The sequence below is a fragment of the Mauremys mutica genome, chromosome 12, assembly GCF_020497125.1.
Source record: "Mauremys mutica isolate MM-2020 ecotype Southern chromosome 12, ASM2049712v1, whole genome shotgun sequence".
Lineage (NCBI taxonomy): Eukaryota > Metazoa > Chordata > Testudines > Geoemydidae > Mauremys > Mauremys mutica.
Window position 1 is genome coordinate 22,724,259 of NC_059083.1, and position 125,123 is coordinate 22,849,381.

The 125,123-nt window shown below is 51.0% G+C and overlaps 2 protein-coding genes and 1 long non-coding RNA gene across 3 annotated transcripts; all 3 read left to right on the forward strand.

Moving 5' to 3' along the window:
* The first annotated feature begins 53,253 nt into the window (after positions 1-53,253).
* Positions 53,254-115,872, forward strand: LOC123344878 (butyrophilin subfamily 1 member A1-like). Its single transcript, XM_044981368.1, has 9 exons — positions 53,254-53,353; positions 61,582-61,929; positions 63,092-63,373; positions 64,884-64,988; positions 66,447-66,467; positions 68,097-68,117; positions 70,864-70,890; positions 76,733-76,938; positions 114,530-115,872. The coding sequence occupies exons 1-9, from the start codon at positions 53,254-53,256 to the stop codon at positions 114,845-114,847; spliced, it is 1,428 nt and encodes a 475-aa protein (XP_044837303.1). The 3' UTR covers positions 114,848-115,872.
* Positions 99,179-108,947, forward strand: LOC123344914 (tripartite motif-containing protein 26-like). The gene is made up of 3 exons (XM_044981416.1): positions 99,179-100,213; positions 107,883-107,978; positions 108,545-108,947. The coding sequence occupies exons 1-3, from the start codon at positions 99,797-99,799 to the stop codon at positions 108,788-108,790; spliced, it is 759 nt and encodes a 252-aa protein (XP_044837351.1). The 5' UTR covers positions 99,179-99,796; the 3' UTR covers positions 108,791-108,947.
* LOC123344949 lies at positions 110,089-114,476 on the forward strand. The gene is made up of 3 exons (XR_006572674.1): positions 110,089-110,104; positions 112,844-112,903; positions 114,333-114,476. It is a non-coding gene; the product is annotated as an uncharacterized LOC123344949 (long non-coding RNA).
* Positions 115,873-125,123: the final 9,251 nt, after the last annotated feature.

Here is a 125,123-nt window from a genome sequence, read left to right on the forward strand (position 1 = left end):
AACAAGGAGTCCAGTGGCACCTTGAAGACTAATAGATTTATTTGGGCATAAGCTTTTGTGGTAAAACAAAACAAAACACTTCTTCAGATGCATGGAGTGAAAGTTACAGATGCAGGCATTATATACTGGCACATGAAGAGAAGGGAGTTACCTCACAAGTGGAGAACCAGTGCTGACAGGGCCAATTCGATCAGGGTGGATGTGGTCCATTCCCAATAACAGATGAGGAAGTGTCAATTCCGGGAGAGGCAAAGCTGCTTCTGTAATGAGCCAGCCACTCCCAGTCCCTATTCAAGCCCAAATTAATGGTGTTAAATTTGCAAATGAATTTTAGCTCTGCTGTTTCTCTTTGAAGTCTGTTTCTGAAGTTTTTTTGTTCAATTGCATTATTTGTTGAGGCAGAAATATATGTACATATATTTGTAACTGAAACCTTTTTGAACTTTGCACAAAAATAGGTGCTAATACTATTACACCCCAACCATGGATTTTAAAATAGCGTGGTACCACATCTCATATATATTTTTAAAAGGGTATAAAATTGACTTTTGTTGCAACAAAATAAAAAATAATAATAAAAAATAGTCACGTGATACACACAACATAGACACAAAAGACACACATGACATACAGGACAAACATACAATTAAAAACAAATGGCGCCAGAATTCTATTCATAACTATACAAAATAACACAACCAAAAATAAAAAGTAAAAAGTTATTACCTTATTTAAAACTTGTACATAAATTTGATAAAAAATATATTAATATTTGCCAAATGTATTGTATTAATTTGGTAACAAGGAATTTTGCATTACTTTATATTTAACGTTATTTTTAAACTTTGCAAAATGGAAATAAGAAAAGCCCATGTTTCAAATATTAGTTAGTGGTTAGGATTAGAAGCAGAGAGTGCATTTCTGTTGCTTGGCAACCATATCTTCAAGAAAGTTAGGAATAATTCCAGCTATTGCATTCCTGAAGGGTTAAAATCATTAATTTACTGGATTTAAAGTTTTTACCTTGTTTTCTTTTTGTTTCTTGTTTTGTTCTGTTTTTAATTGCTTTTTCTTTTGGAGGTTTCTGTAAAAACTATAACTTTTAACTTTTAAAACAAAGAGAGAGAGCCGAAGTGAGCAGAGGTGGGGGAAAAGGGGGGTGAAGAGCAACCTAGGAAGGTAGTGAGACCTGAGCCAAGAGAGATTAACTCTATCAGGGTATTTGAAAGTACAGGCAGCAACAGCACGTTTAGCAAACTAGGAAAACATATAAAGGACAAAACTTAACTGGTATGTAAAAATATTTGAGAAAGAAGGTTCTATTTTTAGATATGAGCGCGGAGTGTGGTTCTGTGGGTCAAAGCAATTGGGAACCTGCACAGTTGGGAACTGCGCCCCTGGTTTTTATCCTGGCTCTGAGAGGAGAGTGGGGGTAGTTACCTGCTCTTGTAAAACCTGAATTTGTTCCCCCAGTGTCTGTTGCTTTTGTGTGCATGCCAAATGGATAGTGGGAGTGCCCTTTTTAGCTGCAGTTAACTGTTTTTGGGCAACTCCAGGTGTTAATGCATCAATTCTAGGTGTCAACCTGCTTAATTTCAGTTTTTTACTTTGAAATTCTTTTTTATTCACTCCCCTGTGATCGAGTCGCAGCTCCTGTGTCCTAATGTGCTCTGTGAACTGTTCCATTTTTTCCTTCATTTGATTTACCAATTTAATGAGAGTATTGTTTGCTACTCTTTCCTTCTGTGCACTTACTTGTTCCGTTCTGACAGGCACCAGTCTAGGTTTAACTGGAACCCGGCTTTTATCATAAGGTGGTGGTTGCAATGCAGTGGACCCTGTTTCATATTTTAATTTTACTAGGGCCACCTTTTTCCACTTCTGTCCCCATTCTTTAGGCACCGTAACAGCACCTGAAGTGCCTTGAACACCAGGGGACGGCACTTTTTGCTTATGCAGGTTTTCTACAGCTGTCTCCAATTTTTTATTTTCCTGCTTTACTTGCTCGAGCATATTACGAGTCTGGACTGCCTGTTGCCTTGCTGAAAGAGCTTGGGCTTTCCAGTGCTTGACTGCCCAGGTTGCCTTTTCTACTTTTCCTGTTTTTTCTATTACTTGTTTGGCCAGCATGCCAGCATGCTGTCTAAGCCATTTCACTGCCATAGACATGAGTTGCAAAATTCTTGCTTTTCTACTTTTATTACTATTTCTTAGAGCCTCGGTTTCTACCATGGCTCTACATATGCCAGTCCATGTTTCCCCACTCTCTTTTTCAAATTCATATGGACCCCCGTTACTGGCAATCCAGCGGGTCCAAGAGTTATCAGACTCCGTGGGGATTGTAAGGGAGGGGATCAGGGGGTTCCCTAACTCGAGGTTTTCTGCCATGTTAGATTGCGATTCTTACAGCGAACAGCTCGCTTACTCACCAGATCAGCGGTCGGGGTCACCAGTGTTGTCAGAAGTGTTAGCAGAGCACCCCACCGGTAGCATCTGACTTCTTGTTGATATCACTCGGCTGCGTGCGTGTGTTCCCTCTGTGTGCTGCTCCAGCTCTGCAGATAGCTGACACAGCAGACCCGAAGAGAACCCCCAATGACCACAGAGTCTAGTAAGGTACGAAGGCACGTCGACCAGGTTTATTGCCGTATTGGACACAATAATAGTTCCCTGTAGGTTTCTTAGCCTAATTCAGGGCATACCACGAATACGCGCCCACGGTCAATGGACTTGGCTCAGTTAGTGGCGGGACTTTCCACTGCCCCCTCGGCCGGACAAAGACACCACCCCAGGGATGCATTCTTATACACAGGTGCAAACAAATTACACATCACTTCTGACGTATTGAGGTACAACCCTTCTACGTAGCAAGGTACAACCCCTCTACGTAGTAAGGTGCCGCCTCTCACCTTGTACATATTGGTTTGAACAAAACAACTCTATCCATCATATTACCCTTTTGGCCTTGTCATTGGGATGGATCGGCCTGTTCCTTGTTATCTGTGGAATGTTCCAGTATAGTGTGTTCTGGTACCATGTTTATACTTTAACTCTGCTAGGTGAATATATGTATATGCAACATCAGCCCTTTTCTTGCCAGCTTCTATGAGAAGGGCCTGCCTCTGCCTCACAGCTTCACTTTGCTTTATGTTAGCAAAGTCTTGACCATTACTTTAGTTCAGGCCTCAACTGGGCCTTTATCTGGGCCTGCACTTACTACACCTGGGTTAGTGTTTTTGTTGTGTGGTTGCTGGTGAGTATTTGCTTCAGGTTGGGGGGGCTGTCTGTAAGCAAGTACAGGTCTGTCTCCCAAGATCTGTGAGAGTGAGGGATCATCTTTCAGGATAGGTTGTAGATCTTTAATGATGCGCTGGAGAGGTTTTAGTTGAGGGCTGAAGGTAACGGCTAGTGGCGTTCTGTTATTTTCTATGTTGGGCCTGTCTTGTAGTAGGTGACTTCTGGGTACTCTTCTGTCTCTGTCAATCTGTTTTTTCACTTCAGCAGGTGGGTATTGTAGTTTTAAGAATGTTTGATAGAGATCTTGTAGGTGTTTGTCTCTGTCTGAGGGATTGGAGCAAATGCGGTTGTATCTTAGAGCTTGGCTGTAGACAATGGATCATGTGGTGTGTCCTGGATGGAAGCTGGAGGCATGTAGGTAAGTACAGTGGTCAGCAGGTTTCCAGTATAGGGTGGTGTTTATGTAACCATCGCTTATCAGCACAGTAGTGTCCAGGAAGTAGATCGCTTGTGTGGATTGGTCCAGGCTGAGGTTGATGGTGGGATGGAAATTGTTGAAATCATGGTGGAGTTCCTCAAGGGCTTCTTTTCCATGGGTCCAGATGATGAAGATGTCATCAGTGTAGAGTAGGGCCATTAGGGAATGAGAGTTAAGGAAGCGTTGTTCTAAGTCAGCCATAAAAATGTTGGCATACTATGGGCCATGCAGGTACCCATAGCAGTGCTGCTGACCGGAAGGTATATATTGTCCCCAAACGTGAAATAGTTGTGGGTGAGGACAAAGTCGCAAAGATCAAAGTTTAGCATGTAACTAGTTCACAAAACTGGGGGGAGGGGTGTTGGGGAAATTCAGGGGGGGTGTAGGGAAATCACTGCCCGGGCCTCTCTGGACCTCTGAGAGGGCCTGGGCATTGGGGAGGAGCTGCTCCAGGCCAAAGACTATGAAGGAGGAGGTGGCATCGTGTGAGGTAGCCCCTCCCCAGGCCTGAGAGAAGAGAGGCAGTAGCTGCATTGGTGGGAAAGCTATTCCCAACTCATGAAGAAAATTAATCCAAAAAATCCTCCCCTCTCTCTGACCCATACACACATAACTGAAAAAAATAAATCACAATGGGTCAAAAAAGATAAGTAATTGACTTAAAATCAATATTTAAAAAATACATTTTGAGTTCCTATTTTCTGCCCTTTGGTTTCTGAGTCCTTGGGTCATCCTGGTCATAATCTGAAACTTCCCCCTGCAACCGTAAAAGCTAGAAATTTATTTTTACTTTAAATGAAATCTGAGATTCTCACAAACTCATAACTAGAGCATTAGGGCTTTCAGAAAATTACTGAATACTGCGAGACAAAATAAAAATCACAAAAAATTATGAGAGATGCCAATACTGCAGTTGGTCAAAAATGTTTAAACAAAAATGGCTTTTAGACTTTTTAAAAAAAAAACTGATTTTTTCCTATTATTTTAATGCTTCTAAGTTTTCAATAAAATGATGCTACATGAAAAAAAAATTCAAATTGATTCAAAATGAGAAACCCTATTCAAATGGAATAAAAACATTCACCCATCTCTTACCCTGTTCTCAAAGGAGAAAAGGGAGCAAAAATGAAAACTGAAAAAAAAGAAATGAAATCTAATTTTTTGTTCAATGATATGTGATTAAAATTTGAAAAATAAGCAAATTGTTTCAAAGAAAATCATTTTCCCAACAAAATGATGCTAAATGAAAAAAATATTTCAAATTGATTCAAAATGAGAAACCTTCATCAAATGGAATAAAAACATTTTATTCACCCATCCCTTATCCTGTCTAAAAGAAGAAAAGGGTGAAAAAAGGAAAAACTAAAATCTAATATTTTGTGCAATACATGATTACAATTTTTAAAATAAGCACAATTTTTAAACAAAACAAACACAGAATTTCTCAAAAATGCTGCCATTTTCAAATAGCTGCACTCCTATAGGTTTCTTCATGATATTGCCCCTTGAATGGCTTTTCACACAGGAGAAGATACATTGTATAACAGAGTATACATTTCCCTTTTTAGGCTTTGGCTACACTTGCACGTCAAAGCGCTGCCACGGCAGCGCTTTTAAGCGCTGCGTGTAGTCAAAGCGCCAGCGCTGGGAGAGAGCTCTCCCAGCGCTGTCCGTACTCCACCTCCCTGTGGGGAATAACGTACAGCACTGGGAGCCGCGCTCCCAGCGCTGGGGCTTTGACCACACTGGCGCTTTGCAGTGCCGCAATTTGCAGCGCTGGAGAGGGTGTGTTTTCACACCCTGCTGCAGCGCTGCAAATTTGCAAGTGTAGCAAAGGCCTTAGTATGGCCTGAAGTCCCCACTCAGTGACACTCTTGAACACAGGGCCGCCCAGAGGATTCCGGGGGCCTGGGGTCTTTGGCGGCGGGAGGGCCCCTTCCGTTCCAGGACCCGCCGCCGAAGTGCCCCGAAGACCCGCGGCGGGGCCCCTCCGCTGCCGAATTACCGCGGAAGCGGGACCCGCCACCGAAGTGTAGCCCGGTCTTCGGCGGCGGGGGGCCCCCACCGCGGGTCTTCGGGGCACTTCAGCAGCGGGTCCCGGAACGGAAGGCCCCCCCCCGCCGCCGAATTACCACCGAAGACCGGGCTGCAGATCGGCGGCGGGTCCTGCTCCCGCGGTAATTCGCCGGCTGGGGTCCTTCCACCTCGGAGCGGAAGGACCCCCCCGCAGGCGAAGACCAGGAGCGAACAAGCTCCTGCGCCCGGCCACGCAAGAGTTTTCCGGGCCCCCCGGAGCGAGTGAGGGACCCCGCTCCAGGGGCCTCGAAAAACTCTCGTGGGGGCCCCTGCTGGGTCCGGGGCCTGGGGCAAATTGCCCCACTTGCCCCCCCCCCCGGGCGGCCCTGCTTGAACACAGGATCAACATTAGGCACAGTCTTAATTCTCACTATGTTCAGAAGCAGAAAATGAGGCAGGTTTCTATTTCGCTTGATTCTGAGATTACTTTTATTTTTTACAAGAACAAAAGGATTCACCCCGCCCCCAGTCAAGAGGCAGAAAACTGCAATGTCAGCATAGGGAGAAAACTAGACTGATGGCAGCTGGGTTTGGTGCCGTAAATTTCCTGTATTCAAAACATAGGAAGTTACAAATCTCCCCAAGAACAGTGTTGGGCCCCCTGTTCTTGAATAAAATTCAGCAAAAGAAAGAAATGACTCATTCCACAAGCTGTAAAAGTCTCATGTTACATTGCCATGAAAACGAACTGCAACGTATTTGACAGTAGTTGTACTGTAACGTTTCCATAAAGAGAAAAACAAATGATCACAGGATTATAATACTCCTTGTGTTTTGAAAAATCTGTCCCCGCAATAAATATCGGGTATTAGACGTTATAAACAGCCCTTTTGAAGCAAAATTCACCCACCTGGTTGGGTCTTCTGAGAAGTTTAAAATCTGGGTGTGGCCAGACTTCATCCCTTTGGCTGGGACCGTTACATGTTCATTGACTGGTCCCGTTTCTCACGCATGTTGCCCAGCTAATTCTGGCGATCAAAGAGCTTCAGTTTTGTCTCGTGGCCTTTCCGTAGAATGGTGTTACAAGAAATGTGATTTTATTCCGAATTGACAAACCTGCGCTCGGCTCGCAGCGTTCGCCTGGAGAAAGTGAAAGTAACACTGTCCATTGCCTCACTGCAAACCCTGTCACGAGGGTAGGGTCGAGTCTTCTCGTAAAGAAACAGCCCCGCTCCTGCTGCTCCGTGAGTGTGTGGGAAACCGGAACTTTATGTTAATAAAAGGGGCTTTGGTGATGATGGTGATGTTTAGGGGGTGTGTGTGTTTTTGCCATTTACTTATTAGATTCAGCAAAAGCAGGAAGAAGATTCTCTTTGAAATCATGACTGGATTCAAAGCCAGGGCTGCCCAGAGGGGGGGGCAAAGGGGGCAATTTGCCCCGGGCCCCGGGCTCCGCAGGGGCCCCCAAGAGAAGAGTGGAGGCTCCCGCCTCCGCCCCTCTCTTGGAGCCTCGGTGCATCAAGCGCCGAGTCTCCGGCCGAGTCCCTGAGCCCCGCCCCGATCCGAGCCGCGTGGTGAGGGGGCGGGGCTGGGAGCTCCAACGGGGCCTGACCCCCGCCCCGCTCAGAGCGGCGTGGGGAGGGGGCGGGGCAGCTGCCTCCACTGGGCGTGGAGCTCACAGCCCTGCCCCCTCACCACGCGGCTCTGAGCAGGACGGAGCTCAGGCCCCGCCGGAGATGCGCTCGGGTAAGGGGCCGGGGCGGGGGGGTAAGAGACCGAGGCTGAGGCCGAGGCCGAGGCCGGGGCGGGGGGGGGGAGTGGGACCTGCCGCTGCCGCCGAAGCCGAAGCGCAGCCCGGTCTTCGGCGGCGGGGGGCCCCTTCTGTTCCGGGACCCGCCGCCGAAGTGCCCCGAAGGCCCGCGGCGGGGACTCCCCCCCGCCACCGAATTACCACCGAAGACCGGGCTGCGCTTCGGCGGCGGGTCCCGCTTCGGCGGTAATTCGGCGGCGGGGGGCTCCCGCCACGGGTCTTCGGGGCACTTTGGCGGCGGGTCCCGGAACGGAAGGGCCCCCCGCTGCCGAAGACCCCGGGCCCCCGGAATCCTCTGGGCGGCCCTGTTCAAAGCAGTCAGCAGAATCCTTCGGGTATAAGGGCAGAGGGAAGGGCAGTGGCTTCAGCAGATGTACCGAGCACGCTCAGATGAACTGCTCCGGATGCTCAGTTCGCCGTAAGTAGCACATTTCTACGGGAGCAGTGTCATTCCTGGGCATGGTAAGGGGAGTCCCGAAGGGGCTGTCAGGGGGCGCGGGGAGGGTTGGGAGTTGGGGGGGGTCTGTCAGTGGGCGGGTTGGATGAGTGGGGAGTTCGGGGGGAGGGTTGGATGAGTGGGGAGTTTGGAGGGGGGCTGTCAGGGGACAGGGAGGGTTGGATGGGTTGGCGGGGTTTGGGGGGGTTGTCAGGGCGGGGGAGAGAGTTGATTTGTCATTTCTTTGTTTTGCTGAATTTTACTCAATGACAGTGGGCCCAATACTGTTCCTGGGGGAGATTTGTAGCTTCCTACATTTTGAATTCTGGAAATTTACTGCACCAAACCCAGCTGCCATCAGTCTGGTTTTCTCTTTCTGCTGACGTTGCAGTTTTCTTCCTCTTGACTGGAGGGCGGGGTGAATCCTTTTGTTTTTGTAAAAAATAAAATTATGCTCAGAATCAATTGAAACAGAAATCTGCCTCATTTTCTCCTTCTGAACATAGAGGGAATTAAGCATGTGCGTAATGTTGATCCTGTGTTCAAGAGTGTCACTGAGTAGGGACTTAAGGCCATACTAAAAAAGGGAAATTTTATACATTGTATAACAGATTATCTCCTAGTGTGTGAAGAGCCATTTAAGGGGCAATATCATGAAGAAACCTATAGGAGTGCAGCTATTTAAAAATGGCAGTATTGTTGGGAAATTGTTTTTGTTCTGTTTAAAACATTTTGCTTATTTTTAAATTTTTAATCATGTTTTATTGCACAAAATATTAGATTTTAGTTTTTCTTTTTTACAGTTTTCCTTTTTTCTCCCTTTTCTCCTTTGAGACGGGATAAGGGATGGATGAATAAAATGTTTTTATTCCATTTGGTTAGGGTTTCTTATTTTGAATCAATTTGAAATTTTTTTTCATTTAGCATCATTTTGTGGAAAAAATTACAAACATTAAAATAACAGGAAAAATCTGTTTAAAATTTTTAAAAAAACATTAAAAAACCCACCATATTCTATTGAAATATCATTTTTGTTTAAGTATTTTTGACCAGGTTCAGTATTGTCAACTCTCAGAGTTATTTGTGGTTTTTTTTGTGATTTTTATTTTGTCTCTCAGTATTCGGTACTTTTCTGAAAGCCCTAATGTTCTAGTTTTGAGTTTATGTGAGACTACTTGATTTCATTTAAAGTAAAAAATAAATTTCTAGCCTTTATAGTTACAGGGGAAAGTATAAGATTGAATGTACCCTCAAGGCTGAGCCACCAAATGGCAAAAAATAGGAACTCAGAATGTACACCTCTACCTTGATATAACGCTGTCCTTGGGAGCCAAAAAATCTTACCGCTTTATAGGTGAAACCATGTTATATTGAACTTGCTTTGATCCACCGGAGTGCGCAGCCCTGCCCCCCTACTGATTTTAAAGTCAATAACAATTTTTTTCACCCAGTTTGTGATTATTTTTTTAAATGTGTGTGTGTGGGGGGGGATTTTTTGTATCAATTTTCAAAAAGTAACATGGGGGGAGGGATAGCTGAGTGGTATGAGCATTGGCTTGCTAAACGTAGGGGTGTGAGTTCAATCCTTAAGAAGGCCATTTGGGGAACTGGGGCAAAAATCTGAGGATTGGTCCTGCTTTGAGCAGAGGGTTGGACAAGATGACTTCTTCAGGTGCCTTCCAATTCTAATATGAAATATTCTAAAGCACAAAAAAAAACCACTCCACAAAAATGTACAGCTTGTATATGTTCCCATAATTATGCAGTTTTACAGCTAATCAAAGCTACAAGACCAGAAAATCATAGGTGCAGGAAGTAGAGAGGTGCAGTGCTCCCAGGTTTTATGTGGGGCTCTACTCCTGGTCCCAGGGCTTGGCACATGGGGATCCACTCCTGCCTGCCACTAGCTGTGGCCCAGCCTCAGTCCCTTTACCGCAGTCTGGGTACGTCTACACTACAGGATTATTCCGAATTTACAGAAACCGGTTTAGCAAAACAGATTGTATAAAATCAAGTGTGTGCGGCCACACTAAACATATTAAATCGGTGGTGTGCGTCCACGGTCCGAGGCTAGCGTCGATTTCTGGAGCGTTGCACTGTGGGTAGCTATTCCATAGCTATCCCATAGTTCCCGCAGCCTCCCCCACCCCTTGGAATTTCTGGGTTGCGATCCCAGTGCCTGATGGGGCAAAAATCATTGTCGCGGGTGGTTCTGGGTACAGCCTCACCCCTCCCTCCCTAAAAGCAGCAGACAACCATTTTGCGCCTTTTTTCCTTTGTGAATGAACTGTGCAGACGCCATAACACAGCAAGCATGGACCCTGCTCAGCTCAATACCGCAATCGTGGATGTTTTAAACACCTCATGCACTCTCATGCAGTATATGGTGAACCAGGACCTGCAAAGCCAGGCAAGGAGGCGGCGGCTACGGCAGCGCGGCGACGAGAGTGATGAGGAAATGGACACAGAATTCTCTCAAACCACGGGCCCCTGCGCTTTGGAGATCCTGATGGTAATGGGGCAGGTTCTAGCCATTGAATGCCGATTTTGGGCCCGGGAAACAAGCACAGACTGGTGAGACCGCATTGTGTTGCAGGTGTGGGACGATTCGCAGTGGCTGCGAAATTTTCGCATGCGTAAGGGCACTTTCATGGAACTTTGTGACTTGCTTTCCCCTGCCCTGAAACGCCATAATACCAAGATGAGAGCAGCCCTCACAGTAGAGAAGCGAGTGGCGATAGCCCTGTGGAAGCTTGCAATGCCAGACAGCTACCGGTCAGTCGGGAATCAATTTGGAGTTGGAAAATCTACTGTGGGGGCTGTTGTGATGCAAGTAGCCAAAGCAATCAGTAAGCTGCTGCTACAAAAGGTTGTGACTCTGGGAAACGTGCAGGCCATAGTGGATGGCTTTGCTGCAATGGGATTCCCTAACTGTGGTGGGGCGATAGATGGAACCCATATCCCTATCTTGGCACGGGAGCACCAGGGCAGCCAGTACGTAAACCGCAAGGGGTACTTTTCCATGGTGCTGCAAGCACTGGTGGATCACAAGGGACGTTTCACAAACATCCACATGGGATGGCCAGGGAGGGTTCATGACGCTCGCGTCTTCAGAAGCACTACTCTGTTTAAACGGCTGCAGCAAGGGAATTACTTTCCAGACCAGAAAATAACAGTTGGGGATGTTGAAATGCCCGTAGTTATCCTGGGTGACCCAGCCTACCCCTTCATGCCATGGCTCATGAAGCCATACACAGGCAGCCTGGACAGTGGTCAGGATCTGTTCAATTACAGGCTGAGCAAGTGCAGAATGGTGGTAGAATGTGCCTTTGGCTGTTTAAAGGCGCGCTGGCGCACATTACTGACTTGCTCAGACCTCAGCCAAACCAATGTCCCCTTTGTTATTGCTGCTTGCTGTGTTCTCCACAATCTCTGTGAGAGTAAGGGGGAGACCTTTATGGCGGGGTGGGAGGCTAAGGCAAATCACCTGGCCGCTGATTACGCGCAGCCAGACACCAGGGAGATTAGAAGAGCACACCAGGAAGCGGTGCACATCAGAGAAGCTTTGAAAAGGAGCTTCATCACTGGCCAGGGTATGGTGTGACTGCTGTGTTTGTTGATGAACACCCACCCCCCTTGATTGACTCATTCCCTGTAAGCAACTCACCCTCTCCCTTCGATTACAGCTTACTTATGGAAATAAAGTAACTATATTTTAAAAAATCATGTATTCTTTATTAATTCATTATAAAAAGAGGGAGAGAACTGAGCAGGTAGCCCGGGTGTGGTTTGGGAGGAGGATAGGAGGGATGGAGAAGCCCACTAAAAAAATTTCACAGTAATGACAGCCTTCTGGTTGCGCTGTCCACGGGGGTGGAGTGGGCGGGTGCTCGGAGCCTCCCCCCACGCGTTCTTACACGTCTGGGTGAGGAGGATGTGGAACATGGTGAGGGTTGAGGGTGGTTATACAGGGGCTGCAGCGGCACTCTGTGATCGTGCTGCCGTTCCTGAAGCTCCACCAGACGCCGGAGCATGTCAGTTTGATCACATAGCAGCCCCAGAGTTGCATCCCGCCACCGCTGATCTTCCTGCCGCCACCTCTGATCTTCCTGCCGATCTTCCTGCCGTCACCTCTCATCTCGGGTGTCCCTCCTGTCCTCACGTTCACTGGCATCTTTCCTGTAAATTGATACCACCTCCTTCCACTCATTCAGATGAGCTCTTTCCTTGTGGGTAACTTCCATAATATCCGAGAACATTTCATCTCGCGTCTTCTTTTTCCTCTGCCTTATCTGGGCTAGCCTTTGGGATGGAGTAGGGAGGCTTGAAAAATTTGCAGCTGCACGAGGGAGGGAAAAAAGGGAGAGAGGTATTTAAAAAGATACATTTTACAGAACAATGGTTATACTCTTTCAAGTCAACAGCACTATTCACCTTACAAAGCACATGTGATTTCACTACAAGGTCGCATTTTTCATCTTAATACTGAGTGCCTGCAGCTCTGGGGTTACAGATCTCACAGACACAGGTCCGGGCATCAGAATTCAGCTTGCATGCGGCCATGGTAAGCCACTGTCTTTCGGCTTCTGCAGTGCTTTACCCCTCCCCCAACCGCTTGGCTGGTACCATGAAAGCTCAATGCTAATCACCCCCATTCATTCCTCCCCCCCCCCCACTGCGTTGCTGTTAGCTGGGAAGATCCCTGCTGACCAAACGTGAAAAAGATCATTGGTATTTCACTTCTCCCCTCCCCCCCTTGGCTACGTGCAGGAAAGGATTTTTTTTTAAGCTGCATTCCACGAACCCAGTAGGAAAATGGCCATCTATGTGTCCCCTTAATTAAATTCCTGATTTTCAACCAGGTTATCCTGAACGATATCACTTTGCTGAGGATAACACAGCGAGATAAAGAACGGATGTTTCTTGAATGCCAGCAATCACCGGGACCATATGCAGCTATGCTTTGCCATGCAATGATACCTGCTTACTTGCTACATGCATGGCGTGGTAAAGTGTCCTACCATGGTGGATGGAACAAGGCTGCCTTGCCCAGAAACCTTCTGCAAAGGCTTTTGGAGTACCTTCAGGAGCGCTTCATGGAGATGTCCCTGGAGGATTTCCGCTCAATCCCCAGACATGTTAACAAACTTTTCTAAGTAACTTTAATGGCTGTGAATGCACCCCAAGTCCTCAGGGCAAATCAATCATTAAAAAACGCTTGCTTAAAAACAATGTTTGATATTTGCAAAGGTACATTCACCAGAGGTCCCTTCCATGGCTTCATTGTCTGGGATAGTTGCTTGGGAGGGCTGGGAGGCTAATTCCGTCTGGGTCAGAAATAGCTCCTGGCTGTTGGGCGTAATGGAGTGCTGTGTGCTCTCTGCAAGGTCGTCTTCCTCAGCTTCCTCATCGTATTCTTCCCCGTCTGCATAATCCTCAGCCATGGCGATTATAACCCCCACGTCGGAATCCAAGGACAGGGGTGAGGTACTTGTGGCGCAGCCCCCTAAAATTGCATGCAGCTCAGCGTAGAAACGGCATGTTTTTGGCCCTGCACCGGACTTTCCGTTTGCTTCTTTGGTTTTCTGGTAGGCTTGTCTGAGCTCCTTAACTTTCACTCTGCACTGCACTGAGTCCCTGCTATGGCCTTTATCCATCATAGACTTTGCAATTCTTTCAAATACTTTTGCATTTCGTCTTTTGGAACGCAGTTCTGTTAGCACTGAATCCTCTCCCCATATAGCGATCAGATCCAGTACCTCCCATGCAGTCCATGCTGGAGCTCTTTTTCGATTCTCAAGAGACTGCATTGTTACCTGGGCAGATGAGCTGTGCGTGGTCACCTGTGCTGATGAGCTCTCCACGCTGGGGAAGCAGGAAATGAATTTCAAAAGTTCGCGAGGCTTTTCCTGTGTACCTGGCCAGTGCATCCGAGTTCAGAATGCTGTCCAGAGCGGTCACAGTGGTGCACTGTGGGATACCGCCCGGAGGCTAATACCGTCGATTTTCAGCCACACTAACCGTATTCTGATATGTTAATCCCGATATTAGCGCTACTCCTCTCGTTAGGGAGGAGTACAGAAATCGATTTAATGAGCCCTTTATATCGATATAAAGGGCCTCTTAGTGTGGACGGGTATGGCGTTAAATCGGTTTAATGCACCTAAAACCGGTTTAAACGCGTAGTGTAGACCAGACCTCTGTGCCCCACCCTTCTGGAGATACAGCCCTGCTCCCAGCCCCAGCTCTGAGGGGAGGGTGTGTGGGGTGTGAACAGGGGTAAAGGGGGCATGAGGTAAAAATTTTGGGGGCACTTTGACTGGCTTTCAGCACCCCCACTGTAAAAACTGTTCAAGTGCCACTGCAGACAGCACAAGACCATACAATACCACACACACCTAACACATTAGGGTGGGGGTGACACTGACTTTTGAATACTGGGTTTGGCAGTGCTGCTGCTCTGTTTTTGAAAGGCACAAATAAAATTTCAGTTTTCTGCAATAATTCATCCAATCTACACAAACCCAACGTATCACCCCTATTAATTTAATTCATCAAAGTGCTGTAGTTCTTTGGCAATAAGGGTCTGAAGGAAATGTCAGACTCTCAGGGTGGATGAAAATTGATCTTTAAAAAATGATTTAAAAAATCAGAGTCTTTTCTTTCACTTGGCTTTTTTTAATTTAAATTAAATACTGGTTTATATTTCAGATTAAAATTATGACAACTGATGCTAAGGCATATATATATAACATTCAAGCAGTATATGTTTGCTTCAAAAGTTTTAAAGAAAATCAGATCAATGAAGTGGTGGCAGTCACTGGCTAAGCACCTGGAAGCAGAATTTGTGAAGGGCTCACCCAGCTTTTCACAGCAATAGCCTCTTCTGCAGGTACAGAGAAAATATTTTATTAATTTCAATGTACCCAACTAGCTCAATTCAATGACTCGTCCATTCAAAATTGAGAAACCAGTTGGGAGTTGAAAAATCAGGAAAGTTTTGTTTTCCACTCTGAAATTGTCATTAAAAACAAGGTGTGAGAGGATGAGATCTACCAGCTCTAAACTCTTGAAGGACACGGTGACCAGAAACGATCAGTTCACTAATTACAGATAATAGTTCCTTTTTTCTAACAAATCAGATTTGAATGCAAAACATGTTTTAGTAAAGTATTTTTCTCTTCCCTATCCTGTTGTCCAGATCAAGTTACAGTGAAGATGAAGCTTCTTTCATTCTGTCCTAGCTCCGCAGTGAGTGCCTCTCTGCCTAATTTGATCATTTTCTTCATTATTTATCACATTCACAAGCTGGAATCAGGTAGGAATCCCACTGGTCCTGCTGCTGCTTGTAGGATTTGTTTCATGGTGGTGATTTATAAATCATGCCTATTCCACTCCTTTGAACAAAACTGAAAAAAACCAAACCAAACCCAAAGAAAAAAAAACCCCCAAAACACCCAAACCCACCCTACAACAAATTTCAGATTGGCAGTTGTCACAGAGTGTGGGGGGAGACTAGGCCTGGCACCCCCAGCTTCCTGCTATTCACCTTGACTCTCAGTCAGCAAGCCAGTGAAACAGAGAGTTTATTTAGATGACAGGAACACAGTCCAAAACAGGTCTTGCCGGTACAGACAACAGGAACCCCTTTAGGTAGGTCCCTCTGGGGCCCCCAGGGAAGCCACAGCCCCGTTGGGGCACCCCTCTCCATTTCCCAGCGAGCTCCAAACTGAAACTTCCTCCAGCCTCTCACTCTGCCTCCCCCCAGCTCCTTCTCCAGCCTTTGCGTCCTTTGTCCAGTGTCCCAGGGAGAGGTGTTACCAGGCCTCGCACCCCCCTCCTGGGTTTTCAGGTTACATGCTTAGGTATCCTGCCTTCCCCAATGCAGGCAGCCCCAGCAAAACTCCCCTGCAACCTTCCCAGGTCAATACTCCCCACTCAGCATTCACATAACACATCAAGAATATTCCCACTTCATCACAGCTCATTATCAGTAAATAAGTCTCCACTTCCTCCCCAACCCTTCTGGAGAAGTAATTCTCCACCTGCTGCATATGAGGCAACTCAGTTTCTCTATCTAGGTACTTATATCATCGTGTCTGAGTGTGAGGCTCTATGGAATATGGGTGACCATTGATACCAATATTACAAAATCACAATAACTCTTATACAAGATATGCCACGAGAAGTAATTATGCCGCTCTACCCTGTGCTGATTAGGCCTCAACTAGAGTCTTGTGCCCAGTTCTGGATGCCACATTTCAGAAAAGATATGGACAAATTGGAGCGAGTCTAGAGAAGAGCAATAAGGATGATTAGGGGTCTGGAAAACATTTCTTATGAGGGAAGATTGAAAGAACTGGGTTTGTTTAGTCTGGAAAAGAGAAGACTGAGAGGGGACATGATAACAGTTTTCAAATACCTGAAAGATTGTTATAAGGAGGAGGGAGAAAAATTGTTCTCCTTAACATCTGAGGATAGGACAAGAAGCAGTGGGCTTAAATTGCAGCAAGAGAGGTTTAGGTTGGACATTAGGAAAAAATTCCTAACTGTCAGGGTGGTTAAGTACTGGAATAAATTGCCTAGGGAGGTTGTGGAATGTCCATCAAAAGGGCAGGTTAGACAAACACCTGTCAGGGATGGTCTAGACGGTGCTGGTCCTGCCATGAGTGCAGGGGTTTGGACTTGATGACTTCTCGAGATCCCTTCCAGGTCTATGATTCTATGTAAGGTATCAGTGGAAAAGGCTTGATTTGCTAAATATGATAAGCTTGTTTATAGTCTGTGTCATCTTTGTATGGTGAGATATAAATATGTGCAGTATATTTGTGCCTCAAACTTGTGCTGTGCATTTGGGTGACACCCCGAGACAGACCGGCATCAGCACTATCCAGCCTGCTGTAGAATGAACCACTGAGAGAAGCCTGAGACTATGAGTCAGCAGGACATATAGACAAGTATCAGGGGGTAGCTATGTTAGTTTGTATCCACAAAAACAATGAGGAGTCCGGTGGTACCTTAAAGACTAACAGATTTATTTGGGAAAACCTTATGTCCAAAATAAATTTTAGTCTTTAAGGTGCCATTGGACTTCTTGTTGTTCTTCAGGACATGTAGGGACATGCATAGGTGCCGACTTCTACTGGTGCCGGTGGGTGATTGATCCCGCCCCGCCTCCTTCCTTCCCCCCCATTCCAACCCCTTCCCCAAATCCCCACCCCAGACCCACCTCTTCCCTGCCTCCTCCCCTGAGCATGCCATGTTCCCACTCCTCCCTCCTCCCTCCCAGCGCTACAGTTATTTGGCAGCAGCAAGCTCTGGGAGGTAGGCAGAGGAGTTGTGGTGGGGCGGGGAGTTTGGCTGCCAGTGGGTGCTAATTTTTCTCTATGGGTGCTCCAACCCCAGATCACCCACAGAGTCAGCACCTATGGGAACATGCCAATGGACAGGGGACTCCAAGTACCTTTTCATGTGCATGTGCTGTGTTTGGGACAAAGGATGTACATGCCATGTGGCAAAGGATATAAAAAGGCAGCTGCATCTCCATTTTGTCTGCAGTCCTGCTTCTCACCTCTGGAGTAACTTCCATACAAACTGAAGCTTTGAATAAAGGACTGATAGACCCATCCAAGCTTTGGATGTGTTCCAGAGGGACTTTGCAAGCTAGCAAATTCACCAGTGCTGTTAAGAACCTGATATATCGATTCTGAAGTCTCTCTCTCTCTCTCTGTATATATGTGTGTATATGAAAGTATCTGACTACTTTGACCATTTAGCAACTCTCTTCTTTTTAGTTTCTTTTCTTTTCTAATAAAACCTTCAGATTTAGATACTAAAGGATGGGCTAGCAACATGGTATTTTGGGTAAGATTCAAACTAGTATTGATCTGGTAATGTGTCTGGTCCTTTGGGGAATTAAAAGAACATTTTGTAAAGTGAATAGAGTTTTAAGTAACTTCTCACTGTACTGAACCTATTCGCTGATTGGGAGCCAGAGACTGGAATGCAGTAAAGGGGGCTGTGTGATTTCTTTTCTAGGGGTATGTCTACACTACAAGAGTAGTTCGATTTAACTTAGGTCGAATTTGTGGATTCGACCTTATGAATTCGAATTTGTGTATCCACACTAAGGACACTAATTCGACTTTGTGAGTCCACACTAACGGGGCAAGCGTCGACATTGGAAGCGGTGCATTCTGGGCAGCTATCCCACAGTTCCCGCAGTCCCCGCTTCCCATTGGAATGCTGGCTAGAGCCCCCAATGCCTGCTGGGGGAAAAATGTTTCGAGGGTGGTTTTGGGTAACTGTCGTCATTCAACCGTCACTCCCGCCCTCTCTCCCTGAAAGCGCCGGTGGGAAATCTGTTACCGCACTTTTCTGGTCAGTGACAGCGCGGATGCCACAGCACTGTGAGCATGGAGCCCGCTGCGATCATCGCTGCAGTTATGGCCGTTGTCAACTCCTCGCACCTAATCGTCCACCTCTTCCACAGTCAGCTGCTGAGAAATCGGGCGAGGAGGCTCCGGCAGCATGGTGAGGACATGAAGTGTCAGAGTGGCACAGACGTCTCACAAAGCACGGGATCCCACGCCGCGGAGATCATGGTGGCAATGGGTCACGTTCATGCTATGGGACGGCGATTCTGGGCCCGGGAAACAAGCACGGACTGGTGGGACCGCATAGTGCTGCAGGTCTGGGATGAATCACAGTGGCTGCGAAACTTCAGGATGCGTAAGGGCACTTTCCTTGAACTGTGTGACTTACAGTCCCCTGCCCTGAAGCGCCAGGACACCCGGATGCGAGCAGCCCTGAGTGTGCAGAAGCGAGTGGCCATAGCCCTCTGGAAACTTGCAACGCCAGACAGCTACTGGTCAGTAGCGAACCACTTTGGCGTGGGCAAATCTACCGTGGGGGTTGCTGTGATGCAAGTAGCCCACGCAATCGTTGACCTACTGCTCTCAAAGGTAGTGACCCTGGGAAACGTCCAGGTCGTCATAGATGGCTTCGCCGCGATGGGATTCCTAAACTGCGGTGGGGCTATAGATGGGACTCACATCCCTATCCTGGCACCGGACCACCAGGCCAGCCAGTATATTAACAGAAAGGGCTACTTTTCAATGGTGCTGCAAGCACTGGTGGACCATAGGGGACGTTTTACCAACATCTACGTTGGGTGGCCGGGCAAGGTTCATGACGCGCGTGTTTTCAGGAACTCTGGTCTGTTTAGACGCCTGCAGGAAGGTATTTTCTTCCCGGACCACAAAGTAAGTGTTGGGGATGTGGAGATGCCTACAGTGATCCTCGGGGACCCAGCCTACCCGCTAATGCCCTGGCTCATGAAGCCCTATACAGGCGCCCTGGACAGTGACAAGGAGCTCTTCAACTACCGGCTGAGCAAGTGCAGAATGGTGGTGGAGTGTGCTTTCGGATGTCTCAAGGGGAGATGGAGGAGCTTACTGACTCGCTCAGATCTCAGCAAAACCAATATCCCCATTGTTATTGCAGCTTGCTGTGTGCTCCACAATCTCTGTGAGAGCAAGGGGGAGACCTTTATGGCGGGATGGGAGGTTGAGGCAAATCGCCTGGCTGCTGATTACGCTCAGCCAGACACCCGTGCAATTAGAAGAGCCCAGCGGGAAGCGCTGTGCATCCGGGAGGCTTTGAAAGCTAGGTTCCTCAGAGAGCAGGGTAACCTATGACTGTCCAGTCTCTTTACAGAGAAGCTGAACCTGCCCCTGTTTCAGTTACTATTCACTTTTTTCAGCGGTACATACCCCGTTCACCAGGTTTACCCCCTTCCAACAGACGTTTAAAAATAAAGTTATTGGAACATTTTTAATTAACAAAGTTTTCTTTACTAACGAATTCACGTTCAAGGGTTCAAACAGGGACGCAGTCTGTGGTGGGTACGGTGTGCAGTGATGTACAGACCGCTTCTACACTCGAGGACTGACTAGCTCCTGCTCCTACAGCGGTCTCTGGGGGGAGGATGGTTACAGGAGGGTGTGCAGGAAGGGGTGGGTTTGCAGGAAGGGGTGAGGGGTGTGTGGGAAGGGTGAGTAGGTGTGGAGGGATGATGGCTCTGGCTGGGGCTCAGGGCATCGGAGAGGTTCACGGCTAGGGTGGAAGGGCATGGTAAGGATGGCAGGATACTTACCATGGATGGCCTGTGGATGGATGGATGGATGGATCCATGGATGGATGGATGGCCTGTGGATGGCAGGCGCTCAGACCCTGGGGCAACATACACCTCCCAGACTGACCTGGGGCAGCAGACATCTCGCAGAGTGACCCGGGTGCCTAGTGACTGCACTCTGTGTGTGACCTGCTGTTGATCCTGCCCCCATGTCTGTACCCTGTTAATGGTGGCTGTCCTATGCAATTAACAAACCCATCCCCGCCCTTCACACAAACTCTTCTGCAAAGAAACATGACGGAAACAGTAATGAACAGCTAACTATTTTTAATACTCAACTACACAGTTGGGGGATGAAACTGGGGTTTGGGATCGGGTGAGCCAGGAAGGGACGCAATTCACATACTTTAGGGAATGAGAGCTGTTTGGTACATGAGCGCTCTGCTGTGGTGGAGTGACAGTTTTCACGGCCCCTAGCGCCCCTCCTTCTTGTGATTTTGGGTGAGGGGGGGACAGGACTTTGTGGCGGGGGAGGGCGGTTGCAGATACAGTTCAGGGGGGCTCTATGCTCCTGCCTGCGGTCCTGCAAAACATCCACAAGGCGCCGGAGCGTGTCCGTTTGCTCCCTCATTAGTCCAAGCAGCGTTTGAGTCGCCTGCTGGTCTTCCTGCCGCCACCTGTCCTCCCGTTCGCTGTGTGAGCGCTGCTGCTGAGAGAGGGTCTCCCTCCACTGGCTCTGCTGGGCCGCCTCGGCTGTGGAGCAGGCCATCAGTTCAGCGAACATCTCGTCCCGAGTCTTTTTCTTTCGCCGCCTAATCTGCGCCAGCCTCTGTGAGGGGGATGCCGGGGCTGTTCGGGAAACAGCCGCAGCTTTGTGATGGGAAAAAGGAAGTGATTTCCTTGCAAAGATACATGTTTGCAAACACTGAACACAGTCTACTCAGTTTCTGTGAACAAGACCATACAGGGCACCTAATCTCATGTGCTCTCAGGACAAGTTCGAATTTTCGGCATTTGCTTTCATTGCCTAGGGCCTTGCACTGGAGATCGGACAAGCGGGGCAGGACAGCAGAATCCGTGTAGCAGCCAGGCCTGGTAAGCCGTAAACTTTAGGCTGCTTAAGAGTTAATGGATAGCAGTGCCCTCCTGCTGCAGGCAATCTGGAAAGCATAAAGTCTGACCCTGTTCCAGCCCCTCGCGGCTGTCCCCGGGAAAGATCCCTGTATGCTTTTCCTCTGCAGCCTCCAACACGTGGCTGTTAAATGACGGTCATTGTTATGCAAAGGAAAAGTCAAGCATTCACAATAGTAACATTACAGTAATTCCCCTAATTAGATGCAGCAGTCGCCGAGCGAGATCACCCTGAGGTGGGTCACCAGGAGAAACAGAGAGCGCATGCTGCGTGAATCCCTGCACAGACCAGGGCCCTATGCTGCCATGCTGGTCGAGGCAATGCTCCCACTATACCTCAGGATCGCCTGGCGCGGAAGAGTGTGCTTCCACGGAGCACCCAACAAGGCACCTCTCCCCAGGAACCTCCTGTGGAGGCTTTTCGATTATCTCTCCGAGAGCTTCGTGGAAATGTCCCAAGAGGATTTCTGTTCGATCCCTATATGCATTGACCTTCTTTTCGTATAGTTTTTATTCCTGTTTTTTAAAAAATAAATGTTTACATGTTTATAGCACTTACAGACTGATCCTTCCCCTGATTCAGAGTCCGGGTTAACGTCCGGGGAGGGTTGGTAGGGGATCTCTGTGAGGGTGATGAAGAGATCCTGGCTGTCGGGGAAAGCAGTATTGTAAGCGCTGTCACCTGCCTCGTCCTCCACAAACCCTTCCTCATCTTCCCCATCGGCGAACATCACCGAGGAACTGCCCGTCGACACTATCCCATCCTCAGAGTCCACGGTCACTGGTGGGGCAGTGGTGGCAGACCCACCGAGAATGGCATGCAGTGCCTCGTAGAAGCGGCATGTCTGGGGCTGTGCTCCGGAGCGTCCGTTTGCCGCTTTGATTTTTTGGTAGCCTTGTCTCAGGTCCTTGATTTTCACGCAGCACTGCGTTGCATCCCGGCTGTATCCTCTGTGTGCCATGGCTTTGGAGACCTTCTCATAGGTCTTTGCATTCCGTTTTTTGGAGCGCAGCTCCGAAAGCACAGACTCATCGCCCCACACAGCGATCAGATCCAAGACTTCCCGGTCAGTCCATGCTGGGGCCCTCTTTCTATTCTGAGATTGCATGGACACCTCTGCTGGAGAGCTCTGCATCGCTGCCAGTGCTGCTGAGCTTGCCACGATGTCCAAACAGGAAATGAGATTCAAACTGGCCAGACAAGAAAAGGAATTCAAATTTTCCCGGGGCTTTTCCTGTATGGCTGATCAGAACATCTGAGCTCGGACTGCTGTCCAGAGCGTCAACAGAGTGGTGCACTGTGGGATAGCTCCCGGAGCTACTAAGTTCGATTTGCATCCACACCTAGCCTAATTCGACATAGCCATGTCGAATTTAGCGCTACTCCCCTCGTTGGGGTGGAGAACCGAATTCGAACTAAAGAGCCCTCTAGGTCGAATTAAATGGCTTCCTGGTGTGGACGGGTGCGCGGTTAATTCGAATTAACGCTGCTAAATTCGAATTAAAGTCCTAGTGTAGACCAGGCCTAGATGACCAGTGTGGGGGATCAGGAGCACAGTTTTGACTGGTTGGTGAATCTAACTATAGTGTAAATCACCAGTTTTGGGAGAATCTTCTCTCCTTTTTGCATCTTTCCCTGATGTTGGCATTTCCACTGTGGGCTGCCTTACGCACCTCTGGTCATGCTGAGCATCCTACTTCACATGCTTGCACCCTCTGTGACCCAGTCCTTTCTCAAACACCAAGGCAACCTGGCCTAAAGCTGAAGTGATTTGGGGTCAGTGAGGCCGAGGCAAGTGAGTCCCAGAGTTGAAGACCCTTTAGTGAAAATGTCCTGGCCGTGACCCCGTCTCACTGAAAACAGGTGGAGGGGGGCAAAGGAGGAAAACTCAAGAACCTCAGCTGATCTCAATGAAAATGGTGTCCTCAGACGAGGTGAGAGGTGGTGGTCTCCAAAGAAGCTGGGTCCCAAAACATTAGGGTGAAATTCTAGGTGATCTCTGTTGACTTCAGTGGAGTCAGGATTTCATCTTTTCACCCTTCTCATATGAAAACCAACACTGAGAATCACATCAGAAATATAGTGAAGGCCGGGACAGATCACAGAGCTCAGGTTCACAGTGTATATACTCAGGTCACCCTGTCCGGTCACGGGGCACTGAAATGGCTCTGTGGCATGTCAAATTAATATAAGAGGAGTTATTAGTGACACCTATACCTGAGCTGGCCTGTCACTTTTTTTAATGTAACTCTCCCCTCCCGCCCTTTCACTTGTTTCTTATTGTGCCAAATTTTCAATGTTCAGGCTGGAAATTTGATTGCCAGGTGTCTGCCCCATGCTGAATTTTTGGAAACTTTGAACCTATTGAACCCTCTGAGCTGCTTCTCTTTTTGCTTTGGTGTATTTCACAGCCCAGTTCAATGTGACCGGTCCTGGTCACCCTGTCACTGCTGTTGTGGGTGAGGCCATTGTGTTACCCTGTCACCTGTCCCCCAGGATAAGCGCTGTGAACATGGAGGTGAGATGGTTCCGATCTGATTTCCTTTCATTTGTGCACCTGTATCAGCATGGGAAGGATCAATACAGGAACCAGATGCCAGACTATCGTGGAAGGACAGAGCTTTTGAAAGCTGGCATCACGGATGGGAATGTTTCCTTGCAGATTCTTAATATCAGACGCTCAGATGAAGGACAATACAACTGTTTTGTTCAAGACGGTTCTTTTTATGAGGAAGACCCATTGGAACTGAAGTTAGCAAGTCAGCTGCTCTTGTCTGTATTATCTTAGTCTGGGCTGGAGTTTTTGTTCTTTTCTACTGCAACAACTGTGACTAGCAACTTGTGAATTATTTTAGAGTAACACAGCGTGACTAGATTTCAGCACACGACCATGTTCATACACTTTGGAAAATATGCTGAAAACTTTCCCAACGTTTTATTAAAGACCTTTTCAGAATGGTCAAGAGATTTCCTTGCCCAAAAGATGTTTTTGGCTGATTTCAAAAGGAGGGAGAGAAAGGAGGGAAAAGACATCTAGACAAATATGGGCCTGGTTTATACTAGAAAAATAGGTCAGTTTAACTGTCTCTCAGGGGTGTGAAAAATGCACACCCCATGAGTGACAAAACTAAGCTGACCTAAGTCCCCATGCAGGTAGTGCTGGGTCAACAGAAGAATTTTTCTGTCAACCCAGCTACTGCCTCTCAGAGACATGTATTGCCAATGACCCTTGGAGAAGTCCTGCTGTTGGTGTAAGCAGTGTCTCCACTGAAGCACCACAGCGGTGAAGCTGTGCTGCTGTAGCCTTTCAAGTATGGACAGCCTGTGGTCTTCCAATTTATCTGCAGTCATTCTGAGGCGTGGCTAAGGTGGCACTGCCAGGTTTATAGGGCCTTCTGATGTGGGTGGTCACTACTGGTAGTTAGTTGGGGTGCAGTCAAAATCAGTTGTAGCTTTCTGATTGGCTGAGGCCACATAAAGTTGGTGGTGAGGAGGGGAGACATTATGTATTTACCGCTAGTGAATGAGTCCGAGCGTTTGTCCCCTGCTGCTCTGACACAGTAACCATGGAGCCAGTTAGATTTATTTATTTAAAAATAGAACAAACAAAATGTCTATCCAATATACTAAAAACTGGCTTTCTGAAAAATTCATATCCCACTAGGTATTTAAATGAAGTGGCCAGATTTCCAAATTTGTTCAATGCTCCATTGCTCTTGGGTGGAGAGGACAATATCCCTTACTTATTCAGTGAAATTATTTTAAATATTTGTTCACATCTTTTCCTGTGTCCACGAGTATTGGGAATTCAAAAATTCCAGTGTTCATTTATCCCTTCTATGTGATCAAGTTATCTCTAGTGGGAGTAAAGGACCCACAATCTCTCACTCATTCTTTTAGCTGTTAAGTTACCCCATTTATTTGTCACACATGTATATAATTTTCTTCTAGCTTTGGGCTCCAATCCTCTCATCTCTGTGGAGAGCCACCAGGATGGAGGGATCCGAATGGTTTGTCAATTGGCTGGGTGGTACCCAGAGCCCAAGGTTCTATGGAGAGATTGCAGTGGGCAAGAATTACTGGTGGGGTCAGTTCCAGGCTCTCACCTCCCCTGAGACCCCCTTGTCCCTGAGCCGGGTCCCCATCAGGATCCGGGTTTGTCTGGAATGTGACCAGGGGCAGGTGACATTTATCGATCCCGGTGATTGGGCCCCGATCTTCACTTTCCCGCCGGGCTCCGTCCCTGGAGAAGAGAATCCGACCCTGGCTCGGGGTGGGGTGGGGATCCCGGCTCAGCCTGTGTCCCTGAGACACACAGCGGAGGGGTATCCAGAAATCAGTCTCTCTAGCCTCATGGACCTCAGTCTCTGTGATCTTGGAGGGCTCCCATCTACCAGCCCCTTTCTCCTCATCTCTATGGCCCCTGGAAGTGCCTCCCCATCCCTCTGTGCAGTACCAGGGATGGGAGGGGGAGGGGGTAGAACTAACAGCCGGGCTGAGGACAGGTGGAGGTGGAGGTGGCAGGGTCACAGCATGAATCAGGGTTTGGGGGATTGGGGAGAAGCAGCAGCAGCCGGGAGCGTTTTGTACAGATCTGTGTCCTTAGATCTCACTGGGGGCTCCCAGCCCGGGATCAGCACGAGGGGAAGGGATAAGATCAGGGAAAGAAGAGAGCAGCTGAGGGGGATGATCTGTGACGGGGGGAGAGACACAGGGAAATAAAGAGGGAAGGCAAGTGAGGCTAGAACAATGACGAATAGAAAAGGACAGTACAAAAGGAAAGGGAATGTGAGCGGGACGGGGAGATTTATTACATGTTACTGAAAGTGAGACTTCTAACTCATTAATTCCCTGTATTAATCCCTGGCCTTTGGTGCTATTTTAGTGCCATAGAGAAAACTGTTCTCAGTAGCTGGGGATCTCCTTGCCCTGCTGCGGCTATTAAAGCTTCTTCTCAGCTCCTTTTACTTTGCTACTTTCCAGCTACTTACTGTAAATAAAACATTACAAACAATTCTTCTTCTTTGTTCCACTTTAATGTCCCAGCTGCAGGTGCTGGGGGAGCATCATGGGATTTGCTTCCCAACTGGGTTGTGTCCCCCCATCCCCCACGGGGAATATGGCACATCTAGGAAGAGAGTTTGGGTTTTCTGTGATGTGTCACTCTCGGACCTGTGCACACCCATGTCAATCAGGAATTCCCCAGCTGTGCTCTGTAGAGAGGTGACTGGTTGCACAGGGGGCAATCCATGCAGGTGTTAGGCCTGAATAAAGATGTAGCACAAAACCAGTTATGCCAACCTGACTGAAGTCAGGCTAACAGAGGTTTCTGGGTAATCCCAGAGTGGAAAAATACTGAGAAGCAGCATGTTTCACAAAGCCCTGGGGAAAAGTGAGATAAGTGAGGGAATTGCATTCCTGGCATAGTACCAGCTGCGCTGTGTTATGAACAGGTTTGAAGAACTGATAGGGAGTCAGCCTCCCTGTATTCACTCCCTGTTTCTGTCTTAGGTCCGTTCTTAACTCCTGTCTTCCAGTTTCTGGTGCTTGGCAACCATGCTGATAAGAAAGTTGCTGGGGCATCACGACTTGCTTACATTATAAAGAAAGACAGATGTGCTTTGTTACTAGGGTTTGTTACTAACCAAAGGGGGGTGGGATATGGGTTGTGTGAAATGAATAATTTGTGATGCGACGGAACTGTCTATATAACCTATACTTAGTTGTAAAAGAGGCGGCTGGTTCTCTTCGGATACGAGCTGTTCTCTATTGACGCGTGCACTTGTCAATAAAGAGCTTTTGATCGGACCTTGCTGGTGTTGCCTGTCTCTCTGCGGTCAGACAACGAACTTCGCTGTCAGGGTTCGAGTCCCTGACACAGGGACTCGAGTGTTGCAATGCTGAGAATCACAGTGAGTAACTTTCAGGCAGTGAGAAAATCACAGGGACAGCAGCACTGTGACCCTCAGAGCTGAGTCATGGGCCTACACTCCATAGACAATCCATGGGCAACACAGACACTGCGATTCACAAAAGCCACCTCAGTAGGCAGGGAGCTATGTAAACCAGCCAATGGGAGATGCTGACAAGGGGGGAAGTGGTGCCCTAAGCCACACCCCTCTCACTGATAGGTGCCTAAATCTGGGCTGCAGAGGGGTGTGTCTCTCTGCTTAGCAACCCACAAACAGGAACCCACCGTCTGACGTCCGGGGCCTCCCGTTGTGGCTGCTGCCAGTGCCTGGTAGTGATGACGGCTGGGAGCCCCAGGTCCTTTGAAATCGCCCCAGCAGGCTGCAGGGCTCCTAGGCGCACGCGGTGAATGGGTGCAGTGGCACATTAGGGCAAGGAAAAGCACTGGACCTTGGCAGGAGCTGCACTGGCCAGGGGTGGGGAGAAGCAGCCCCGGACCATGGTAGCTGGGTGGGGGGTTGGGTAGGGTGGATAGGAGAAGCCCTGGACTCCATTAGGAACCATGCAGGGCGGGATGGGGGTCAAGAGGATGTGGGGCTGAATCCCCAACCCCCTCTGTGCAGAGATGGCCTGAGTCCCTCTCTCTCCCATGCCCCCTGTGCAGAGCTGGCTCTAACTCTCAGGCTGTGGAGAAATTCAGCCCAAATCTACTCACCTTGGTATCTCCGTTTCCCCTCTCGCCACACAGCCATGAAGGGATTCAGCCTCGGAGGCAGAGTCAGTATTAGCCGCATTTGGCAGGTGGGATCCAGGGCACACAGAGGTGAAGTGACTTTCCCAAGGCTAAGCCGGGAGTCAGTGGCAGAGCAGAGACCCAAACCCAGCACACCTGAACTCCAGGCCTGTGTCTTAACATCTGGGATGGGGAAACTGAGCCAAACACACAGACTTCACCCTTAAGGCAGGAGGGGGCAGAAAGGAGTTGGCAGTGGGCAGGAGGCACTCGGGGGAGGAAGAGTTGGAGTGTGGTGAGGTGGGGTCTTGGCCTTCGGGAAAGGGGCAGAGCCGAGAGGGGGCACCCACCGGCAAAACCAAAATTCAGCACCTATGGCGCGTGGGGTGATGATGTCAACGGTGGCAGCGAAGGCAGGCGGGTGGGCATGTGGAAGCCCTGGCCGTGCCGGAAGAGCCCCCAGCAGCGCAGCCGGCAGCTCGCTGGGCATGAGCCAGCGCAGGCGCAGCACCGCCCAAATGTCAGGCAGATGGAGTCCACGTGGGCGCAGCTTGTGTGTGTGGGCACCAGTGAAGGCCCATTGACTGTTCTGCCCTGGGGCCTGGAATTGCTGTTGTTGGGCCTGGGGGGGACTGTGGTCATGGCCTGCTTGGGGCCCACAGCCCAGCTCCCTGTGCGTTCCCATAGCTTGTCCTCGGAGTCCATTTCCCTTTCTATTCACTGTGCTGGTTTAGATCAACGATGACACTCATTTAGGGGGCTTCCCTTGGGTAACTGAGAGATTTACGCTCTGAATTCTCACTGGCACGGTGCTTTAAAAATCTTAAGCAGGCCAGCCCCAATCATGAGGTTTAATAAGAACAATATAGTAAGTATTAGTATTTTAATTGCCTTTTGGTGTCTCACAGCTTTAGACAGCACTGGGGTGAAATTTTTAAGTGTTTCTCTGCAACAAGGAGAACTAGATACTTCCTTTGTTTAGAAAACAAAAGCAGAGAGTCTCACCTCTTCACATGCTTCCAGGAGCTGGGGCTTTATCAAACACAACAAATATCACAAGACTCGTGATAAAATCATGGAAGTTGGTGATGCTGCAGCCCCTTTCCACTGAGCCAAAGCAGCGTTAGTGCAAATGAGAATCGAGTCTCAAAAACACTGTTTCCAACTTAACCAAGCTTTTAGCCTGAGAGTTTATTAGCACAAAGCTTGGAAGAATTAGCTTTTATTCATAAATGTTGCTTTTGCTGTCTACACACAGACCAATGAAAAAATATTTCAATTGATAATAAGTGAAAATTACAGATATGCAAAGTAAGAACTAGGCTGCTTGAGAACTTATTCAAGTTTGATTGAAGGACAGTGACTCTGCATCTTTTGACAGGTGATGTGACCATCTGTGTTTTCATGGTTATAAAGCTTCAACTTTTTGAATCTCAGCATCTGCTGACATTAAATCATTGGGGTCTGACTCACTATTGACATGTTCCCCCTATAATTTCCCACAACTGTGAAAACTGAAATTGAGAACAATCGGAAAGAAATGCTAAAACCCAGAGTTTTGTGCAATTGTGAAAATTTAACTCAATGAATATTGAAAAAAATGCTTAAAACTAGCTGCAATACAATCTGTTATTATTATATATTGTGACAAAGTTCTGTCCTTGATTCCATGGGTCCTGCATTTCCTGGCAGATTTTTGCTAGCCTCAGAGGCTCCCTGTGACCCTCCACGTAGCCCTTCTCTCTCTGCGGGCAAGGGTCACAGCTTACTGAGCCATTTTCATCATAAGCCAACAAGGGAGGTGAGGAGAAACAACCCTCACTCACACAGTCTCTGTTGTTTCCCAGTCTCAGTGATTAATCAGGGAGGAGAGGGGAGAGCCCAGGCTCACCCTCTACTCCAGGCTCCAGCCCAGGTACCCTACAATTACCAGCTATGGTAGCTGACTTTTTGGAAATAAGACATGTACAATTCCCTGGGCCACTTCCTCACAGCAGCCCCCACTCAATATCTCCTTCAGCATTACCTCAGGGCCTTCTTCCTTGCACCTGGGACAACTTTGTCCTGTTTCATTCCTCCAACAACACAACTCCTACCACCCACACCTCACTTACTAACTGGGGCCTTGTCTACACTACAAGACTATTTCGAATCAACTTAGTTCGAATTTGTGGATTCGACCTTATTAAGTCGAATTTGTGTATCCATACTAAATACACTAATTCGAATTTCTGAGTCCACATTCACGGGGCCAGCGTCGACTTTGGAAGCGGTGCACTGTGGGAAGCTATCCCACAGTTCCCGCACTCCCCGCTGCCCATTGGAATGCTGGGTAGAGCCCCCAATGCCTGCTGGGGGAAAAAATGTGTCGAGGGTGGTTTTGGGTAAGTGTCGTCATTGAACCGTCAATCACAACCTCCCTCCCTCCCTCCGGGAAAGCGCCTGCGGGCAATCTGTTCGTGCACTTTTCTGGTCAGTGACAGCGCGGACGCCACAGCACTGCAAGCACGGAGCCCGCTGCAATCATCGCCGTTTTCTCCTCCTCGCACTTTATCGTCCACGTCTTCCACAGTCAGCTGCTGAGAAATTGGGCTACTTTTCAATGGTGCTGCAAGCACTGGGGGACCATAGGGGACGTTTTACAAACATCAACGTCGGGTGGCCGGGCAAGGTTTATGATGCGTGTGTTTTCAGGAACTGTGGGCTGCTCAGACGCCTGCAGGAAGGTAGTTTCTTCCCGGATTATGAAATAACTGTTGTGGATGTGCAGATGCCTATAGTCATCCTCGGGGACCCAGCCTGCCCGCTAATGCACTTGCTCATGAAGCCCTATACAGGCGCCTGGGACAGCGACAAGGAACTCTTCAAATACCAGCGAGCAGCGAGCAGCGTGACCTGTGACTGTTCAGTTTCTTTACAGAGAAGCTGAACCTGCCCCTGTTTCTTTACCCACTGACTGTTGACTCTCCTCTTCGGTTACATACCCCGTTCACCCCGTTATCCCCACTTCCAGCACACGTGTAAAAATAAAATACATGTCCCATTATTACTTAACAAAGGTTTCTTTATTCATGACTGTTCGTGAAAGGGTTGAAACTGGGACACAGGCTGTGCTGGGTAGGGTGTGCGGTGATGTAAAGACCGCCTCTAAACTCAAGGAATGACAGGCTCCTGCTCCTAGAGCGGTCCGCAGTGCCGGAATGCTTCTTTCAACGGAGCCTGCCATCCCTCTTTATGGAATTCTGTGTGTGGGCGGATATGTGACCTTGTGGTGGAGGAGGACGGATACATATTCCTCAGCTGCATGACTCAGCGGTCCAGGACAAGGACCGCTGTATAAGATCTGTAACCGCCCTCCCCTGCTGCAAAGTCACATCTCCCCCGCCCACACAGATCCTGGAAACCACCTCCAAAAACCGACCAGGTTGCCTACTGACTGCACCGTGTGTGTGACCCGCTGCTGATCCTGCCCCCGTGTCTGTACCCTGGGAAAGGTGACTGTCCTATGCAATTAACCACCCCCTTCCCCACGCCCCCCATTCGAACACAGGCCTTGTCTACACTACAAGACTATTTCGAATCTACTTAAGTCGAATTTGTGGATTCGACCTTATGAAGTCGAATTTGTGTATCCACACTAAATACACTAATTCGAACTTCTGAGTCCACATTAACGGGGCTGGTGTCGACTTTCGAAGCGGTGCACTGTAGGAAGCTATCCCACAGTTCCCGCAATCCCCGCTGCCCATTGGAATGCTGGGTAGAGCTCGCAATGCCTGCTGGGGGAAAAAATGTGTCGAGGGCGGTTTTGGGATACTGTCGTCATTGAACCGTCAATCACGCCCTCCCTCCCTGAAAGCGCCGGCGGGAAATCTGATCGCGCCCTTCTCTGGTCGGTTACAGCGCGGACGCCACAGCACTGCGAGCATGGAGCCCGCTGCGATCATCGCTGCACTTATGGCCGTTGTCAACTCCTCGCACCTTATCGTCTACCTCTTCCACAGTCAGCTGCTGAGAAATCGGGCGAGGAGGCTCCGGCAGCGCGGTGAGGAGAGTGGCGCAGGCCTCTCACAAAGCAGGGTACGCCGCGCCGTGGAGATCATGGTGGCAATGGGTCAAGTTCATGGTGTGGAACGGCGATTCTGGGCCCGGGAAACAAGCACGGACTGGTGGGACCGCATAGTGCTGCAGGTCTGGGATGAATCACAGTGGCTGCGAAACTTCAGGATGCGTAAGGGCACTTTCCTTGAACTGTGTGACTTGCTGTCCCCTGCCCTGAAGCGCCAGGACACCCGGATGCGAGCAGCCCTGAGTGTGCAGAAGCGAGTGGCCATAGCCCTCTGGAAACTTGCAACGCCAGACAGCTACCGGTCAGTAGCGAACCACTTTGGCGTGGGCAAATCTACTGTGGGGGTTGCTGTGATTCAAGTAGCCCACGCAATCGTTGAGCAACTGCTCTCAAAGGTAGTGACTCTCGGAAACGTCCAGGACATCATAGATGGCTTCGCCGCGATGGGATTCCCAAACTGCGGTGGGGCTATAGATGGGACTCACATCCCTATCCTGGCACCAGCCCACCAGGCCAGCGAGTACATTAACCGAAAGGGCTACTTTTCAATGGTGCTGCAAGCACTGGTGGACCATAGGGGACGTTTTACCAACATCTTCGTCGGGTGGCCGGGCAAGGTTCATGACGCGCGTGTGTTCAGGAACTCTGGTCTCTTCAAACGCCTCCAGGCAGGTACTTTCTTCCCGGACCACAAAATAACGGTTGGGGATGTGCAAATGCCTACAGTGATCCTCGGGGACCCGGCCTACCCGCTAATGCCTTGGCTCATGAAGCCCTATACAGGCGCCTTGGACAGTGAGAAGGAACTCTTCAACTACCGGCTGAGCAAGTGCAGAATGGTCGTGGAGTGTGCTTTCGGACGTCTCAAGGGGAGATGGCGGAGCTTACTGACTTGCTCGGACATCAGCGAAAAGCATATCCCCGTAGTTATTGCTGCTTGCTGTGTGCTCCACAATCTCTGTGAGAGCAAGGGCGAGACCTTTTTTGCCGGATGGGAGGTTGAGGCAAATCGCCTGGCTGCTGTTTACGATCAGCCAGACACCCGTGCCGAGAGAATATCCCAGCGGGAAGCGCTGTGCATCCGGGAGGCTTTGAAAGCTAGTTTCCTCGCAGAGCAGTGTAACCTGTGACTGTCCACTTGATTTTAAGAGAGCCTGATCATGGGCCTGTGTCTGTATGTGTCGAGTTAGATCTGAGCTCACAAACCCGGTTCTCCAAGTTTCCCCCACTTCCAAAGCACGTTTTAAAACTAATGAAATGTAACAGTAATTAATAATAAATCTTTCGTTGACTTTGCATTTCTGTTCCTGGGTTGAAACATGGAAGCATACTGTGCTGGGTTCGGTGTGCACTGATGTACAGACCGCTTGTCCAATACAGGACGGACAGCCTCCTGCTCCTACATAGGTCTGTGGGGTGGGGGACGGTTTACAGTGGTTGTGCATGTAGGGGTGGGTTTGCAGGAATGGGTGGGTTTGCAGGAAGGGGCGAGGGGTGCCGTCTTTGGATAGGGGTTTGCATGACGGCTGTGGACTGTGGGTTTGGGCGTTGGAAGGGGTGAGGGGTGTGGGGGAAGGGTGAGTATCTGTCCCTGGATGAGGGCTCTTTTTGGGGCTTAGGGCAGCGGAGAGGCTCGTGGCTACGGTCGAAGTGCATCGTAAGGGAAGCCTGCCTTTACATTCAGGGATGGCAGGCGCCAGGACCCTGGACAAGCATACACATCAACGAATCACCCGGGGCAGCATACACCACACAGACTGACCCTGGTGACTAGTGACTGCAGTCTGTGTGTGCCCTGCAGTTGACCCTGCCCCCAAGTCTGTACCCTGGTAATGTGGGCTATGCACTGCAATTAAAAATCCCCCCACCCCCTACACACAAAGTCTTCTGACACGAGAAACGTGACGGAAACAGTGAGTAACAGCAAACCGCTTTTAATAATGTTATACACAGTGGGGGGTTGAAACTTGGATTTGGGACTGGGTGATCCTGTAAGGGAAGAACTTCTACAAATTTAGAGCGTGAGAGGTGTCTTGTACATTAGCGCTCTGCTGCGGTGCAGTGACAGTTCTCACGGCCCCTACCGCCCCTCCTTCTTGTAACTTTGGGTGAGGGGGGGACAGGACTTCTTGGCGTTGGAGGGCGGTTGCAGATGCACTGCAGGGGGGCTCTCTCCTCCTGCCTGCGGTCCTGCAGAACATCTACAAGGCGCCGGAGCGTGTCCGTTTGCTCCCTCATTAGACCAAGCAGCGTTTGAGTCGCCTGCTGGTCTTCCTGCCACCACCTATCCTCCCGTTCGATGTGTGTGCGATGCTGCTGACACAGGGTTTCCCTTCACTGTCTCTGGTCTGACGCCTCTGCTCTGGAGCAGGCCATCAGTTCCTGGAACATCTCGTCCCTAGTCTTTTTCTTTCGCCGTCTAATCTGAGCCAGCCTCTGCGAGGGGGATGCCGGGGCAGTCCGGGAAAGAGCCGAAGCTGTGTGATGCAAAAAAGTAAGTGATTTCCTTGAACAAGTACAGGTTTGCGGACAGTGAACACAGTCAAGTCAGTTTAAGAGAGCAAGACTATACAGGACACCAAGTCTCGCGAGATCTCAGAACTAGTTCGAGATTTCGGAGTACACTCTCATTGGCGGCGCCATTGCACAGGAGAGCGGACAAGCGGGGAGAGACAGCTGAATCCGTCTTGCAGACAGTCCTGGTAAGCCTTACAGTAGATAATGCTTATCAGTTAGTGGATAGCTGTGCTCTCCTGCTAAAGCAATGTGGAAAGCAGAAAGGATGATCCTTTTGCAGCCCCTCCCGCCAGTGCACGGGAAAGATCAATGTATGCTTGTTCTCTGTGGCCTCTAGCACGTGGCTGTTAGGCGAGGGTCATTGTTATGCAACCTAATTTTAAACCATTAACAATAGTAACAATACACTAATTGCCCTACTTAGATGCAGTATTTCCAGAACAAGATCACCCTGAGGCGGGTCACCCGTGCCCAGAAAGAGAGGATGCTAAGGGAAGCGCTGCACCGACCAGGACCATATGCAGCAATGCTCGTTGAGGTGATGATCCCTCTGTATATTCGGATGTCCTGGCAAGGAAGAGTTTGCTTCAACGGAGCGCCCAGCAAGGCACCTCTCCCAAGAAACCTCCTGCGGAGGCTTTTCGAGGAACTGTATGACACCTTCGTTGAATTGTCGCTAGAGGATTTTTCTTCAATCCCTCTTTGTGTGGACCTACTGTTCATATAGTTTAATATTTACAATTTTTTATATAGTGTTTATATTTTTTCTATACATATTTTATAAAAAATAAATGTTTACACGTCTATAGCACTTACCGCCTGATCCTTCCCCTGATTCTGAGTCCGGGTTAACGGCAGGGGAGGGTTGGTAGGGGATCTCTGTGAGGGTGATGAAGAGATCCTGGCTGTCAGGGAAAGGGGAGTGGGTTCGCTGTCGCCTGCGCCGTCCTCCAAAGACCCTTCCTCATCTTCCCCATCGCCGAACATAGAGGAGGAACTGTCCCGGTACACTATTCCGTCCTCGGAGTCCACCGTCACTGGTGGGGCAGTGGTGGCAGACCCACCTAGAATGGCATGCAGTGCCTCGTAGAAGCGGCATGTCTGGGGCTTGGCTCCGGAGCGTCCGTTTGCCGCTCTGACTTTTTGATACCCTTGTCTTAGGTCCTTGACTTTCACGCGGCACTGCATCGCATCCCGGCTGTATCCTTTGTCTTTCATGGCTTTCGAGACCTTCTCGAAGGTCTTTGCATTCCGCTTGCTGGAGCGCAGCTCCGAGAGCACAGACTCCTCGCCCCACACAGCGATCAGATCCATGACTTCCCGGTCAGTCCATGCTGGGGACCTCTTTCTATTCTGGGATTGCCCGGACTCCTCTGCTGGAGAGCTCTGCATCGTTGCAGGTGCTGCGGAGCTCGCCCCGATGTCCAACCAGGACATCAGATTCAAAGTGCCCAGACAGGAAAATGAATTCAAATTTTCGCGGGTCATTTCCTGTGTGGCTGGCCAGAGAATCCAAGCTTGGACTGCTGTCCAGAGCGTCAACAGAGTGGTGCACTGTGGGATAGCTCCCGGAGCTACTAAGTTCGATTAGCATCCACACCAAGCCTAATTCGAGCTAGCCATGTCGAATTTAGCACTACTCCACCTGTCAGGGTGGCGTACCAAATTCGAACTAAAGAGCCCTCTAGTTCGAATTAAATGGCTTCCTGGTGTGGACGGTTGAGCGGTTAGTTCGAAATAACGCTGCTAAATTCGACTTAAAGTCCAAGTGTAGACCAGGCCACAGTATCCTTTGAAAAAACATAACGGAAACAGTAATTAACAGCAAAGCATTTTTATTAATTAAGTAGACAGTTAGGGGATGGGACTGGGATTGGGACTACTGTGAGTCTGGAAGTGAAGGACTTCGGCAAATATAGGGTATGAGAGCTTTTGGGTACTTGAGCACTGTGCTGTGGTGCAGTGACAGTATTCATGTCCCCGGCCGCCCCTCCTCCTGATTATTTTCGGTGAGGGGGGTATGGGACTTTGTGGCGGGGGAGGGCGGTTGCAGATACACTGCAGGGGGGCTCTGTCGTCCTGCGGTCCTGCAGAACATCCACAAGGCGCCTGAGCGTGTCCGTGTGCTCCCTCACTAGTCCAAGCATTGTTTCAGTCGCCTGCTTATCTTCCTCACGCCACCTCTCCTCCCGTTCGCTGTGTGAGCGCTGGCACAGAGAGACGGTCTCCCTCCACTGGCTCTGCTGGTCCGCCTCTGCTAGGTAGCAGCCCTTACGTTCCTCGAACATCTTGTCCCTTGTCTTTTTCTTTCGCCGCCTAATCTTCGCCAGCCTCTGTGAGGGGGATGCTGTGGCAGGTCTGGAGACAGTGGAAGCTGTGAGATGGGAAACAGGGAGTGAATTCCTTGCAAAGATACATTTTTGCGAACAATTAACTGAGTCTAGGCTGTCTCTGTGAATTCTGGGTTGAGACCCCTGTGCCTGCTGGGGCACAACTCATTTTCGCGGTGGATTCTGGGTAAATGTCGCCAGTCATTCCTTCCTCCGGGAAAGCAACGGCAGACAATCATTTCAAGCCCGTTTTCCCAGAATTGCCCTGGCATACGCCATAGCGTGGCAACCATGGACACTGTTTTGCCTTTTGTGTATGTCACCGTATGTGTACTAGATGCCGCTGACAGAGGCGGGCAAGCAGCGCTACACAGCAGCATGCTTTTGCTTTTGCATGACACCAGAGATGGTTACCAGCCATATTGTACCATCAACCATATCATAAGATGGTAATAAGATTGGCATGGTTAGCTGTCCTTTTGCACTGCCCCATTTTGGGGCTGTCATAAGTGCCCCTGGCCGAGCAGCCAGGGGCGCAAAAGCAAAAATTGGGAATGACTCCCTGAGTCAATCCCTCCTTTTTGGTACCTAAAAATAGAATCAGTCCTGCCTAGATTATGGGCAGTGTACTAGAGAACCACTGTATCATAGAACCAGAGAGCACAGCTGCTCTGTGTCCGATCCTGCATAAATTATGAGCTGTATGCTATTCACAGGGGGTGCTCCTGCAACAACACCACCTGTTCATTCCGTTCTTACCACAGCCTTCCTGGGCTACCATACCATTGTCCCCCCACTTGTGTGATGAAGTAATAAAGAATGCAGGAATAAGACACAGTGACTTGTTTGTGAGAAATTAGTGGAAGGAAGCCTCCAGCTGCAATGATAGTCCAGGAAGGACATTAAGGAGTGTGGATGAAGGAGCCCATCATCCCTCTGCTAGTCCAGGGGCAATTGAATCTTTTATTTACAATGAAGGGTGGGGGCTGATGGAGCTCAGCCCCCTGATGCAATGATGAGGACGGTTACCAGCCATATTGTACCATCTGTCATCAAAAATTAGGGACAGGCGCCCTTGATTGACCTTACTGATACTAGTCGGCATGGTTACCAGCCCTTTTGCACTGCCCCATGTGCCAATAGGCTGATGATGAGGATGGATTTCCATCTTATTGTACCATCAGCCATCCATAGCGTGGGTGGAGCAAGGATGTTGGTGTTGAGTGCTGCACCATCGCGTCTATCTGCAGCATTCAGTAAAGATAGGGTGACATGTAAAAGAGTCAACAGAGGATTGTTTTCACTTCTGGTGGTGGGTGGGGTGTGTGCGCAAATTGCCGAACTATGCCCTGACCCACCGCAGACACTGTGTTTGACCCTAGAAGCATTTGGAGCTCATCCAAAAATGCAAATACTTTCCGGAGACAGCAGGAACTGTGGGATACCTTGCATCCTCATTCCCCCCTCCCTCCATGAGCGTCCATTATATTCTTTGGCTTTCCGTTACGGTCGTCACGCAGCTGCGTGCTGAGTCTGTGCTATGCCGTCTGTCCCTAGATTTTTAAAAATACTTTGGACCAGGCGTAAAATTACAGTAATTAACCTGATTAGATGCAGGAGTCTCCGAGCGAGATCACCCTGAGGAGGGTCACTGAAGGAGATAGAGAGCGCATGCTGCGTGAAAGCTAGCACCAACCAGGGCCCGATGCAGCCGTGCTCGGGGAGGCAATGCTCCCTGAATACCGCATGAAAGCCTGGCGCGGAAAACTGTGCTATCACGGAGCACCCAATAAGGCAGCTCTCCTCAGGAACCTCCTGCTGATGCTTATCGATTAACGGAAGGAGAGCTTCGTGGAGATCTCCCAGGAGGATTTCTGTTCTATCCCCATATAGAGAGACCTCCTTCTCACACACTTCAGATTCCTGTTATATTAAGAATAAAAGTTAACATGGTTACAGCACTTACCGACTGCTCCTTCCCCTGATTCAGGGTCCGGGTTAACGGCCGGGGAGGGTTGGTAGGGGATCTCCGTGACGGTGATGAATAGATCCTGGCTGTCGGGGAAACCAGCGTTGTAAGCGCTCTCGCCTGCCTCGTCCTCCACAAACCCTTCCTCATCTTCCCCGTCCGCGAACATCACCGAGGAACTGGCCGTCGACACTGTCCCATCGTCAGAGTCCACGGTCACTGGTGGGGCAGTGGTGGCAGGCTCCGTAGCGTCCATTTGCCGCTTTGATTTTTTGGTAGCCTTGTCTGGGGTCCTTGATTTTCACGCGGCGCTGCGTTGCATCCCGCCTGTATCCTCTGTCTCTCATGGCTTTGGAGACCTTCTCGTAGGTCTTCGCATTCCCTGTTTTGGAGCGCAGCTCCGAAAGCACAGACTCCTCGCCCCACATACCGATCAGATCGAAGAGTTCCCAGTCAGTCTATGCTGGGTCCCTCTTTCTATTCACAGATAACATGAACTCCTCCGCTGGAGAGCTCTGCATCGTTGCAGGTACTGCGGAGCTCGCCCCGATGTCCAGCCAGGACGTCAGATTCAAAGTGCCCAGACAGGAAAATGAATTCAAATTTTCCCAGGTCATTTCCTGTGTGGCTGGTCAGAGAATCCAAGCTCGGACTGCTGTCCAGAGCGTCAACAGAGTGGTGCACTGTGGGATAGCTCCCGGAGCTACTAAGTTCGATTTGCATCCACACCTAGCCTAATTCGAGCTAGCCATGTCGAATTTAGCGTTACTCCACCTGCCGGGGTGGAGTACCAAATTCGAACTAACGAGCCCTCTAGTTTGAATTAAATGGCTTCCTGGTGTGGACGGTTGAGCGGTTAGTTCGAATTAACGCTGCTAAATTCGAATTAAAGTCCTAGTGTAGACCAGGCCTGGGAGGCTTTTAACTAGCTCCAGCCAGCCCTTGATTGGCTTCAGGTGTCCCAATCAAGCTAGCTAGCTCCACTGCCTTCTTGAAGGATCTTAATTGGCCCCAGGTGTCTTGATTAACCTGGAGCAACTGCCATTTTGGTTACCATGGTACCAGGGATTTGTTTAGCCTGGGGCTAACATACCTGTTCCTCACTACTTTACTGTAGCCATCTGGCCTTGCCCCATCACAATAGTTATCTCTCAATGAATTCTGCCAAGCCTGACTATTCTTCCTTAGCAGAGCTAGTGCAACCACTAGGCAAACTAGGCAGCCGCCTAGGGCGCCAAGATTTGGGGGCCGTGCTGCCAATCAAGATGCTGGCTGCAGATCGCAGACTGTAGGGAGGGAGGACGTATATGATAAGAACCACGCTCCCAGTGAATTGCTTTTCTGCCATTTAAAAAGCCAGTGAAGGCCTTTGATTGTGAATCGATACAGATAGGTACATTTACACAGTAATAGCTCCTTTCCCTTTCCTCCTTTCTCCTTTCCTGTGTAGATTGCACAGCAGCCAGAAGGAGAGTGGAGCAGCTTGCGGCGGGAAGTGTAAGACCCCTGCTGAGCAGGGCCGGTGCAAGGATATTTTGCGTCCTAGGCAAAACTTCCATCTTGCGCCTCCCTCCCCCATCCTTCCCCCCCAGAGCATCGCTTATTATAAACTGCATAATGTGGCATTGTCATTAGAATTAATACACGTTTGGCTTGAAAATTTATTACTTTCATTATTTAGTCTACATATTTAATAAAAATAAATGAATAACCTGACAGTGTTGACATTGTTAATGTTTTCACTTTGCACTACATAGCATGGATCTTAAAATCAATCACATACATTATACACAATACACTGTGACTTCCTTCATTCTTTCATATCAAAGTCTACTACATTTTATTCTACCTTTATAATATTCAATTATTGTTATTAATAACATTTATAAAATTAAAGCCTTGCATGGTGTCAAGTATCGGGGTAGCCGTGTTAGACTGTATCCACAAAAACAACAAGGAGTCCACCAGCAACTACACACCACACCACAGAAACACTAACCCAGGAACCAATCCCTGTAGTAAACCTCGTTGCCTTTTCTCTGTCCCCAGATTACTCTGGCGACACCATCAGAGGACCCAACCACATCAGCCACACCATCAATGGCTCATTCACCTGCACGTCTACTAATGTGATATATGCCATCCTGTGCCAGCAATGCCCCTCTGTCAGGTACATTGGCCAAACTGGACAGTCTCTATGCAAAAGAATAAATGGACACAAATCGGACATCAGGAATGATAACATACAAAAGCCAGTAAGTGAACACTTCAATCTCTCCGGTCATTCTATAACAGATGTAAAAGTCACTGTTCTTGAACAAAAAAAACTTCAGAAATAGACTTCCAAGAGAAACAGCAGAACTAAAATTCATTTGCAAATTTAACCCCATTAATTTGGGCTTGACTAGGGACTGGGAGTGGCTGGCCCATTACAGAAGCAGTTTTGCCTCTCCTGGAATTGACACCTCCTCATCTGTTATTGGGAATGGACCACATCCACCCTGATCGAATTGGCCCTGTCAGCACTGGTTCTCCACTTGTGAGGTAACTCCCTTCTCTTCATGTATTATTATATAATGCCTGCATCTGTAACTTTCACTCCATGCAGGGCTAGTGCAACCACTAGGCAAACTAGGTGATCGCCTAAGGTGCCAAGTGGTTGGGGGGCATCTGGGATTTTTCCTCCCTCCCCTTCCTTCCCCTCATGCAGAGTGTGGCGCGGCTGATTGGGCTCCGGGGCCTGATTTAGCTGTGCCCGTTGGCCTCCAGCAGGCAGAGTCCCTCCCCTGCTCCCCCCTCCCCCTGCTTCAGTGTCCTGTCGCCAGCAAGCTGCAGGGGAGGGACTGTGTGGTCTGCAGCCTGTTTGGTTTCGCTCCATGTGGAGCCAGCCTCTGACAGGTGTAGTGAAGGATACTGCGCCTCGTAGGAATGTGCTACCGGCAGCACATTCCGATACTTATAGATGTTAGAAGCTGCTATTGTATTAAACTGTTACCTGATGTAGCAAATGCTGACAAGTAGCAGTTTCTTGCCCTATATACATATGTGAAATTGCTAGGTGTACAAATTTGCTATTTGTAGCAGTTAGTGATACGTATAGATTGTAAGAAACAGCTTCTGTAAAAAGATGCTACTTTACTTGTACATACTTGAAAACTGTCATCATATTATCTCAATCCTATGCTATTATCTCAATCATTAAGATTTTGAATAGAAACATATCCACACCATTGTTATGCCCATCTTATTTATTGTTATGTCCATCTTGGTTTCATTTCCATAGTTTGTTTATGATAAGGTCATGTAGGCTTGTTACACTGTTAAAGAAAGCGATCAGGTTGGTTTTAAATGTGCGAATGCTTGAAATACCATTTTTAGCAAAGTTTGACCTTTCCCTGCTGCGGGTAGCACGGTCCTACAGATAGCATTTTCACACACATATGGATGTAAGCAGAGTCAGGATGAGCTCTACCCTGACATCTGGTGGTGAATTATGGGGACTGTGGAAAGGAATTTCAGGTATTTTGCATTGGCACTCCCACCCCACGTAGTATAGCCCACAGTAGCATGGGATGGTTATTTTCACAGCTGTGGGATCCCCAATTTCTTTGTTATTGGGGCAGGAGGAATAAAGTGTTGTCACCCTGATTAAGTAAATGAGGAACTGTGAGTCTGCGTTATGACAGAGATGGCTCACTATCCATTAAGTAGCACTTGCTAGACAAGGGACATGGGTGCCAAAACCCAGTGAAGTGTGTGTGAGTGTGAGTGTGAGGGGGGGGGGGATGGGATCTTTGAGGGCCTGGAACACTAATTGCATATCCTCCTCTCTCCACTGTTGAAGAGCAGAGCTAATTTTGAATCCTTTAGGAGTCTATCTAGAGACTGCTGACTTGAATTCATGTTGGGCCAATAGTGCACCAGCACTGGCGCTCCCCTACTACAAGCTGAAATCATTAAATGAGCTAAGCTTACTGAGCTGAGATCACTGAGTGCTGTGTTAACTAGTGGGGGAGCCTGAAGATCTATCGCTAAGCGACTGGCAGAGCAGTTTGCCACATGTTGGAGCAGCCCATGGAACAGTGAGCAGAGTGAAGCGGCTCACGGGTTGGCTGGAGGAGCGGCACAGCTGGTGGAGTGGAGCCAGTCGTGGTGAAGGCTGCAGCAGAACTCCACGGAGAGGCGGAGCAGTGGGCCCTGGCCCACGTAAGGTGCCCCTTAACACCCTGTGTGTGCCCCCCCCCCCATTTCCACCCAGGCTGGGGGGGGCGGTAAAACTCTGCAGATAAACTTTTGAACTCTGGGGTGGCACTGACCAGAGACAGAGACTTTTGGGTTGTTGGATTTTGGGGTGATTGGACTTAAGACCCTAAGGGGGAAAGGACATTGCCAAACGTCCTTGGAGGTGGGGTTTTTTGCTTATGGTTTGTGTATAGTCCTGTTTGTGGTGTCTCTCCAACGTGATGCCGCATTGTTTCCCTCCTTTATTAAAAGGATTTTGCTACACTCGGACTCTGTGCTTGCGAGAGGGGAAGTATTGCCTCCTAGAGGCGCCTGGGGGGTGGTATGTAATTGTCCCAGGTCACTGGGTGGGGGCTTGAGCCGGTTTTGCATCGCGTTATTGAAACAGAACCCCTGGATACTGAACCCGGCCCTTGTTGCTGCCAACTCAGAGGGGCAGAAGGGTTACATGTGTATGAAACTGCAAACTATAGGGATGTGCTCCCTCTCGTACTGCAATGTGATGAAGCTAACTCCTACAGGCAGCTACATCCCATGGCCTTTTTTTTCTTTGTTTAGTAAAGTTGGACCTCTCGTTGTAGGAATTAACTTCATCACATTGCAGTGCTACAGGTAGTAGCACATCCCTATAGTACCTGTAGTACAGTGCTACAGGTAGTAGCACATCCCTATAGTTTTCAGTTTCATACACATATGTGTATGAGAAACTGCTGCCTGTAGGAATTAGCTTCATCACATTATAGTGCTACAGGGAGCACATCCCTATAGTTTGCAGTTTCATACACATATGTGTGTATGAAAATGCTAACTGTAGGATCGCGCTACCCACAGCAGCGAGAGGTCCAACTTTGCTAAAAATAAAAAACCCATCTGATTCCTACAGAGAGCAGTTTCACATGCATACAGGTTGGATAAACACAGTCAACAGCCATCTTGCATAAAGTATATATTAGCTATGTCATATCCATATCATAAACATATTTTCATAAAGAATGTAGAGTATAATATCACACCCCACGTGTATGTTTCCTGCTCTGCAAATAATAAAGGAGCATGCACCTTTGGGTGCAAACGCTTATGACAATAGTACAGAGACAAGCAAGCTCTATGATTCTGTGTGAGATGGCAGACAGTAAGGAGGGCCAGGCAGGTTAGTGAGTTTAGAAAAAAAGATGTAAACATTATGTATATGTTTATGCATTATAAGAAGTTTGATCCCCTGGCCACAACCACCCCTGTCTGACCTGTTTGATACCCAGCATACACTGCTAAACCCAGGAGCGGTGCCATAGTTTCTGGCACCCTAGGCAGAATTCGGGGGGTGGCATTTTGTGCGCTCCCCATGGGGCTTGTGGGAGCTTCCAGTTCCACTCCCATTGCACCGCCGAAGAAAACCCTCTGCCAAAATGCCGCAGGCAACAGCGGCAGTCATTGAGCTGCTCAATTGCCTGCCGCTGTTTTCCGCGGCACGTCGGCAGAATGTCCTTCTTCGGCGGCATGACGGGAGCGGAACTGGAAGCTCCCATGCGCCCCGTAGGGAGCGCACAAAATGCCGCCCTCCAAATCCTGGCGCCCTAGGCAACCGCCTAGGGTCTCCTAATGGAAGCGCTGGCCCTGGCTAAACCAAAGCTTCCCAAAATACAGTGCATACATACAAAACACATGCAAAATACAAGTGACATAGTAACCATAGTGACTCTATGCTGACATAACTTGAGTTAACCCACACTTAAACTGTAGGTATGGCCTTAGGTATATTAAATGTTTGGGAGAATGAGGGTAAACTACGATTCATTCAGGTGTTTTGACTCAAGGCATTGGAACTGGCCTTACTGCACCCTACAGGCTCAGGAACAAAGAGGCCCAAGAAAAGAGATCATTTATTTATTACAATTTCTTGACTCGAGGGTGTATAACTCATGATTTTATAATTCTTGTGGTTGTCAAGGTATCTTGGGGTTGTAGATGTGTGTTCATTATATTTTGAAAGGAAAAACTATGAATGGGTTGAACAAAGAATTAGATCAGTCCCTCAGGATAAGTAGATTGGCTATTAGCCAAGATAATCAGGGATGCAGGCCCAGGCTCTGCATGTCCCTAAACTGCCAGATGATGGGAGTAGACAATGGGATGGTTCACTGAGTCATTGCCTGGTCTGATCATTCCCTTAGAAGCACCTGGCATTGGCCCTGTCACAAGACAGGATTCTAGATTAGGTGGACTATTGGTCTGACCACCAATATTTACATCATTGGTGGACTGACTCAAAACAAAGTTTTGACAATAGGCCAGAAATTCAGTCAGAGTGTAAGTCAGATGATCCAACAGAATAAACATCTGCTCTGAAAATTAGAATAAAAAATTCAGGGAATTCAGGGAATCTCAGCAGCAGATAAGACAACTTGGGAAACTGCTCGGAGACTCTGTGCAATCACAGTGATAAGGGATTCTTTGTTTCTGAGGGGATCTGTGTAAAATGTTTCACTGAATTAGGTATCAGGGGGTAGCCATGTTAGTCTGTATCTACAAAAACAACAAGGAGTCCGGTGGCACCTTAAAGACTAACAGATTTTTTGGGCATAAGATTTTGTGGCTAAAAACCTCACTTCTTCACACACCCTGAGTGCAGCAAGTTTGAGCACTTTAAAGCGCTAGTGTGGACAGGCTCATCTCCCAGTGCTCAGAGCTAATCCCCTCGTTGAGGTGGATTACTAGGAGCACAGCGCTTTGAACTTTGTAATGTAGCCATAGCCTCAGTAGGTTAGATCAGACAAAGAGTTGCATTGATGTGCCTGTGCCTTTAAGAACCCAGCCCTGGGAAGCTGATGCTGAGAGATCCTGTCTGTGAGAGGGGAAATAAAAAAGCCCCTCTGCCCCCCACCATTTTTGCAAATACTCTGACACCCTCTGCCAGCGCCTCACCCCAAATTTAACGCCCCCTCCTCCCCCCCACCCTGATTTTGCCCTTTAGCCCCTCTCCTAACCCTGCCTCCAGCTGCCTGACCCCCCAGACCAGTCAATTTCTGACCCCTGCTCAGACCCTGGCCATCTCCCTGCTCCGATTCACTCCCTTTGCCCCTTTTAGCCCCTGTGAATAGCAGTCAGCAGAATCCTACAGCTAATAAGGGCAGGGTGAGGGGCAGTGGCTTCAGCAGCTGTTACTGAGCATGCTCAGTTTGTGTGACCATACAAAAAGCCACTTTGCTCAAATAAAAAAGCCTCTGGCACCACCAACAAACTACTTTGCCAGCACTGGTGTCCCAGTGCCACGGGGGTAACTGCTGCCCCCTCTGCCCCTGCCAGGTTTTGCCCTCTGCCAGTGCCTCCCTCCTGAGCTTAACTCCGCCTCCTCCCCCCCATTCCTGATTTTACCCTTAGCCCCTCTCCTAATGCTGCCTCCAGCTTCTTGACCCCACCCCCCCCGACCAGTAAATTTCCACCCCCTGCTCAGACCCTGACCACCCCCCTGCTCCGATTTACCACCTTTGCCACTTTTTAACCCCAATCCAAAGCAGTCAGCAGAATCCTAAAGGCGGAAGGGCAGTGGCTTCAGCAGATGTACCGAGCATGCTCAGAGGAATTGAGCATGCTCATCACGTCATAAGTAGCACATTTCTATGGGAGCAGTGTCATTCCTTACACCTGCCTGGGCGTGGTAAGGTGAGCCCCAGAGGGGCTGTCAGGGGGCACGGGTTGGGTTGGATGATGGGGAAGATGGGGGGGGGGGCTGTCAAGGGGGCAGGGAGGGTTGGATGGGTTGGGAGTTGGGGGGGACTGTCAGGGAGAGGGGGGAGGGTTTGATGAGTTGGGTGGGGCCACCCCAGGGGGCCTGGGGCAAAGCAATCTCGGGGGCCCCTTCCGTAAGAAAAAGTTGCAATACTATAGAATACTATATTCTTGTGGGGGCCCGTGCAGGGCCTGGGGCAAATTGCCCCACTTGCCACTCCCTCTGGGCGACCCCAGAGTTGGCGAGGGGGGCTGTCAGGGAGTGGGGAGAGGGTTGGATGGGTTGGGAGATCTGGGGGGGCTGGCAGGGGAGGGTTGGATTGAGGGGTGGGGGGGTTGGATGAGGGAGGAGATCTCGGGGGGGCAGGCAGGGGGTGGGAGGAGGGTTGGATGAGGGGGGAGATCTCAGGGGGCGGGGGGAGGGTTGGATGAGGGGGGAGATCGGGGGGGCGGCAGGGGGCGGGGGGAGGGTTGGATGAGAGGGCAGATCGAGGGGGGCGGCAGGGGGCAGGGGGAGGGTTGGATGAGGGGGGAGCTCTCAGGGGCCGGCAGGGGGCGAGGGGAGGGTTGGACGGAGGGGAGATATGGGGGGGGGGGCTGGCAGGTGGCGGGAGGAGGGTTGGATGAGGGGGGAAAGCTGGGGGGGGCCGGCAGGGGGCGATGGGAGGGTTGGAAGGGGAGAGACGTGGGGGGGGGCTGGCAGGGGGCGGGGGGAGAGTTGGATGGGGGGGGATATCGGGGCCGGGCTGGCTGGGTGCAGGGGGAGGGTTGGATGAGCGGGGAGATCTCTTCGGTGGGGGCCGGTAGGAGGTGTGGGGAGGGTTGGGTGAGATCTCGGGGAGGGGGCCGGCAGGGGGTGGGGGGGTTGGATGAGGGGGGAGATCTCGGGGGCTGGCAGGGGGCGGGGGGAGTGTTGGATGGGGGGGAGATGTGGGGGGGGCTGGCAGGGGGCGGGAGGAGGGTTGGATGAAGGGGGGGATCTCGGGGGCTGGCACGGGGCGGGTGGGTGGAGTGTTGGATGAGGGGGGAGATCGGGGGGCGGCAGGGGGCGGGGGGAGGGTTGAATGAAGGGGGAGATCTCGGGGGCCGGCAGGGGGCGGGGGGAGGGTTGGATGAGAGGGCAGATCTCGGGGGCCGGCAGGGGGCGAGGGGAGGGTTGGATGGGGGGGAGATGGGGGGGCTGGCAGGGGGCAGGAGGAGGGTTGGATGAGGGGGGGGACCGGCAGGGGGCGGGGGGAGGGTTGGATGAGGGGGGCGATCGGGGGGAGGCCGGCGGGGGGGCGGGGGGAGGGTTGGATGGGGCAGATGGGGGTGGCCGGCAGGGTGCGGGGGGAGGGTTGAATGAGGGGGAAGATCTCGGGGACCGGAGGGGGTGGGCAGAGGGTTGGATGAGGGGAGAGATCTCTGGCGGAGGCCCGGCAGGGGGTGGGGGGAGAGTTGGATGCTGGGAGATCTCGCGGCGGGGCTGGCAGGGGGCGGGGGAAGGGTTGGATGAGGGGGGAGATAGGGGGGCCGTCAGGTGGCAGGGGGAGGGTTGGATGAGGGGGGAGATCTGGTGGGGCGGAAGGGGGGGTTGGATTAGGGGGAAGATCGGGGGGGCCGGCAGGGGGCGGGGGGAGGGTTGGATGAGGGATGAGATCGGGGGGCCGGCAGGGGGCGGGGGAGGGTTAGATGAGGAGGGCAATCGGGGGGGGCAGCAGGGGGCGGGGGAGGGTTGGATGAGGGGGGAGATCTCAGGGGGCGGGGGAAGGGTTGGATGAGGGGGGAGATCGGGGGGGCGGCAGGGGGCGGGGGGTGGGTTGGATGAGAGGGCAGATCAAGGGGGCCGGCAGGGGGCGGGGGGAGGGTTGGATGAGTGGGGAGATCTCTTCGGGGGGGGCTGGTAGGAGGTGTGGGGAGGGTTGGGTGAGATCTCGGGGAGGGGGCCGGCAGGAGGTGGGGGGGGTTGGATGAGGGGGGAGATCTCGGGGGCCAGCAGGGGGCGAGGGGAGGGTTGGACGGGGGGGAGATGTGTGGGAGGGGCTGGCAGGGGCCGGGAGGAGGGTTGGATGAGGGGGGAGATCGGGGGGTCGGCAGGGGGCGGGGGGAGGGTTGGATGAGGGGGGGATCTCGGGGGCCGGCAGGGGGCGGGGGGAGGGTTGGATGAGGGGGGAGATCGGGGGGGGACCGGCAGGGGGCGGGGGGAGGGTTGGATGAGGCGGGCGATCGGCGAGAGGCCGCCGGGGGGGCGGGGGGAGTGTTGGATGGGGCAGATGGGGGTGGCCGGCAGGGTGCGGGGGGAGGGTTGAATGAGGGGAGAGATCTCTGGCGGAGGCCCGGCAGGGGGTGGGGGGAGAGTTGGATGCTGGGAGATCTCGCGGCGGGGCTGGCACGAGGCGGGTGGAGTGTTGGATGAGGGGGGGAATCGGGGGCGGGCCGGCAGGGGGCGGGGGGAGGGTTGGATGAGGGGGGAGATCTCAGGGGGCCGGCAGGGGACGATGGGCGGGGTGGATGGGGAGAGACGTGGGGGGGGCTGGCAGGGGGCGGGGGGAAGGTTGGATGAGGGTGTGATCTCTGGGGGCGGCCCGGCAGGGGGCGGGAGAAGAGTTGGATGGGGGGAGATCTTGGGGCGGGGCTGGCAGGGGGCGGGGGGAGAGTTGTATGAGGGGGGAGATCGAGGGGGGCTGGCAGGGCGCGGGGGGAGGGTTGGATGAGGGGGGAGATCTCGGGGGCCGGCAGGGGGGAGGGTTGGATGAGAGGGCAGATCTCGGGGGCCGGCAGGGGGCGAGGGGAGGGTTGGACGGGGGGGAGATGGGGGGGGCTGGCAGGGGGCAGGAGGAGGGTGGGAGGGGGGGGGAGACCGGGGGGGCCGGCAGGGGACGGGGGGAGGGTTGGATGAAGGGGGCGATTGGGGGGAGGCCGGCGGGGGGCGGGTGGAGGGTTGAATGAGGGGGAAGATCTCGGGGACCGGAGGGGGTGGGCGGAGGGTTGGATGAGAGGAGAGATCTGGGGGGGCCGGCAGGGGGAGGGTTGGATGAGGGGGAGATCTCTGGCGGAGGCCCAGCAGGGGGTGGGGCGAGAGTTGGATGCTGGGAGATCTCGCAGCGGGGCTGGCAGGGGGCGGGGGGAGGGTTGGATGAGGGGGGAGATAGGGGGCCGTCAGGTGGCAGGGGGAGGGTTGGATGAGGGGGCAGATCGGGGAGGGGGCTGGTAGGGGGTGGGGGGAGGGTTGGATGAGGTGGGAGATCTTGGGGGCTGGCAGGGGCCAGAGGGAGGGTTGGATGCAGGGAGATATGGAGGGGGGCCGGCAGGGGGCGAGGGGAGGGTTGGATGGGGGGAGATCGGGGCGGGGCCAGCAGGGGGCGGGGGGAGGGTTGGATGGGGAGAGATCGGGGGGGCAACAGGGGGCGGGGTGAGGGTTGGATGGGGGGGAGATCTGGAAGGGGCCGTAGGGGGCGAGGTGAGGGTTGGATGAGGGAGAGATCTGGGCGGGGCGGCAGGGGGCGAGGGGAGGGTTGGATGAGGAGGAGATCTGGGGTGGGGCCGGCAGGGGGCGGGGGGTGGGTTGTATGAGGGGGGAGATCTGGGTGGAGGGCTGGCAGGGGGTGGAGGGAGTGTTGGATGAGGGGGCAGATTTGGGGTTTGCCGGCAGCGGGCGGGCGGAGGGTTGGAAAGTGGGAGATCTGGGGGTGCTGACAGGAGGCGGGAGCAGGGTTGGATGGGTGGGGAGATCTAGGGGGGCTGTAAGGGGGCGGGGGGAGGTTTGGATAAAGTGGGAGTTCGGGTGTGGGCTGTAAGGGGGCGGGATGAGGGTTGGATGAGTGGGGAGTTCTGGGGCGGGCTGTCAGTGGGTGGGGTGAGGGTTGATTTTTTATTTCTTTGTTTTGCTGAATTTTACTCAGGAACAATGGGTGCAACACTGTTCTTGGGGGAGATTTGTAACTTCCTATATTTTGAATAGAGGAAATTTACTGCACCAAACGCAGCTGCCATCAGTCTGGTTTTCTCCCTGTGCGGACATTGCAGTTTTCTGCCTCTTCACTGGGGTGGGGAGTGAATCCTTTTATTCTTGTAAAAAATAAAATCATGCTCAGAATCAATCAAAACAGAAAACTGCCTCCTTTTCTCCTTCTGACCTCAGTGGGAATTAAACATGTGCCTATTGTTGATCCTGTGTTCGAGTGTCACTGAGTAGGGACTTCAGGCCATACTAAGAAAGAGACGTTTATACACTGTATACCAGATAATCTCCTAGTGTGTGAAGAGCCGTTTAAGAGGCAATATCATGAAGAAACCTATAGGAGTGCAGCTATTTAAAAATGGAAGCATTGTTGGGAAATTATGTGTTTATTTTGTTTAAAACATTTTGCTTATTTTTAAATTTTTAATCACGTATTATTGCACAAAATATTAGATTTTAGTTTTTCTTTTTTTGAGTTTTCATTTTTTCTCCCTTTTCTCCTTTGAGACAGGATAAGGGATGGGTGAATAAAATGTTTTTATTCCATTTGGTTAGGATTTCTTATTTTGAATCAATTTGAAATATTTTTTTATTTAGCATCATTTTGTGGAAAAATTAGAAACACTAAAATAATAGGAAAAATTTGTTTAAAAAAATTCTAAACGCCATATTCTATTAAAAAATCATTTTTGTTTAAGTATTTTTGACCAGGTTCAGTATTGTCAGCTCTCAGAGTTATTTGTGATTTTTGTTATTTTTATTTTGTCCCCCAGTATTCGATAATTTTCTGAAAGCCCTAGTTTTCTAGTTTTGAGTTTATGTGATAATATTTGATTTCATTTAAAGTAAAAAATAAATTTCTAGCCTTTATAGTTGCAGGGGAAAGTATAAGATTGAATGTACCCTCAAGGCTCAGAAACCAAATGGCAAAAAATAGGAACTCAGAATGTACCCCTCTACCTCGATATAACGCTGTCCTTGGGAGCCAAAAACTCTTACCGCTTCGTAGGTGAAACTGTGTTATATTGAACTTGCTCTGATCCACTGGAGTGCGCAGCCCCTCCCCCGCAACCCGGAGCACTGCTTTACCGCGTTATATCCAATTCTGTGTTATATTGGGTGGTGTCATAGCGAGGTAGCGGTGTATATTTAAAATACTGATTTTAAAGTCAATAACATAACTTTTTGGACTCAATCTGTGATTATTTTTTTAAATATGTGCCAAGGAGGATTTTTTGTATTGATTTTCATAAAGCAACAAATATTCTAAAGCACAAAAAAAAACCACTCAACAAAAATGTACAGCTTGTATATGTTCTCATAATTAAGCAATTATGCAGTTTTACAGCTAATCAAAGCTACAAGACCAGAAAATCATAGGTGCGGGAAGTAGGGGTGTATGGGGGGGATGCAGTGTCCCCAGGTTTTATGGGGGCTCCACTGCTGGTCCCAGGGCTCCAATCTTGGCCCTGCACCTGGGGATCCACTCCTGCCCACCACTAGCTGTGCCCCCAGCCTCAGTCCCTTTACTCCTGTCTGTGCCCCTCCCTTCTGGAGATACAGCCCCTGCTCCCAGCCCCAGCTCTGAGGGGAGGGCGTGAACAGAGGTAAAGGGGGCATGAGATAAAAATTTTTGGGGCACTTTCACTGGCTTTCAGCACCCTCACTGTAAAAACTGTTCAAGTGCCACTGCAGACAACACAAGACCAGACAATACCATACACACCTAACACATTAGGGTGGGGGTTACACTGACTTTTGAATACTGGGTTTGGCAGTGCTGCTGCTCTTCTGTTTTTGAAAGGCACAAACAAATTTCAGTTTTCTGCACTAATTCATCCAATCTACACAAACCAGTGTATTGCCCCTATTAATTTAATTCATCAAAGTGCTGTAGTTCTTTGGCAATAAGGGTCTGAAGGAAATGTCAGACACTCAAGGTGAATGAAAATTGATCTTTAAAAAATGATTTAAAAAAAATTAAATCAGAGGCTTTTCTTTCACTTGGACTTTGTAATTTAAATTAAATACTGGTTTGTAATTCAGATTAAAATTATGACAACTGCTGCTAAGGCATATATATATATATATATATATATATATATAACATTCAAGCAGTATATGTTTGCTTCAAAAGTTTTAAAGAAAATCAGATCAATAAAGTGGTGGCAGTCACTGGCTAAGCACCTGGAAGCAGAATTTATTGAAGGGCTCACCCAGCTTTTGACAGCAATAGCCTCTTCTGCAGGTACAGAGAAAATATTTTATTCATTTCAAGGTACCCAACTAGCTGAATTCAATGACTCGTCCATTCAAAGTTGAGAAACCAGTTGGGAGTTGAAAAATCAGGAAAGTTTGTTTTTCATGCTGAAATTGTCATTAAAAACAAGGTGTGAGAGGATGAGATCTACTAGCTCTAAAATCTTGAAGAACATGGTGACCAGAAACAATCAGTTCACTAGCTACAGATAATTGTTCCTTTTTCTAACAAATCAGATTTGAATGCAAAACATGTTTTAGTAAAGTATTTTTCTCTTCCCTATCCTGTTGTCCAGATCAAGTTACAGTGAAGATGAAGCTTCTTTCATTCTGTCCTAGCTCTGCAGTGAGCATCTCTCTGCCTGATTTCATCATTTTCTTCATTATTTATCACATTCACAAGCTGGAATCAGGTAGGAATCCCACTGGTCCTGCTGCTGCTTGTAGGATTTGTTTCATGGTGGTGATTTATAAATCATGCCTATTCCACTCCTTTGAACAAAATTGAAAAAAACCCAAACCAAACCCAAAGAACCCCCCCCCCCCCCAAAAAAAACACCCAAACCCACCCTACAACAAATTTCAGATTGGCAGTTTTCACGGAGTGTGGGGACAGACTAGGCCCGGCATCCCCTGCTTCCTGTGATTCACCATAATTCTCAGTCAACCAGCCAGTGAAACAGAGGGTTTCTTTAGATGACAGGAACACAGTCCACAACAGGTCTTGCTGGTACAGACAACAGGAACCCCTTTAGTTAGGTCCCTCTGGGGCCCCCAGTGAGGCCACAGCCCTGTTGGCAGGGCCGTCCTTAGGATTTATAGTGCCCTAGGCGAGATTATTAAACTGGTGCCCCTGAGCCTAATCTGCTCTTAGCAACACAAATATAAGCATACAGTATTGGAAAACTTGCCACATTCACGTTATTAAAACCAGTTTAACTTAATTAAGCACACTGTAATGCTGATGCACTAGCACTAAAGAAGTAGCCCTATAGAAAAAATTCTGATTTGACAGAATGATGCAAATAATATAATTTTTTTAATTTGTCAAAATTTTATTGGAAATTTATATGAAGAGGTATTGAAACAAAGATTTATTTTTAATTAAAAGCAATCTTTCTGGCTTTTTTGGCTGCAAAATCAGTTTAATAAGCTGGGTTTCCAAACAGTGGGAAAATATAACCCTAGTTTTACTGCTAGGTAAAGCACAAAGTGACCAAAATGAAGTCAGCACAGAATCATCTCATCTAGATTAAGGTAGCACAGAAATATTACAGAAGTCCTATTGTGCCTTATTTTTGTTTGGAAAGACATTGGCACTAGCAGCACATTCACATGATAAAATACATGATAAATCACTGTCTCTAAAGTTCCATCAAAAACTGACATTTTCACAGCTCTAGCATGATCTGCTATACAGATTCTTCACAAGGAAGTGTCCCTGGCCTTTTTAACTCATATTAACTATGTATTTACTTTATGAAAGTTGGAGAAAACATTGTGAAAATGTAAAACATTGGCTGCCCAACTTCTGGGCTGGCAAAAGCTATACTGACTCACAGGAAAAAAAAAAAAAAAGCAGGAGAATCTTAGTACAACATATGGTCAGTCTATAGCAGGGGTCGGCAACCTTTCAGAAGTGGTGTGCCAAGTTCACTGTAATTTAAGGTTTCTCGTGCCAGTAATACATTTTAATGTTTGTAGAAGGTCTCTCTCTATGTCTATATTATATAAATATTGTTATTATCTGAGGTCCTGCTCAGGCCACTGCCAGCTGAGTAAATGAAACCCCAGACCGGCAGCGGGCTGAGCGGGACTGGTGGCTGGAACCCTAGACAAGGATCCCAGGCCCTGCTCAGCCCGCTGCTGGTCTGGGGTTCTGACTACCAACTCCTGCCACCCAGGATCCCGGCCGCCAACCCCCCTCAGCCTGCTACCAGCCTGGGATTCTGCTCACCCAGGCTGGCAGGAGGCAGAGTGGGGCCGGCGGCTGGGCTCCTGATTGGCAAGGGGCCGGCAGCCAGAACCCCAGAGTAGCAGTAGGCTGAGTGCTGCCGGCACCCCAGACTGGCAGCAGACTGAGCCACTCAACCCCCCAGCCCGCTGCCGGCTGAATGAATGGAACCCCAGGCTGACAGCAGGTTGAGTGGTTCAGCCGGCCTGCTCAGCCTGCTGCCAGCCTGGGGTTCCTTGGGGGTCCCCAGGCCAGCAGCAGGTGCTGAGTGGGGCCGGCGGCTGGTATCCCAGCTGGCAATAGGGCAGCAGCCGGAACCCCAGAGCAGTGATGGGCTGAGCCGCTCAGCCTGCCGCTGCGTACCATCAAAAATCAGCTCACCTGCCACCTTTGGCGCGTGTGCCGTAGGTTGCCGACTCCTGCTTTATACACTAGTAAGGAGATGAGCATATTACAGTTGTTGGAGGGCTCTTATCAGGAGTAACAGGCTATAGGAAAGTCAGTCAACATTTTTTGTTTCTCTGATGAAAACTGGCCCACTCCCTGCCTCAAACCAAACCTGTCACTAATAATTGTCAACAACTTAATTTTCGTTTTGGCTAAGATATTAATTTAAAAAAAAATATTGAAATTGGATTCAGGATTGTTAGCAAGAATTTTTGGCAAACAAAGTTGTTAAATGACAATCTAAATGGCAACACAGTACTGCTTTCATGCTTGGCTCACCCCCCAGCCTGCTGGTCCAACAGCTGCAGTAGACCCCAAAATCCACCTCTTGGGGTGCAGAGTGGCAACAGCAGCAGCAAACCCTCAGGTCCAATCACACGCCAATGGGCACCACCACAAGCCTTACGGACCATGGTGAAGTTAGCCCAGCATCTGATCTCAGGGACAGGTCACCCATGGAGCCACAGCAGCTAATCCTGCCCAGTGCAGCTCCCCCCGGATGAGATGGATCGCTGGCAGCTGCCAGCCCAGGGGAGAGGCGCTCCCCAGCTAGGGTGACCAGATCCAGATGTCCTGATTTTATAGGGCCAGTCCCGATATTTGGGGCTTTGTCTTATATAGGCACCAATTACCCCCACCTAGAGTGACCAGACAGCAAGTGTGAAAAATCAGGACAGAGGGTGGGGGGTAAAAGGAGCCTATATAAGAAAAAGACCCCAAAATTGGGACTGGCCCTATAAAATAGGGATATCTGCTCACCCTACCCCAATCCCCTGTCCTGATTTTTCACACATCTGGCTAACCCCAGCCCAGCCCTGTGTGACATTCCAATCCTAGCCAAGGAAGTGAGTTACTTTCACTTTCATTCCTCAGCAGGCAGGCAGCCAGCCTCCTTCCCCCACCTACCCCCCCAGCACCTCACCCAACCCAGCCCTGACGGAGGGGAGGGAGGAGAGAGAGAGGGATGCTCCTGGGGAGGAGGGAGAAAGGAGGGGGTGCTCCATGGGGCAGGGGGGGAGAAGAATGGATGTTATGGGGGACAAGGATACTGGTTCCAGAGCCGCGGAGCCTGCCTCACCTCACTTCAGCCAGGGGGAAAGAGTCACACTCACAGGTGAGCTCCTTCCCCAACCCCTACCCCCTCCCCTTCCCAGAGACCCCAGCAGCCCATCCCCTCCCTCAGACTGTGCTGCATTCGGCTCTCTCTAGGACCCAGCAGCCTGCTCTTACATGCTCCACTGCTTCCCGTCTGTCCTGGCTCCCGGCAGAGTGGTGCCCTAGGCGGCTGCCTATTCTGCCTATGCCTAAGGACGGCCCTGCCTGTTGGGAAGCCCCAGCCCCGTTGGGGCACCCCTCTCCATTTCCCAGCCAGCTCCAAACTGAAACTTCCTCCAGCCTCTCACTCTGCCTCCCCCCAGCTCCTTCCCCAGCCTTTGTGTCCTTTGTCCAGTGTCCTGGGCAGAGGAGGGAGAAAAAATTTTGTTCGTAACCTCTGAGGACAGGACAAGAAGCAATGGGCTTAAATTGCAGCAAGGGAGGTTTAGGTTGGATATTAGGAAAAAATTCCTAACTGTAAGGGTGGTTAAGCACTGGAATAAATTGCCTAGGGAGGTTGTGGAATCTCCATCACTGGAGATTTTTAAGAGCTGGTTAGACAAACTCCTGTCAGGGATGATCTAGATGGTGCTGGTTCTGCCATGAGTGCAGGGGGCTGGACTTGATGACCTCTCGAGGTCCCTTCCAGATCTATGATTCTATGTAAGGTATCAGTGGAAAAGGCTTGATTTGCTAAATATGATAAGCTTGTTTATAGTCTGTATCATCTTTGTATGGTGAGATATAAATATATGCGGTATATTGTGTGTCAAACTTGTGCTGTGCATTTGGGTGATACCCCCAGACAGACTGGCATCAGCACTATCCAGCCTGCTGTAGAATGAACCATTGAAAGAAGCAGGGGCGGCTCCAGACCCCAGCACGCCAAGCGCGTGCTTGGGGCGGCATGCCACGGGGGGGCGCTCTGGTGGTCGCTGGGAGGGCGGCAGGCGGCTCTGGTGGACCTCCCGCAGGCGTGTCTGCGGAGGGTCCGCTCGTCCCGCGCAGCTTCGGTGGCCGCACGGGACCAGCGCACCCTCCGCAGACACGCCTGTGGGAGATCCACCGGAGCCGCGGGACCAGCGACTGGCAGAGCGCCTCCCGCGGCATGCCGCCCTGCTTGGGGCAGCGAAATGTCTAGAGCCGCCCCTGGAGAGAAGCCAGGAGCTATGAGTCAGCAGGACATGTAGACAAGTATCAGGGGGTAGCCGTGTTAGTCTGTAGCCACAAAAACAAGGAGGAGTCCAGTTGCACCTTAAAGACTAACAGATTTATTTGGGAAAGCTTATGTCCAAAATAAATCTTAGTCTTTAAGGTGCCACTGGACTCCTTGTTGTTCTTCAGGACATGTAGGGACGTGCATAGGTGCCGACTTCTACTGGTGCCAGTGGGTGCTTGACCCTCCCCCCTGCCCCTGCCCCCGCCCTGACTCCACCCCTTCCCCGCCCCCTCCCTCCCCCGTTCCAACCCCTCCCCAAAGTCCCCCCAACCCTGCTTCCTCCCTCCCATTCCAACTCCTTCCCCAAATCCCCGCCCCAGACCCGCCTCTTCCCTGCCTCCTCCCCTGAGCATGCCACGTTCCCACTCCTCCCTCCCAGCGCTTGCTACAGCTGGTTGGCTGCGGCGCTGGGAGGTAGGCAGAGGAGGAGGTGTTGTGGGGCGGGGAGTTTGGCTGCCAATGAGTGCTAATTTTTTTCTGTGGGTGCTCCAGCCCTGGATCACCCACAGAGTCAGCTCCTATGGGGACATGCCGATGGACAGGGGACTCCAAGTACCTTTTCATGCCCATGTGCTGTGAGTTTTGTTTGGGACAAAGGATGTACGTGCCACATGGCAAAGGATATAAAAAGACACCTGCATCTTCTCCATTTTGTCTGCAGTCCTGCTTCTTACTTCTGGAGTAACTTCCCTACAAACTGAAGCTTTCAACAAAGGACTGATAGACCCATCCAAGCTTTGGATGTGTTCCAGAGGGACTTTGCAAGCTAGCAAATTCACCAATTCTGCTAAGAACCTGATATGTCGATTCTGAAGTGTCTCTCTCTTTGTATATATGTGTATATATATGAACGTATCTGACTGCTTTGACCATTTAGCAACTCTCTTCTTTTTAGTTCCTTTTCTTTTCTAATAAAACCTTTAGATTTAGATACTAAAGGACTGGTTGGCAGCATGGTATTTTGGGTAAGATTCAAACTAGTATTGATCTGGTAATGTGTCTGGTCCTTTGGAGAATTAAAAGAACATATTGTAAAGTGAATAGAGTTTTTAAGTAACTTCTCACTGTACTGAACCTATTCGCTGATTGGGAGCCAGAGACTGGAATGCAGTAAAGTGGGGCTGTGTGATTTCTTGATAACCAGTGTGGGGGATCAGGAGCACAGTTTGTGACTGGTTGGTGAATCTAACTGTAGTGTAAACCACCAGTTTTGGGAGAATCTTCTCTCCTTTTTGCAGCCTTCCCTGACCTTTGCATTTCCATTGTTTGGCTGCCCTATGTACCTTGGGTCATGCTGAGCCTCCTACTTCACATGCTTGCATCCTCTGTGACCCAGTCCTTTCTCAAACACCAAGACAACCTGGCCTAAAGCTGAAGTGATTTGGGGTCAGTGGGGCCAAGGCAAGTGAGTCCCAGAGTTGAAGACCCTTGTACTGAAAATGTCCTGGCAGTGACCTTGTCTCACTAAAAACAGGTTGTCATAAACAGACAGTTAAGGGTTAATGCCTCTTTTACCTGTAAAGGGTTAAGAAGTTCACCTAGCCTAGCTGACACCTGACCAGAGGAACCAATGGGGGAACAAGATGTTTCAAAAGGAAGGAGGGAGTTTTCCTTTGTTTAGTCAGTTTCAGTTTCAGCCGAGTGAGAAAGATCAAGGAACCAGCCTCTTATCAGAGTAGTACGTTTTAGAAAGGGATAAATAGGTTTATGTTTATTTTCTTTGTAACTTGTCTTGGTGCCATTAAGGGAATTATCAAATTGGGTATTCTTGTGTGTATTAAGATTTTTGCCCAGGGGAACATCCTGTGTTTTCTATCTGTTGTTTGTGAGGTCAGCTGTATGCTGTCTCCCAGAGGTTTTTTTTTCTTTTACCTTTCTTTTTTTTAATTAAAAGCCTTCTTTTTAAGAACCGGATTGATTTTTCCTTGTTTTAAGATCCAAGGGATTTGGATCAGTGTCCACCAGGGAATTGGTGGAGGAGTCTCTCAAGGCTACCCAAGGAGGGGAAGGTTTTTTGGGGGGAAAGGGAGTGATCCAGGTACTCAGTTCAGGATGGTGGCAGCGAAACCAGATCTATGCTGGTAGTTAAGCTTAGAAGTGTTCATGCAGGTCCTCACATCTGTACCCTAAAGTTCAGAGTGGGGTTGAGACCTATGACATGGTGGCAGAGGTGGGATTTTAAATGCACCTAGCCAGATTTTTTTTCCCTGCTTTGAGATGCTGGAGAAGCAGTGAAGGAGAGATACCCTGAAGGCAAACAGATAATGGTTTTTCTAACAAGGCTTTGTTAGAAAGGATTTCCAGCTGGGCTTAGCTGGAGGGTAATTAACAGTTTGCAAAAGACAAGTGACAAACCAGTTTTTCTTGTTTCTTTCTCATTCTGAAGAGACCAGTTACATTCACAAAGTTACAAGCTGGTTTTTTTCCTCTCAAAGATAGCTCAGGCAGAGCAGGGAAAAATGTCAAGGAAAGAAAAAAAAGCTATGCAACAGGGCCTAGAATTTGCTAAACTCCAGGCTGAGGAGAGCCAAAAGGAACCTGACAGACAGATGGCCAGAGATGAGGCTGCCCGCAAAAGAGCTATGAAGGAGAAAGAAAAAGAAAGAGAAAGAGAAGAGAAAGCCAAAGAGGCTGACCACCAGAGGGCTATGGAGATCCAGAGGGAGGCCCAGAAGCAGGCACTGGAGTTAGCAAGGGCTAAGCAGGATTTACCAGCCAAGCCTAACAACCCTTCTCTAGGTACTGCTTTCCATCCCAGAAAATTCCCACCTACAAGGCAGGTGATGATACTGAGGCCTTCTTAGAAAATTTTGAAAGGGCCTGCCATGGGTACAGCATCTCTACAGACCAGTACATGATAGAGCTGAGGCCACAGCTCAGTGGACCCTTAGCAGAGGTGGCAGCTGAAATGCCTAAGGAACACATGAACGATTATAAACTTTTTCAAAACAAGACCAGAATCAGAATGGGGCTAACACCTGAGCATACCCGTCGGCGGTTCAGAGCCCTAAGGTGGAAACCAGATGTGTCCTTTACCCGACACGCCTGCCACATTGGAAAGAATTGGGATGCCTGGATATCAGGAGCAAGTGCCAGACACTGAGAAATCTGGATGGTGGCAGCAAAACCAGATCTAAGCTGGTAGTTAAGCTTAGAGATGTTTACGCAGCTCCCCCACATCTGTACCCTAAAGTTTAGAGTGGGGAAGGAACCTTGACAGAAGGTTTTTGGGGGGAAAGGGAGTGATCCAGGTACTCAAAAATTCTGGATGGTGGCAGCGAAACCAGATCTAAGCTGGTAATTAAGCTTAGAAGTGTCCATGCAGGTCCCCACATCTGTACCCTAAAGTTCAGAGTGGGGGTGAGACCTATGACACAGGTGGAGGGGGGCAAAGGAGGAGAACTCAAGAACCTCAGCTGATCTCAATGAAAATTGTGTCCTCAGACGAGGTGAGAGGTGGTGGTCTCCAAAGAAGCTGGGTCCCGAAACATTAGGGTGAAATTCTAGGTGATCTCTGTTGACTTCAGTGGAGTCAGGATTTCATCTTTTCACCCTTCTCATATTAAAACCAATGCTGAGGATCACATCAAAAATATAGTGAAGGCTGGAATAGATCACAGAGCTCAGGTATACCGTGTATATACTCAGGTCACCCTGTCCGGTCACGGGGCACTGAAATGGCTCTGTGGCATGTCAAATTAATATAAGGGGAGTTATCAGTGACACCTATACCTGAGCTGGCCTGTCACTTTTTTAAATTAAACTCTCCCCTCCCCCGCTTTCAGTTGTTTGTTATTGTGCCAAATTTTCAATGTTCAGGCTGGAAATTTGATTGCCAGGAGTCTGCCCTGTGCTGAATTTTTGGAAAGTTTAAACCTATTGAACCCTCTGAGCTGCTTCTCTTTTTGCTTTGGTGTATTTCACAGCCCAGTTCAGCGTGACTGGTCCTGGTCACCCTGTCACTGCCAGGATGGGTGAGGCCACTGTGTTACCCTGTCACCTGTCCCCCAGGATGAGCGCTGAGAACATGGAGGTGAGATGGTTCCGATCTGATTTCCTTTCGTTTGTGCACCTGTATCAGCATGGGAAGGATCAATACGGGAACCAGATGCCAGACTATCGTGGAAGGACAGAGCTTTTGAAACCTGGCATCATGGATGGGAATGTTTCCTTGCAGATTCTTAATATCAGATGCTCAGATGAAGGACAGTACAACTGTTTTGTTCAAGACGGTTCTTTTTATGAAGAAGCCCCATTGGAACTGAAGATAGCAGGTCAGCTGCTCTTGTCTGTATTATCTTAGTTGGGCTGCAGTTTTTGTTCTTTTCTACTACAACAACTGTGACTAGCAACTTGTGAATTATTTTAGAGTAACACAGTGTGACTAGATTTCAGCACGCGACCATGTTCATACACTTTGGAAAATATGCTGAAAACTTTCCCATTTAATGTTTTATTAAAGACATTTTCAGAATGGTCAAGAGATTTTCTTGCCCAAAAGATGTTTTTGGCTGACTTCAAAAGGAGGGAGAGAAAGGAGGGAAAAGACATCTAAACAAATATGGGCCTGGTTTACACAAGAAAAGTAGGTCAGCTTAACTATGTCTCTCAGGGGTGTGAAAAATATAGACCCCATGACTGACAAAACTAAGCTGACCTAAGTCCCCATGCAGGCAGGGCTGGGTCAACAGAAGAATTCTTCTGTCAACCCAGCTACTGCCTCTGAGAGACATGTATTACCTATGACACCAGGAAAAGTCCTCTGTTGGTGTAAGTAGTGTCTGCTGCAGCCTTTCAAGTGTGGACAGCCTGTGGTCTTCCAATTTCTCTGCAGTCATTCTGATGCGTGGCTAAGGTGGCACTGTCAGGTTTATAGGCCTTCTGATGTGGTCACTACTGGTAGTTAGTTGGGGTACAGTCAAAATCAGTTGAAGCTTTCTGATTGGCTGAAGCCACGTAAAGATGGTGGTGCGGGAGGGAGACATTATGTATTTACCGCTAGCAGATGAATCCGAGCGTTTGTCCCCTGCTGCTCTGATACAGGAACCATGGAGCTAGTTAGATTTATTTATTTATTTAAAAATAGAACAAACAAAATGTCTATCCAATATACTAAAAACTGGCTTTCTGAAAAATTCATATCCCACTAGGTATTTAAATGAAGTGGCCAGATTTCCAAATTTGTTCAGTGCTCCATTGCTCTTGGGTGGAGAGGATGATATCTCTTGCTTATTTAAAATAATTTCACTCAATATTTATTCACATCTTTCCTGTGTCCGTGGGTATTGGGAATTCAGAAATTCCAGTGTTCATTTCTCCCTTCTACGTGATCAAGTGATCTCCAGTGGGAGTAAGGGATCCACAATCTCTCACTCATCCTTTTAGCTGTTAAGTTACCCCATTGATTTATCACACCTGTATGTAATTTTCTTCTAGCTTTGGGCTCCAATCCTGTCATCTCTGTGGAGAGCCACCAGGATGGAGGGATCCGAGTGGTTTGTCAATCGGCTGGGTGGTACCCAGAGCCCAAGGTGCTATGGAGAGATCGCCGTGGGCAAGAATTACCATCTCTGTCTGAAGCAAAATCCCTAGGGGATAGTGGCCTGTTTGAAACAGAAAATTCTATTATTATAAAAGAACATTCAAACCAGAACCTGTCCTGTTGGATCAGGAACACCTTTCTCAATCAAGAAAAGGAATCAACAGTTTATATAGCAGGTCAGTTACCAGCTAAACCCACACGCTTAAATTACCTTCATCAGAAACAAAACAAAACAAAGAACTGAAGCATCTGTTGTGCATATTTTACAACTACATAAAAACAAAGAAGTTCAGAAACTGGTACCTTAACAGGTCACAACTCAGGCAATCTGCCTTAATTTTGAAGATTCAGAGTTATTAGAGTTTTGGGTTTCATGTAAATTTAATCTTAACTCAGATACTCCTGAAACTCTTACTTAAAAAAAAGAGTGTGATTTTTTAGAAGAAATGCAAAGAATCCTGTGGCACCTTATAGACTAACAGACGTTTTGCAGCAAGAGCTTTCGTGGTTGAATACCCACTTCGTCGGTCGAAGTGCATCCGAAAGCTCATGCTGCAAAACGTCACCCACGAAAGCTCATGCTGCAAAACATCTGTTAGTCTATAAGGTGCCACAGGATTCTTTGCTGCTTTTACAGAACCAGACTAACACGGCTACCCCTCTGATACTTTAGAAGAAATATTCACCAAACCTTGAAAGAGTTTGTTCCTAAAAACTTAACTTCACCACAGTGATTTTGTGAATTTTTACTCTATGGTTTGTTTGCTACCTTTTCAATAAGTGAAATCTCACCAAATGATGTGAGCTTGTTTCCGTTGACATTCAGTGGGAGTTGTGCTCATAACTCACTTTGCCTTTGTTTACATACAAAAGCTGCACTGATTATCTACTGAGTTATTGATGAAACCCCTTGTCTGAATGCGCTTATTTCAGTTTCAGAGTGTCCTATGTATTTTTAGCTTAAGTCAGTTCCTTACTGATTTGTACTAAATGGAGAAAGGACACTATTCAGATGATTTACAATTTAAAGTTTTGTCAACCAGTTTAGTTAAAATGAGGAAGTCCTGTTATGTGGTCAGCTGTGGAATCAGTGTAACAATGACTACATGAGCGTTACACCAGTTTCACTAAACCAGTGCACAAATCCTGTGTGGAAAAGGCCTTAGGCATGTTTGAACTGCCCACCCTGGCTAGATGATTTAAATGCTGTAAACACAAGAACGGCAAAAGAAGATGAATCAATTTTCGGCACTTAATGTTTGGATTAATTGCGATTATAATTCATTGAAATAATTGAGGAAATTATTAGTGACTCACTAAAATACTCTTGCAATTTCTGAATGTTGCTGAACAGTGAGGAGCAAATTGTTTATTGCCATAACTCCACTGAAGTCAATGCGGTTTTGTGAGCAGAGAATTTGCCCCTGAACTCAATGAAGCTCTGAATACTATGAATCAAACCAGGCCTGGTCATTCACAGGATAATCAGTGCTAAAGCTGTGTTGGTTGGAGTAATTTTTACAATCAGGTTTTGGTCTTTTGTGTAGCATAGAGGGGGTCATGTTTTCACTCTTATCTCACATACGTCCTGCTGGGGACTATTTACGTAGTTACGTGCAATAGAGGAAAAATTAGTGTTGTCCCTACTTCCAAACTAATGCAAATCCTGTGGGGTTTATTTTTCAGATTTCTTTTTCCCTAGGGTGAATCCATGGATGGTGGCTCTGAGTGTGATTCTCCTGGTTTTGTTTGGTTTCATTGGCCTCACTGTTTATCTATTTAAAATAAAAGGTAAATGTCACGGGGGAAAATGTTAGCGAAATTAACAAGAATTTTCTTCTAATAAATGAAAAAAGAGAAGAATGAAATTTTACACTGCGCCAAGCAGGGGAAGCACCAACCTGCACTGTGCTCCCCTCAGCAGCACAGGGAAGGAAATGTTACTAAGGTTCCAATTTGCTCCAGGAGGCAGTGATCTGCACCAGCCCTTTACAGGCACAGAATATTTCTCCCCCAGAACTGCCTCAGTTAAGCTGAATGGAGCATTTGGGGAAGGGGTGGAGGGAAGACTGATCCAAAACCTTCTCCGCTCCTCACTCTTTTCTCACCACTTCCCACCCAGCTGTGCAGTTATTCCCTCCTCAGTCCCCATGGATTTTGGGAATTAGTTAGTGTCTCTTTCCCTCCTATGATAAGTAAATATTTTGTACAGAGTTGAGTCCCCATAACGACTGTGTGTGATTTTATTTTGGGAGCAGTTGTCTGTGATTTCATTTACTGTTAAAAAGAAATTGAAATGAGACAAAGCCTGGCAAATTTCACCCCAATAGGTAATATTAAAAAATATACACAGTAGAAAAGAGGCATGAGCTCTGAGCCTGAACCTGAGTTCTGAAAATGGTGAGGAACAATAAGTCAGAGATAGAGAAGGGAAAACTTTTTCTCCTGATGTTGAGAATATGAAACTCATCAAAGGCTCATGAATTGTATAATCACTGGGCAACTTTCACAAAATGCAGACAACTGTATAACCAAGGCAAAAATGCTCCTAATAAGAATTTATATTTATTTCTGTTTATTTTTAATGGAAGGGGATATAGAAATCTGTAAGTGTCGTGCTCTTTCCTCCAACAAGGAAAACTTTTGTACAAATTTGTCTCCTCATAAGGGTATTTCTTTGTTTATGAATTTTTTGGGAGGAGATTTTTAACCAGAAAAAGATGAAAGCCCAGATAGTGCATCACTAACATCAGTTAGAGCTTTGCCATTGACTTCAATGAGTATAGGATTAAGCACTGAATGCACAAGTCATATCGCTAAAAAATAATGCTGATAATTTGAGGGCCAGAAATTCCAGTCTGCACCCCCAGAGCTGCAAGCAAAGCCAATGGGAATGTGAGAGATAATACAAGGAAGCAGGACTGGGCTCTAATGGCCAGATTTTTAAATAGGTATATGGTCAGCTGTCACTGAAATCAGTGGGAGTTAGGCTCCTAAATGCCTTGAAAAATCAGACCTTAATTCCATAAGGAATTGAAAACTTTCAGAATTGTAAATCCTTGAAAATAGTCAGTTACTGTCGGACACTTAACTCTAGTGTGGCCACATGGTTAGTAAAACATGAATGAAATGTTTGGTATTTTGGAGCCAGGCATTCATATCATGAAAACACGCCTTTAAATCTCCATTAACGGAAAATATTCTTAAATAACTTGTATTTACATCTGTTTCTTTATTTCATTTCTTTAGGGAAACATCTTGGAGAAATCAGTAAGTTCAATTTTTCTCCACATAGAACCTTTTCCATGAAGTTGTTTGCTGTTTTATTATTTATGGTGATTATTATTAGAGAGAGATCAATTTGAAAATCACATGAATTATCAGTGATAACGTATTGATAATTAATCAGTATGTGGGTAAGAGGAAATCAGAAAGAAAATGTTCTTTGAAATGTATCTTCTCTGAGGGTGAAATCCACATGGTGTTGGAGGCACCATGACATGGGGGACCAGGAGGACTCTGTGCCCTCAACTGTCCTCTTGCCTTATCTGACAAGTAAATAATTTGGTCCAATGTGGATCTTGTGTGTAATTATATTTGAGGATGAGTTGTTTATTTTTTCATTTAATGTTAAAAAGAAATTGGGATGAAATGAAGCCTGATAAATTCCCCACTCCCTGCCCCACCCCGCTCCCAGTTATATAAAAAGTTATACACAATGTTCAACTTTCACAAAACTTAGACAACCGTATATCCAAGAGAAAAATGTTCCTAATGATAATTTATATTTATTTCTGGGATTTTTTTTTTAAGGAAAGGTGATACAGAAATCATTAAGTTTTGTGCCCTTTTCTCCAACAAGGAAAACTTTGTACAAATTTGTCTCCTCATGTTTTATTTTTTAAATGAGAAAAACATGAATGCCCTGATGCTGCACCACTACCATCGATTAGAGCTGTGCCTTGGATTTCAACGCGTGTAGGATCCAACACTAAATGCACAAGTCACATCACTAACAGAACAATGTTGATAATTTTAGGGCCCAATATTACATTCCGTGCACATCGAACGCTCCCAGCAAAGTGAATGGGAACATGTAATATGCAAGGAAGCAGGAATGGGCTCTAAGGGCAGCTTTTTAAAGGTATTTGGACACCTAATGCCAATTGAAATCAGTGGGAGTTAGGAACCTAAATATCTTTAAAAACCTGGCCCTAATTCCCTAGGGAATTCAAAACTTTCAGAACTAAGTCCATGCAGATAATCAGTGATTTTTTGATACTTTACTCTAGTGTAGACACAAAATGAGCCCAAATGTCTACACCACAATTTTACAGACTTCAGCCCATGTCTTGTGAGCCTAGTTAGCTGACATGGATCAATTGGGGGTGTTCAGTTGCTGTGTAGCCATACCCTATGGCAGGGGTCCCCAACCCCCGGTCCGCGGCCCGGTACCGGACCGCGGCCTCTTACAAACCGGGCCGCGAACCGACGTGCCTGTGGGAGGTCTACCCGAGCCGCGGGACGAGCGCTCCCTCCGCAGTCATGCCTGCGGGTGGTCCAGCTGAGCCGCGCGACCAGCGAACTGTCCGCAGTCATGCCTGCGGCAGCTCAACCGGAGCCGGTGGACCTCCCGCAGGCACGCGCTCCCTCCGCAGGCCTGACCGGTCCCTGGTCCTGAAAAGGTTGGGGACCCCTGCCCTATGGGACTTTGCAGGTGCTCTGTGCCCTGCCTGTGGGTTGGAAAGAGACTCTTTTCCCCAGACCTCAGTAGTTTCCCTGCCTATAGCCTGGATCAATGGATTTGTGAGGGACAAGCTTCATGATGGGAGGTTGATTCCCTCCTAGAAGAGAAGCACTTAATTAGTGTGTGTTTGTTTCTGATTCTCTGTTACCTAGATGATCTTCAACGAGAACTTGGTAAGTGTTTCTGTTTCTCGAATGCAGCCTTTTCTGTGGTGTTGAAACTGTCTCTGGATCTATCGATCTCTCGCCCTTCTGCCAGGTGGAGTTGGCAGCAAGATGGGCTGGGTTCAATGTCAAGGGTTCCTCTTAGCAACACAAACCAGAAAACACTTGAGACCCCACCCAATAATCTGGGAAAATATAACTCTTGGGTCTCTTTAAGGCTTATAGCGGCACCACTGTACCACTGCAGCTGCCCTGCAATCGGGTCTCCCGTGTAGCTGCTGTGTGCTGACCTCCCACCAGCATAATTCAACCACCCCCAACGAGCGGCAGTAGCTACGTCGCTGGGAGAGTGTCTCCCACCAACATAGCACTGTCCACACTGGTGCTTTTGTCAGTGAAACGTATGTAAGTCAGGGATGTGCTTTTTTCACACCACGACTGACAAAAGTTTTGCTGACAAAAGTGCTGGTGTAGACACAGGTTAAGAGACAAAACTTCCACTCACCTGCCCTGAGTCTGGGTGTAACAAAAGAAAAACTTTATTACAAGGCAAAGGGACCCCAGCATTGGTTTGGGAAAACACCACGGCCATGATTCCAAAGCATGTAACCCTGAGCAACCCCCCACCCTACAGTACATTGGGCAATGTCCTTTGCCTCAGTTTCCCACCTTCCTGTGTGAAAACCACTCCCCTCTCCTGGCACTGCAGGCCACTCACAGTTGGTTGTTCTTAATCAGCCAAGACCCAGAGTTCAGAGGTGCCCTCACATGGCTTCACCTCCCATCCCTGAAAGGTGTGGGGGGGGGGGCATTGAGCAATGCGTCCGCTGCTACCTCCACCACTGCAACTGGCTTGCTGCTGCTGCTGCTATCACTGTCACCGCTGGCCCTAGGTGCCGACAGCCCCGGAGCACCCACGGGGAAAAATTAGCAGGTGCTCTGCACCCACCCACAGCCAAGCTCCCCCTCCCCCCAGTGCATCTCTCCTACTGGCAGCCTCGCTGACCAACCCTTCCCCCTCCCTCCCACCAGCCACAACATAGCTGTTTCATGGCACTCAGGGTGCTCTGGGAAGGAGGAGGAGGAACTGAATTGTGGCATGCTTCGGGGGGGAGGTGGGGAAGAGGCAGGGTGGGGCTGGGGACTTCGGGAAGGCAGTGGAATGAGGTGGGACACGGACTTGGGGAAGGGGGTGGAATGGGGGGCGGAGCAGGGGTGACAAGAGGTGGGGGAGGGGCTTCGGGGAGGGGGTGTAATGGGGGCGGGGCCTGGGGTGCAGCAGGGGGTTGAGCACCCACTGGCTGGAGGGGAAGTCGGCATCTCTGCCACTGGCTGCTCACTGCCTCTCATCCCTGAAAAGGGGTGAGGGACATCGAGCGATGCCTCTGCTGCCTCTGGAACTGGCTCACTGAGGCTGCTGTCTCTGCCACCACTGGCTGATGCCTCTGCCGCTGGTTCTGCTGGTTTTTCTGGTGCTGTTACCTCTGCCACCGCTCAGCTCCACTGCTGTTCTCATGGCTGCTGCTGGACCCCCACTGCCACTTCTGCAATGGTGCGTTCTGAGGTTCCACGACCTACCCAGGGATTCCAGCAGGCCGTGGCTGCTGCTGCATCTCCATGTTTTTCACTGCAGCCCTGTCCCTGCACTAGGTCTACGACCTGGCCCCTAGACCAGCTCATCAGTGGTTTCACCTCTTGCCATCACTGAACTGAAACAAGGGCTCTCCATGGGGTCTCATCAGCTCTGGCTTTAAACACGGGAGAGGGGAGGGGAAGGTCAAATGGTACCTAGGACTCTCAAAGGGGAATTCATAGCATCAGGCAGGGGACACCTGTCCCCACCCGCTCTGATTTTCACTGGGTTTTGGCATCTCTCTCCCCTGCTTAGCCAGGGAGCTTTAATTTAGGGTGTCACTGTGACATACCCAGGGTACAATCCAGACTAAGGGGTGGCTGTGTCACCCCCCACCCTGCAACCTGGGTGCCCCATACAATGCTCTGCCTCTGTAGCCTCCTACCTGGACGGCTCACAAACAGCCTCCACTGGGGCTGGATTCTGTAATTGATTTGCAGATTAAAACCAAGGCCTTAAACTGGCCTCAGAAGGGGACGGGGAGCCAGTGAAGGGGCTGGAACATGGGCCTGATGTGTCACTGTGGCCTAAGCCCTGGAGAAGGCCGACAGCTGCGTTAGGTACCAGCTGGAGCCTTCACACTCAGCTGTGGATTCAGTGATCTGCAGTAACCCAGCCTGGCGGTGGCAGAGGCCGGGATCACTGTAGCCAGACCCTTGCCCATAGGAAGATGCAGAGTTTTCTAGTGAGCTGGGATGTTTAGACACTGATGCTACCTGGTCAGCTAGGCCTAGTGAAGGATCACGTAGGACCCGAGTCTTTGCACATTTTGGTGAATGGGGGCTGTAGAAATTCAATGGAATGAAAGGAATCATAGATTATTAGAGTTGGAAGGGACCCTCAGGAGATCATCTAGTCCAACCCCCTGCTCAAAGCAGGACCAATTCTCAAATCCCTAAATGGCCCCCTCAAGGACTGAGCTCACAACTCTGGGTTTAGCAGGCCAATGCTCAAGCCACTGAGCTATCCCTCTCATCTAGTTCTTCAAAATGTGTCCCTGCTTCTGAATCACTTTGCTCTTGCCTGGGTTCAGTGTAAGCTGGCTGCTCTTCATCCCAGAGCCCTGATGTTGCTGCATTTGCTCAGCTGAGTTCTCATCCCTCTCTCTGTGTTTGGTTTCAGACTGGAGAAGAAACATCGTCTGCCCAGGTAACTACTGCTCCTATTGCATCGCTATCCAAAGCTCCCCTGCCCTAAAACTTCCCGTCCCTTTTTCTCATACAGTTAACGTTTTACACTAGCTCTTTGGGGCAGGGACAGCTCTGTACTAAGGTGAAAAGACTCAAAGGTTTGTGTGGCCAACGTTGTGATTTTTGGGTGCCTCAGGAGTTCTTTTGTGCACACTGGAAGCTCAGAGGGTTTTCAGTGAGATGCTGTTAGAGTCCCTGATGGGGCTGGAGGCTCGGGGGGAGGCGGGTTTGGACAAAGGGCTGGTCCAGGCCAGGTTAATGTCTAGGCTGCTCATTTCAATTTTCAGAAGCCCTAACAGGGCTGCATGTGCCCAGACAGCTGCTGCTGCTGCTGCTACTCTAACCGTGGCACAGGTACATGCAGGGCCGGCTTTATGCCAATTCAACCAATTCCCCTGAATCGGGCCCTGCCCCTAATAGGGCCCCGTGCCCGAGCCCCAGTTCGGCGTACGGGCAGGAGCCGGTGCGCTGTACCGGGGTGGCCCAGCTTCCCCAGGGGGCAATTTAAAGGGCCTGGGGCTCCCAGCAGGGGCTGGAGCCCCAGGCCCTTTAAATTGCCACCAGAGCCCCACTGGCGGAGCCCTGGCGTAGGGCTGCGGGGCTCCGGGGGCTATATAAAGGACTCAGGGCTCCCGTTGCTTCTACCACCCTGGTCCTTTAAATAACCACCGAAGCCACACCGCTTCCCCAGGGCTCCCTCGGCTATTTATAGGGCGGGGGCAGTGGAAGCAGGGGAGCCCCAGGCCTTTTAAATAGCCCCCGGGCTGCTGCTGCTACCGCGGTGGAGGAGGGGGCACTCACCATACAGGGTGGGCTATACCCCCTGTACCTGCACCCCCTGCCCACACCAGCCCCGCACCCCCTGCCCTGCCTGGAGCAGCCCCTGTCTGCAGCCAGCCCTGCACCCCCTGCCCGCACCAGTCCGTCTCTAGCCAGCCCCTGTCTCCAGGCAGCCCCACACCCCCTGCCCTGCCTCCAGCCCTGCTCCCCCTGCCCTGTCCGCACCAGCCCCACACCCCCTGTCCTGTCTCCAGCCAACCCCTGCCGCACCCCCCCTGCGGCCCTGCCTGAAGCCAACCAGCCAGCCCACCCCACATCCCCCTGTCTCCAGCCAGTCCTGCACCCCTTGCCCTGCCTGCAGCCAGATCCTACTTCCAGCCAGCCCCTGGCCTGCCTCCAGCCAGCCCCATGTCCACTGGTGCCCTGCAGTTCCCAGGGCAGTAACCCTGCACACCTGCTTCAATGAGGGGGGCAGGGAGCATTTGGGACCCACACATGTGCCCACCCTAGAGTGACCAGACAGCAAATCGGGATGAGGTGGGGGGGTAATAGAATCCTATGTAAGAAAAAGACCCCCAAATCAGGACTGTCCCTATAAAATCGGGACATCTGGTCACCCTAGCACACCCCCAGGGAGTGGCGGGGACCCACACATGTGAAACGGAGCTCATTTCTAGTTCAGGCCCAACTTTTTAAAAAAGAACTTTAGGCAGTGTTAACATACATCCGTATTTTCCCAGACACATCAGGCTTTTTGGTTCTTAAATCGCCATCTGGGAGGAAAATACGGACGTATAGTAACCCTATTGGTACAAAAATACATACTGTGGCAGAACTTGTTGCTAAGAAATGAAAGGCTTTTTTTGCATGTGTGTGGTTTTTTGTTTTTAGTCATCCCTGCTGGAGCCCCGTCAAAAATGTTCGAATTGGGCCCCATACTTCCTAAAGCCTGCCCTGGATACAAGGCAGGCAGCAGGGGTTAGCAATTCACTACACATAGACACCCAGAGAAACAGAGACCCCATCACACACTGACTGCAACCCCCCAAAACTCACGGCAGGATCCAAGCTGCATGAGAAGCCAGGGAAGCCAGTAAGGGCCCAGAGAGAGCCAGTGTGGGCTCTGGAATTCCTTGGAGAAGATGGGGCAGGAGAGGAGAGGCATGGGGAGGGATAAGGTTAGGGAGTGGGAGAGGAATACAGGGATGCCCAGGGGATTTCGGGAGTGGTCCCTGTGGGGAATGATTCTTCTTCCAGGGGGCCACAGCTGAGGTTGGCTAGTCAAGTCCAGGGAAGACTGTGAGGCCGTTCAGAGGGACCTTCCCCCCCCGCCCCCTTCCGCCCAAGCTGTGTGAAAGGGAAACATGGTGGGATATGAAGTTCACTGTTGATCAATGAACGTACCATGCAGGGAAAAAAATGAACTCGTTCACATTACAGGGTTTGAAAATAAGTGCATCAGCAGCTCAGTAATGCAACTGGGAATTCACTGTGTTCAGCTTGACAAAACCCTCTGCTCACTGCGCAGCTCTGGGGAAAAGGTCAAACAAAATATGAGAATCCATATTAATAGGATGGTGAACAACATGGAGATATTATACAGCCATTAGGTAAATCAGTGGTTTGCATTATCTGGAGCACGGTGTTGGGTACTTCTCACCCCATCTCAGAAAGGGTAGCGAAGAAGAAAAGGGGGCTCAGAGAGAGGCAATGAGAATCAGCATGAGGAGAGACTGAAAAAACTGGGAATTTTTACCTTTAAGAGAGAGGAGCGAGAGGGGACATGATACAAATATATTGTACAAACCCCCTGAACAGAAGATGATTTAGGTTGAATTGTCAAACACTTGGTAGTTGGGAAATGCCAGTTTTCTGCCTTCCTGTACACCCTTAATTCTCATCCCTTGTGCCTCCATCCTGGGCAGTGAAAGAATGAGGCAAAATGGGGTCCTGAGGCAAAAACAGTGTGTGATCATGTAATTGGAGATTGTATCATAACACACACACGGGACACTGGCTAATGGTCCAGCCCCAGGGACACACTATGTTGCCAGAGAACACAACAGGAGGGTAGCGAGAGTGGAGAAAGGAGCTTTACAGGCAATAACAGGTACAGACACTGGGAACTGGTGGGAATAATTTCAGTTCTTCCAGCTCCTCGTGCAGCTCTGTCCTGTGGTCTTTGCAATCAGTGTGTGACGGGGCTGATACAGCATCGGGCTGAACCAATGGGTGTCTGTGCATATGTTAACATGTGTCTGTTGAGTTAGTCCGGTCTTTGTCAGCGTCAGACAGGAAGATGAACCGGGCTTTGGAAATTAACAAGACAGCAGAGGAATGTGAGCCCAAGAAATGGACACACGTTATTTGCATTTGCTCATTTTTGCACTACACCCCCCATGCTTGCCAGAGAGTTTTATTCATCTTTTGCTTGTGCTAAGAATCAGTGCACTAAGAGAGACATCTACGCCAGCCACCTACCCAACTCCTAAACTGAACGGCACAGACTGGCTGGGACAGGTTGGTCAGTGAAGGAGGTAGAATCCTGAGAAGTCGATCAGGGTCAGTAGACTGGGGAAGGGTAACACGGACATGAGTTTGGTGGTGGGCAGGGCCGGCTCCAGAGCCCAGCGGGGCAAGCACCCGCCTGGGGCGGCCCTTTCCCGGGGGGGCGGCAGGCTGGGCCGGCGGACCTGCCGCAGTCATGCCTGCGGGAGGTCCACCGGAGCCCCGGGAGCAGCGGACCTGCCGCAGGCATGACTGCGGAGGGGACGCTCGGCCGGCGGCTCCAGTGGACCTCCCGCAGGCATGACTGCGGACGGTTCGCTGGTCCCGCAGCTCGGCTGGACCTCCCGCAGGCATGACTGCGGCAGCTCAACCGGAGCCGCCGGACCTGCGAACCGCCCGCAGCTGCGGGAGGTCCAGCCGAGCCGCGCGACCAGTGGACCCTCTGCAGTCATGCCCGCGGGAGGTCCGCTGCTCCCGCGGCTCGGGGGCGCCTCCCGGGCATGACTGCTTGGGGCGGCCAAAAACCTAGAGCCGCCCCTGGTGGTGGGGAGAGAAGACTGGACTTAAACACCCAGGCTCCTTTGGAAAATGGGGCCTAGGAACTCCGTGGATTTGGAAAATTGTACCCAAAGCCAACAAGTTCATGCTCATTCTCTATCTTTAATTAGGAAGGACGACCCCTGACTCCAGCAGACTGTCTGCATGGACAAAAACCTGCTACAGTCAACAACTTGGAAGGGAAAATATCAAATCTTCTCCTATGCCCCACCTGTCCTCGGGCCTTAATATCATATTCACAGGAGTCAAAAGAAAACCCTTTTCTCCCACTCAGGGCTGCCAACGAGTGGGAAGGGGGAGAGGCAAAAGGTGCAACTGCCCTGGGGCCTGGAGATTATTAAGTTCCCAGGGCCCCTGGCCACCATGGCTGTGGCCAGAGTCCCAGGCCCTTTACGTCACTGCCTGGGCCGCGGGCCGGTCAGCACTGCAGGGTTGGGCGAGGGAAACTATCCCTCAATTCTGTTTTTCTGAATTATTCTCAGTTCAGTCCTGCTCCCATCCCTTTCAAAATTCCTCTCCATGCCTCAGGCCTCCCATTGAATTCCAGGGGAGATTAGCTAGCGACATGAATGGCAGCCGGACCAGGTCTTTGGTAGCAGGCTGGCAATGTCACTTCAGAGTGTCAGAAGGGAAAGTCTAACTTATTATTAATAATTATAAAAGTGATAGAAATTCTGCTAAGGAAAAAAGAGTCTGTTAAAATTGTAGCCGCTGACAGAGAAATGCTCACACGTGTATTTGGGGATTGTGTGGGCTGTTCCTGCTCACAGCCCCCTCCCTGCCTAAGGCCCTGGGGGCCAGAGCCACGGGCTGTGGAACAGGAGCAAACTGAATTCTGGGTCTGTTAAATGCCCAGTAACTGAGGATTAACAATTCAGAGTTTGGAAACCGAGGAAATGACGTGTAAATGCTAAAATTCAGAGATTAGAGAGAGAGAGAGAAACAAAGATATTTCAAGTGACAAAATGGGGAGGTGAGGTAATAAAATACGCCCAGTGACGAGAACCCTGGTGCTAGAGCACAGGGAGAGCCCAGGGGGAAAGTCATGAGAGTGCAAAGAGGGAGACACATCGGGATTGAGAAGGGCCCAGAAGGCTGAGGGATGGGGCAGCGTTTGGAAGGGGCTGGAGGGCCGGCAGTGCCTGGCAGGAACAGGAGGGTGTGGAGAGCAGCAGGCCATCAGCTGAATGGGGCTGGTACGGAGGCTGTAGGAGTGGGGGCAGGTGGAAGGGCCTGGAGGTTTGGTGATGGTGGCTGCTTGGAGGGAACAGGCAGGTGAGTTGCTGTTTTCACACTCACAGCAAACTCTCTATAAACTTTCACGTCCTGCTGCCCTGGGCCTCCCCTGCCCCATCTCCTCCTCATCCAATATGGTTTTCTCCACCTCTGGGTTCCCTTCCTTCATGTCTCCATTCACTTCTCTGCTTGCTCTCCCTCCTTCCCCTCCCGCTCCTTCTCCCCCAACACTCCCCTTGCTCTCATATAGGCTGAGGGTGCAGCCTATGTGATGGCATCTGTTCTCCTCTCCCAGCGATGCTCTTTCTTATCTGGGAATATGGGGTTTAAGATGGGAAACGTCAGGGACCCCCAACGGCGGGTCAGTGAGCACTGAGGGGAGGGAGCTCATTTTCTCACCACTCTGTTGCCCCCTTCCCATCCTCCCGACATGTGGGTCTCTAGTCCCCTCCCTGGAGAGATGTGCGGCAGGACATGAAAGAGCCTGAGTCCCAGACCTGGCTCAAGTGACCCTTTTGCTGCAGGGCCCAGCTCTGCCAGGGGCGTGACTCTCCCCTGCACTGTGCTGAGATCTCAGAGCTGCTCCCCATTCAGAGCCGGGTAAATCCTGCAGGAAGGAGATTCAGAGTCACTCCCCAGCTGGGGAACATTCTGTCAGTGACACCACCTCCCCCAGGGCCGAGCTCTACCCCTAACTCTCTGATTGTCTCTCTCTCCAGCAAATGTGACTCTGGATCCAGACACGGCTCATCCCGACCTCGTCCTGTCTGAGGATCGGAAAAGTATGAGATGGGGAGACACGCGGCAGCAACTGCCCAACAACCCTGAGAGATTTGACTCTGATCCCTGTGTGCTGGGCTGTGAGGGATTCACCTCGGGGAGACATTGCTGGGAGGTGGAGGTGGGGAGTGGGCGATTCTGGGCTGTGAGGGTGGCCAGAGAGTCTGTGGGGAGGAAGGGACAGATCAGCCGTAGCCCTGAGGGGGGGATCTGGGCTGTGGGGTGGTGGGTGGGTCAGTTCCACGCTCTCACCTCCCCTGCGACCCCCCTGCCCCTGAGCCGGGCCCCCAGCAGGATCTGGGTTTGTCTGGACTGTGACCGGGGGCAGGTGACATTTATCGATGCTGGTGACGAGGCCCCGATCTTCACTTTCCCGCCGGGCTCCGTCCCTGGGGAGAAAATCCAACCCTGGCTCTGGGTGGGGGTAGGATCCCGGCTCAGCCTGTGTCCCTGAGACACACAGCAGAGGGGGAAACTGGAAATCAGCCTCTGTAGCCTCATGGACCCAAGTATCTATGATCTTGGAGGACTCCCATCTACCCAGCCCCTGCTCCCTCATCTCTATGGCTGCTGGAAGCTGCTCCCAGGAGGAGCAGAGGGGCCCTGAGGGGCAGAGGTGGGGGCTGGGCAGGGGGCAACACTAACAGCCAGGCAGGGCACAGGCAGGGGTGGGGGTGGCAGGGACACAGCATGAATCAATCGAGGGTTGGGGAGAAGCAGCAGCAGCCAGGAGCGTTTTGTACAGATCTGTGTCCTTAGATCTCACTGGGAGCTCCTAGCCCGGGATCAGCACGAGGGGAAGGGATAAGATCAGGGAAAGAAGAGAGCAGCCGAGGGGGATGATCTGTGACAGGGAGGAGAGACACAGGGAAATAAACGGGGATAGGAAGTGAGGCTAGAACAATAATGAATAGAAAAGGACAGTATGGAAGGAAAGGGAACGTGAGCGGGACGGGGAGATTCATTACATGTTACTGAAAGTGAGACTGTAACTCATTAATTCCCTGTATTAATTCCGGGACGACTGTCCTGTTGTTGTGCCATTAAAAAAACTGTTTTCAGTGGTTGGGGAATCTCCTTTCTGTGCTGTGGTTATTAAGGCTCCTTCTCGGCTCCATTTTCTTACCACCTTTAGTTACTGACTGTAAATAAAACTTTACAAATGATTCTTTGTGCTTGTTCCAATTTACTGTCCCAGCTGCAGGTGCTGGTGGCAGAGTCCTGGGATTTGCCTCCTGACTTGGTTGTGCCCCCCCCCCAACCCCCACAGGGAATATTGTGCCCCTAAGATGAGTTTGGGGTTTACTGGGATGTGTCATGCTCCAGCCGGGGCTCTGTCTCTGTCCTTAATTTGTAGGCAACTAGAAAATCAAAGTCTGCAAAGCTGTTAGGGGCCTAAACGCCCTATACAATGCATGGGCATCACAGGCACCTTACAGTGCGATTCACAAAAGCCAGCTCACTAGGCGGGGAGCTGTCTCAGCTAGGCAATGGGAGAGGTGACAAGGGGGGAGGGGTGTCCTAAGCCCTGCCCCCTCTCACAGACAGGTGCCTAAATCAGAGCTGCAGACGGGAACCCAGCATCTGACGTCAGGTGGCTCAGGCGCCTAAGGCGTTTCTTGCTGGAATGAGGTCAGCACCTGCCTCGCTCCACAGGAAAGGGTGAGGGGAGAGAAGCAGGAGGTGGTTTTGGTGCTATCACCTGCCTTGTAACAGCCCCATGGTGAGAGCACTCAGCTGGCACCTGGGAGACCCACGTTCAGTTCTCCCATCAAGCTGTGTACAGCAGCTCAGGAACGTGAGTACCAACCTCCGGGCAAACAGCTATAAACCAGGGCACAGACTCCCACTGGTCGTGTGTCCTGTATTTAGACCTCACCTCCCAGGTATGAAGTGAGAACACTCAAGCACTAGAACAGCCTGAACATGGAGTCACAGACAGTCCCCTTGGGTTCTCCTGTCTGTCTCGCTGCTTTTCTGCCTCCTCCCCTGCTGCATCTCCCTGCTCCCCCTGCCAGGGCGGCCCCCCGTGGTACCGCAGCCCCGTGCCGCTCTCAGAAGCGGCTGGCACAGCACCAGGTCCCTGGGGCCCCCCCGGGGGGGGGGGCAAAGGGCTCCATGTGCTGTTCCAGGCACCACCCCCAGCAGCTCCCATAGGCTGGGAACAGGAACTGCGGCCAATGGGAGCTTCGAGGGAGGTACCTGGAGGCATGACAAGGGCAGCACGCAGAGTCCTGTGCCCCCCCCTACCCCCAGGGGCCACACAGGGATGTGGTGAGTGGTGCAGGCCTGGATTTTTGCCCTGAGGCCCCTGCCTGCACCTTGCACCCCAACCCCGAGCCACCTGCCTTCACCATGTAACCGTCCTGCACTCCAAGTCCCTGTCCTGAGCCCCCTGCCTGAACCTTGCCCCCTCCTGCATCCCAATTTCCTGTCCTGAGCCCCCTCCCTGAACCTCACACCCCTCCTGCACCCCAATTTCCTGTCCTGAGACCCCTCTTGCACCCCTCCTGCACCCCAACTCCCTGTCCTGAGCCCCCTGCCTGCACCTCACACCCCTCCTGCACCCCAACTCCCTGTCCTGAGCCCCCTGCCTGCACCTCACACCCCTCCTGCACCCCAACTCCCTGTCCTGAGCCCCTTCCTGCACACCGCACCCCCTCACACACGCCAACCTTTATGATGTTCACCTTTAAAAAAATAAATACAATTCCTGGGGTGCACACCTGAATGAAATGTGCTGCGCACGCCTGTGAGTGTGATCCTGCAGTGCCAGGAGACACAGACAGGAGGGAGCGGAAGCAGCAGGCTGCCGGCTGAGCAGCTTCCAAGCCGCAGGGGGCTGCTCTGCCTTTGCTGCTGGCTCCAGCAGGACTCCCTGAGCAAACTCACTCCCCACTCCACTCAGCCCCGCCCCTGCCTGACCAGTAGGGCCTAAAAAGCCCTGCTGATCAGTGCCTCCCTGTGCCTCCCAAGGCCTGTCTAGCTCAGCTGTGGGGACTATGTGGGGGAGGAGTGAGGAGTGGTGCCTCGGGGGATGGGGCAGAATGGGGTGAGTAGAGTTGGGTGGGGCCTTGGGGGAAGGGGTGGAGTGGGAGCAGGGCCTGGACAGAGCCAGGTGTCTAGCCCCTGGCACATTGGAAAGTTGGTACCTGTGCTTTTTACAGAACTGAAGCTGTTAAATGATCAGTGAGGCTTGAATCACAAGAGCTGCAGGCTGGTCTAGCTGAGAGTGCTGCCTTCAGGCTGGAGATGGGGAGGTTACAAGCTGTTGATTGGAGGGATGGAATAGCTCAGTGGTCTGAGCATTGGCCTGCTAAACCCAGCCTTGTGAGTTCAATCCCTGAGGTGGCCACTTAGGGATCTGGGGAAAAAATCTGTCTGGGGATTGGTCCTGCTTTGAGCAGGGGGTTGGACTAGATGACTGCCTGATGTCCCTTTCAACACAATATTCTATGAAATCAAAAACTCTGTGTTACTGATTTGTATCATAGAACTTATTAGTTTTATTTGGATCACAGTCCCCACATCCCCCAAACAAGATCTGGGCCCTGCATAAAACACGAGGGACTATGTTGTAGACAAGACAAAACAAAGTGTGGGGAATGGAAACTGAGGCACAGAGAGAGCAGCGACTTGTCCAAGGTCATGCAGCAGGTCAGTGGCAGAATTGGGAATACAACCAAGGTATTTGAAGGCCCAGTCCTCTGCCCAAACTACTAAACCAGGCTGCCACCCCCACCACAGCACTAAGCAGTGATGAAGTGTGGCCATTAGGAAGGAAAGACTCCTTGATAAACACCCCAGGCCCAACAGGGAGATGAGGTTTCTCACTGGGAACTGAATTCCCTTTTTGGTCCACGAGGGGTTAAACTCTGATGCCGGCCTGCACTAGAGGAGATCACTGGGCTAAACGCTGTGTGGGACCCCGAGCACCTTCAGTCCGCACACAAAAGGGCTCCAGACAGCTCAGGTCCATGCCAAGTACCACTGGGATTACACTGGATTGTAGCAAAACTAACCCCTGGGCGGTGCTGACCTGGGTCAGTCTGACCTGTTCCGTGGTGTACGTGGGCAAGGACTAGCCACAGAAGTTCTGAGTCCCCCAGTGCAGCCTCTTCACATGTGATCTTTCCAGGGACTGGGACGGTAGGTAGCTACCCAGAAGGCATTGCTGCTGCTGAGTGTGTTCAGGACAGAACTAGGGCAAAGCCCAATCGTTCTTACCACAAATCAGCCTGTCTCATGGGTCTTGGCCCTAGTGCTTAGACCCGGTCTGTCCAACCAGTGCAATCCCCAGGGCTTCAGAGCAGGAATTCAATGGGGACTTTGTTCCTGGGAGAATCCCAGCCCATATTTTGAGCCTGGGTGGTTTCTGGGATTTCTGTCTCTTTGTTAATTTAGTCTTCTGAAAACCACATTAATTGAGTTACTACCATGTGACTCCAGTTTCATGTTATGAATTAATCAATACCAATCACCCTTGGATAATTGAGGTTTCTCTTTAATTACTAAAAAGACTGAACCTGAATTGGTAACAATTCAGAATATGATACGCTCCCAGTCTCCAGTGTCAGATTTCATTTCCCAGGTGGCTCTCATGTCATCAGCTGATTAGGACCAACAGTCACCTTGGGTTTGGGAGGAAAAAACATCCCCCTACACACCCTTCTGAACCCTCAGAATGAAACCTCCCAATCATCTCTTTTTCTATAGGAAAAAATCCAGGCCCAATTGAAGACTCTGAGGGAAGAGAGAGAAAAGCTCCTGGGATTTAAAGAGACTGGAGAGGGGAAAAGCTGGGAGTATTTGGTAGGTGCCTCTTGTTATTAACCTGTGAAGACTTGGGGTGAGAGGTCTGTTTGTGGTCAGATTCCTCTGTGGTCTTGGTGAATGTGGGCATGTCTGTGTTTCTCCATGATCATGGATTTTCTGGGTTAGGTTCATGAGCAGAATCTAAGCTTTCATTTCAGTGAATGAGTTAAAATCTAGCCCTTGTGGCTTTCTCTGTGTCTGTGTCATTTCTTGCATTGTTGAATTATTTGATTTTTTTTTTTTTTTTGCCATGGAACTTCTCTCTGTGTAATGCTGAGTCCTGTCTCCTGCTGCTCAGGATCTCTGTGCTCAGAGGCTATTGATAATGCAATGTCATCATCACCACATCAGCCATGGAAGCATCCCTTTTCAGAGACATTGGGGAGGAATGAGAAAGGGGTGAGAGAATCCTCTCCCAGGAACCACAGGGTAGAGTCCAGTTTCAGAAATCTTAGGGTTTGCAAAGAAGTTCTCCCTCCTGCGCACTTAGTGAAAGGATCCCCCAGGCTGCCTCCATGTCCCTGACCAGCCCTTTCCCTGTTGCTTTACATAAAAGGATAGAAAAGAAGAGGCAGCAAATTGTGGCTGATTTTCAGCAACTGCACCAATTCCCTGGAGGAACAAGAGCGGCTCCTGTTGGCCCAGCTTGAAAAGCTGGAGAAGGAGATAAGGAAGATACAGAATGAAAATATCACCAAACTCTCCGAGGAGATTTCCTGTCTCAATGAGCTGGAGGGGAAGTGTCAGAAGCCACCGGGTGAATTCCTGCAGGTGAGACAGAGTTAGAAATACCCAGTATCCCAACACAGGGACAGGACAGCTCCTAAAACGTGGGCACTGGAGTCCTGCAGTCAGAGACCCCAGTGTAACTCTGTGTGTGCGTTCCAGAAATGTAAATGACAATTGCTCATTGCAGAGTCACAGATATGTAGATATTGAGAGACAAAAGCCCCATTAGTTCAGTGACTATATAGCAATGTGGTCAGGGCAGGGCCTCTCTTCCTCATATTTGCAAAATCTCTTCCTTGGAATGTCGTGTGTGTCAGTGGGACTGAAATTCTCTCTCTTCCCCCCCACCCCCCACCCCCCCATGGCTTCTAATGCTTACTTTGCTGCATGTTTGCTGGCAGAAGAGTCCCGTGTGTATCTGTGAATGAATGTCTGCTTTTGAAGCAACAGTGAAAAAGCAACAGAAATCAGGGGAAAGAGTGAATTTTCCACTAATCCAGTAACTTGGGAGCTCTGCTGCCCACATGATGCTGATCTTCCTCCTTGCCAGCTGGGAACATGTATTCAAATGCAATTATAGTGTGTGAAATACGTTGCCCATGTGGCACTGACAGACCAGCTCAGATCAGAGCAATAATTCACTTGTCTGAATATCAAAGGGTTAAGGGTATCAATATGTATTCAGGCCAATTCACTTGTGCAGATAGAGACCAAAACAGAGATGTTAAGTATATTGGTTTTGCTTGTCTAAATCTTGTTTATTATGACATTACTGTTCCATTCTGTAGGCCCTGGCAATTAGATAACTCTAAATTGAAGTGATTGTTAGTGTTAAGATGAGAAGATGTCTGATGTGGAAACTTTATGAAAATTCATAAAGGTTGTTTGTTGTTATTCTTCATTTAGATTGCATATACCCCTGTAATTACATTTGCATTGTATATTTCTTTGCAACGAAATAACCCATTAAACATAGATGAAACTTTGCGGGATGCAAATAAAGAAGTGGCCACCTTCCATGCCAGGGGTGAACCCTGCGGAGTCACAACCCAGACTTTGAAAACCGCTGATTTAAATCATGTCTCTTCAGAACCCCCCCCCCCCCCCACACTTCAGCTCTGGGAATAATTGTTGGGCTGTGTGTGGGCCAGCTGCTGGAGGGAACATGACACATGCTGTGCTAATGGCTTACACAAGTATTTGCCAGTCACCAGTAGAACATTTGGGATCAGGACTCTGGTCTCCTGTTGCTGGCTCTGATGTGGTGTAACCGTTAGCAACAGGAGAACCAATGAACAGATACTTGACACTTTCAGCTGAGGCAGGAGGGTGAGTAGCTAAGACTTGGGGAATCCATTGGGAGACCCTGATTCTATTCCCCATTTTGACTTCAGTGACTTTGTGCAACCTCTGTTAACTTATTAGCAAAATAGGCTGCAATGGTGTCCAATACTAGGTTGTCTTCTAGGGCTGGGAACACGAAGTTGTGGTCAGTCATAACGGCTGGGAGCATAGGCGCCGACTTATATGGGCTCCCTGGGGCTTTAGCCCCAGGAATATTCCCAAGCAGGGGCTCTGCTCCACCAATGTTTTCTCCCCTGCTTGGAGCGCCCCCCCCCCCGCCGCCACCGCCACCGTCGCCAGGGCTGGAGCTTCCCCCCTCCCCGCCCGGCAGGGGCGGCTCTAGGCACCAGCAAAACAAGCTGGTGCCTGGGGCAACAAAAGGCTGGGGCCCCAGCTCATCCTGCCACTGCGAGCCGAGGAGCAGCCCGTCCCCTGCAGCCGGGGCAGGGCCGCGCTACCGGCTCCGCTTGGGGGAGAGGGATGGCCCCTTACCAGTAGCGCGGCCCCGCCTGGCTGCAGAAGACGGGCCGCTCCTCCTCCGCCTGTTCCCCGGGTCCTAAACAGCCCGGCACCCGCTTGGCTGGGGGGGGCGGGGCTAAGCTCCGCCCCGCTCAGAGCCGCGTGGGGAGGGGGCGGGGCTGGGAGCTTCGGGCCGAGCGGCTCCTCCCCTGACCACGCGGCTCTGAGCGGGGAAGCGCTCAGCCCCCTCCGGAACCACGCGGCTGCAGCGCTGTGCAGGGCTGCTTCTCGAGGCGCGCAGTGAGCGGGGGGTAAGCAGCCGGGGCCGGGGGGGTGGCTAAGGGGCAGGGAGTCCCGGGGACACTCAGGGGGCAGGGAGGGGGCACAGGTTCTGTGGGGGGAGGGGGGGCCAGGGAAGGGGGGTTGGATTGGGGGGGTCTCAGGGAGGTGGTTGTCAGGAACCCCCCGACCCCATTACCCCCCAGGCCCAGCCCTGACCCCCAGCTCCAAGCCCAGCCCCACTGAGATGGGCACCCCCCAAACCCATCCTCCCCACCCAGCCCTGTCCCCCAGCTCCAAGCCCAGCCACTCTGAGGTGGGCACCCCCCCCAAACCCATCCTCCCCACCCAGCCCTGACCCCCAGCTCCAAGCCCAGCCCCTGGTACCTGGGCACACCCCCGGCCCCATCCCCCTCACAGCCCTGACCCCCAGCTCTGAGCTCAGCCCCTCTGAGCTGGGCACCCCCCTGACCCCATTCCTCCCACAGCCCTGACCCCCAGCTCCAAGCCCAGCCCCTCTGATCCTGACACCCCCCTGTACCCATTCCTCCCACAGCCCTGACCCCCAGCTCTGAGCCCAGCTGCTCTGAGGTGGGCACCCCCGACCCCATCCCCCACAGCCCTGACCCCCAGCTCTGAGCCCAGCTGCTCTGAGGTGGGCACTCCCCGACACCATCTCCCTCACCCCAGACCCCCAGCTCCGAGCCCAGCCCCCGTTGAGCCGGGCACCCCCCGACCCCATCCCCCCCACCCCAGACCCCCAGCTCTGAGGCAAGCCCCTCTGAGCCAGACAACCTCCGACCCCATCCCCCCCACCCCAGACCCCCAGCTCTGAGGCAAGCCCCTCTGAGCCAGACAACCTCCGACCCCATCTCCCCACAGTCCTGAGCCCAGCCCCTGTGAGCCGGGCACCCCCCAGAGCCCAGCTCCCCACCCAGCCCTGGGCAACAGCAGCACCACCTCCAGGCAGTGACAGCCCATTGGCACCAACCATCACCCAGCAACAGCCCATTTTGTAATTGCAAATGTATACAGACCAGTAAAGCATTTAATGTTTTTAAATAATGTATTTGGTGTATTTTCAAATTATTACAAATTAATTTTCACTAGTTATTTTTTACATTTCCAAATACATGTTACTATAGTATTGCAACTTTTTTTTATGGAAGGGGGCCCCCAAAATTGCTTTGCCCCAGGCCCCCTGAATCCTCTGGGCAGCCCTGCCCAGTGTGTGTGAGGAGCCAGGGAGGGAGGGAAACGGGGTCTCCTGGAGCCGAGCCCGGGCTGCGATGGCGGCGAGGGACTCCCAGAGTGTGTGAGGAGGTGAGTGGCCGGCTGAGTTCGTCGGTGCTGAGCAGGTAGCCCCACAGCCGGAGATCCTTGCCTTCCCTCCTGCCGGGGCTGGGCCAGGGCACCGTGAGGCTGAAGAGCAGCAGGTCCAGGGGGGCTCTCCAGGTCCTCGGCCGCCAGCATGTCGGGGGTGAGGGCGGTGAGCGCGAACTGATCCACCTTGGCCACCAGCAGTGCTGCGAAGCCCAGGGAGGGGGCCGTGTTCTTTGCGCCACCCCGTAGCCGCGCCGCCACCTGGAAGTACTCCCGCTCCGCGCCACCCAGCAGCTCCACCCGCATGGGGACAGAGTCGCAGCTGGGCCAGGGTTCGGCTGCAGTGTGCTGGTAGCGGATCCCACATTTGGGGGGGAGCCCAGTGCTGGGGCAACAGGGGGTGTGAGTGGGGGGCACTGGTGGGCAGGGGGGGCTCATGTCTGGGGGCGGGGGAGGGCAGGCAAAAAATGTTTTGCTTGGGGCGGCAAAAAACCTAGAGCCGGCCCTGCCGCCTGGCCCCAGAGCTTCCCTGCCTGAACACAGACCAGACAGCGTGTCTCTCTCCCTTGCCTCTGCTGCTGCCGGCTGCTGCCTAAGGCAATGCAAGCTGCTGTTGCTTGCTGGAGCACCGGCCGGGGGAGGGGAGCGGAGTGGAGGGGGCTGTGCCATGTTTGGCAGCCCTCCCCTCCCCCTACCTGGAGGAGAGGCAAAGGGGACTTCCGGCCAGGACTCGGAGACTGACCTCACTCACCTGAGCAGCTCCTGGGGCTTCCGTGAGTGTTTGACCCTATGATTCCCCCCCCCCCAGCCCCAGCCCCCACTCCTGCCCAACGCTGGGGAAGGGGCAGCCCCATGCCGTCCCCTCCCACCGTCCCCCAGTGAAGCTACGGTGAGGGGCAGCAGGCTGCAGCCTGCAGCAGGGGTCAGGGAGGCAGGAAGCCATATGTGAAGGCAGTGCCCCTCCCCTCCAGCACCCACCCACCACAGGGCAGATGGGGGAGGGGATTCATAGACCTACCTGAGCAGCTGGGGCTTGGGTGAATTTTATGACACCCTGCTCCCCTGCCCCATAGCCATCACCGTGCAGACCCCACTTCTGCCCCATGCTGGGCAAGGGGCAGCCCCATCCACAGTGAAGTTATGGTGAGGGGCAGTAACATGGAAGGCCACCTGTGATGGCAACCCCCACCCCCTAGTACCCATCATAGAGGAGGTGAGTGAGCTTTCTGGACCTGAGAGGGGGCCTAGGAGCATGTGCAGTGACTGTGGTGCAGAGTGAGTGTGCTGTGGGGGGTGGGGGGGCAGAGGAGGGGTCCCTCCCCTGGAGCTTGCTGCTGCCAGTGGTGGTGATGGGGAGTCCTCTCTGGCCCTAGCCCTGGGGCAGCCTGTCTGCACCCCAAGTTCCTCATCCTCAGCCCTGGCTCACACCAAAGCCTGCACCCCCAGCACCGAGCACGCTCCTGCACTGTGAACCCCTCATCCCCAGCCCCACCCCAGAACCCTCACCTGAGGGGAAAAACGTGCAACTTAAATTTGGTGGTCAGTTTGGAGTATCATTGTATTTAGCACAATATTTGATTATTTTACACCCTTCAAAGTATGTAACTGGTCATATACAGGTGTTTTCTCTGAATACTGTCTGTGTGCCTCAGTTTCCCCAATGCATTTCTTAAGGCTCTAGATGGTGGGATAAGGGGGTGTGATTGTTGTAAAGCCCTAGAGGGCCAGTGTGATGCCGTCTGCACAGAGAATGGCCGACACCCTGTCTCCAGGCAACTGATGGCCTGGGCCACCCCCCTGCAAGGTGCCAACTGAAGCTGTTGGAGAACAAAGAGATCAGGTGGCCTCCTAATGCCTGGAAAAGAGACAAAGGCCAGAGGAGGGAGTGTCAGTGCCTGTGCAGACTTCCGGGAAGCGCATGGTGTGGAAGGGGATGCTGGGATGCTTTGGAACAACTCCATACAAAGCCAGTCAGGACTCTGGGGGAGCCTCCTCTCTGAGCATACTGTCTCCAGGGCAAGAAGCTTACACCTTCCTGGGTCTGACCTCGGAGCATTCAGCATGCCCTTCCACACCATGCACTTTCCGCAGCGAGTGTGCCCAGGCAGGTCCTGGGGCAACCAGAGGTCCCTGCACCCCAACTCCGCAGTCAGATGTGACTCTCAGCCAGACAGTAAAACAGAAGGTTTATTAGATGACAGGAACACAGTCTAAAACAGAGCTTGTAGGTAGAGAAAACAGGACCCCTCAGTCAGGTCCATCTTGGGGGGTGGGGAGCCCAGACCCAAGTTCTGGGCCTCTCCCGATTTCCCCAGCCAGCTCCAAACTGACACTCCCTCATCTGGCCTTTGTGTCTCTTCCAGACAAGGAGGCCACCTGATCTCTTTGTCCCCAACACCGTCAGTTGGCACTTTGCAGGGGAAACTGAGGCACCCACACAGTATTCAGAGAAAACATTAAGAACATTCCCACTTTGTCACAACAGGTGCCTGCTTTAATATACAGTATTAAATTTTGTTGCAAGTGCTGCTTCTGACTTTCCACTTTTAATTGACCCTTGTAATCTTGTAGTGCTGACGCATTGTAGCTTCATTTTATATCAGCTTACAGGGTGAGAGTGGGGGGGGGGGACCACCATTTTGGGCCCCACCAAAAATTATACGAACCTGCCGCCTATGGCTGGGAGGTGCCTGCACACACACAACGCGCAGTAGAAGTGAGATGATTTGCACTCATGACCTCTAGCTTGTTTCACTCTCCTGCAGCCCTTGTTTTTTGTCCGTGTTGTTGGAGAGCATCCCCCCTCTCCCATCCCACTGTTCCACTAAACAGTCTGGGAACTGTCTCATCGCCACAGTCAGCTGCAAGTGACGTGGGATGAGGGATTCATGTGTCCAGCCTCGACCTCAGCCCCTGGAGGCCACTTCTGTTGGCCAAACATAACTGCATGTTGCATGTGTCTGACTGATGACTGCAATTCTCAGGCTACGTTCACCAGCAACAAAACCCAGCAGCAGTGAGATCCTCTGCCTGAGCCCCTGAACCAGAGCTGACGGCATCTGGACACCATGGAGCAGCAAGGCTGGTTAGAAGCAAGTTTACAGCCATGTAACCAGTTTGTCTTGCCTAACGGTAACAATGTGTCTCATCACCATGGGAGTCAGGATCTGTAACAATATTGTATCCGGTTGCTCTTGAAGTGACCAGCTGCTTCCCCAGCAGCATCTCCCTCCAGTATGTCTTTCCCGTCTCAGTTGCAGCTTCTTTTCTAGTTCCAGAAGGCCACTCCCCAGATTCCCTATTGAATCTGGTCTCAGATCCACTCTGCCGCAACAGAGTCCTGGCTGCAGCGCCCAGCCACAGGAAACAGCAGCAGAATGAAGGCGTGTGACTGATGGCTCCAGATCTCCAGCCATGCGTTCTCCAGCAAAACAAGGAGCAGTGCCAGCCTTCCCCTTAAGGAAAATAATTTCAGCTCACACCATCCAGCTGCAAGAACATACAAATTCCACAGTATAATGCATTAACTAGCTGCAAAATTGTATCCAGCTGTACAGTAGCCCATTTAACCTGCCACGTCCCTGGCAAGCTCTCCTTTCTCACCACAGCTGGATTTCCATTTCTGGTCCCACGTGTCAGCTCCCCAGACACTCCCAGGCCCCCTCTGTCTGTCTCCAGATCCCCTCCTACACCCAGGCTGGACAAGTGGCCTGAGACCCTTGGGGACAGGAGAGCTCTGGTTAGCCCATCCCCTGTACAGCGCAGGAGCCCCAGCGCCAGCTCCCCTCACACCCGCTGCCATCTGCAGAGAGCCGGGAGTCCCGGAGAGCTGGGGAGACTGTGCAGGGAAACAGAAGCAGTGTCTGTCCGGGCCGGCTATGAACAGGGGTGACAGCTGCCTTCTTGGCCAGCGCACCCAGCACTGAACCAGGGACCCCTAGAGCTAAAAGCACAGGCTGCCCCAGCTTATGCTAAATATTCAACCTTTTGTAACTGTATCAGCTCTACACACACACCCCAGTGGGTTACACAAGCACCAGAGAGACATGGGTCTTAAGGAGCCTGAAGGCCAGGTAGGGAACAGGCAGTAGGAGTCAGCAGCTGTGATTCTCACCCTCCTTCCCACGCTGCTCCACCATATCCTCATGTCAGGCAGTGAAACTCCCAAGTCGATAGTTACCCTTTTTGGCCCAAGTGACTAGTCCAAAGTTTGGGGCCTGGCAGACATTTTGGAGGAGCTGGTGACAATTTGGACTCATCATACTTGATTCAAAGGCTCTTTACAGTCCACAGAGAAGAAATCACAAGACTGCACCCAGAAAGGAATCAGCTAATGGTACAAAGTTCAATCAGCCCATTTCTGAGCAGAAGGAAGTGAAACTAAACTCCTCTCTTGTCTCTTTCCTGCACTAGATGCCCTGGCTGCTGCAAATCCAGCAAAAACTCTCCAGGATGAACTGACCTGTCCCATCTGTCTGGAGTATTTTAAAGATCTGGTGCCTCAAGACTGTGATCACAGTATCTGCCGAGCCTGCTGTGACATTATATGATTATATCTCATGAAAATGTGCCACATGGCCACAAAGGGTTAACTAACCCATAGGCTGACATGACCCATGGTTGACCTTTAAAGGCTTGTTAGGAAGCTGGGTAAATAAGAGTTGGGCTCTCCCATTCCCTTAGAATAGTACTTTGAAATGCAAACCTGCATTGGTAGAGCAGTAGAATGGCAGGTGTTTGCTCAGGTCTTGCGATGTAAACCAGGGGTTCTTAACCTTGGGCCTTGCCCCCAGCTTGTTCAGGGAAAGCCTGAGCGTCTGCAGGTTTGGCAGTTTGCCATTCCCGGACAATGGGAGCTGCAAGTGAGCCTGAGCTAGAAACATCCCAGATGCCAACACAGGGACAAGGGTCCAGGAGTCACAGATCACAGTGTAACTCAGTGTGTGTGTTGCTGAAATGTGAATGACGATTGTTCTTTGCAGACTCACAGACACATTGATATTAGAGATGGAAAAGCCCCATTAGCTCAATGAAACCATGGCCCTGGAATCCCAAGTGGGTGTCAGGTGGTCCTGAGATTTTTTTTTAAATCTCTCTCTCCTCTCTCTTTCCTCTAGGATGTCAGAAGCACCTTGACCAGGTGTGTGGCTCTCTATCAGTCCCCCTCACACTTGGCAATGCCGGGAAAGAGCATTTCTGAGTAAGGAAATTGCCGGCAGTTGTTTGTTTCTACCATGTTCAGGGCACAGGAATGTGTGGACGTTGTTTGTAAATAATAAAGACTGCACCAAAGAAATAATCCATTTCTCCTGCCAATGGAAGAACCTAGAATGCCCCAAACACTGGCTAACTGCTTAGGTCAAAGGATCAGTGGTACAACCTGAGTTACAATCTAGATCTATGGTGGCGAATGCCTTGGTGGGAAACATTTGCGGGGAGATCCAGCAGCAAAGAGCCTGTGCAGAGGAGCAATTGCTGCTAACTGTGGTCTTGAGCATGTCCGGCTTTGTGTGCTGAGCAGTCCCCATTGTCCCTTCTCTCCGGCCTGACACTCCTCTGCCCAGAGTCAGACAAAACCCAAACGAGGATCCCTGGCTCGTATTTACCTCCAGCAGAACCAGTCCACACAGACAGTGATGATGGGCTCAGTATTGGCCCAAGGAGAAAAAAGGACAGGAAGAGCCTGGGGCAGCTGGAATGGGGTAGGGGGGGAGGGGAGTGGGCAGGATTGTTACAGATTTTAAACCTGTAAATCTTCTTTCCAGCTCTTAGCTGGCGTTTTGAAGGGGCTGGGCTGTGACCTTTAGACTGCACAGTCATAAAGCTGAAATATTAGCCATAAAATCACCCTTCAGCTCAAGGGTTGCTCCTCCAGATTAATGAGCTGTTTACGGTTTCCTGCCTTGTCACCAGCACACACCAGCTGACTCTGCCCTTAACCCAGGGAGCCCCTGTAGCCCGGCTGGTCCCAGGCGGGTGGTTAGATGTTCAGCAGGACACAGCCACGCCAAGGCTCCTCTGCACACACATTGTCACTGAACTCACTCAAGGGGGTTCAGTTCCCATCTCGTGTTGTTCCAGTGCAAGTCTGTGAGTGACTGTGGACACCCTCACTGTGAATTAAGAATGGCCTGGTTCGACTGAGGGCACGTCTACACAGCACCTGGGAGGTGTGAGTCCCAGCTTGGGTACACGTACACATGCTGACTGCTGGTTCAACCACACCACCAAGAGCAATGTGGCCACAGCGCCAAGGGGGTGGCTTGGATTAGCTGCACGAGGACAGTCCTGCCTGACCCCCACCTGGACACGTGCTGTGTAGAAAGACCCTGAGTTTAAGTTTTTGTGATCTTGTTTGTATCCGTCCCACCTTTTCCTTTCCTTCCCTTTCTGCTCCTTTACCCCCTATTCCTTGCCTATGTCGTTCCTGCTTCTTTCTTTCCTTATCTTTCTCCTGCTCCACCTCCCGGCCTCTCCTTTCTCTTCACCTCATTCTGAACCGGTGCAGCTGATAAGAGGTGGGGTAGGCAGGGCCGGCTCCAGGCACCAGCCTACCAACCATGTGCTTGGGGCAGCACCTTGGGAGGGGGCGGCGATCGGGGTTTGGTATGGTTGTTTTTGGTTTGGGCTGGCGGCACTGCGGAGGGAGGGGCGGGGACTTGGGCGGTGCGACGAGGCACTCGGGGGGCGGGGACTTGGGCGGTGCTGGGGAGGGGGCGGGGACTTGGGCGGCACGACGCTCAGGGGGGCGGGGACTTGGGCGGTGCGATGCGCCGGTCGGGGGGGCGGGGACTTGGGTGGAGCGATGCGACGCTGGGGGGGGTGGGGACTTGGGCGGTGCGACGTGGCTTTGGGGGGGCGGGGACTTAGGCGGCTCGAAGGGCAGGGACTTGGACGGTGTGGCGTGACACTCGGGGGGGTGGGGATTTGGGCGGTGCGACGCGACGCTCGGGGGGCGGGGTCTTGGGCGCTGCGACGCGGCGATGGGGGGCGGGCTCTTGGGCGCTGTGACGTGGTGCTTGCGGGGGCAGGGCGGCGCTCTTTTTTTTTGCTTGGGGTGGCAGAAATGTTAGAGCCGGTGTGACGGCACATTGCGAAACCCTCGCATTTTGCTACTAGTAGCAGTTTCTGCCGCACAACGTGACCATCTGGGCTCCTGCTCAGGACTTGCTGCCGTCTGATCCATGGGGTTGCGAATCAGGGTTTGTGGTTGAAAACACTCACATTCTGCTTCCTCTTGGCTAATGTGCCAAATTGACCTATTGCAGGGGTCTGGGGAGGTTCTGCGTTTTAATTTAATTTTAAATGAATCTTCTTAAGCATTTTAAAAACCTTATTTTCTTTATATACAACAATAGTTTAGTTATATATTATAGCCCAAAAAAGAGACCTTCTAAAAATATTAAAATGTATTACTGGCATGCGAAACCTTAAATCAGAGAGACTAAATGAAGACTCGGCACAGCTCTTCTGAAAGGTTGCCAAACCCTGATCTTTTGGGTGCTTGAGGTGCGCGCTTTCACTTTTTTGTGTGTGAATACATGAAAAGGGAGGTAAGGTTTGCGGGTACAGAGCACACCCCTTACCCAAGGTGATAACCAGAGTGGCCCCATTCATTTTCTCCACTGGCTTGCTCCTTGATTATTTCCAATGACTTGGCTGCCTATGCACCTGTCAGTGGTCCGGGGATGGTTGTGCCCCTGTCACTGGTCCAGGGATGGTTGTGCCCCTGTCACTGGTCCAGGGATGGTTGCAAATCTTGATGGATGGGGTTTGCGGTCGAAAACGCTCATGATTTGCTTCCTCCTGGCTAATGTGCCAAATTGACCTATTGGATGATTGAGGTGCGCTCTTTCACTTTTTTGTGTGTGAATATGTGAAAAGGGGAGGTAAGGTTTGGGGGTACAGAGCACTCCCCTGACCCCAAGGTGGTAACCAGAGTGGCCCCATTCATTTTTTCCACTGGCTTCCTCCTTGTTTATTTCCATTGACTTGGCTCCCTATGCACCTGTCACTGGTCCGGGGATGGTTGCAAATCTGGAGGGATGGGGTTTGCGGTCAAAAATGCTCACAATCTGCTTCCTCCTGGCTAATGTGCCAAATTGACCTATTAGATGAGTGAGGCGCGCGCTTTCCCTTGTTTGTGTGTGAATACGTGAAAAGGGAGGTAAGGTTTGGGAGTATGGAGAACGCCCAGGATGAGACCACTTTCTTTTTTTAAATTTATTTTTATAATTTTATAATTTCCATTATATATATGGACACAAAACCTAGGAAAAGTTTATTCTTTCTGCGTCTTATTTAAAGTTTTACAGTAATCTCTTGCTTCAGAATGCCTCATGGGTCACCCATACTGTTTGCAATAGGATTCAACATGTGGCTTGTCAGCTGACTCTTTACTGATTCCTGAACAGCTGGTAGCTCAATATTCATCTGAGATAGATACTATATGCAGAAGCACAACTCTGTATATATGGGGAGGGGGTGATTATTGACCTTTGTGCATATGTAATAGTTTTTGGTGTTTGTAAGACAAGGTATAATAATGAACTTTCGGAAAAGTTCCTGTTTGGTGTGAGAGATGTTACTTGTACCTAAATGCACTCCCCTTCCCCACTCCCAGCCCTACGCATGCTGGCTTGGGAATATCACTACTGTAGTGTCAGCTTTTAAGAGAGCTTCACATGCAGAGCCGTAAATAGGGATTTTTGCACACAAGGCAAGGAACAGAGGCAGCATGTCCGGCTCTTCCCTATTGGAAGGAAGGATCCACCAACGAATTTCTGCAAAAGAGCCGCCCCTCTCCATTGCTGACAACCAGCGGCAATTCGGCAACAGGTCCCCCAGTCCCTCTCAGAGGGAAGGACTTGCTGCCGAATTGCCGTTGAAGGAGAGACTGTCTGAGCCCCTCACTTTCCGTGCCCGAGGCAAGTGCCTCACTCGCCTTGCCCTCGTTACGGCAATGTTCACATGCACCACTTCTAGTATTACGGTAAGTTAAAACAAGCACCAGTACATTGGGACATTAATGCTCTATTACAGTGTTTGCATTAGCATATTAAAAGCTATAACACTTAACAGACTAGTTAGGGTTGGCTTTAGGAAGTTTGGGGCCCACCCAATTCAAAAATTTTCAGCAGGGCCCCAGCAGGGATGACTTTTAAAAAAAGAAAAAAAAGGTTAAAAAAAAATCCTTTCCTTTCTTAGCAACCGGTTCCCTATAAAAAGTTCTGATTTAAGGGATGTGCCAGAGTATGTATTTTTGGTACCAATAGGGTTACCATATGTCCATATTTAAAAATTCCTCCCGGACAGCACTTTAAGAACCAAAAAGTCTGACATGTCTGGGAAAATGCGGCTGTATGTTAACCCTACCTACAGTTATTTTTTAAAAAGATGGGACTGAACTAGAAATGAACTCCATTTCACATGTGTGGGTCCCCACCACTCCCAAGGAGTGTGCTAGGGTGACCACATGTCCCGATTTTATAGAGACAGTCCCAATTTTGAGGTCTTTTTCTTATATAGGATCCTATTAACCTCTACTCCCTCCTTTATTAAAAGGATTTTGCTACACTCGGACTCCTTGCTTGCGAGTGGGGAAGTATTGCCTCCTAGAGGCGCCCGGGGGGGTGGTATGTAATTGTCCCAGGTCACTGGGTGGGGGCTCGAGCCGGTTTTGCATTGTGTTATTGAAACGGAATCCCTGGATACTGAACCCGGCCCTTGTTGCTGCCAACTCAGAGGGGCAGAAGGGCTACACCCCATCCCGATTTTTCACACTTGCTGTCTGGTCACCCTAGGGTGTGCACATGTGTGGGTACCAGCTGCTCTCTTCTCCCATCATTGAAGCAGGTATGCAGGGTTACTGCCCAGGGAATTGCAGGGCAGCAGTGGACATGGGGCTGGCTGCAGGCAGGGCAAGGGGTGCAGCAATGGCTGGAGACAGGGGTGTGTGGGGTAGGGTGGGGTGGGCTGGCTGGCTTCAAGCAGGGCCATAGGGGGGTGCGGCAGGGGTTGGCTGGAGATAGGGCAGGGGGTGCAGGTACAGGGGGTACAGACCACCCGGTATGGTAAGTGCTCCCTCCTCCTCCTCCCTCCCCCACCAGGGTAGCAGCAGCCGCCTGGGGCTCCCCCACTTCCACGGCCCTGGCCATGTACATAGCTGCCGGAGCCCTGGGGAAGCGGCGGGGCTCCAGTGGCTATTTAAAGGGCTGGGACGATAGAAGCAACGGGAACCACGGACTTTGTAAGTAGCCCACAGATCCCCACAGTCCTACCCCAGGGCTCCAGCAGTGTGGCTGTGGTGGCAATTTAAAGGGCCCCCATGCCCTTTAAATTGTCCCCTGGAGAAGCCGGGCCACCCTGGTATAGTGCACCGACTCTTGCCAATACACCGAACCGGGGCTTGGGCGCGGGACCCTCTTAGGGGCAGGGCCCGATTCAGGGGAATTGGTTGAATTGGCCTAAAGCCACCCCTGCCAGTATATCCAGGATATTACTAGCACACTTTTCCCCCACCAATACCTAGTAGTTGCACTGTCTTCTCCCATAGCTACTTACATTGCAGCTTTATTGTTAAAACTAAATTGGGAAGAAAGACGACTGATTCAGAACTTGTTTAATGGTTACTTTATTGCTAAAGGGCATAGTGGGGTGTAGACTTGGAGAGAGGAAGGTTTCTATAATGTAGGCAAGATCAAGTATTTTATCCAAAACCAGAATATGAATGGTGCTGGTCTTCTTAGTGTCTGACCTTGAGCTATTGTCAAAAGTTTGAGGGTGACTCTTCTCCTTCCTCATATTTTGGTGAGGATTCCATTGATAAAGGGATTGGCCTCAAATACCTGGTTGTAGGACTCTTCTACAGTGTAGTTTTCATCTTGGGTTGCCCGGTCCTAATTATATTAAAGCATGTACTTTAGTCTTTGTAATTATCTGTTAAAACTCTGTAGCTTTTTATGAAGGCAGGAGTAAAAGAAAAGTAGCTGCAATAGTTCCACAGTTAACTAACACTGAAAATGTACATAATTTAAATCAGACTCCTAATCTTAATTTTTGCTTAATAAATAAATCCATAAGAAAACTATGTTGGGAAACTGCTATAGGGAAGTGCACTTCTCCTATATAGGTCATAAGGATCCTATCTGTCTGAAACTGGCTGCTCTTTCTTTCTTTGATCTGCAGAGTGACTGATGCTTTTCAGACATCAGTTGTGGGTACAGAAGGGTTTCATTGCATCTTCTCTCTTGGCACCAGCTACTGTTCTCCCTTCTTGTTGTATTGATAGTGGGTGGGTGTGTCTCACCTTTCTTTAAAATCATATATGCTAGGGACAGTCTTGTCCTCTTCTCCTCTCCTGATGTCAGTGTAGATGCAGGCAGTGCAAAGTGTACTACAGTCATATAGTATCTCAAATGCAAAGCTGCATTTCAATGATCTGAGGTTTGAAGAACAATGTGGAACTAGCTGTTTTACGAGATGTCTCGATTTCATTCCTGTAGTAACAGAACTTGTGATAGGAAAGCAGGGAGAGAGAGAGGTGTGTGCTCTGCAAGGCTGCTGGCCACGGGGCCAATGGATGTGGGTGGGCTGGGTAGGATCTCTGGAGTCACGTCTCAGGGATCTGCCCACTCCCCAGCACTGCTCCAGCTCTGAGCTGTCTCCACTGCCTGGGACCTGTGTGGCCCCACCTGCCTCCCTGGGGGAAGAGCCACCTGGGACTGGTGCAGAGGCTGGGCCAGTCTCAGCCACTCACAGGGAACAGTCGGGGAGGGGGGAGGCTCAGCTGGGTCCTGAGAGAGCCTGGCCCGGGTAGGCTCTGCTCCTGCTCCAGCCTGGCTGCTTCCACCACTCCCAAGAGGCCAGAGTTATCCTGCCCCAGGACCAGCTCTGGCTGCGCTGCCACCTCAGCCTGGCAGCCTGACTGGGGGTTAGGGTGTAGGAGAGTAGGTCTCTAGTGGGTCTGGGTAGGTGCTGGGCACTGGGGGTGGGGAGATCTGTGTGTTGTGGGGCTGTTAGTGGGGAAGATGTGTGTGTGTGTGTGTGTGTGGGCGCTGGGAAGTGTGAGGGGTCTGTGCGGGGCACTGTGCAGTTGTGGTGGGGGGCACTGGGCAGTGAGGGGATCTGTAGGGGGGCTCTGGGTGGAAAGGGGCGGGGCACTGTGCAGTTGTGGGAGGGCTGTGGGGGGTCTTCAGCTGGGGGGCACTGGTCAGTGAGAGGATCTGTGGGGGGGTTCTGAGTGGGTGGGGGAGTGAACTGGGAGGGCACTGGGCAGGGGAGTTTGTGGGGGTCTCTGGATGGTGCAGCACTGGGCATAGCGAGTCAGAGGGGTGCTGGGCAGGGGGCTTGTGGAGGTCTCTGGGTGGTGTGGCACTGGGTGTAGGGAGCCAGGGGGGTGCTGGGCAGGGGGTAGCATGGTGCAGCATGGGCCCACCCACAAGGGGAAGAAGCACAATGGCAGTGCTGGGATGGGCTGGACAGCGTGGGTCTGGCAGCTCCCGGTTTGTAAACAGTGCCCTTGTACTGGGCTGGGTGGAGTGGGGCTGTCCCTGCCGTGCCATGACTCATCTCCCATTGCCCCCGGCCAGCCCCTCGCTCTGAGGACTCTGCCCCCCTGCCCCATGTCCCCATTTCCCCCATGGGAACCCACAAATATGTTTAGCACTGGGCCCACAACAGGTTAATCCAGCCCTGTTTGGGGTGCAGGCTCTAGGATGGAGTTGGTGGTGCAGGAGGGTTGCAGGCTATGGGGAGTTTGAGTGAGGGGTGCAGGCTCTGACCTGGGGCAGGGGATTCGGGTACAGGAGGGGGTACAGACATTTGGGCTCTGGGAGGGAGTTACCAAATCAGCACGTTGTATAAGAGAAAGGAGCTGCAGTGATTTCATATAGACATAGAAACTGACAGAAGACACTTTTCCATAGTCAAAATGTGAGAGGCAGAGTTGGAGGAAGGGAGGGGGCGTCTGTACAATATTTCCCTGCATTCAGTCTCCTGGCTGGAGCAGTAACAGCCCCGCAGCACTTGTATAGGATCGAGAGGAGCTGCGGTGTCTGAGCTTTGACAGTCTGGGAATTGGGCTGCCGGTGCCTTTAAGACCCAGCCCCAGGAACCCGCCCCCTGCTCCGGGGCTGACACGCGGCAGAACTGAAAACAGCTTCTGCCCCCCCCCCAGCCCCGACACCCCCAGATCTGTGAGCCCAGCAGGTGGCTCATCCCGTGGGGCCACTGTCCCCCCCCCCACCTCCTCCCTAAATGGGGGTTTTGTCCCCGCACAGGGTCTGGCAGAAGCTCCCCCCCCCCCGGGCTTAACCGCGGCTACCGCCGCCCACCCCCCCGATTTTTCCCCTTCAGCCTCTCTCCTGCCACTGCCGACAGCAGCTTGACCCCACCCCGGCCAGTAAATTTCTGTCCCCCGCTCAGACCCTGGCAGCCCCCCCGCTGCGATTTGCCCCCTTGAGCCTTTTAAACCCCCCCAAAGAGGAGGCAGCAAATCCTAAGTAGAAGTGAGGGCAGAGAGAGGGCAGCGGCGACAGCGAAGATTACTGGGCATGCTCAGTTCGGGTGCGCATGCTCAGTGCAGCGGCGACAGCGAAGGTTACTGGGCATGCTCAGTTCGGGTGCCCATGCTCAGTGCAGCGGCGACAGCGAAGGTTACTGGGCATGCTCAGTTCGGGTGCCCATGCTCAGTGCAGCCAAAGTAGCGAATCTGGAGCTGCCCTGGGGGAGCTGCACGAGGACAGTCCTGCCTGACCCCCGCCTGGACACGTGCTGTGTAGAAAGACCCTGAGTTTGAGTTTTTGTGATCTTGTTTGTATCCGTCCCACCTTTTCCTTCCCTTCCCTTCCTGCTCCTTTACACCCCTCTCCTGGCCTGTGTAGTTCCTGCTTCCTTCTTTCCTTATCTTTCTCCTGCTCCACCTCCCGGCCTCTCCTTTCTCTTCACCCCATTCTGCACCGGTGCAGCTGATAAGAGGTGGGGCAGGGACTGCCCATGATCAGCAAAACCATTTCTGCTGCAGAGAGAACAGAAGCCCAGAGATCCCAGCAGCCATGGCCTCAGCAACTCCGGTACGGGAAATCCAAGAGGAAACCTACTGTCCCATCTGCCTGGAATATCTGACGGACCCAGTGATCACAGAGTGTGGGCACAACTTCTGCCGAGACTGCATCACTCAGCGCTGTGAGACATGGACAGAGCTGGGCTCTGACCCTTTGTGCTGCCCCAGCTGCAGAGTCCAAATCCGGAAAGGGTCTCTCCGGAATAACTATCAGCTAGGAAATAGAGTGGAAAAAATCAAACAACTGGATTTCAAACCAGGAAAAGAGACTCTGTGTGAGAGACACGGCAAAGCCCTGGATCTGTTCTGTGAAGAGGACGGGGAAGCCGTGTGTGTGGTTTGTGAGAGATCCCCCCAGCACAGATCTCACACGGTGCTGCTCATGGATGATGATGCCGAGAAATACAAGGTAGGACACACTCTGGATCCAGGTTAATTCAATCCTTCCCTTTTCAGACTCAGTCACTCAGAGCCACAGAATCTCCCAGTTTCCCAGATTTTCTCCCCTGTTCTCTGGCTCCACCTAAATCTCTGCCCTGCAGGCTCCTTCCTCTGGGCAGGTGCAGGGAGCCCTGGCCACGGATGGCACCCAGCCTATCAACCCCACATTGTTCATTAGGGAGAGGTGGGCACTAGAGCTCTGTGTGAGGCACTTTCCTCGCACACAGGACTGAAGCAAGATGCAGGGAGGCACTGCCAGCAGGGCATTCACATGAGTCATGAACAAATCAGCCCCCACTCTGCTGCATGGAACAGACGGGCTCTGGAACAGAGAGGGCCAAGGGGTCATGGCTCTCCCACTTTTCCCCACAGCCCGGCTCCCTGCCTCTCCTCTTCCCCCTAAGGCCCCACCCAGGTTGGAAGCTGGAGCCCGGCCTGAGTAAGCCCAGGGAGCCCAGGCATCTGTGGGGAGCCGCAGACTCTTTACCTGCCCAGGGCAGGCTGAGGGTCCATGGCTCCCCACAGGTGCCAGTGCAGCTCTTCTTCTGACCCAGCTCCAGCTTCCAGCTTGGCCCGGGCGGGGGTTGGGACTCAGGAGCCAAAGAGCCACAGCCAGGCCATGCTAAGAGCTGAGCGCAGCTGCCGGGAGCCACAGACCCTCCACTTGTCCAGGGCAGGGAGCCTGGGGGTCAGGGACATGGGCTGGGGGCTGCTCTCGGATCCCCCCAACCCTGGGCAGATGGAGGGACCTGGGCTGCACAACTCAGCTCCAGCTTCTGGGTTGGCCGGGTACAGGGCCTTTGGGGAAGAGGCAGGCAGGGCAGGGCCACAGAGGGGGCAGGGCCTCATGGCACCTCCAATTTTAGGAAGAATCTTTCACCCCTGATGGAACATGTCTACAGGAGTGGGTTTAAGCACTGGTACTATGGGTTCTTCCCTAGGGACCCACCTCTGGAGTCACATGATTAAAACAGAACTTCAGGTTTCATAATAAAAAAATCCACAACAAAAAGTAATTTTCTAGCCCATAGGATTGAAAAGAAAAGTTTGAGTGAGTTATAACTTTCAAGCCTCACTGACAGAGTGCCGTGTGCCTGAGTCTGCAGAGAGCCTGAGCCAATAGCTCTGGTAAGAGGTAACTACCCCACGGATCTCAATAGGGTGGTCACTCCAAGAACTACTGTTCTGGGGTCCTCAGACACCTCGCCCCATGTGGTGGGGAAAGGGCTCAGCTGGCAGTGAGCCACTCTGCTGTTTTCTTCCTCCCTCCACGACCGACAGGGGCAGTGCTACTGCCAGGGGAAATGCTGCCTCCTTGCTGTTGGGTGTCCCTGCCACAGGCATCCCAATACATCTGGGGGCACATGCCTCCACCACATGTTGCCTCTTTAGCCTTGGGTAGGCACGGAGCAGCAGGGGCTGTGACATCAGTGCCTTCTCCTGGTGGGGGAGGGACTGAGGTGGGCCTTAGTCCCTCCATCACCATGGGACCCTGCCCCCGATCCTCCTCTGCCCACTCCCCCTCCCCCTCCAAGAAGGCACCTAAGAGCTACCCAGGGAGACCAGGCCCTCCAGATGCCCTGGGCAGCACATGGGCCAGAGGCTGCTCTCAGGCCCTCCAGTCCCCCACCCAGGGCAAATGAAGGGTCCGAGGCTCCCCACAGTTGCCTGGGCTCCCTGAGTGGCTCTCACTGTGGCCTGGCTCTCATTTCCAGCCTGGCTGGGGGGAGGGCCCTTGGGAGAAAAGGAAGAGCAGGGGACAGAGCCACAGATCTTGTGGTTGTTGCCCTCCCACCTTCTACACAAGTTCCAACACTCCCGGGCAGGGCTGTCCCTAGCCATTTTGGTTCCCTACGCAGCCTTCCTGGGGTGGGGGGGCTGTGTGGGCCCCAGGCCTCCGTGGGAGGGGCTGGCTTTGGGGGTCAAGGGGGAAACACCCCCCAGCACGGCCAGTGGAGCGGGTTGGGGCCGGGGTGCTCCACTTCCTGCCGCTGGGTGAGTGCAGGCCGCCCCCTGCTGCAGTCCTCAGGGGAGCTGGGGCAGGAAGAGGCAGAGCAGGGGTGGGGGCTTTGGGGAATGGGTGGAGTGGGGCGGGGCTAGAGCAGAGCGGGGGTGGGAAGAGGCGGCGCTGTGGCAGGGCCATGCTGAATAGGCTGGGCAGGGGCTGGAGCACCACGCAGTGGTGTTGGGCACCAGGAAATGTGGTGCCCCAAATTTCCTGGTGCCCTACACAGCTGCATCCTTTGCATGTGGGTACAGACAGCCCTGCTCTTGGGCCCAAGATTGGCCGGGACTCAGTGGCCCTGCGTGTTAATCTGCCACTGGCCCTTAGTAAAGAGAAATGGTGCAACATAGAAACCTCAGGCCAAACAGGCAGCTGGTGAAGGAGATAGAAACAGCTGGGATTAGAGGCAGCGAAGGGAGCAGGAAGGCAACGGGTGTGTGGGGAACACCAGGAGCCTCTGCAAATCTTCTGTGAAGAGGATCAAACTTCTTCATGCCTGGTTTGAGACAGAGCTCACATGTTTCAGACTAGTAGCCGTGTTAGTCTGTATTCACAAAAAGAACGTGGAGTACTTGTGGCACCTTAGGGATGTCTACACTACCCGCCGGATCAGCGGGTAGCGATCGGTTCATCGAGGATTGATATATCGCGTGTCATCTAGACGCGATATATCGATCCCCGAACGCGCTCCTGTCGACTCCAGAACTCCACCAGGGCGAGTGGCGGTAGCAGAGTCAACAGGGGGAACTGCGGCCATCAATCCCGCACCGTGAGGATGGGAGGTAAATCAAAATAAGATACTTCGACTTCAGCTACGCTATTCCCGTAGCTGAAGTTGCATATCTTACATCAACCCCTCCCCCTGGTGTAGACCAGGCCTTAGAGACTAACACATTTATTTGGGCATAAGCTTTCAGGGGCTAGAACCCACTTCATCAGATGCATCGAGTGGAACATACAGTAGGAAGATTGTACATATATGTAAATATAAGATTGTATATACATATACGCACACAAAGAGAACATGAAAAGGTGGAGGTTGCCATACCCACTCTAATAGGTGAATCAATTAAGGTGAGCTATTATCAGCAGGAGAAAAAAAAACTTTTGTAGTGATAATCAGGATGGCCCTGTTCAAACAGTTGACAAGAAGGTGTGAGTAACAGTAGGGGAAAACTTAGCATGGGGAAATAAATATCAGTTTGTGTAAAGACCCAGCCACTCCCAGTCTTTATTCAAGCCTAATTTAATGGTGTCCAGTTTGCAAATTAATTCCAGTTCAGCAGTTTCTCATTGGAGTCTGTATTTGAAGTATTTTTGTTGAAGAATTGTCACTTTTAAGCCTGTTACTGAATGGCCAGTGAGGTTGAAGTGTTCTCCTACTGGTTTTGGGATGTTACGATTCCTGATGTCAGATTTGTGTCCATTTATTCTTTTGTGTAGAGACTGTCCGGTCTGGCCTATTTACATGGCAGAGGGACATTGCTGACACATGATGGCATATATCACAATGGTAGGTGTGCAGGTGAACGAGCCCCTGATGGTGTGGCTAATGTGATTAGATCTTATGATGGTGTCACTTGAATAGATGTGTGGACAGAGTTGGCACCGGGCTTTGTTGCAAGGACAGGTTCCTGGACTAGTGTTTTTGTTGTGTGGTGTGTTATTGCTGGTGAGTATTTGCTTCAGGTTGGGAGGCTGTCTATAAGCAAGGACTGGTCTGTCTCTCAAGATCTGTCTTTCAGGATAGTAGATCCTCGATGATGCGCTGGAGAGGTTTTAGTTGGGGGCTGAAGGTGACGGCTAGTGGTGTTCTGTTACTTTCTTTGTTGGACCTGTCCTGTAGTAGGTGACTTCTGGGTACCCTTCTGGCTCTGTCAAGCTGTTTCTTCACTTCAGCAGGTGGGTACTGTAGTTTTAAGAATGCTTGATAGTGATCCTGTAGGTGTTTGGGGGATTGGAGCAAATGCAGTTGTATCTCAGAGCTTGGCTGTAGACATTGGATCATATGGTGTGTCTTGGATAGAAGCTGGAGGCATGTAGGTAAGTACAGTGGTCAGTAGGTTTCCAGTATAGGGTGGTGTTTGTGTGACCATCGCTTATTTGCACTGTAGTGTCCAGGAAGTGGATCACTTGTGTGGATTGGTCCAGGGTGAGGTTGATGGTGGGATGGAAATTGTTGAAATCATGGTGGAATTCCTCAGGGGCTTCTTTTTCATGGGTCCAGATGATGAAGATGTCATCAATGTAGTGCAAGTAGAGTAGGGGCGTAAGGGGACAAGAGCTGAGGAAGTGTTGTTCTAAGTCAGCCATAAAAATGTTGGCACGCCGTGGGGCCATGCGGGTACCCATAGCAGTGCCGCTGATTTGAAGGTACATGTTGTCCTCAAATGTGAAATAGTTGTGGGTGAGGACACAATCACAGAGTTCAGTCACCAGGTTTGCCGTGACATTATTGGGGATACTGTTCCTGATGGCTTGTAGTCCATCTTTGTGTGGAATGTTGGTGTAAAGAGCTTCTACATCCAGAGTGGCCAGGATGGTGTTTTCTGGAAGATCACCGAAGGACTGTAGTTTCCTCAGAAAGTCAGTGGTGTCTCGAAGATAGCTAGGAGTGCTGGTAGCATAGGGCCTGAGGAGAGAGTCAACATAGCCAGACAATGCTGCTTTCGGGGTGCCAATGCCTGAGATGATGGCGCATCCAGGATTCCCAGGTTTATGGATTTTGGATAGCAGATAGAATACCCTGGTCGAGGTTCTAGGGGTGTGTCTGTGTAGATTTGTTCCTGTGCTTCTTCAGGGAGTTTCTTGAACAGATGGTGTAGTTTCTTTTGGTAACCGTCAGTGGGATCAGCAGGTAAAGGCCTGTAGAATGTGGTGTTAGAGAGTTGTCTAGCAGCCTCTTGTTCATATTCCAACCTATTCATGATGACGACAGCGCCTCCATTGTCAGCCTTTTTTCTTGTAATGTCAGAGTTGTTTCTGAGGCTGTGGATGGCCTTGTGTTCTGCACGGATGAGGTTATGGGGCAAGTGATGCTGCTTTTCCACCATTTCAGCCCATGCACGTCGATGGAGGCACTCTGTGTAGAAGTCCAGTCTGTTGTTTTGACCTTCAGGAGGAGTCCAGGCAGAATCCTTCTTTTTGTAGTGCTGGTAGGAAGGTTTCTGTGGGTTAGTATATTGTTAGTATAGGTGTGTTGGAAATATTCCTTGAGTCGGAGACGTTGAAAGTAGGATTTTAGGTCACCACAGACCTGTATCATGTTCATGGACCTGGAGGGGCAAAAGCAACTCCCATGGTGGTCCCATAGAGGAGGCTGCCTAGGCGTACAAAGGAAGGAATTGCTGTTAAGTTGGATATTTTATCAAGCTATTAATTGGAGTAATAACTTTGGATTTTAAATACAGCTCTATTTCATAGCAAGTTGCCTACCATGGCTATTGGTGTAACTGCATCACTGAGCTCTGTATATCCTCCATTGTGTGAAACATACTATAAAAAGCAAATTATGCAGCATGAAGACTTTAAAGATGCCCAGTGCGAGAAACATGTCTCTGAGAAGCTGAATTCTTTTCCAAACCATTTCCCTCTTCAGGTCACTTGGGCAAGAGGGTCCCATGGCTGCCGAGAACCCAGTGTAACTGCATACCTCCGCTCTGTAAAGCCTTTGTTGAGTGATAGATGCTGGAAAAAGTAAATGATATGGCAGTGTGGCAAGAGAGACATAGGACCTGAGAAATTTAAAGATGTCTGATGTGAGATAGTTTTTTCTGAGAAGCTGGCTCTTCTTCAAACCCAGCTCCCACTGGTGACATCTGGGAACTTTCTACAGAACAGATGTTGTTAAATGACCAGTAAGGTTTAAGACACTTGCAGGCCAGTCTATCTGAGAGTGTTGCCTTCAGAGTGGAGAATAGGCAGTTACAAGCTGTTGTTGTTACTGATTTGTACCACAGTGTTTATTATCACTATTTGCATCTCAGTAGCCCCAACAGACCCCAAATGAGATCTGACCATGATTGTTCTGGGCGCAGCTGCTGGCTTCCTCATTTCCACAGGGGTGCTCAACCCGTGCTTGTCGCGGGGTGATTACCTGCTCCTGCCCTGTGGGGCTTAAAACAGCCCAGGAGAGGGCTGTAGCTGGGGCAAGAAGCCTGGGCTGATTGGGGGAAAGCAGGCTTAGCTGTGGCCGGGTCCCAGTCAGGCCCAGCTGGCCCCTATAAAAAGGCTGGGAGCCAGGAGCTCAGCAGTCTCCCTCTGCCTGTAGGGGGAGAAGGGCCTGGCTGCAGGGAGCTAGATAAGGTACCTAGAGTGGAGCAGGGCTGGGGAAAGGCAGAGGCTGCGGCCTAGTGTAAGGCCAAGAGGTACTGGGGGTTGCAGGGGGCAGCCCAGGGGTAGGCAAAGGCAGCAGGTCTGAACCGCTTTGCTGATGATGAGTGGCTGATACTGCAGTCTGCCCCAGGGAAGGGGGGCTAGATGGAGATTGGGCAGTAGCCAATACTGAGGCAAGGTGGGGATAGTGGGGGGGGGGCTCCCCTGGGAGGGGGAGACGCAGTTAAAAGGGGCACTGGGGTCCAGGGAGGGACTTGGGGCCAGAGGACAGGTGGATCACTGGCCTGCAGAGGGTGCTCTGGCCTGGAATTTGAGCTAATTCCTGTAAGTCACCAGCAGGAGGTGCTGCAGGGATGAGTCTGGCCGTCTACAGTGCTCCACCCTAGGCCCTGCCCCCCACTCCACCCCTTCTCCCAAGGCCCCACCTCACCTGGCCTCCTCCCAACCCCCTCTTCTCACCTGTACCACCCCCTCCCCTGAGTGTGCCCCATCCTCTCCCCCTGAGCACCTCCAACCCACTACTGAGCAACTGATCTGAGACAGGTGGGAGGCACTGATCAGTTGGGCCACCAGTGGGGGCTGAGCGCACCATATATATATATTTTTGGGGTGCTTGAGCCTATGTTGCTGGGCCCTGCACAAACCCCAGTGAGGGACAATCCCTGCCCTGAGCAGGCTACAGTCTAACTCGACAAGATGGAAAAAGGGTGGGAGGGGAAACAGAGGCACTGAGAGGGGGGCAGTTTGACTTGCCCCATGTCATCCAGCAGGTCCGTGACAGAGTTGGGAATAGAACTTAAGTCTCCCAAGGCCCAAGTTGAGCAACCACACCACTAGGCCATGCTGCCACTCCAGCAGCAGCCCTGAGCAATGATGAAGTGAGGCCACTAAAAGGGACAGACGCCCTGATAAAACTCCCAGGCCAAGCAGGGAGACGAGGTTTCTGGGATTTATCTCTTTGGTAGTTTGATCTTTTCAAAATTAAATGTAGTGATTCACCACCATGTGTTCCCATTTTCCTGTTCTGTTCTGTAATACTAATGAATTAATAAATACCAGGCAAGCTTGGATAATTCAGGTCTTTCTCCAGTTACTAAAAAGACTGAACCTGAATTGGTAACAAGCCATAATATGACACATCCCCAGTCTTCATTCTTAGATTTCTTTTCCTTGGTGACTCTAATGTCATGAACCTATTAGGACCAACAATTAAATTGGATTTGTGTGGGAAAATATCCCCCTACGCACCCCTCTCAAACTCGAAATAAAACGTCCCAAATCATATCTGTTTCTACAGGAAAAAATCCAGGCTCATTTGAAGACTCTGAGGGAGGAGAGAGAAAAGCTGCTGGAATCTAAAGTGACTAGAGAGGAGAAAAGCCCGAAGTATATGGTAGGTGCCTCTTGTTACTGATGTGCAAAGACTTGTGGTGAGAGATCTGTTTGTAGGCAGATTCCTCTGTGGCATTGGTGAATGTGGGCATGTCTGTTTCTCCATGATCATGGATTTTTCTCTGTTAGATTCATGTGCAGAATCTAGACTTCCTTCCATTCCAGTGAATGAATTAATTTCTAGTGGCTTTGCCTGTGTCTGTGTCATTTCTTGCATTATTAAATCATCTGATTTTCCTCCCCCACCCCCTGGGAACTTCTATCAGTGTAATGCTGATTCCTGACTCCTGCTGCTCAGGATCTTCCTGCTCAGGGTTCATTGATAATGCAAAGTTTTAACCAGGTCAGATGTGAAAACATTCCTTTTTAGAGACATGGGGAGAAATGGAAAAAGGTGTGAGGGGAACTTTTTCCGGGTAACCACAGGGTAGAGTCAAGTGTCAGAAACCTTAAGGGTTACAAAGAAGTTTTCCCTCCTGCACACTTAGCACTCAATGAAAGGATCCCCTCCTCCCCCTCTAGGCTGCCTCCATGTCCCCGACCAGCCCTTTCCCTGTTGCTTTACAGAAACAGATAGAAAAGAAGAGGCAGCAAATTGTAGCTGATTTTCAGCAACTGCACCAATTCCTGGAGAAACAAGAGGAGCTCCTGCTGGCCCAACTGGAAAAGCTGGAGAAGGAGATAACGAAGATACAGAATGAAAATATCACCAAAGTCTCTGAGGAAATTTCCCATCTCAGTAACCTGATCAGTGAGCTGGAGGGGAAGTGTCAGAAGCCAGCAAGTGAATTCCTGCAGGTGAGACTGAGTTAGAAATACTCCAGATCCCAACACAGGGACAGGAGAGCTCCTAAAACATGGGTACAAGTGTCCAGCAGTCAGAGATCACAGAGTAACTCCATGTGTGCATTATTGAAATGTGAATGACTATTGTTCATTGCAAAGTCGCAGACACATTGGCACTAGAAATAGAAAAGACTCATTACCTTGGCTCTGGGACCAGGACAGAGCTTCTCTTCCCCATACTTGCAAAATCCCTTCTTTGGAATTTGAAGTGTGTGTCAGGTGGACCTGAAATTCTCTCTCTTTCTCTCCAGGACATCAGAAGCACCTTGTCCAGGTATGTGTCTCTTTCTCACTCCCCCTTACACTTCACAATGCTGGGAAAGAGCTTGCACCACATCTCCACAGGAATCTACAGCATAAGAATGGCCATACTGGGTCAGATCAAAGGTCCACGTAGCCCAGCAGCCTGTCTTCTGATGGTGCTCAGTGTCAGGTGCCCCAGAGGGAATGAACAGAACAGGGAATCACCAAGTGATCCATCCCCTGTTGCTCATTCCCAGCTTCTGGCAAACAGGCTAGGGACACCCTCCCTGCCAAAATGTGTGGGGAAGGTCATGTGTTGGACACAAAATTCTCAAATTACCTTTATCCTGATGTTCTCACCCTTTTATAGAAGACTCTGGAATTCTCCATTCAGTGGGAAGGCCTGACCTCAAGTATTTCCTTGAGATGTCACGTCCCTGGGGGACTGGCTGCATCAGGATTGTGGGGATGGACTATGGGCCTGTCACTGCTGGGTCCTGGTCACTATTCAGCCCAGGGCAGTAGTTTTCAAGAGCCTTTCCCCATCTGAGGGCTGTTTGGAGACCTGTGTGGAATGAGCTGGGGAAGGGGTAGTTGGTGCCTCAGGCTAGTTCCTAGAGGCAGATTTCTACAGCACTTCCCCTGGGAACCTCCTGTCCCTCAGAGCATGGAGGCCAAGGAGCGAATTGGCCATGGAGACTCAATTCCCCTTTTATCCCCAGAGCTGGTCTCTCCAGGCCAGAGTTAAATGGGATCTTCAGAGTGCAGGTTTGACTGGCAGAGCGTGAACTACACCTGCTCTGAGGCTGGGAGAAGCAGAAGAATTCTAACTCCAGGCCCATTAGAGCAGCAACTTTCACTGACAACAAATTATAAAGTGTCACTAAGTAAAATGTAACCATGTGAAACTGTTTCTCTCCAGGTGTGAGAAGGGGAAATTCCAGCAGCCGGAGGAGATTTCTCCTGAACTGGAAAAGAGACTCAGTGATTTGTCCCAGAAAACTCTTGCTCTCATGGAGCCTCTGAGGAAGTTCAAAGGTACCTAGAAGGGATCTAGAGTAGAAATTGGGAAAAGCTTTCGTGGCTGTGGGAGGAGAATGGCTCTTGGCAATTGGTTCATAGTTAGATGATGCTTCTCTTTAATTCTTGGGTGAGAATGTCACACACTTGGGGTCCAAGTCACCCTCATTGATTGATTCAAACCTTTGTTTCTACCAAAAGCCTGCCTTGCCATTACAGTTACTCTTAAAGTAAGAAATGACAGACATACAGAAAGAAGAACTAGCCAATTATCTTCTCCTGGGCCATAGGCAGGTCACAGTGAATTTCTCCTATGAAGCTCCGAGAACCCCTTACAATGTCTGACATATTATACGTGTCCAAATGATGTATGTATTAGTTCTTTTCCAATCATCTTTGAGTGTTATGAATATTAAATAGCGTATATAGCTCATACAATACACATACATGAACTTCCTATTTGGCAGGTCTTTGGATGTCCAAGCTATGTTCATGTTGTTGTTCTCTTTTCTGATTGAAATATTATTAAGATTCAGATTTCAGCTCAGATTTTTTTAGTAAAAATCACAGAAAGGTCCCGAGCAATAAACAAAACTTCACGGAAGCCTGTGACCTGTCCGTGATTTTTACTAAAAATATCCCTGACAAAATAGGGAAGAAGGAGGGTCCAGCACCCACAGTGACTGGGGACTCTCGGGTCCCCTACTCCTCCCCACCCCCCACAGCAGTTGGGAGCTCCGAGGCATCTGCTGCAGCTAGGAACTGCTGAGGGCCCGCTGCCAGCAGCAGCTGAGAGCTGCAAGGCTCCCTGCTGATCTCCATGACAGAATAATCCTTATTTCTTACCACTGATTATGCCCAGGTCACTTTCAAGCTTGTCTCCATATCGCAGTTTTTGGACTTTGCTAACTGCTCCTGGACAGTACATTTTGGGGGTGTTGTCTTTAACCTCTTTGTGTGATCAAAACATCTTTGTCCCACAGAGCAACTTATGAACACATCGCTTCATAACAAGGTCACTTAAGGCAACACTTCCCTTACGTCCAGCAAACTGCTCACCAGGCCAAAGCCGAGTCAGTCAGTGCAAACACACAATCGTGGTCTGTCCAAACTGCTGCATAAGAAATGACCGTTGTAGCATTCTCAATACTTAGCATAACAAACAGTGGAAAGCAGACAAATGGAGCAGATGTAGCAGGGGCCCAGGAGTCGGGATGGCTCACATGAATTCGTGATTTATTGAAGGTCACGACATTCGGGCCCCAATTAGCAAAATGGACTAATTTGGGGCAGCTACGTTTCTTTGTCCCATCTAGAGAGCTGCAGGTGGAGTCAATGCAGGTGCCCCACTCCTCTGAGAACCAGGCCCTAGGGCCTAAAAGTCGCCATCCAAGATATAGACCAGAAACGAGAGGCCGTCTGTTAAAGCTGGACCCAGCCCATCACTCTGCTCTGGTACTGGATGGCAGCTGTGCTGAGCCAATGGGCTTTGGGGAAGGAGAAAGCTCCTCCCACACAGTGAGGAATCCTCCAGCCATGGGTGGCAGGTAACGAAGGCAAGGGAAGGCATCGCTTCCCCAAAAAGACATGGGTGGCCCCACACACGCTCCAGCCCAGCTCAGGCCCCCTCCTAGCTATGTGCAGCAGGCTGCTCTTGGCCCTTCACTGGGCCTGGCGGCTGCAGAGGGAGGAGTGGCCGGGGTCAGGTCTGGCAGCGCGGCCCCTGCTTCCCGGCCCCCTGATGCTCTGTGACTGGGAAGGCTGGAGCTGGCCGACACTCCATGGGCTGAGTGTGCTGGGCAGGAGCTAGCGGCTACAATGGGTCTGGGTGGGCTCCAGTGGGCATGGAAGTAGCTTCAGTAGAAAGGACAGGACTTGGGGGGGACGACTGGCCTCCCCAAACCAGCCATTCACCCACCTGCCATGTCTCCAGCACAGGGGCCTCTTGTGCCTCCTCCCCAGCAGCTGCAGGCACAAGGCGTGTTCCTGAGAGGGCTGGGAATGGGGTGGGGGTGGTGAGGGTGAGTGGAAGAGGGAGCAGGTGGACGAGGGACAGAGCGACATGGGCCGTGTAAAGCTGGGCCTCTGACACTCTGCACACTGGGCAAGACACACGGGGGCCATTATCATAGGGATGTAGCTCTGGCTGGTTCAGAACTTCCTCTGCCTGTGCCAAGGTCTGCACCAGCCCCTGCAGCCACTGAATAGCAGAGTCACAAATGGCCCCTCCCCTCTCTCGTTTTGCCAGCATTGGGGTGAATCTGGCCCATAGAGTCAACCTTCCCCTGCCTCAGTTTCCACATTTATGAAATTATTTTATTATTATTCCTCTATCTGCCTGTGGAGGATGGGGGCCCCTTCATGTTGCTCTCTGTAGTGTCAAAGGGACTCAAGTGGGTAAAGTTACTTTTATGCCAAAGTCTTTGTATGATCTGAGTCTAGGTTATGACAAAAGGCCGTAAGTGAATGAGACAAACCAACTGGAGTCTGAAGGGTGGGAGGGGATGAGGAGGGGAAAAGTAAATCTCACTTACAGATTGTCTGTCCTGGGATGGTTGTGAGGCTGCAAGGATGCTGGTTCCATTGCTGGGAGATGCCTGAATGAGAGAGGAAAGAGACGGTTTCAGACCTTTCTATATTAAATATCTGAGTGTCTCTGTCTGTTTCTCTGTCATAATTATAAAAGTTACAGAGTGGGGACGCTGTTATAAGTATGAAAGTCTGAAATCTCACCTCTCTTATCCTTTCCCCCTCCAGACACTCTGCCGTCTGCACCGGAGAGAAAAAGCGGGGAACCCCTAGGAGCCCCCAGACTGGGTGAGTTTGCAGGTGGAGATTGTCTTTAAATTATGAGAAAATTCCAGAGAAAACATCTTCATGAGATTGTAGCTAAAGTTACCAACCAAACTGACAGCGATCACGACACACACAGCCCTAAAAATAACAGATTCAGTGGATCCAGGAGCCCATGTCCCCCCCACCCCCTCACTCCCTGCCCAACACACACTTTTAAAAGTGGGATGTTCAGGACACTTTTTGACATGGGCATAGTTTGAGGGCAGGGTGCCACGTTCCCCTTCCCCCGCCCCGCACTGCAGGCCTCGGGCAGGCATGGAGTGTCACAAGCAGTGTCTGTGCTTTGGGCAGGGCAACTGATCAGCTCCTCCCTGTGTAGCGCAGCCCCTGCCCGCGGCGCCAGCCTCTTTCCAGTCCTGGCCCCTCTCAAAGGCCCCACCCCTGCTCCTCTTTCCCAGAGGCCCTGCCTCCTGGCCAGGCCTGAAGCCAGAACCGGGGCCACCACCCAGGTAGCCCAGGCTGCACTGGGGGGCCCTGTACCCTCCACCTCCCCAGGATGCCACATCCTGGAGAGCGGGCACATGGGCCGGAGGCTGCTCTCACAGCCCCCGTACCCATGTCCAGGGCAGGTGGAGTGTCAGGGGCTCTCCATAATGGGCAAGTCTCCCAGCCTGGCCAGGGGACACGGCCTCGGTCCGGGCCACGGTGGGGGCGGGGACACACAAACAGTCCCGACACCACCCTTAGTGCTGAGTTCATGCCCACGCTGATGACCAGAAACACTCTTAACAGAGTCGCCCCTGAACAGAGCTCTCTGCCACATCCCTCTGCTTCACCTGGTGCAGGGGTCTCCCCATCACTCTTCTCCAACATCCTGCCTTTCCTTTGGGCGGGGCTGGGCTCTCGCATTGGAGCTGCTCACTGCTTCCTGGATTGGGGAGATGCTCTTCCTGTGATGTTGGCAGCTCCTCCCTTCTCTCTGGGCTGGGGATGGGGCTACCCCAACCAATCCTTCCTCCTCCTCTCTGGTGATGAGTGGCACTTAGGCAACACTGCACCTTCCTCTATGTTCCCTGGCCTGGGAGTGGAGGCTGCATTAGGGGAGGGAGTTTCTCGCTCAGTTTTTTAACTGGTACCCGTCCCCTCCTCCATAAAAGCTTCCGACACCTTCCTGGCTGTGCCTCTGCCACTGAGAATGGAGCAGTCCCAAGAGGGGGAGCAGGGAGCTGAAGCTTTTGCAGGCAAAAGAGAAACTAATGAAGTTGGTTGTATTACATAGACTGAGGAGCTGCAGTGACATCTCTGCTCAGTCTCAGGTACCCAGGACAGAGGCAGCTCCCTGGGATCCAGGCCTGTCCCAGTCAGGACAGGGCTGCTGGGGAGTGTGAAAAATGGTCCCAGCTTCCCCCAGGGCTGAGCTCTGCCCCTAACGCTCTGATTCTCTCTCCAGTGAATGTGACTCTGGATCCAGACACGGCTCATCCCATCCTCGTCCTGTCTGAGGATGGGAAAAGTGTGAGACGGAGAGACAAACGGCAGCGACTGCCCGACAACCCTGAGAGATTTGACACTGTGTTCTGTGTGCTGGGCTGTGAGGGATTAACCTCGGGGAGACATTGCTGGGAGGTGGAGGTGGGGGATGAGGAGTTCTGGGCTGTGGGGGTGGCTAGAGAGTCTGTGGGGAGGAAGGGATGGATCAGCCCTAGCCCTAAGGGGGGGATCTGGGCTGTGGAGCAGTGCTGGGGTCGATTGCAGGCTTTCACCTCCCCTCGCACCCGCCTGCCCCTGATCTGGGCCTCCAGCAGGATCCGGGTTTGTCTGGACTGTGACCGGGGGCAGGTGACATTTATCGATGCTGGTGACGAGGCCCCGATCTTCACTTTCCCACCGGGCTCCGTCCCTGGGGAGAGAATCCGACCCTGGTTCTGGGTAGGGCGGGGATCCCGGCTCAGCCTGTGTCCCTGAGACACGCAGCAGAGGCAGGAACCGGAAATCAGCCTCTCTAGCCACACACACCCCAGTCTCTGTGACCTTGGAGGACTCCCATCTACCCAGCCCTCAGCCCCTCATCTATGTCCCCTGCAAGATCCTCCCCCTCTGGGGCTGCAGGTTGGGCAGAGATGGGGGGCTGGGTAGAGGGCAAAACTAACAGCTGGGATGGGGGTGGGAGGGACAGAGCATGAATCAATCAGGGTTCGGGGGGTTGGGGAGAAGCAGCAGCAGGGGGGAGCGTTTTGTACAGATCTGTGGGATTAGATCTCACCAGGATCAGGGCCGGCTCTAACATTTTTGCCGCCCCAAGCAAAAAAAAAAATAGCACCGCCCGACCTCTCCCTGAGCGTCATACTGCCCGAGTCCCCGCAGCCCCCAGCGCCACGTCGGGCCACCCAAATCCCCACACCCCCCCCCGAGCATCGCGTCGGGCCGCCGAAGTCGTCCCCCCCCACAGCGTCGCGTCGGGCCGCCCAAGTCCCCGCCCCCCCCCTCCCCAGCGCCGCCTGGCCAAACCACAAACAACAAAAACAAACCCTGATTGCCACCCCCTCCGAGGTGCCACCCCAGGTACGTGCTTGGTAGGCTGGTGCCTGGAGCCGGCCCTGCCCAGGATCAGCACGAGGGGAAAGGATAAGATCAGGGAAAGAAGAGAGCAGCCGAGGGTGATGATCTGTGATAGGGAGGAGAGACACAGGGAAATAAAGAGGGATGGAAAGTGAGGCTAGAACAATGATGACTAGAAAAGGACAGTACGAAAGGAAAGGGAACGTGAGCGGGACGGGGAGATTTATTACATGTTACTGAAAGTGAGACTGTAACTCATTAATTCCCTATATTAATTCCTGGCCATTGGTGCAATTTTAGTGCCATAAAGAAAACTGTTCTCAGTAGCTGGGGATCTCCTGGCCATGCTGCGGTTATTAAGGCTCCTTCTCAGCTCCTTTTACTTTGCTACTTTCCAGCTACTTACTGTAAATAAAACATTACAAACAATTCTTCATGTTTGTTCCACTTTACTGACCCAGCTGCAGATGCTGGGGGCAGCATCATGGGATTTGCTTCCCGACTTGGTTGTGTCCCCCCAGCACCCACAGGGAATCAGGGCCGGCTTTAGGAAGTGCGGGGCCCAATTTGAACATTTTTGGCAGGGCCCCGGCAGGGGTGACTAAAGACAAAATCACATTAAAAAAACCTTTTCATTTCCTCCATGTATTATTTACTTTCCGTAACTATATAAATAATAATAAAATGATATATTACGTACATTGCTGGCTGGAGGCAGGGCAGGGGCTGACTGGAGGTAGGGTCTGGCTGGAGGCAGGGCAAGGGGTATGGGGCTGGCTGCGGTCAGAGCAGGGGGTGCGGGGCTGGAGGCAAGGCAGGGGGTGCAGCAGGGACTGATGTGGGCAGGGAGTGCAGGGCTGGCTGGAGACGGGCTGGCTGCGGGCAGGGCAGAGGGTGCGGAGTGCGGGGCTGATGCGGGCAGGGGGTGCAGCAGGGGTTGGCTGTGGGCAGGGCAGGGATTCCCCTGCTTCTACCATCCTGGCCCTTTAAATAGCTGCCAGAGCCCTGGGGAAGCAGCGGGGCTCTCATGGCTATTTAAAGGACCAGAATGGCAGAGGCAGCTGGAGCCTCAGCCCTTTAAATAGCCCTCGGAGCCCCCCACTACCCCAGGGCTCCGGCAGCTATTTAAAGGGTCCCGGGCTCCCCTCCTTCTATCGCCCCGGCCCTTTAAATAGCTGAGGGAGCCCTGGAGAAGTGGCGGGGCTCCAGCGGCTATTTAAAGGGGTGGGGGTGGGGAGAAGCAAGGGGAGCCCCAGACTTTTTAAATAGCCCCCGGAGCCCCACAGCTCTACCCCAGGGCTCCAGCAGTGGGGCTCTGGTGGCAATTTAAAGGGCCTGGGGCTCCAGCCTCTGCTGGGAGTCCCTGGCCCATTAAATTGCCCCCTGGGGAAGCCGGACTGCCCCTTTATGGCGTACCAGCGGCGGCAAGGGCACGGGGCCCTCTTAGGCGCAGGGCCTGATTCAGGGGAATTGGCTGAATCAGCCTAAAGCCGGCCCTGCAGGGAATATTGAACCTCTAGAAGGAGAGTTTGGGTTTTGCTGTGATGTGCATAAGCACTGACTCCGTGTGTGCTCCGGGCCTGGAGCACCCACGGAAAAAAATTGGTGGGTGCTCAGCACCCACCGGCAGCTCCCCGTGGCCCCACCCCCCTACTCCAGCTTACCTCCGTCTCCTCTGCGAGCGCGCCACCACGTCCTGCTTCTCCCCCTCCCTCCCAGTGCTTGTGCTGTGACACAGCTGATTCACGGGGCAGGGAGGGAGTGGGAACGTGGTGCGCTGGGGGAAGAGGCGAGGCCGGGGCGGGGATTTGGGGAAGGGATCCAATAGGTGCAGGGAGGGGGCGGAGTTAGAGCAGGGACTTTGGGGATGGGATTGGAAAGGGGGCAGGGCCAGGGATGCGGTGGAGTCAGGGGGGCCGGGGCGGGGAAAGTTGTTGCTGGGGTGCAGGCACTCACCAGCGCCGAGAAAGTTGGCGCCTATTGTGATGTGTCACTCTCCAGCCTGTGCTCTGTCCCTGTCCTGTGCACACCCCTGTCAATCAGGAATTGCTCAGCTGTGCTCTGCGGAGCGGTGACTGGTTGCACAGGGTGTAATCCATGAAGGGACTCGGGTGTTGCAATGCTGAGTGTTACAGGGCCTAATTTTTAGGCAGCTAGAAAATCACAGGAACAGCAGCGCTATAACTCTCAGAGCTGAGTCAGGTGTGTAAACTCCCTAGACAATCTATGGGCAACACAGGCACCTTACAATGCGTTACATGAAAGCCCCCCTCAGTAGGCGGGGAGCCCTGTCAGCTGGCCAATGGGAGATGCCAACAAGAGGGGAATGGGTGTCCTAAGCCACACCCCTCTCACGGATAGGTGCCTAAATCTGGGCTGCACAGGGGTGTGTGTCTCTGCTTCGCAATCCACAAACAAGAACCCACCACCTGACGTCCGGGGCCTCCAGTCGCAGCGACTGCCAGTGCCTGGTAGTGGTGGCAGTGGCTGGGAGCCCCAGGCTCTTTGAAATCGCCCTAGCAGGCCGCAGGGCTCCTAGGTGCACGCGCTGGATTGGTGCAGTGGCAGATTAGGGGAAGGAGAAGCCCCGGACCCCAGCAGGAGCCACACTGGATGAGGTGGGGGGCGAGAAGAAGCCCATGACCCCAGCAGATGTGGAGCTGAAGTCCTGACCCCCCTCTGTGCAGAGCTGGCTTGAGCCCCTTCCTTTCCCGTGACCCCTGCACGGAGCTGGCTGTCACTGTCAGGCTGTGGAGTAATTCAGCCCAAATCTACTTACCTTGGTATCATTATTTCCCTCATCACACACAGCTATGAACAGATTTAACCTAGGAGGCAGGGTCAGCATTAGCTCCATGTGGCAGGTGGGATCTAGGATACACAGAGGTGAAGTAACTTTCCCAAGGCTAAGCTGTGAGTCAGTGGCAGAGCAGAGAAGCAAACCCAACACACCTGAGCCCCAGGCCTCTTCCTGAATCACTGGGCCACCCTTCCTCCCCAAGGAAAGGGAATCTCCTCTGCCACTTTGAGTGTGTTGTTGGGAGCAGGCACTAGACAGAGCCCCCAGGAGGTGGGGAGCAGAGAGAGATGGGTAAAAGGACATGGGTGGGAAGCAAGAAGGGGCAAACATCAGGAAAGGGAGCAAGGACTTAGAGAAGAAACAAGAGGGAGGGAAAGGGGCAGGGAGAGCGATAGGAAAGGAGAGGAGAAAAGAGGAAGGAGCGGGGGAAAGACTCCCCACTGCTTGTCCCATTCACCTTCTTCCCACAGCCAACAGTGGTCCTCAGCTCCCAAACAGGCACTAAGCAGGAGTAAAGCACAGAGTGAACACAGTGTCTTTACACAGGGGTGTCAGCGGTGATGAGCTGCCAAAATCTTAACAACCGGTTCCCTCCTCACCCCACGAGGGGGTCGGGCCCGCCCCCGGGACTCCTGCTCCATCCAACCCCCCGCATTCCTTGACGCCCCCCCAGGACCCCTGCACCATCCACCCCCCTTCCCTGTCCCCTGACTGCTCCCCACCACCCCATCCAACCCCTCCTCTCATTCCTGATGGCCCCCCGGGACCCCTGCCCCATCCAACCACCCCTGACTGCCCCTGGAACCCCTGCCCCTGACTGCCTCCCACTGCCCCATCCAACCCCTGCTCCTTCCTGACTGTCCCCCTGAGACCCTTGTCCTCATTCAATCCCCCTGTTCCCCGCCCTCTGACCGCCCCGACCCCTATCCACCCCCCCACACCCCGAACTCCCCTGCCCTCTCTCCAACACCCCCTCCCTGATCCCTGCCCCCTTACTGCGCTGCCTGGAGGTGGCTGGTGGAGCTACAGCCACGCCACTCGGCTGGAGCCGGGCCAGGCTGCATGGCTGGAGCTGGGCAGAGCCGGGCCACACCGCGGGAGCTGGGCCGGGCCAGGCTGGGCTGCACCACACAGCTGGAGCCAGGCTGGGCCAGGACAGGCACCTGAAGCTGGGCCGGGCCGCCACCTCGCAGCGCCTGGAGCTGAGTCACGTCGCTCGGCTGGATCCGGGCCACGCAGCACCTGGCTCCAGTCGGGCCATGCCGCCACCTTGTAGCGCCTGGAGCACTGGGTCAGACTGAGCTCGCAGCCCGCCACCCAGAGCATGCGCCGGCGGCGGAGCGAGCTGAAGTTGCAGGGGATGGGGAACAGCCGGGGACTAGCCTCCCTGGCCGGGAGTTCAGGGGCCGGGCAGGAGGGTCTCGTGGGCCACCGTAGTGGGTGCCCACCCAGCCCCGCCCCAAAGAGCCAGAGGGACCTGCCCGGGGGCAAGATGGGGATGAGGTGGGGAGTCCCGGCAGTGCTTACCTGGAGCGGCTCCCGGGAAGAATCTGGCAGGTCCCTCTGGCTCCTAGGGGTGGGGTAGTGTAGCTGTGGGGGAAGCAGGGGGTTACCTGCCATGGCCTGTGGCCCTCCTTGCGCCCGCCGCAGCAGCTCACCTCCGCTCCATCTCCCTGGACCTGAGCGTGAAGCCACTGCTTGCTTCTCAGCCCTCCCAGGCTTCCCATGCGAACAGCTGATTTGCAGAAAGTGGGTGGAGAGGAGGGAGAATTGGGGCAGAGTGTTCAGGGGAGGAGGCAGAGCAGAGGTGGGCTGGGGCTGGGGGCAGGGCAGGGAGCTGCCAGAGCTTTACTGGTGGTTAAATTTAAAAGCCCTTTTAGAACCAGTTATCCTGCGCAGGACAACCGGTTCTAAAAGGGCTTCTAAATTTAACAACCGGTTTCAGCAAACCAGCATGAACTGGCTCCAGCTCACCACTGGGTGTTAGTGAAGGCAGCTTGTATCAGAGCGTAATTATTGTAATACACTGTAATTCATTGTAATGTAATGATGTAGGTCTACTATTTTAAAGATGACATTGTTAGGATACCAATGATATACACACATTCAATAGCTACAATATGAAGGAAGTGTATAAATATACTGAAAATTGTCAGTTTTGGGGGGATGCTGAGCCCCCCCCCCCGGCACACACATCTCACCCTTGAGGCAGGAGGGGGCATAAAGGAGTGAGCAGTAGGCGGGAGGCACTTGCGGGGGCAGGGACCTAGGGGGAGGGGGGCAGAGCAGGGGCAGGAAGAGGTGGAGTGGGGCAAAGTGGGGGCTTGGCCTTGGAAGGGGGCAGAGCCGGGATGGGGCACCCACCGGGAAAACCAAAACTCAGCACCTAGGGTGTGTGGGGTGGTACCAGTGAAATTGTGAAAAATTAACTCAATAAATATTGGAAAAAATGCTTAAAACTGGCCGTGATAGACACTGAGATCAGTGAATTCTGACAATCCCTCCTTAGACACACACATGCTGCTCCTTCAAGGGCACCGCGATAGGGGGATGCCCCCCAGCCACAGGGCCCGGGGGCACATGTCACACAAACGCCCGCAGGCTGCAATGTTCCCGGGGCTCCTCCCCGCCCAGCAGCAGCCGAGTCAGTCCCAGGAAGGGAAACACCCGGCGGCTGCTGCAGGAGCTGCCAAGGCAGAGCCCGGCCGGCCTCACACGGCTTCTCTCTTGCAGCGAATGTTGCCTGTTCTGGGGCTGCCCCTGGGGGCGGGGCTTCTGCCTTTTTGGTTGGTTGGTTTTTAATTTCCCTCCCGAGAGCGTGATTGGCTCCCGGTTACCCAATCGGCTTAAAAAAAGCTTTAAAGGCTCATTACTGCGCCTGCGCGATTTTTGGTTTCGCTTTCTCGATCCTCCGGCTGCTGCTGGCAGAACCCGAGTGCGGTGAGGGGGGAGCTGGGGGGTGTGCCTGCCGCCAGTCTGGGGTCCCGTCCACTGGCCCCGCTCAGCCTCTGCGGGCCTGGGGTTCCGTTAACTCAGCCAGCTGTGCGCTGAGTGGGGCAGGGGGCCAGGACCCCAGCTGGCAGCCGTGTGCCAGCCAAAATCGGCTCACGTGCCAAAGGTGGCACGCGTGCCGTAGGTTGCCGACCCCTGGTCTAGCTACACCTCACACCAGGAATACAGCTGAGGTGCATACAGATAATTTCCCCGTGACTAGTGACAGCCCCATGAGGGCAGGGTTAACGTTGCACTGGCCGGTACCTTAACTCTGTATTTCTTGGTTTTCAGACGTTTGAGTTTTGATGAACTTAAATCAGGTGGGGGAGATGGTCACATAAAATATTCTAACTCCTGTTGTTGAGAGAGACGAGCTTTGGAGCTGCACCGAGCTCTTCTTTAGGGCTGTGTGTTACTGGAAAGCTCATCTCTGTCCCCAAAAGAAGTTGATCCAATAAAAGATCTCACATCATCCACCTTGTCTCTGTAATATACCGGGACCAACATGGCTGCAACAACACAGCAAATCACTTCTGATGAACCTGATGTTTTGAAAGGACTGTTTATTACATCTAATACACTATACTTATTGCTTGGACAGATTATTAAAAACACAAGGAGTAAATAATCCTGTGATATTTGTTTCTGTCTTTATGGAAACTTTACAGTATATCTACATTCAAAGTGATTTGCTGTCAAATACATCACAGATTGTTTTCATAGCAATGTAACATTTTCATAGCAATGTAACATGAGATTTTTACAGCTTGTGGAATTAGTCATCTCTTTGTTTTGCTGAATTTTATTCAAGAACAGTGGGCCCAATACTCCTCTTGGGGGAGATTTGTAGCAAATAACTTCCTATATTGTCAATACAGGACATTTACTGCACCAAATCCAGCAACCAGTCTAATTTTCTGCCTGTGCTGTTATTGCAGTTTTTTATCTGTGTGTGTGTGGGGGGGGGGGGGGTGAATCCTTTTTTTCTTGTAAAAAAATAGAATTATGCTCAGAATCAATTGAAACAGAAACCTGCCTCCTTTTCTCCTTCTGACCTCAGTGGGAATTCAGCATGTGCCTGAAGTTGATCATGTGTTCAAGAGTGTCACTGAGTAGGGACTTCAGGCCATACTAAAAAAGGAAATTTATACATTGTGTAACAGATTATCTCCTCCTGTGTGAAAAGCCATTTAAGGGGCAATATCATGAGGAAACCAATCAGAGTGCAGCTATTTAAAAATGGCAGTAGGGTTGTGAAATTGTTTTTTTTGTTTTGTATAAAACAATTTGCTTATTTTTCACATTTTAATCACATTATTGGACAAAAAATAGATTTTAGTTTTTCTTTCTTTCAGTTTTCATTTTTGCTCCCTTTTCTCCTTTGAGACAAGATAAGAGATGGGCGAATAAAATGTTTTTATTCCATTTGATTAAGGGTTCTCATTTTGAATCAATTTGAAATGTTTTTTTTTCATTTAGCATCATTTCATTGAAAAATTAGAAACATTAAAATAGGAAAAAATCATTTTTCCAAAAAATGTCTAAAAACCATTTTCTATTGAAAAAATCATTTTTGTTTAAACATTTTTTACCAGCTGCATTGTTGTCAACTCTCATAAGTTATTGTGGGTTTTATTTTAAGTCTCACAATATTCCGTAATTTTCTGTAAGTCCGAATGCTCTAGTTATGAGTTTTTGAGAATCTCAGATTTCATTTAAAGTAAAAATAAATTTCTAGCTTTTATGATTGCAGGGGAAAGTTTAAGATTCTGACCTGAGTGCACACTCAGGGGTCAGAAACCAAATGGCAAAAAAATAGAAACTCAAAATGTATTTTTTAAAATATTGATTTTAAGTCAATCACTTCTTTTTTGACCCAATTGTGATTTTTTTTCAATTATGTATGTGCATGCGACGCAGGGAGAGGAGGTTTAGAGAGGCCCGGGCCACTTCCATCTTTTGAGGTCCCTCGCCATAATAAAAAGATTTTGTCAGCAGACGAGTAGGAAAGGCATGATGATCAGCATCTCATGGAATGTTACTTGGAATTTCAAAATGACAAATTTGAAGAAAGCTTTCGCAACTTGCCCAAATGCAATCCTATCCAATTCCAAAAAAATTAACAATTGTCACACTCTGAAGATGGGCTGGGGCAGGGGGAGTCCATCAAACATCAAGAGACTGACCTAAAATTTTTTTTAAATGTAATGATTTATTGGGCCAATCTCATGATTTTTGGGAGGATCAGCTCATGCATTTTGATCTCTTGTAGAACCATTCTTTAAAAGGGGACTCAGGGAATTATAGACAAGTCAGCCTAAACTTTGATACTTGGAAAGACACTGAAGCACATAATTTCTATTGTCCTCACTGGCCATATGGGTGAATGGATCCAAGGTCTTCGCTGTCAGCAATGGAGACACTGTAATATGGCCTCATGTCCCACCCTGTTCAGTTCACAACTCACTTCAAAAGCATTTTAAAATAAATCTGCATTTTCCCTGGCCGAAAAGAGTACAATAATTTAACTGGAAACTGATGGAGAAAGCAGCTGTGAATAATCATTAATATTTATCTGTGTAAATGTAAACTCAGAAATCCAGAGTTAAAGTTTGTGATGATGCTGCCTGTGGGAGCCAGCTGAGGTTACTCTATTAGGGTGAACTGCAAACAAAGCTGGTGGATATTCCAATACTTAGATTTACCAAGCCAGCACAAAACAGCTTCTGTATTACCTCACTGCTTACCCAGAAGTCCAAACAATGCAGTTCCCTTAAAGTGCCCAGCCTAAGGCCTCCATCCAGACACACATGTCAGATATGATGATGATTACTGAAAATGTTATCTCATCAGATAAAAGGAAAAGTTCTTCTGATCCCAAAGGACCAGCCACACACAGAGGTCCAATTATAACTTAGATTTTTCCCAAAATAAACGATTATAGTCAATTCTTGTTAACTAAACTCAATTTTATTAAAAAAGAGAAAGTGTTGGTTAAAAGATCAATATACATACAGACTTGAATTCAATTCATGAGGTTCAAATACATAGCAGAGATCACAGGCACCAACTTTCCTTGGCACCAGTGGGTGCTGGTGCCCCCCCCCCCGCATTCCAATCCCTGTCCCCGGTCCCGCCCTGACTCCAGACACCTCCCTGTCCCAATTGGACCCCACCCCAAATCCCCGCCTTGGCACCCACCAATTTTTCCCTGTGGGTGCTCCATCCCCAGAGCACCCATGGAGTTGGCACCTATGGCAGAGATGAGTTTGTAGTTGCCAAAAGTCCTTTTAGAAATAGTCCTTAGGTTATAGTCCAATGTCCATGTTCAGGGTGGCTCCAGTCAATGACTGGGGATCTCAATCCTTGTAGCTTAAGGTTTCCCCCACTTGAAACCCAAAGCAGATCTGAAATGAAGAAGGATCATGTCCCAGGGTTTTTATACATTTCCAGCAGCCTTTTGGCCTGAGAAAAACAATAGGCTTAACTTTCCTTCAGCTATAGACATGTTTGCTTAGGTCACAAGACCTGAACAAACATCTACTCTTCTATCTCTAACAATGCAGGCTTGCATTGCAAAGCTCTATTCATTTACATATCTTCCTAACCAGTCTTTAAAGTTCGGCCATGGGTCAGGTCAGTCTGTGAGTTAATTAACTCTTTCTGGCCCTGTGTCACCTTTCAATGAGATATTATATCACTCCTTAGACACCCAGCTCCTGCTCCTCCAGGTTCAGCCTCACAGGGGGATGCCCCAGTGACCCTCCCCACCAGCTCAGGGGCTGATTGCAGGCCGAGAGCCCTTTGGGGTTTTAATTACATGCTGATTTCACTGCAAGTTACCTGTCACCGGTGTGATTGTACATTTTTACACTAAAGCCTCCATGG

Coding starts and splice junctions, on each gene's coding strand:
- LOC123344914 (XM_044981416.1), top strand. CDS start 99,797: ATGGCCTCAGCAACTCCGGTACGGGAAATCCAAGAGGAAACCTACTGT. Junction 100,214..107,882: donor ATGATGCCGAGAAATACAAG/GTAGGACACACT, acceptor CTGTTTCTACAG/GAAAAAATCCAGGCTCATTT. Junction 107,979..108,544: donor AGAAAAGCCCGAAGTATATG/GTAGGTGCCTCT, acceptor GTTGCTTTACAG/AAACAGATAGAAAAGAAGAG.
- LOC123344878 (XM_044981368.1), top strand. CDS start 53,254: ATGAAGCTTCTTTCATTCTGTCCTAGCTCTGCAGTGAGCATCTCTCTG. Junction 61,930..63,091: donor ATTGGAACTGAAGATAGCAG/GTCAGCTGCTCT, acceptor ATTTTCTTCTAG/CTTTGGGCTCCAATCCTGTC. Junction 64,989..66,446: donor TTATCTATTTAAAATAAAAG/GTAAATGTCACG, acceptor TCATTTCTTTAG/GGAAACATCTTGGAGAAATC.